Raw genomic sequence first — 126,965 nt, forward strand, 5'->3', positions numbered from 1 at the left:
AATCTTAATAAATACACGCGATCCAACTGGACTTCCATTCCAACTGGATTATTTAATATTTGAATGGCTTTCAAACAATTTTTTAGAGCATAATTCATAAGTCTCTCTCTTGAAACTACATATTGATGTATTATTTAAAAAACAGAATATATTTCAGTACGTTTACTGTTTAAGTAAATTCCAAACCTGATTTTTTGGGTCGTCGAGATCGAACATGATTCTACGGTATCTACTCTTGTATCGGTTGTCCGTAACTTGAAACAAATTAAACACCTCCTTTTCAATATTGAGTGCTACTTCCCCTACTTCACTCTCTGTCATGACCAGATCATCACTATCATTGACTCTGTTAAAAACAAGAAAGGGTATGCGCATTTATGTTAGGCACAAATTCTTCAGGCAGCATTCATAAAAACTAAATTTTCAGAGGAAGGAGTTAACCACGCTTTTATTCACTCAGTGAGGACTTCCTTAAAACACATTTCAAAGCCAAAGTCTATCTCAGGACCTCAAAATGTCAACAATGGCAACCTTTTGCTACTGTCTACAGAAGACCACGGAAGACAGCCTTAACGAACTGAAGCCAGGTCAGTCCTTACAAATCCTCCTACTCGTGACACTGCAATTAGTTTTCTGTTGTTGTTTTTTGTCATGAGCTACTGAGGGAGCTAAAACACTTCAGTTTTAATCTTAGACCCTCCACTGTGAACAGCATTTCTATTTCAGAGACACTACCAGAGCACAGTGGCCTAAGTCTTGACAGCTGACAAGAGCTTTAATATTTGTGGGACAATGTTTCAGCTTTTTTTTTTTTTTTTAAGAAAAAAAAAAAAAGTAATACAGTTGCTAACTTTGGGAGAAGAAGGAACCTCTGCCTCAGCAAGCCCTTGCAACCTTTCACTGTGATATTCCCTACACTATGCTTCGTACAACCCCTACATCTCCAAACACCACCATTGCCAGATATCAGCTTCAGGTCACCTGCATTATAAACATCTCTATGCTGTGATTTAATTCTTCAACTGTAATTGTCTCTCACTACAAATGGGATAGTGACGTTTTTTTAAAGGCTTTTTCACATGCCCAATTCTTTGGCATCAGATTTTTTATTTTTAATAAAGCTCTAATGCTAAAAATACTTGTAGTAATTTCTAGCACAAATTAAATCCCTTAGTATCACTTAGCAAGAAAGAAACAAAACTCTGCAGGCTAACCCTTTACTTCTAGTTGTAGTTTCCTATATAAAATAAGTGCTTTGAATTCCCACCCACCTCTTCCATAACATTTCTTTTAGGGACTGACGAATATATTGTCGAATCTGCGAGTTGGGCTGCGACTGGATAGGGCTAGCTTGTGTTTTTGCTTGACTACTTCCAGATGCAGTAGCTGTTAAAACAAAGAAGAAAATGCAGTATTAAATGCTTAACATTATAACTTCCTGTTTATGAAGACCAGCTGTCAACCTATAAGGAAGTCTGTGAAATACCTCTGGAGAACTACCAAGTATATAATTTAAGCCATTCATTTTTAAAGCCTTTTTAAAAAATGTGTAAAAGTTGACTTTTTTAAGAAGAAGTTTGCCTTTCATCCTGCAGAGAGCACTTCTCAGAGACTGTCTGAAGAGTTTAAAAGAGTTGCATTTTGGTTGTAAAGGTTGAAAATCTCAGTCACAAGCTATGCAAGAAAATTAAAAAAAAAAAAAAAGACACCACCTTCAAAGATTCCTGAGTTGGACTTCATGATTAAACTTCAAAACAAACAAACAAACAAACAAACAAACAAACAAACATTTTCGCAAAGTCTTTAAAAAAAAAAAAAAAAGCAACACAACCCATATCTCACATTTAAGCAGAAATCCTCGCTCCAAACTTTCTACTTTAAGGAGCAAGCAAAGAGAGTCAAGTTAAACAACAAATCAATTGCTTAAAATTTTAAATATAAGTTCAAGCCATTTGGTTGCTAGTATGAGTATCACACTGTCGCTATAAACTATCAGATCTTCTCATTTACTTTCCAGTTAAACTCTAGATTTAATACTATCATATTTAATAATTAAATATTAAAACCATTGCTCAAACTGCGGCTATTTAATTCCCACCAACTATTCCATTCACAATATCCAAAACTGCCATTTAATGTTTTTTCTAACATCAATATATTGACAATACACATAATGCACAAGAAAATTTACAAATTACAAGCGAAGACTCCATATACTGAAGTTATAAATGCACAGGACTTTAAAAACAAGCATTTCTGTAGGTTGCATTTCACCTGTCCACATTTTGGCACTGACGGGAACAGTTCAGCAAAACGTAATAAGCCAAAACACACTCTCCATCCAGCAAACGTGATGTGCTCCACTTCAGTTTGCCAGAAGTATCGTTTACAGGACATCAGAGTTACCGTGGGCAGAGTTACCGTGACACATTCGTTGTGACAGCACAAAGGTTCCGAGGGAAACCAAGAAACAACTCCTGAGATGAAGTTGTTCTGATTAGAAAAGCTAAAGTTAATTCCCCAAAAGTCTTTTTTCTCCTCATAAATCTGCATTTGACTACTGACCAGTTTGTGATTTCTTAATTTTTTAATTATTATCTGATGTTTTTAGCTAGCAAGGTCTTTTAATCAGAATTAGCCCCAATTTGATTACTGTTTAAAAATGAAAAGGTCTGAAGAGAAAAATAAGTAAGCAAGCAATGCTCTTAATAATTCTTTTACTTCAGACAAAGTCAACACTGTAGATACCTGTACAGATTTTGCAGTTCAGGTCAAAAAGATGGGCTCGATGTTCATTTGTTGTATCCTTACACATACTGCTAAAAACGTCTAGAGAAGGAGCACTATTTACATTTTGTACAGTTTGGGTTGACTTCTGCTGCTCCTGGAAATGAACAAACACAGAAAACATTCTGGTTGATTGCTAAATTCAATCATAAAAAAATACTTTTGAAACCGTTAATTCCAGTTCTTTAAAAAGATATTAAGGGCTGTGCAGAACTACTGCTCTGAGCAGCACTGACAAAAAGATGGAATTTTGAACTATTCTTCCCCTTTTATCATTTGTTTAAGAATATCATGTCAAACAGAGTTCTCAAATAGTATTTGTCCTCATTTCATTTCATGTAATTCTGAAGTAGATACTATCACATTAACTGCTTCCTGAGAATACAGAATTGTAATACTGATCACATTTTTGGGGGGGAAAACAATTGGCTAAGATTTTGCTGTAAACTGAGGCAAAGGTCTGAAAAACACGCATCATCTGATATTTTAGAAGCACATGCGATATATGCCCGATATTAGGTTGTTGCATTCCTTCAAACCAAAAGGAAAATGCTCATAGCGCACCTACTAGGTGATATTCTTACAGTTCATTGAAACAACCTGCATTTCTGATACAAAATTTGAGGCCCTAGTTAGCATTTATCTCCCTTGGCACCTCCATGCTAAAGCAATAGCTAATACTTACATCAGAATCAGACACCGGGGGAGAGTCTTCCATATTTACATCTGGCACTTGTTCCCGTTTTACAGCTGCTTTCTTGATCTCGTGTGATTTGTTTCTTGACTCTAACATCTGAGAGAAACAAAAACACTTTAGTAACAAGTCTGCATACTGATTTTATAATTTTATTTTGTATTTTCTTATCAGTTGGCTAGTGGAAGAGAAAAAGCTTACGTTATTCATATTTCATTAGGAAGAAAACAATATATTAATTATGGGTGGTAAGGGCTGGTGAAGTTACTGTTAGTTCATATCTAAGGACACACTGGAGAATTGTATTGCTTACCGCTTTGGCTGGTTTCTCCTTCCATGCAAACAGTTCTTTAGATACAAGTTCTTCGGGTTTCATTCTCACTTTGTTGCCATGCTGAATAACCTAAGCAACTAACATGATTTGCAGTGCTGGACTGTCAAAACCCTTTCAGGTTTCTTAATTCCCTATTAAAAATGCCAGTTAATCTTAAGAAAACTTAGCACGGTGCAGCAACCAGAAACTAATGATGAAATCATCATGAAGTATGAATTTTCCACATTACCATAAAATATACTATCAATTCTACTGAACAGGAATTTCGAGAGATGAACTGCCACTCCTGTTTCATATCTATAGTAGAATTTTTTTTAAAGAAATTACGTTGTCTAGTCACTATTCCCATCTGCACCAGCTTCTTTTTCCTTTAAAAGATAAATTATCATGTACACAAGTGGTCTCCCATACAAACCACAGAATGTCACAGAAGAAAAACATTTATTTTTTTTCTAAGAATGCCATTCAATAAACAAATATTTCACTTCAAAGGCCAATCTTAATAAATACACGCGATCCAACTGGACTTCCATTCCAACTGGATTATTTAATATTTGAATGGCTTTCAAACAATTTTTTAGAGCATAATTCATAAGTCTCTCTCTTGAAACTACATATTGATGTATTATTTAAAAAACAGAATATATTTCAGTACGTTTACTGTTTAAGTAAATTCCAAACCTGATTTTTTGGGTCGTCGAGATCGAACAGGATTCTACGGTATCTACTCTTGTATCGGTTGTCCGTAACTTGAAACAAATTAAACACCTCCTTTTCAATATTGAGTGCTACTTCCCCTACTTCACTCTCTGTCATGACCAGATCATCACTATCATTGACTCTGTTAAAAACAAGAAAGGGTATGCGCATTTATGTTAGGCACAAATTCTTCAGGCAGCATTCATAAAAACTAAATTTTCAGAGGAAGGAGTTAACCACGCTTTTATTCACTCAGTGAGGACTTCCTTAAAACACATTTCAAAGCCAAAGTCTATCTCAGGACCTCAAAATGTCAACAATGGCAACCTTTTGCTACTGTCTACAGAAGACCACGGAAGACAGCCTTAACGAACTGAAGCCAGGTCAGTCCTTACAAATCCTCCTACTCGTGACACTGCAATTAGTTTTCTGTTGTTGTTTTTTGTCATGAGCTACTGAGGGAGCTAAAACACTTCAGTTTTAATCTTAGACCCTCCACTGTGAACAGCATTTCTATTTCAGAGACACTACCAGAGCACAGTGGCCTAAGTCTTGACAGCTGACAAGAGCTTTAATATTTGTGGGACAATGTTTCAGCTTTTTTATTTTTTTTTTTTTAAAAAAAAAAAAAAAAAAAAAAAAGTAATACAGTTGCTAACTTTGGGAGAAGAAGGAACCTCTGCCTCAGCAAGCCCTTGCAACCTTTCACTGTGATATTCCCTACACTATGCTTCGTACAACCCCTACATCTCCAAACACCACCATTGCCAGATATCAGCTTCAGGTCACCTGCATTATAAACATCTCTATGCTGTGATTTAATTCTTCAACTGTAATTGTCTCTCACTACAAATGGGATAGTGACGTTTTTTTAAAGGCTTTTTCACATGCCCAATTATTTGGCATCAGATTTTTTATTTTTAATAAAGCTCTAATGCTAAAAATACTTGTAGGAATTTCTAGCACAAATTAAATCCCTTAGTATCACTTAGCAAGAAAGAAACAAAACTCTGCAGGCTAACCCTTTACTTCTAGTTGTAGTTTCCTATATAAAATAAGTGCTTTGAATTCCCACCCACCTCTTCCATAACGTTTCTTTTAGGGACTGACGAATATATTGTCGAATCTGCGAGTTGGGCTGCGACTGGATAGGGCTAGCTTGTGTTTTTGCTTGACTACTTCCAGATGCAGTAGCTGTTAAAACAAAGAAGAAAATGCAGTATTAAATGCTTAACATTATAACTTCCTGTTTATGAAGACCAGCTGTCAACCTATAAGGAAGTCTGTGAAATACCTCTGGAGAACTACCAAGTATATAATTTAAGCCATTCATTTTTAAAGCCTTTTTAAAAAATGTGTAAAAGTTGACTTTTTTAAGAAGAAGTTTGCCTTTGATCCTGTAGAGAGCACTTCTCAGAGACTGTCTGAAGAGTTTAAAAGAGTTGCATTTTGGTTGTAAAGGTTGAAAATCTCAGTCACAAGCTATGCAAGAAAATTAAAAAAAAAAAAAAAGACACCACCTTCAAAGATTCCTGAGTTGGACTTCATGATTAAACTTCAAAACAAACAAACAAACATTTTCACAAAGTATATATACGTTCAAGCCATTTGGTTGCTAGTATGAGTATCACACTGTCGCTATAAACTATCAGATCTTCTCATTTACTTTCCAGTTAAACTCTAGATTTAATACTATAATATTTAATAATTAAATATTAAAACCATTGCTCAAACTGCGGCTATTTAATTCCCACCAACTATTCCATTCACAATATCCCAAACTGCCATTTAATGTTTTTTCTAACATCAATATATTGACAATACACATAATGCACAAGAAAATTTACAAATTACAAGCGAAGACTCCATATACTGAAGTTATAAATGCACAGGACTTTAAAAACAAGCATTTCTGTAGGTTGCATTTCACCTGTCCACATTTTGGCACTGACGGGAACAGTTCAGCAAAACGTAATAAGCCAAAACACACTCTCCATCCAGCAAACGTGATGTGCTCCACTTCAGTTTGCCAGAAGTATCGTTTACAGGACATCAGAGTTACCGTGGGCAGAGTTACCGTGACACATTCGTTGTGACAGCACGAAGGTTCCGAGGGAAACCAAGAAACAACTCCTGAGATGAAGTTGTTCTGATTAGAAAAGCTAAAGTTAATTCCCCAAAAGTCTTTTGTCTCCTCATAAATCTGCATTTGACTACTGACCAGTTTGTGATTTCTTAATTTTTTAATTATTATCTGATGTTTTTAGCTAGCAAGGTCTTGTAATCAGAATTAGTCCCACAGCCCCATCTGCAGAGAGCTATGTGCTTCCCGAGAAGGATGCAGAAATTCAACTTTGGTTAATTTCACCACAAACCAAATGGACCCTTTTGGTCTTCCATACCTGCTACAGTGAGAGCAGACATTATCAGGAAGGGTCTAACAACCGATTTTTCTCAGACTTGAGGGGGACAAAGGTAGGGAGCACCCTTCTGAAGCCCAGTTCGCCCAGTTCAAGAAATCCTCTAACAGCATACTGTTTGAATAGAAATACACCTCAGAAAGGGGAAGATTTGGATTACCTAAGAAACAATGTCACTACTCATTTCTGAGTGAAACAGCCTTCCCACCTTGGCCGGTCGTTAAATTCTGTTAGACGCTGAGCATTTGTAGTAGGCACCTCCAGCAGAACGCAAGCTTGTAACGAGCTGCACTACACTGCCTCTTACTGCCAGCATGTTTCACCACCAATACACAAGCTGGTGGTTAAGATGAACCATAAAACCGATGCTGTACCTGAATTTTCATAAGGCTAGGCAGAGAAGCAGGTGCTAAACATTGCCTGGAATACAAAGTGAAGAGGAGGATGCAGAAGCACTAGCTATGTGGATCCACTGTGAGTGGATGCCTTGCTAAAGCTTTCTGAGTGAAAATTATCTGAAGTGTAAGATGAAACACACTACATTAAATCATTCCAAAGAGCGTGAAGATCTTACTAGAGATTGAACTTCTTGTTCACCCACTGTTCCCGTACTTTTCCCTAGGGACTGGTCTCAAGTACTGACAAACTGAACACAAACCCGGGGGATGTTGAGCTGGACTCACACGGACTTCTCTTCTGTTTCTATTATCTCCCAAAGCCTACCCCACTAACCTTACACTATCCGTCAGGAGGCATTGAGCTATCCCAGGAAGGAGAACAGGGATCAGAAACTATCAGTGACATTTTCAGTTTGGTCTAATGAGGCACCTGGAACTTAAGACACTGAGGTAAAAAGCTGAACTACTTTGAATGAACAGTCTTGAAAAGCTAGAAGATGAATATCCAAAATATGTGTACAATAAGGTTGTGAGAATTTCTCTACTTCTGGTTCCTGGTTTATCTTCTGCCCAGACTTGTCTCTTCAGGCCGGTGGGACAGCGCACCTCTGTCTCACTACGGAGCAGCAGGACAGCACAGCTCAGGGTTCAAAATGACCACAGTACAATTCGGTCCTCGGTGCTATGAGTTTAGTTCTTTTGGGTTGCAGCAGAAGTACAAAACATGAAATACTAAGCTTACATTCCGTACTTACAGTTTTATCATCTGTTCAAATTAGTTAACAAGCACGCTGATAGAACTAAGAACAGCAGTTAAGATATTGTGTGTATAAAAAATATATCCGTGCCCCAAACCTTCCTGTGTTCCAACGGCTATATCATGGTAAAACTATATACATGTAAAATAAATAAATAAATGGCACTAGCACAAAGGTAGATTGAAGTTCCCAGGGTTGATAGGCAGCAGCATCAGTATGGGTTCAAGAAGAAAGATGCACAAGCATCCTTTATTCTGCCAGTTCATGTCATGGCTATTTTGAAATGTTTCTACAGTAGAGCACAGAACTCAATGCTTCTTTAGCCAACAGAAAATGAGCAGATATTTCAGCCTCATGGAAGTCTAACAGTCTCACAAACTAAAACACTACTTTATAATTACAACTGTCTACCTAACTACTTGCTGGCAGGGATTCTGCATGTAGTAAAAGATACCTACACTACATAGGCTATTCGGTGTTTCAGAACACCTGTGAAGTACTTTCTCAAATCTGCAGGACACCTCACTACATTTGAAGGATAGTGAAGTGGTGTGTGTGTTTTGACAAAGTATTGAAGGTACTTACATCCTACTGTAGTGGGTTTACGTGGCAAGGTTTTGGTAGCAGGGGGCCATAGGGGTGGTTTCTGTGAGAAAGATCTAGAAGCCGCCCCATTTTTGGGAAGGGCCCCATTGTTTTCCAGATCTGAGCCAATAAGCGATGTTGCTTTGCGCCTCTGTGAGAGCATATTTAAGACAGGGAAAAAACGCTGTGCCACACAGCAGCCGGGAGAGTCAAGGGAGTGAGAAACAGCCTTGCAGGTGCCAAGGTCAGTGTAGAAGGAGGGGGAGAGGTGCTCCAGGCGCCGGAGCAGAAGTCCCCTGTGGCCTGTGGTGAGGCCCATGGTGAAGCAGGATGTCCCCCTGCAGCCCATGGAGTACCACGGTGGAGCAGGGTTCCACGCTGCAGCCCGTGGAGGAGACCACGGTGGAGCAGGTGGCCCTGCACCGACGGAGGCTGCCGCCTGTGGAAGACCCCTGCTGGAGCAGATTCCGGGCCGGACCTGTAGCCCGTGGAGAGGAGCCCACGCAGGAGCAGGTGACCTGGCAGGAGCTGCTGCCCGTGGGGGAGCCAGGTTGGAGCAGTTTTCTCCTGAGGGATGGACCCCATGGTATGGACCCATATCTGGAGCAGTTCTGGAAGAGCTGCTGCCTGTGGGAAGCCCACGCCGGATCAGTTCATCAAGGACTGTATCCCGTGGGTGGGACCCCACAGCACAGGGGACGAGAGTGACCGAGAAGGAGCGGCAGAGAAGAAGTGCTGTAGACTGACCATAACCCCCATTCCCCCGTTTCCCCTGCGCCGCTCGGGGGGAGGAGGTGGAAGAGGGTGGAGGGGGGGGAAGGTGCTTTTGGTTTCTTTCCTTTGTTTCTCACTTCTCTCACTTACTAGTAATGAGCAATAAATCTTACTATCTATCTTCTTATGCTGAATCTGTTCTGCCCGTTACAATAATTATTGCGTGATTTTCTTGACCTTATCTCAACCCTAGAGCCCTTTTCACATATTTTCTCCCCATTCCTCTTTGAGGAGGGGGAGTGAGAGAGCGGCTGTGGTGGAGCTCGGCTGCCCACTCGAGCGGAACCATGACACCTACATATGTTAACAACCTCATCTTAAAAAAAAAAATAAAACACCCTCATATCCCATTTTGACTATGACAAAATGGATAGGCCCTGACAGATTTTTTTGGTTTACTGACAGGATTAGTGTTCTGCCAGACAATCCAGCTGCACCAACTCACGCTGTCCTTGCACAGCTCTTGTATCCAATGCACAGGAGGGCAGGAGCACACAGCCGAGCGCGGGGAAGGAGCAGGACTGCCTTTTCTGGCAGCAGCTCACTGCCTCATATGAGTCCATTGCCTCAGCTGCAAGGCGAGCATGCCCCCCAGCCAGCACCATCTTCTGATGGGCGCTGTTTCTGGTGCGCGTTTGGAAAAGTTACCAGAAGTGAGTACTCTTTTCAGAGAGCAGTATGCCAACACAGGAGGGTCCCCGCCGCCCCTTCAGCCCACCCTAGCGCTGAGGGGGCCGAAGGCTCCCCCCGGGCAGCTCCAACCCCGCAAGGCCTACCGAGGAGTTGTCAAGTGGTATTAGCGCATCATGCCATGAAAATGAGCGAGGTGCATTTACGGTTCCTTAACGGTGAACAGATTCTCCAAACTAATCTGTGATAAAAGAGCATTTCCTTTCCTACAAGGAAGTATCAGTTGGGTGTGGTGGCATCCTGTAAAATACCTTTTGTTAAACAGATGGAAATGAAACTTGTGTGCCATCAGCCTCTTGTGGTGGCATGTTGAGAAGTAGCAAAGCTAGTTAGAAAATAATACACATGTACAGATTTAAGAAATGGACAACGTTTCACTGTAGATGTTTATTCTACTTATAGTAACAAAAACCTGTGAAGTCCCATATTTTAATGTACAGTGATATATTTTGTCATATAAAATACAATTTACAGAAATTTCTATCAAGTAAACCTAACAACCTAGGGCTAGCTTGTGTTTTTGGGCAGCTCCAACCCCGCAAGGCCTACCGAGGAGCCGCCGCCAACAGCCGCTCAAACGCCCCCCTCCCGGTGCCTGCGCCCTGAGGGCGGCTTCGCCAACCGCCATGAGGCGGCGGCTCGGCCCCTCGCCGTCCTGCCGGGCACCATCGGGCTCCGAGCCCCGCAGGGACGGGTGCTGAGCCCTCCTTGCTGGTCCCGGCTTCGAGGGCTTTGCGTTTTGTTTCAGTTTAGGCTGTGGAGAAAGCGGCGGGGTGGGCGCGGAGAGCGCGGTCCGTGAGGGACCGGCGAGGGGAAGGAAGGGGAGCGCTGAGGGGAGGAAGGGCTGCAAAGGTTTGAAGTTTATTGTTTGGTGTTTTTTTTTTTTTTGCTTTTTTTCCGCGTCAAGCCTCCCCATTCGATGCGAATGGTGCAGGAATGCATCGCCTAACACGAGTCGGAGAACCTCAAAGCCTTCGCTGAGGGAACCGCAGCCGCAGAGCAGGCAGCAGAGCTCAGCTGCTGAGCACAACGAGGCTCGCTCATTTCGGCGGCTGTGTGGCCTCAGCCGCTCCCGGTGCCTAAAAATAAAGCCAAAATAAAAATAATAAAAATAAAAAAATAAAAAAAGCCGTATGGGAGCTCAGCGGCCCCGGCCGGGGCTACGCACACGGTCCCGGGGCTGCGTCAGCTGCCCACGCGCGCACCAGCCATCAGGAGGGGAAATCGTGGGAGGAAAAAAAGCCACGATGTTTGGAAATTAACACGTGTGTTTTGTTTCTTTGTCGCAGGGTGCTCTCTCCTCCCTTTCTGCCTTCCCCCCCCCCCAAGGAGCACGTCTCCGCTGCACTGGAGGCAGGAGCCTGCTACACGCAGGTACGGTGGAGGTAAACGCCTTGGGAATGCACCTGTGTGTAAAAACTTACACGGTCGGTGTGTAAACCGACTCAAAAGCCCCTTTCCAGTCTTCTGGAGTTGTCAAGTGGTATTAGCGCATCATGCCATGAAAATGAGCGAGGTGCATTTACGGTTCCTTAACGGTGAACAGATTCTCCAAACTAATCTGTGATAAAAGAGCATTTCCTATAAGGAAAAATAAAACTTTCACCTATCTATTTCACAACAATGAAAGGTTCGGGAATCTAGTATTTCCACAGCTCAACGCCAAAATAGATTACTTAATTATTCATTTCTCCAGATCTTTTTGGTGTAAAATCTGAAAGTAACTCAAACAACAAAATCTTCAGAATAAATTAGGGCATGTGTTAGAACTGAGAGAAAAAATCACAAGAACAGACTTTCACATGTTTTTCAGAACACCTACAAGTAAGTATCAGTTGGGTGTGGTGGCATCCTGTGAAATACCTTTTGTTAAACAGATGGAAATGAAACTTGTGTGCCATCAGCCTCTTGTGGTGGCATGTTGAGAAGTAGCAAAGCTAGTTAGAAAATAATACACATGTACAGATTTAAGAAATGGACAACGTTTCACTGTAGATGTTTATTCTACTTATAGTAACAAAAACCTGTGAAGTCCCATATTTTAATGTACAGTGATATATTTTGTCATATAAAATACAATTTACAGAAATTTCTATCAAGTAAACCTAAACAAACACACTTGCTTTTTGCATACTTTTACGTATATCTTTAAATTAAAAACATCTCATTAAGAAAAATCTTACACCATAGTAGATGTTTGCATTTAATACCGCCTCTTTGCATTTTAACATTTTGTCTACGGGTTCAGAATACAGACCAATATTACTAATAATTAATATTACTAAATAATTAATAATTGATAATTATTAAAATTCAATTCATTTGTAGTCTTAGCTCTTTGCCAATAGATGTCTGATTTTTTTAATTTTTTTGCTGGTTATAAAGGTGCTACTTTTATATACTCTTTAATTGCAGGTTTGTAAAAATGTGAAATTAAAAACCCCTCATCCACATGAAAAACTAGGTACGTTTTTTTTCGTTGTTGTACACTTAACAGATGGATTTCAAAACACAAAATACCTGTATATAAAAAGGAAGATAGTGCACTTTAAGCTTCTAACATTCCATTTTCAAATCCTCCGTCCAATAATCAGTAACACTGTTCTTCTGCAGCCTTCTCCTAAATACGCATGACCCTTCCATTGTAAAATAAACAAGACAGCAATATTTGACTCCTTGTTTAAAGCGTGTGCTGTGGGAACAACTTTGACACCAAAATATCACATACATGAGATGTAAAGGTATGGCTCCTAAGGTCTTGATTAAATTCTTTTACAAAATTACAATTCAAGTTACTGGAAAACATAACCTTATAATTTTAAAAAGCAATATGGGCTCTTCTTAGACTTTTTCCATTTCTGTACTGTAAATGGAAATTTTAAGGTAAAGATGCAAGTAGAAAAAACAAAATCTCAGAACAGGTAACGCTGTGAATTTTTATAAGAAAAACATTATGCACAAAATGCAGCAAGTGAAAGTCCAGTATGTTCTTGCCTTTTACCTATTTGAATATTGTCGTTCTCAGTTGTTCAAAAATTGCTAATTTGTCAGTACATTTTGTAAGGCTAGATTTACAACAGCATTTTTGCAAAGGTGAGAATATACAGTATATACAGAAGACATTGACTCAGTCCTTGCAGTGGTGTATATTATCTATGGGAAATATAACAGCAGTTCTAGTTCTATGACTGATTAGTGGAAGATGAAGCTTCTGCTTCTGTTGGTTTCTGACCTTCCTTAGGTGTTTCTGGCTTCATCTCTTTACCGATCTCCCTACTTTTACTGCGATCTTTCCGATCTTTTCCTCTTTCACGATCTCGATCTCTGTCTCGATCTCGCTCTTTTTCCCTGCTTCGATCCCGGTCTCGGTCTCTGTCACGATCTCTGTCTCTGCTTCTTGATCGTTCTCTGTCACGTTGGTTTCTGTCTCTGTTTTTATCCCATTCTTTGTCTCTGTGTCTCTCCCAGTCCCTGTCTCTGTTCCAGTTTCTGCCACGGTCTCTTTCCCAAGGTCTGCCATGTTCTCGATCCCTTTGTCTTTCCTCAAAGGGTCTGCTTTGTCGATTATCTGCTTGCTGAGGCTCTGGCTGATCTAAAACCTTGTCTTTACTTCCTCCTTCGTATCTCTCTCTCTGTCTCCCTTCAAATGTCTGGCCTCTAAATTCAAGATTTTTGCCTTCTCGGAAGTCAGATCCTGACCACTGTCCTTCTGACTCGGGCCCTTGCCCAGGAATACCAGAAAGAGGTGCAGACGGCCCAGCTTCCTCCCACGTCTCCTTTCTGTGGCCTGGTGGATGACTGGGAAGGTCCAGGAGTGGTCTTGGGGTTGGCTTCATATTTTGTGGCGACTGTGGTCCATGCTGTGTAGAAAACAAGGAAGGAATGGGACCCTTTTGACTTCCAGATCTTCCAGGGGCAGATCCTCTTTGTCCATCGTTATTTGGAGAAACATGCTCTTCTGAGAACTGTGGCGCTGGGCCTCTAAAATTAGGTCCATGAGGTCATTATGGCATTAATAATAATAATATATAATAATAATGCCATTAGGCATTTCTTTGTGTCACATTACACATAGGATGGTGAGTAGACTTCCACTTGACACTTGTCATGTGTATGTACAGTGAGAATTTGCAGGAGCACCTGAGTCTGTATTCTTCAACTGCACTTCAAATTCTTTCCATAACACAGAGGTCTTTCTGTTGCATGTATTTCTTTATAAATATTTTATATTTTAAAATTATGCACAGGAAACTTTCAGGATTTCTGTGTGCAGAAGATCATGTATGTGAAACATTATGAAGGGGTAAAATGTATATCTTTGCCACGCGTTAGAATGTTTTTTTCTTAAATTGAAAGGTATTTAGATAAAAAAATCCAAACCATCTACTGCCTGAATATATTTTTTCTTTTTATCATGCTTATCTTGCAGAAATCTTATGCTGTGAAAGATTTTTTTTTTTTTTCTTAATTTTAAGGTTTTGATTATCTTACTGAGTTGTGATCTGAATTGAAATCTTTACTTAGGTAATAAGTAAATTAAAGTTTGTTGAATGTACAGTAAAGGAAAGGAACTAATCTGTTTGAGAATAGAACAGTGTCTTCGAAGAGGCTGTTAAAATGATAATGGGTAGGTGACAGATTAACAAAATAGGGGTATGGATTTGTTCTGGTTGATTAAAATAAGGAGAGAAGCATTCACCTTTACAAGTTTTACATTTTTCTACTGTAGAACCAAGCTTTACTTCTAACATAAAACATGAATAAAGGTAGTGATGTTGTTAAGGCACAAGGCTGGGATAAATGGCTAACTTTCCCAGCTGTTAAAGATTTTCTGTAAGAAAAAGGCAATTCCTGTTTTCTTTCTGTGTGATTATCCCATTTGTAAAGCAAGACATAAACAAGCCATTTGTTGTTGTCATGAACTGTTAATATAAGGGAGAATCATTTATAATATGTTTCTACAGTTTTTTTACTAAGGCTGATCTGGCAGCACTTGCAAGAAGATGGTGGTAGCCCCTATTCAGACAGCAGTCTGTGTCCAGAGAAGTGAGCTCTACCTCTGAATAACTAAAGTAACTGAATAGGAAGGGGAAGCACTCTGCTTAAAGGCAACTGAATGCTAGTGAGCGCTTTGAGAGTTAACTGACTCTGTCATTATCAGAATTGTCTCTGTGTTTTTTTTTTTAGCAAAACAAAACAAGCAGTTTTTTGTTTGTTTGTTTGTTTTTTGTTTGTTTTCCTACTGGCATATCTGAATACTACATTTTGTGAAAGTGCCTTGAAATGTTTAATTTCAAATCTGTTAAATAACAGATTAATAAGACGATCCCTGTGGGAATACTCCCTTTCAGTTCAAGTTTACGTCCCTCAAACTTGAGCTGTTGCAAGGATCCTCTGATTTGTGTGTCCTTGTTTTCTGCAGTCTGTAATAGGATTCAAATTAGTTAGGTGTAGCATATTTTAATCGTGAGATAGATAAGCTGTCCTTGAAACCTGGCCTATATAGAGAAAGGGCACAAGAAATTTACTAAGTATCCAGTTGTAATACATTACATCTAGAATATGCAGTTTAACAACTAACTGGATCACAATCAAATAAGCAGATCACTTGCTGGAAGGTTAGTTTTCATTGGAAAGGTTGAAATAAATGATTTAGTGTTATCAAAATAATATTTTTCAAACTGTCATTCACTAACAGCTTTGATATTTCTAAATAATTGGTGATGGAAGAAAAAAATTAGAAAAAAATAGGTGGTAGTCCTTTTGGGAGAGATCACACAAAGTAAGCAGGTGTGCTATTTCTCATCTTTTTTTTTTTTTTTTTCTTTTTTTCCCAGTGCTTGCAAATACATCTGACTCACAAGAGATGCCTTCCACAAGGAAGAGTATTGTTCATTACTAAAATGCACATGATTTGTGTTAGTAACATGTCTTGACTTAATGCTATTTACATCTTCAGAATAATCATTTACTTAATAATCAATTACTCTTACTGAAGGGTTTTTAAGCTTCTGACTGTTGTTACTCTATGCAGTTACCTACAGTATAGCTGTGCTCTCTTTTCTTTGCTTTCTCATCCCTGCCCTGATGTCACAGTCTGTATGTTACAACATTTGGAATAAGTTAAAAGTGTGTGAGCGAGAAAACCTGAATTTAGGCATGCCTAAGGTAGAGCTGCATGGATATGTCTACAAAACTACCTTGACCTATTAACAGGAAATTGTGTTTATAAGGATAAATGAGTAATTGTATACAGGGCTTGGCAGTTTCTTGACCTTTGTAGGACATTTTCTTGACATTGGAGGTATTGCTGTTTTGTGAGAAGTGCTATGGCACAGTGCCAGGCTGTGAACTGTGCAAGTATCTAACAAGATGTAGACCTGAGGGAATCAGGGAGACAGTTTTAGGGCAGGCTTAGATTGAATCTTGCCTCATCCCTTTGAGCCACCAGTACAACAGCTAAATAAAAGACTTTCTTTGAGGCCCTTCCTTACTCAGAAACACTTTGTGAGATGTGACTAGAATCTGTTATTTGGTAGGTCTTCCTTTACCTTGTTTTTGATTATAAAAGCAATTTTCACACATTGAAGACTGATTTCAACTTTTTAAAGTTTAAGCTTGGCACATTGAGTTACCAGAGGGTGTTTCACATCTTCTCTGCCCTGTAGGACCACATGAGGGTGAGGGGACAACAAGAGGCTGTGGTCCAAGCGGCAGACTACTCTGAGGAATGACATCTTTCTTATTGCTGGACTCCAAGCTCCAGACGCAGCTGAGATGCCAGAAATGTGTCAACTGATGGCGTCATTACACAAAAAGTAGATGAAGGGCAAGTAAGTGAACGATTCTCCTTTTCTGTTCAGGTGTTTAAAATCTAAATATATGTTGCATCACTGAACAGACCAGCTTACATGAATGGATCCCAAAAGATTCACATTAATTAGTAAACTATTTTATTGAGGATGTTATTTACACTGCAAAAACTTTAATTGTTGATAAAGAATGTTATTAAGGCATACATTTAATGTATATTATTGTGATCACCTTTTTACATACACAAAGTCATTTCTAAATGTTTCCTTTTGTTAATTTTTAACATTCTTACAATAATTAGTCTTATACTTCTCCAGTTGTCTAGCAGAAAACTATGGGACTACCATGGTTTTTATTCCTTGCTACTAAAAAAACAAAGCATGAGTCTTGGTCATCATTTATGGTGCACAGCTATTGAAATGGATGAAACAAGAGAATGGGAGGAGTTCTCTTGGTGAAAAGGATCTGTAAATAATTTAATCTAAAAAAAGGCAACAGAATTGGAAGTGGATATTGGGGTTTTAAACATTTATAACAGCAGCCTAATGAACAGAGAGTGGAAGAGAGGTGGGAAAAAGGAATAACTTTGCTTATCTGGACATCCCAAGTGCAAGTTGAAATTATTACTTCTTAATCCTTTGTGTTAGCTTAGGAATACAAACATACAGTCCAAAATGACTTAAAAGTCTGTTACCTGACCACAGAAAGAAGGTGCAGAGGAGACCTAAAGATCTGAGTTCCACAGTCTCAGGTGGCCCAGAACTACTCACTCCCTAGCCTTTAGTCTGATAGAGGTCCTGTGCACCTCATCTGCTTCCAGATCAACCCAAGAAATGTGATATTGCACAAAAGGTTCCTGAGGACCTGCAGTCACCAAACTACTCCATCTTGTTTGAACATCCCATTTATTAACTGAGAAAGTCCAAAATATCTCCTGTATACAGTAAGAGTGAAAGGAGGAATTACATAGTAATGAAACTCTCAACAGGATCAGACCAGGGAACAAATAGTGTTTACCATACTTGGAGTAGACCATTCTGATGGGATAGCTGAGAACCTTATTTTCTGTCAAGGTCATGTCCTCTCTTCAACAGAAAAACAAATGGAAATTAATTATTGAGAAAGTACTCTGGGTGTAATTCCGGAAGGAACAAAGTCATAAATGGACAGTCATAAATGATTACTGGATGAAAAGCTTTTTCTGAAATACCCTTCCAGTGAAGTGCTTTAATCATCTTATGTCTTATGTGATCAAATATTTAGTATAAAAGCTCAAGTACTCTCGGTATAACAAAATGTAAAGTTCCACCATCAAAAGCTTCTATGAAGTTTGAGTACATTTTCACACTGGCTGAATGGACGGGTACTACTTTTCACTGTATGCCATATTAGTTTGAAGGAAGAAGATTTGTCAAAATGCTGAGTAAGATGCTTTCATCTTTAATGTCAAGAAGAATTAGAGCAGTTATTTCAGAAATCATTGATCCACTGAAAAAAAACTGTACAACAGAAAACGCCTGTTGTTATATGAATGCAGTTGTTGGTAAAGCTGCAGAAGCAGCCAGGTTGCCTTAAGATTATGGCCAGGTTCTTAGAACTTACTTGATGAGAAATATTCTTGTATGCCTATAGTATAAAACTTGAGATCTATGAATGACATCAGTAATTAGAGATTTCATGTAGATAGTAAGCAAAAAGAAAATGCTTATTGACTTATGACATTACTTTTGCAAAGTAGAATTGTGTATCATGGACTGTGTGTAACACCACCTTTCATCACACATATTTGTCTGGTTTTTGTACTGTGTGGAGGTACAGATTGCCATTTTTTACTGGCTCTCTACCAGCACCATGATGTTCACAGTGATACTTCTCAATTTGCTTGTCATAATAATGAAGGGATTAGGTCCAAGAGCAAGATACTCTAAACCCTAAATTGGTATCCAGTATCTGTAATCATTGCAACTAAAGAAGGAATTTTATTTAATAAACACATATGTGTATCTGCATGTATCTGCAGTGAGTCTCTGTGATGAGAAGGCTTGAGGCATTTTTTTATTAGATCTTTGGTTTGAACTTCAGTATTCACAGACTTAAAAATTAAATTCCTGTCTTGGTCGCCACTTGATGATTATCATCACTTGAAGTAAATTCTTACTGTGTAGGAAATAGATGAGAAAGCCACTTGACTCTAAAGATCCATTTCATGCCACAATTGCCAGTGACAATAAAAGTGTAGTCCCTCTTGAAAGATCAGATGACTAGTGGAGTTACAATCTGCTGTCTCGGTGTTTGATATCTCTAGTTGTTCAGCAACATTTTGGTCTCTATGCTGTCAAAGTAGCTGACAACCATTATATTGCCTTATACATTTTTAAAGTGCATTCAAAATTCTTACCTAGCTAGTCTTTTCAGACCATTACTTAAAGTTTAGAAAAAGAAAAATAGCTATCACTGTAGTACTGCAGCCACAAATACAGCTGCTTAAACAAAATTTGCAGTGCCTGTTCTTATTCACTATGGTGAGAATTGTAAATACGAATCCCTTTCAAATGCTTTCCATCACTGTTGCAACTTAGAAGGCTAACTTGGCATCTGCATTACCCAGATACCGAGCTCTGGAAGATTTTTCAATTGTAGAAGCTGCATCTTGGTTGCTTAATAAAAAACACTAGCATTTTCTGTTCTTAAATTCTAATTGAAATGTATTGTGATGGTTTCCAATTATCGTGATTGTATGATACTTTTCTTCATAGTAAGTGCAGCCATAGAGTATTACATGAAGTGTAGTTCATAATGATTCAAAAAATCTCTCAGTTAAAAGTTTGTATTAGAAACTAATACTGTGCAAGACATTCTGCAGAAGGCTCTTCTGGCTTGGATCAAAATATGTAAAGGGATATGACATGGTGACACTATATTTCAAATGTCAGTTTGAATAGTCTTTGGCATCATTGATGGAGGCTGTAGTACTGTGCAATGCACTGAAATTAAGCAGAGTCAGTAGATGTTCTGCGGCACTCATAATATACTTCTATTGGCACTCTAAAATCCCTAAATCAGAAATTATGAATAGATAGTGAACAGAGTCTTGTTTCTTGTTTAAATTAAACCTAATATCAAGCACCTTCTTGCTGGTACTTTTGTTCTTGAAAGGACTTCCTCCTCAGTATATATTACCTGTTACCTAATTGTTGATGGTAGTGTGAGAAAAATCTCAATAATTTTATTCAGACAGGATCTTCTGTGAAGCTATTTTATTTGCAATTGCAATGGCGGGCATCCTGCCAATTAGGATATCATAACCTTTATATCATATCATATACATATCATAACCTTTTATTCCCTATTCCCCGACACCTGATCACCTCCCCTGTTTCCTCAGTGGCTGAGTACTACAGGTTCACAAGCTACTCGACGTTCCTCTATACCATATATGTACAATTTTTCAATCAACCCTTTAATTTCTTATTTTTGCTTGTGATCTTTTTTTTTATTTTATTTTTTTTTTTTTTTTACTGTTTTTGCACTGATCATCCTGGTTTTCTCAGTCTTCTATCTTATTTTGGAACAGTGAAGCCTTTAACGGTCCACTTATCTACTTGGCATTTCTCTTTGTTATGACTACACAACTACCTTTGAATACAGAAGTTTTCTACTGCAAAAACAAAACTTAGTTTCTCACAGTGGGAAGTGGGATACGTAGCTATTCATAAACTCCGCCCAAATTAGACTGTATTTAAGTGAAGAAAGCATGGGACATTCTCGGTAACGTCATACCGCTGTTGTATCTCCTTAGCACTACTGACGTGATTTGTGCTTCATTTGATGTACAGGCTGCCTTATTTATTAGCATTTCTGTTGATGTAACAGTTCTTATGGTTCAGCTGAATCTTATTAGATGACAAAGAACAGCACAGTTCATGAGAAACAGAATAAATTTAGCTGTGAAGTAGGTGAGGCAAGAGGAACGTGAAATTGGTGCAAAGTAAAAGAAGACTGGAGAACAATGTTTGTTTCAAAATAAAGCATAGTTTGATATTGCTTGCCTAACTGACATGACCAGACCTAAAGCTGAGCTTAGATTCAAGTATAGTAATAGAAGAAAATGTTGTGTAAGGGTGCACTGCCTCCAATGCTCTCTTTTTTATTACTTTTTTTAAGTAAAAATGTTCTCAATTCTTAGGATAAATATAAGAGATGTTCTGGGTCAGGTCTGTAATTCTAAAAAGGCGAGGAAAGCAGCTATTATTCACATGGACTTCATTAATAAACGACACCAGCAGTATCTGATCTGTAACAGAGAAATAAATCAGTGCACAGGGGCTCCAGCTCCAGACCTGGACACTCAAAACTTGAAGGTTAGATACCTTTCTGTGCGAACAATTAGCTTGATAATTGATAGTGGATGACAAAGAAAAGTTAACAGTCTCATCTGCTAAAAACCTTGAAATTTTCTAAACCGAGAACAGGTGAGAATAAGGATGAATGTATGTGGCTCACACCCACCTTTGGCAGAAAATCTCTGAGGCTTAAAATGAACTTGGCTTTTAAGAATGCTGGGACAGAATGAAATTTTTGTACAATTTTTGTTCCGATTGGAGAAAACACTAAGTGCTTTTAAAGCAAGTTTTTGTAAAGCAAGAATTGGATGGGCTGTTACTTATCAGAACCCACTGGCTCTTAAGCCTCTAAATACATTACCTTTGTCACTGAAACTTAGATCCAGACATTTTAGAAAACTTAGAAAACTCCTCTCTGCAGTGACCCTTACAGAGACAAAAGTCAGAGACCTTACAATGCTGTTCGGGATTAGAAATATTCAAGGTGGACTTAGTTCATAGAAGTTTAGTTTTGATCCTACTATATCCAGTGAGAGGTAAAAATAGAGAAATTAAAGGTGGAAGACACGTGCTGGGTCATCTATTCAGCTCTCTCAAGACAGAAAATACAATAAAAGTTACTGATGGTGTAAAAGTTCTGCATTTGTAGTCGAATTTGTTAGCACAACAAGATCTGTTCAGTAGGATGCCCCATCGAAGCAGCTGTAAGTAGTTTGCATTATTTCTGGGGCTCCTAAGTGCAATAAAAGACTACAGTGTAACAGGCATGCTAGTGGGAGCTGAGCCTGGCAGGCTGACGTGGGGTTGGTGCCAGCATGGATTCTTTGGAAGAAGGGGTTCAAGGCATTTTCCTTTGCACATTGTTCCATTTGCTAAGTGGTGCCTTCAAGGTGCCTTCCACACACAGAGTGGCTCTGTGGTACATGATGCACAAGACCACTGATGATGTTTACTCCTTTGTAAAGACAGAGCGATGATCAATTGCAGCCTGGGTGCCTTGCAAAGTCACTTGATTTCATTTTGTTCTTTGCAAATTACTGACCATTGCTAATTTTTTACTACATTTAGAAATGTAAACACATAGCCAGCCCTCCAAGAATACCAAGCTTTGGTACTGCTTGGAATAACTTTGCTTTTCATAATAACTTGAAAGCAGGGAGAAATAAATCCATTTGGGTATCCGAAAATGTTACTGGTTACAGGCCTACTAGAGTAAATGTATGTATGAGAAGGCAAATGTGACAGTTTATCATTGCAAGGACTTGGACATAAAGTCATCATCTTCTAAAGGGCCAGTCTGATTTCCAAGTAATTTTGGTACACTAAACAGTAGAAGAGATGTGATAAGCAGATCTAGAATAATCTGTAGTTTAGCTTGTTTATTTCTGAGAATGAACTGGAAAGACTGCTCAAATGTTTTTTTCTGTTATGCTATGTAAGTTCAGAGTTACTTGCTTAAAGTTAACGTGATTGCACTATTTTATCTCAACACAGTGCACCCTTGCTTTGTTTAAATACTGAAGGCACCTCCTTTTCTAGGAATGCTAGTATGCCTTTTGGAATTAAAAAGTTTCTAGTATTTGCCACCGTTAATTGAACTGCATCACTGCTAGAAACTGGATATCATTCACATACCTGAGATGGTATATTATTAGTAGGACCCATTAATTATGCCAATTTGTTAATAATTAAATGAAGTAATGTATGGCTTCCGAAAAACTATTGCAGTAGTTGACATAAACACATTCCGTGATGATAGCAACGCCAAGTTTAAATGCTTCCAAGAAGAATTACTGATACAAATACAAATACCCCCAGTGATCACTGTTTGTGTTTGACAGCTCTATGTAAGTGTGGCAATTACTAGTTTTATTCTCTCTTAACTATGTTTTAAATACCAACTTGAATACTATTAGTACTTTTCTAAAATGCTGCAGAAAACTGTTCCTGGGCTATAAGACTTTGCAGCACAAAATATAGGAGTTGCATGCTACATAATACAGAAAATCTCAGAAATTCCCATCATGCTCAAATCAAAGAGAACCACTTGGATTTATCAAGCCTGTTCACATACTGACATTGTTATGCACTGAAAGTGGTGAATTGTGCTTGTGAATTAACTTGTTCCTATCAAAAGCAGAAAACAAGAAAAAAAGAGATCTTGGTTTAAAAAGGGGGAGAGTGTTTCTTGCATTTGAATGCATAGTAAGATTTGCTTATTAAGTATTTCTGTTTAATCTCAGTGCTAGCAAGAAAGTTCTGCAACTGCAGAAAAACAGACATTTCAGAAAACAGCATTACTGCTTTGCATATGTCTTATCTACACTAGAAATATAGTTTCTCCACCTTAATGTCAGTTTACTTAGGTCTGTTGTATCGCCTCAAGAGTTTCAAGCTACTCTGTAACGATTAGTACTTTTAATTCTATTCTGCAAGGATCACTATGTAGGTGATGACTTATTTGCAGTTCATAGTGATAATGACATTTAAATGATAATGTAATATTCATAAATGAAATAATGACAAAATTGGTCTGAATGCTATAAATATTGCAACTGAGGGAAAACAAAAAATACCAGGATATAAATTACCAAAATTCCTGTTATTCTTGATGTGACAATATGAATACGAAGATGAATGTAGATATGAAATACATTTGGTTACTGATAACTAGGTTGCAGGCAGATTCCAGAGTTTATATAGTTACATGTTTAATTTTGGTTTGAATTTCTGTAAGGCATAAGTGCTGCTAATCATAGTGATTTTGAATGGATGTGCACATCACTGGCAGTTTTGAATGCCAGGTCACTCGAATCCAAAAGAAACACAGTTAACACTGCCTACAGGCAGGGCTGTGAAGCTAATGCAATTTTCTTAGTTTGTAGTTGTAGGAATTTCCAAGAGAACTGATGGAACATGGGGAACTCATCTGGGTCATTCCTTTAGTAGACTGGGTTTCAGTTAATGTATGTGAAATTCGGGGCCAAAATTAGCTGTTTGTTGTCAGAATTTTCTTAACAACTCCAGGTCCTTCTGAAGAAAACTGAACTGAGAAACTTTGAAAATGAAGCCATTTACTTTGGCAACCTTATATAAATTTTGACTCTGTGAAAAAAATATTCATCCTAATTGATGTTGTTTAACACATGAATAATTCTAGCGATTTGTTTTGGTGACTGGGCACTTTTTATTTTTTTAGTGTTATGAACTAAGACAGGAAGCATTGGACATAATTTTTAAACAAATAGAACATCTAAATATATGCAAATATGATAGGAGGGATTTCTTTTCAAGTGAATCAGTACTAAATAGAAAGCATATGTCTAAGCTTTGAGAATGTATTTCTGTTTCTGTAGTTGCAAGGATAAGACTAATTAGGCCTGTTACACAGTAATGCAATTAAATCTTCTGTTCTCAATGTTAAGTAAAATCTGTTTCCCTGCTATGTGTAGAGACTGTGATGAAAAAGGAAATCTTCTCAGTGTTTCTAATCCAGAGTAATTTGGCTGCAGCATCTTTCTCTGGATTAGAAAATGAAGCTCATGTGGCGTTCATTGCCTGGAAAAGGAAAAATGGTAATAGGATGCAGAAGCAACTGCGCTCAAGAGCAAAAAAGTTTTTCCATTACCTAACAGCAGTAACAGCCATTTCTTAGAGATGCTCATTAGAGAACACAGCAAGGCAGAAAAATGGTAAAAGGAAAAAGAATAAATGTATGAATGAAAGACTCAGGATTCCCTAAAAATGCACAGGGCTGTTACAAACTAGATAAACAGATGCTGTAAATGGCAAACAGATTTAAATAATTATTTCTTCATTTGATCCATATTTATAGGAGATTATAACCGATTGTCCAGCAGAAAAATCAAAATAATTTTTCAATGATCTCAGAAGGAAACATTTACTGTGCTTTTAGCTCATGGCAATGTTGTCTTACTGCGTAAAAACAATGCTGCTGAAGACAAAATAATAACAAATTCTTATTCTCATCTGCCTTGCCAAAGTGTGTGTGTGTGGTTGGAATTTAGGAACTCCGCTGAGAAACCATATTTAACTCAATGGAGAGGGGTACATGGCAAGTGCCTGATTAAACTATAATGAATGACAAAGGTGAAACCATTTCTGTTCCTAGAGCTGGAATGTCTTGTCTGTAAAACTTGACAGACGTGTGGCAAGAAATAAAAAATAAAAAAAAATTAAAAAAGTTTTCATTCTTCACTTAGGGGAAAGTAATCTTCAGTTCAGATGGCTTATGCTTAGTATTTCTGTAAGTACTCAGTTTTCTTACTCAGAACTCCGTAAGAACTGAGACATGTGTTGAATGTTCCCAAATGAAATTTTTGACTTTCAAGGCATTCAGAAGCCAACTACACTAAGTTGCTCTTGCAGAACAGTCTCACACTTTGTAGCCTAACACTCATGATGGAGCAGAGGATAGGTTTTAGTTTATATGTATAACTTCTCCTTCTGTCCTCGGTGCCTCACTTCACCAGAGAGGACTCCTCAGATGTAGTTTTCCAGCTTCTTTGCAGTGACTTGGCAGCATGCAGGAGCCTGAAGAAAATTTAAGGATGTAACAAACAGTAACTTCTAGGGTTGCTCCTTAACTAACAGCTTGAGGATACACTGCCTCGTCTGTCATCAGAAGGTACACAAAACATCCTGTTGTGCCCCTGTTTTGATTGAGCAACTGGTTTATGTCACTATCTCTGTTTAAATTTTCACTGTGTGGAAAAGGCAACAAGCAGAAGGAGGAAGTCATCTTGTTCTCTGGGGTACAATTACTGAATAGACTTTGATCAAAAGACCTTGCCCATCTGCATGAAAGGTTTAAGAAATTTCATTTATGCATCCTCAATCCAATAATCCACATAGAAGGCATTTTCAATATTATGTTATTGACAAGTGTCACACCGGTTTGCTGTATCCCTCAATGTCTTTATGATTAAATCTGGTAGAAGAAAAATCCCATGCCCTTTCCTTTGAAAGGCAGTTAGAAGGGAAGGAGATATATTTCTTTTAAAATAGCAAAAACAAGAAGATGCACCGTGGACCACTGTTGCAGCTGTAAGCAGAGCAGTATGAAATCTCACATTGCCTGTTTTCCAGATGTTTGATGGTAAGATCTTTCTTGCCTTGGTTTCTGAAGTGAGAAGTTTCACCAGGTGTGGAGAATTTCTGCTCTTCTACTCAACCATTGTACCATTATCCCAGGGACCAAGCGCTGATGTAGCAAACCGTCCTCTGCTTCTTAATCACAAAGATCAACCAGTCTGTAATTCAAAACACACACTGCATCACGCTAGGTAAGGGCCAGGCTTTTATTTGTATTAGTATATCAATTCTGGGATGTTATATATTTTAATACTCATTTACTAGCAATAAGTAGAACCATGCATAGAAATAACATGCTAAGCAGGTTATTTCAAGTTCTGAAAGCTGAAGTAACTTTTTGGCTTTGAAGCTGATTGCTAATGCTCTTATCTTTAAGCAAAGTGTAACAGAATCACAGAATTGTAGGGGTTGGAAGGGACCTCCAGAGATCATCGGGTACAACCCACTTACCAAAGCAGTTTCCCTAATGCAGGTTGCCCACCTAGGAATCCAGACAGGTCTTGAATATTTCCAGAGAAGGGAGACTCCACAACCTCCCTGGGCAGCCTGTCCCAGTGCTCCATCACCCTCACCGTGAAGAACTTCTTTCGCATGTTGGTGCGGAACTTCCTGTGATCCATTTTGTGGCCATTGCCCCTTGTCCTGTCCCTACAGACCACTGAAGAGAAGTTGGCCACATCCCTTTGTCTTCCACACTTCAGGTATTTATAAACATCTGAGATCATTTATTGTACCTGAATAAAAAGTCATGTAGCAAGTTTTGGGGGGGGGTGGGGGGACACGACACATGGATGGATGGACGGACATAGTATTAGAGCCACAGAGAGAAGCTGAATACACACCAGGTAGTAATACGTGATTCTTATTTATACCGCATTGGCAGTGGAGATAAGCAAGGTATGAATTTGTATCTACATAACAGATATTGTATTGTTTCAGTCACAATCCTGTGACAACACCACTGAAAAAGATACTGGCAGGGGAAATGAAATTAATCCATTAATTAACATTAAACATAACTAATTAACATTAACTTCACTTTGCCAGACCACTATTGAATTATTTTTATACTGACATTACATTAGTAGGGTCATTTAACCACAGACATCTTCTTTCTTTTGCCAGACAACTAGTTCTAAGTTAGAATCCTAAACCTAGCCTCGGAAACACCTTTCCCAAAGCCAGCAGCACGGTCTAACATGCCCATGTAACCTCTCATATGATTGTTTTAAGACGTGATAAAAGCTAATAACAAGGAATAAACTGATTGTTCTGAGGCATTTGACAAAGATCAATAAGAAGAAATAACATAAGAAAAAACAACCATCACACATGCAAAAATAAATGAGAACCTGTAGTCAGCCTTATTAGATGGCAAATTCTGCTGACTACTATGATAGAGAACTATTAGGCAGAAAACCTAGCACATGGATAATTTCACTAGTATCAATAGAATTTTGTTTATAACTGAGTTGATTTTTGCTCTCTAGTATGTAATATACACAGATTAAGTGCTAATGGAGAGCTTACTGCTGCATTAGACAAAAGGTTACTGAGAAGCTTACATTCAGCAAAAGAATTCACAATTGGGTATTGAAGTTCTTCAGCTTCTGCAATGAATGAAGTTATGCTGAATCAAAAAAGCGAGCACCCTGTTAAGAATTTCTTCTGAAGAAATAAGTGGCAAGTATTGAATAGGATCTTTTTTCTCTTGCCTTGAATACAAAATGGTAGCTCATTTAGAAGCAATCGGACCAGGTGAGTTGACACTTGAGTCCACCTGCAAAGACAGAGAAAATGTCTTTCATATGGATGTAACAAACACTTCTGTTACTGCAAACAGACGTAATGAATTTCTCGAAACACTGGAAGACCACAAATACAGAACAGTAATAAAAAATAAATTTGATCTTCAGTACTATCCATCCTTCTTTCTCAGGCAATTTTATAAGATCATTTGAGCCACTATCTACCCTCACAGCATTTGTATTTAATTAATGTCGTTTTTTCAAGTAATGTTTTATGCAACTTAAACATGCATATCCTCCTTAACTTTCTTTTAATGTACTAGTTGAGCTAGGGAAAATACGTACATAAAGCTGATGTCAGCACAACAGAGAAGGTCATGTAGATGCTTTTGGCTCTCACCCCCAGGATTAATTTGTTGCCATGTCATCAAAATTAACAGTGGAAAAAAATACATTATTCAATCAGGAAATTATACTACTAGTGCTGAATGAATCTCCTCAAATTTATTACATACATGGATTTAACGTGTTTTTTTTTGTTTTGTTTTGTTTTTTTCAAAGATTCTGTTCAGCCAGGATTAAAATATACATATATGGAAACTTGCTTCCGCTTGCAGGTCCACATGTAATTGTTTTTCATCTCATGAACTGCTTGATATTCTGAAGAAAACACACGATATGTAGAATGTTTTCATTTTGAAAATCATCCATCAATCTTACAGTAACAAACAACATATGTCTCTCTAAATACTGTAACACATTTATATTGCTTTAGCCTTACATTACACTAAATCTTTGTTGTCCTACACACTGAATTCACACCAGTAGATCATCAGCTGGTCATTTTGTTAGCTAAGCAGCACTTCATCTCTTAGTTCATTGTCAGCCTGAAAGTTAATTACACTATTGTGGTATTATATTTCTGGTATTTGGGCCTCATAAAAACATAGGGGCAAAAGCAAAGCTAGAGTTTCTGTTCCAAAAGAAGGACAGATCACTCACATTTAACGATTCTCAAATCAATATCTGCTGTTTATTTCTGTGGGAGTCCTGACATGAGTAATGCTGGTGAACAGTGCAAGTACTTGAAGAAATACAGCTAAAATACCACACACAAATTAGTGCCACCTTCTGAATCTTTACCAAACTACAGGTATCAGAAAATACTATGTAATCCTGAAATAATAGTTTTCCAGGAAAAATATCAAATATGGACACAAAACAGAAAAAGGTTCTGTTCAGTAAATTTTTTTAGAATCAGTTACACCACTATATTTTGATTTCTGTCTTAAAATAAGAGCTTTCATTCTTACATGGTTTTTAAGGATTTCAGGAAAAGCAATAGTAATTAGGAGCCAGAGCAATTGCATCCACATAGAGCATATCCTTGCTTTACACTCCCTTATAGCTCCTGACTCTAATGAGTACAGCCATTATACTTCATTTTTTTCCTTTGAGTAAATCTAGCAAAAGTGAACATAAATTACTAACTGGTTTACCGTACTGACCTACTCACTTAAATTAAGAAGTTTTCAGATTCTTAAAAGCAATAAGATTTTTGCTGGAGCAAACAAGCAAAAAGTCATTCTCCCCAAAGAAACACATTTGTAAAGTGTACCAGGTGTAAGGAGTTAGATATGATGGCACAGCTGCAGGAGCTAGAGCTTGTTTGGGGCTGGAGAATGGTGCAGCTTGTACAAAACAAGTACTTGAACAAAAAAGGTGTAGTGTGAGAGGGAAAAACAAAGTATTGCCTAGTGATTTGTGAATAACTTATTTGTCCTCAGCACTACTAGGGTGACGTAGTAGCGGATACCTTCTAGTTTGAGTTACTCCAAATCCTAGCTGTCCTGGAAAGAAAATGGACTGGCTGACTTCTGGAAAGCAAGTCACCACACCGGTGCTAGTGACTACAACTAAGCCCTCCTGCTCTCTGAGCAGGGCAGCAGAATTTGTGTAGTTATTAACGCTTTCTAGTTCAGCCTGCTTCTAAACTGAAACATATACAAAAAGGACTGAAGGGTGATGAGCTAGTCGTTACTAAGGAGTCCTTTTTTAAAGTGTCTGATATTATGATTGTATGTACTTTTCTGCTTGCATTGATTCACTTTTTTGTTTCCTTTGTTTGGCTTTTAAAAGTAACGTTTTTAATAAGTACTAAGTGGTGGTCATTTTGTTTGTAGGTCCTGCTGGTTGCATTAGATTTTTTTCCATTCTTGCAAGTTAGAACCCTGAGAAGTTACTCAGAAGTCCTTACTGTATGAGAAGATGGGAGAGAGGCAACAAGGTTAGTAGCTTGATCAGTATCTTCTTTTTTTTTTTTTTTTTTTTTTTTTTTTTAACGCTGTGTTTCACTGTGTTTTGCAAGCGTTGCCTTTATAGTTTTGAGGGCTTCAGCATGCAGAATGACTGAACTTCATTTCCTGTGTAATGTCACAACTGATAGTATGATAGCATTCACACTAAAAATCAAAATACGCTGAGGTGATTTAGAAAACCTGGAAGTACAGGATAAAGTTGCTATTTTATCAAACTAAAAAAAAATAAATTAAAAGTCTATCTGTTACATACACAAAGAGACCAAACAAAATTATCACAAGTTTTTACTTTTTTTTTTTTTTTTCTTTATTATCATTCTTTCCCACTTGGTAACCTATTACATTACTGTCCAGATAACTAAGTTGTGTAAAATTTTGCTGATGATAGTAATAGTGTGGTGAGCCTCTTCTTTGTGGTTGTAGTTGTCTCAGTCCAGATGAGAGGACAAGATGTTGGCCTTCAGGCTGTTTCCTGAGTTTCTGATGGGTATGGAAGTATGAGATGAATTTAAGTTCTTGTAGATAAATCAGTGTGTCCAATTTAGCTACCCTATTGTGAGAGATAACTTTTTTTATTTTCTTACTTTGTTTTCCTCAGAATGCCTTTTTTTTTTTTTTTTTAAGCTCTCTGAAGTCTTTGTCTTTTAAGTCTGTGATAATGACTATTTCTAAGGAAAAGGTTCAAGTGCAAGGATTCTTTAATCTTTTAGATACACGCAGCTGGTTATCACTAGTTGCCTTGTCATGTTGACACTTGTTTTGTACTTGTTGAGAAAGCTTAGTTTAGAATTTACCACTGCCTCATTGAACAATTAATTTAGAAGTAATGAAATACTGCTGCAGTAGAACATAGAGATTTAAGCTGTATAAAATTTAATGTGTGTGTAAAACTGTGTCACAATTCTATACTGTTGCTTCTGTGTTGTTTTCTTTATGATACAATAAACTTTGAAACCAGAAAGAGCTATTATTCAGGTAAATAAATAAGATGAGAACCTTTCTTGGCGATGAGTGATACTTCATACAGTTGCTACATGTGCAATTAACCTTTTACTAACTTGCCTCTAGGATGCATGCCTAAGGTTTTGAACTGAGAAACTGAATGTAGACTTTATCACAGTATGGGTTTTCATGGCTTACATGATTTACTCTGCTGAGTGTAAATGTATAAGAAAAGAGTTAAACATGTTGCTCATATTTTGCAGGATTTATCTTACTTCACAAAACATGTTCTAAATCATTTGTTTTTGCATTTTGCCTCAGCTGAACAAGGGTCACATATGTGGTCATAAAAGCATGTAAACAGGAACCTGTTTGTTTTGTTTTTTGTTTTTTTTTTTTAAGCTGATCTGTAAATAGACTTAGAAATCATAGTAATACATTTTCTTAAAGTAGTAGTTAAAAAAGAACAACTTCTTGACCTGTTTGTAGAAGACTAAAAAATTATTGTAGTTTCTTCATTTTATGACTATTAGTATAGGTGTCCTATGCAGCAATTACTTGTTATAAATAGATATTTTTGTGGACGCGAAGATGTATTAGAAATGTAGTGTTTCTTTGAAACAACCTAGCAGTGTATCTATATCAGACAACTATCGCAGATTTTCAAAATTTCTGGCTTTGGTAAAGCAAAGATATTCCAACATGGTGTAATGGATCTTACTGTGCAGGCACAGTGAAAACAGGCATGATTTGGCCAATTATGTTATGCTACTATCTCCTGATGTCGTAGCTTATGAAGCTGCTTATAGGCTTCTCATTGACACTGGTCATATAGGAGGGTACAGGTTTCATTAGTACTTTCTTTTTTTTTTTTTTTTTTTTTTTTTTCCTTTTCTCTAATCAGGCAGTCATTGCTTTCTGGAGACCAAGACTGAACAGACTTGGCATTCTATATCTAGGTGGCTGTTACAAGGTGTATGATTTTCTGTTTACTCTGTTTTGGTATGTGCCCTTTTATATACTTTTATTCTCATTTTTTCACAGGCTTCTGTTGTCTTTTCCATGCTTAAATATATCTGCTTTGCCATATATTCTGGATAATACAAAACATTTATGCTTATCGTGAAATTAATACTGAGTCATATGAGAATTGTAATCTCATTCTTGAGTACATGAACCTGAAATCTTATCTGCTGTAACAATGAAAAGGTGAAGTTACAATGAAACATCCTTGTTGATGCTGAGCTAGGGTTTCTAACTTTCTTTGTATCAGAGCTGAAAATTATAGAAAGAGAAAATGTTGCTCTGTTATTTCTCTAGACAATTCAAGGTCCAGCCTCAACAATTCAGAGATATTTTTGAGTAACACTGTGAGGTTCATTAAAACTAAGAGATCTCTGTATAGCTCGTTATAGTAGACTGCTGTTCTCATATGGGGGATTTTTTGTATTTTACACATAAAATAATGCAGAAGTTGATAATGGACCTAGAGAATTGCACTGCATAGCCTCTGCCTCGTGTTTTGTCCAGTCTGTGAAACTAAGGGTTCAGGGTCCTGTAAGAGGAGTTTTGATATATACACACAGTTACTGTTGAGCAAGGAATTTAATTTTCTGACCTTTGAATAGCTCTCTTTGCATCCTAAACTGTCATTTTATGTAACTGTGTTATAGGAATAGGTCATTCTTCATGAAGTTTGGACTCATTAATTCTGTTAAGTGCAGTGATGTGTGAGATGACGGCAGTATTCCATGCCAAGTAGTATATGAATTCTGAGAGAGGGATGCTGCAGCATTATTTGATGTCCAAAGCCATTTTTTAATTAGAAAGCAGAGCAGTAATGATACATGATTGTTTTGACCAAGGAGTTGATAGATTGGGCCTAGCATCACTGGCAGCACAGAGTGTAGAATACAAATGGTTAAGGTTGAAAGAGACCTCTGGAGGTCATTTGCTCCAACCCCCCTGCTCAAGCAAAGACACCCACAGCAGGTTGCTCATGTCCATGTCCATGTGGCTTTTGAAGATCTCCAAAGAGGGAAACTCTACGGTGTTTCTGAGCATCCTGTGCCAATACTCTGTTACCCCACGTTAAAGCACCTCCTGATACTTAGAGCTTGCGTTCCAGTTTGTACCCATTACCTCTTATCCTGGCACTGAAAAGAGTCTGTCTGTTGTCTTTGCACATTCCCTGTAGGTATTTATACATATTTATGAGATCCCCCCTGAGCCTCACTTTCATCAGGATGAAAAGTCCTGGTTCCCTCAGCCTGCCCTTGTAGGAGAGGTGTTCCAGTCCCTTGATCATCTTGGTGAGTTGGACTCTTTCCAGTAGTTCCACAGCAGAGGTAAAAAAAAAAAAAAAAAAAAAAAAAAGTGTAATAGAGGTAAATGTCCATAGTGGAGGTAAAATAGCAGAGGTAAAATTCTGATATTTGTCTTCTTACAGTGTCTTCTCAAATTCTGCAAACCTCATGAAAGCTTGCTAATAAGCAGATGCTAGCTACATACTGGATTTCTCTACTGCTTTTTTTTTTTTTTTTTTTTTTGTTAGAGATTCCTACCTATACAGTAGTTTTATTTGCTTGCATGTCACTTTACCAGTTGGACAATAACAATGGTTCATGTGCTTTAATTTGGAAAAGTACTAAAGCACTTCTTGTATCTTTTTCCCCATCATCAATCAGAAATTGAATTATGTTCTGATAGTGAATATGTTCATTGAAGAAATCAATATTAATTCATGTTAAATGTTAACACAAACTCTCAACAGTCTTCAAATCACATAACCACTATGAACACTCTTCTAGATTCACAAATCCTTTAGGTTAAATTGAAAAAAAAGAACACCACCAAAAAAAAAAAAAAAACAAAAAAAAAAAACACACAACTTTTTCAATGTCAGATGATACTTTTTAATTCTTGTTACTTCAATATATTCCTTTAAGTCCTTGAAAGAGATAGACACCATAAAGTATTTCACTTTAAGTTTAAAAACATGAGATTAATTTCAGGGCTGCCATCTTTGTAACTTTCCTTGCGAATATAAAACATTTTTACTAAACCTGAAATGTATTTTCCAAAACAAAGAATATGGCTAATTGCTGGGGTGGGCCTTGCTGTTGAAATGTTGCAGTTTATGCAATACTTAAAAGGCATTCCAAAACTCATTTTATTGAATATAAGTTATGGTCCTCTCTGAGTTAAAAAAAAAAAAAAACAATTTCAGCAATTGCCTTGTGTGACTTCACTTCTCCTTCCTTGGATAATGACATCAGAGATTTTTTTGTGATACTCAAGGGGGATTTCCCTTAGGGAATTTCCTGTATCAGAAAGCAAGTAGATGGATAAATCTGTAGAGCAGAGTACAAGCAGGTTTCTTGAAAATATGCTGACTCAATGTCCTTTAAATTCTTGGTTTGTCTTTTTATATGCCTGAAAAATACTTGAGAACCAATCAGAAAATACATCCCTCAAGGGAAGCAGAGATTTTGCATCTGAATTAAAGTGGATGAAGTAAGAAGGCAGAAGGTGACTCATCCATTCGTGCATGTCACAAACTCACTGTAGATTAGCTTTGCCTTTTTTCTTAAGTGTTAGAAAAATGCAGTCTTCTGGAAGGCATACTTTTGTTTGCCTAAATATTACAGGTTGAATGCAAGAATCATCTTTTAAAGACTAATTTTTACATTGTGTGTAGTAGAACGGCTACTTATGTCCTTCAAAGTCCTTAAATTTGTGTTGATGTGAAAAGGATTAAATCTTTCAACAGGGAAATAAATAAAGAAAAGCTGATAAACCAATTAAAAACAGCACGTAGGGATTTCTTTAGAAGGTCTATGTATTACGGCATAAAAATGTCATTAAGCACAGTATGGAACTGCAAATGGAAATAGTTCTGCGGTAGCACAATAATAGAGAAGTAGTTGGAATTAAAGTGGGTGAAGAACACGGATTAGTCCTCCTGGAAGAGTAGGGAAAAAATTGATACATTCAAAGCTATAAGGGCATAATGGAAAAGTACTGTGTTTCACCTGATGCAGTACTCCTGAAGGAAAAATGTTTCTCAAAGGTGTGTTTTTGACATACTTTGTTAGACCTCTTGCTAATAGAATCGAGAGGTGACCCTGTTCTTGCATAGTTCAGCAAGTCTCTGTTCATATGTGCAAGTCTGAAGCTGTGAAATAGTTGGATGAAATGTAAATATCAGTAAGTGGCATTGAAAGAGCAATTCAAAAATTCAAACAAAATATGTGTCCTTTAGCTGAATTAAGCTCTGGATCTAAATTTGGAGAGTGGCTTTCTTGTTTAAATGGAGAAATAAGCTTTCAGTGCCAAATTCTTTTGAAGTTCAGGTAAGTTCAGATCATCTAAGTCATGCAGCTGTAAAAATTTTATGAGTAATAACATAAGAAGGATGAATAATATAAGAAAGAGGTGCTTACAAAAGTGATAAAAGGTACTATGCTTGCCCCTTAGATTTTGCAATCAAAATTAAACTGACATGACTTACTGATAATAAATACTTCCAGTGTAGATCTGAGCACAGAAGTGGCTGGTAGAGGTGTGTTTTTTGTTTGTTTGTTTTCTAGTCTGCTATCTTTCAAATAGCCACAGAAAAGTGAAGGTAAAGAGGATTAAGGGAAGAATGCTTATACTTACCTATGTCAGTTTGTAAGTGGTTCAAATATCAAGCCTAGCCCATTTTATTTTGACAGGATTACTTCCATACAGTTAATTTTCCTATCTACCCTTCATGCTACAAGCATGCTGTATTATGATGATGTAGATGTCACTGTAATTCTAAAGCTGTAGAAGGACCCATCCTTCAGTGTTAGTGAGTTGTTGGCTTAGAGTGGAAAGACTGAAATATCTTTATCAGCTGATCCTTCAGCTAATTGTCCTTCCACTTCAGAACACTTCTAAGTATAAGTTCTGCACTGGCAAATACATTTAATGACTTTGTTACTGCTGAAATGCCAAAGCTTTCTTTAATATCCCCTTTAGTGACTGATTTTACTTTTTCACACTGTGTATGATACACTCGAAAGGAAAACTGCAACTGTGAATCCTTGTCATCATTCTCCAATGGCTGAGGGAGGGTTTAGCTAGTTGTCACCTTGCTTTCCTGTGTCAACTCACCTTGCTTTCCTGTGTTGCTCTGCATAACAAGGCAGAGCTTGTTAATACCATGAATTCTCTTCTCCATTATCCAGGTAGTAAAGCATATAGTTTCCAATGGCCTTTATTTCTGGGTTTTGGAGGACAAGAATTTGTCTTCCGGTGTTCCTTCTCCTGACCTTTGAATTAATAGTTTTGTCCCCCTTTTTCCCTTTCTTTTGGGTGGGTGGGGAAGGTGTTGGGACAAAGACCCATCTATGATCATTTGGGAAGGAAAAAAATGAGAAGTGGAAGAATCATGAAGAAACTTGCCACAGCAAAAAAGATTAGTGCTCTGGAAACAGTTAAAATACATTTGTACTTCAGCAGCTTATTAGAAAACTACAGTTCTTCATGAAAAATTCCAGATAAATTAAAAAAAAAAAAAAAAAAAAGTGAATCAGCCCTCCTTGGGTTCTTTGTTGCTAAGCCCTTAACTGTCTAGCAATATTTTTAATTTATAATATTTCTCATATTTGTGGGGGGTGACTATAAGATGGACTTGAAGTTTAAATCTTAGTTGGAATTTTCAGTTTTGAAATCAATAAACAATCATTTGTTCTTTTACTTCTTTTGAAGCTGTAGCAAATTATTGAGGTAATTCTCTGTTAAAAGTATTCCAAAATGCCTGATAACTCAGAGTAAGGATTGGTATTACTATGCAGTGAAGGTAGATGGAATATGGGCAAAGCAGATGTCAGCAAGTACAGGTTGATTGCTCTTTCTCTCTCCCTCCCTCTATCTTCACTTGCCCCTTCCTTCTTTGAGGTAGTGCTGACTATAGTTCTAAACCAAGTATGTCCTCAAATTGTGGCATGCATTTCTCTGAAACATTTATAAGTTCAATTGAGTAACAAAAGTAATGTGATTACAGTAATGATGACAAAAATTGTATCTCTGTATAGCTTGCTAAATAAGTAGCATATTTGATACGGAAAAGTACCTCTATCATTACTTGATCTATGCTCAAAGAACTATAGTTATCTATAGGAAATACTTGAGTACCACTCCATTTCTATACATTTTCTGTTTATAAAATTTGAAGTATATGTAATTTTTTTTTTTTTTTTCTTCTCATGTATGCTTTTGCATTTTGTATTGCTAGGGAAATTGTGTAAAAGGAAAACCTGTATTTCTTAACCAGTATCTTACTTTTTCCTTTGAAATCCTTTTTCCCAGAGATGACATTGAAATAATCAAGGGCTTTATTTCAGATAACATCCCAATTACTCAACAGTATTCCTTTCTTTTAATTCAACAAGTCAGACTTTTCACCATGCAAAATAGCATCTCGGATTATTTCTGAAAGAACATATGCTCTAAACAGTGACTTATGAAGGATAACTTAAAATGTTTTAGTTAATATGTGCATGTACCTATCGCACAAAATATTAAACAGAGGAGACATAATACTTTAATTTTGTACTCTTTATTGTTTTAAAGACTGTAGAAGAGCTCCTTTACTTTTAAATTAGTATTAGATGCTTTTAGAGCTGAAGTGGTAGCAAGAGCCTAAGCTTCCCTTCACTGTTTTCCAGATATGAACTAAATAATGAGTTAATAATAATGAGCTAAAATAATCCAGCAAGCCATTACGTTGGTTTTTTTGTTTGTTTGTTTTTACACCCAGTTGTTTTATTGCTTGGATGCAATAAAACATATCTTTGTTAGTGCTTTCATTAGTAGTATCTCATATATGAGTTTTCTTTGTCACCAAACTGGACAAATATTTCACTGATGAATTCTACAGTTAGCAGCAAATTTTGTTTTTCATGAGCATAAACTGACAGAGGGAAATCGGGTAACTTTGCATCTGGCCATCTGCTGGGGATCAGGCAATACTCTTGATTCATATTATTATTCTGTCTTGTTAATGTCTGGAGAACAGTCTGCTTTGTGTTTTCCATACACAGAAAATAAGCCCTCTGTTTTTGGTCAGGAAAGCGTAGTTTGGAATAAGGGATACCAATAGGAAATGAAATTGGGAAATATTGATATCCAAACAAGGGTGAGCTGGTAAAAGGATGTACTTTTAATCTTTTAAGACCAAACCTCATAGTAAAATTGCAGAATTCTGTACATTACAGAAACTTCTCTAAATATATCAGAATTTCTAAATGGTCTGTATTTGTTACGATGCATTTAGATGCCACTGTCTAGAGGTTAGTTTTGCATGAGACATACAGTGAAAATGCCACTCTTCTACTGTAGTTAAAGTTAGAGGTAGCCTTAATTAAAAAACAGTGTGTGCTCAGTGCCTTCATCATCCCAATGTCATCTTTCATTGGGGGCTGGGATTTAATAAGCAGAACACATTGTCAAACTTGGAGTGAATATGCTTTCATTTTTTGAAAGAATGCTTTTTTTTAATTTTATTTTGTGAGCTTTACTAGACCTATTTTTCCACTTACGTGTCAAAAGAGCTGAAGATTGTGAAGCCTGCACAGTTTAACTCTTTGTGAGAATGTGTGAAGAGTAATTAAGCACAAAGGGGATGATGCTAAGGAAAATCGGTTTTCTGTTCAGTTTGATTGGCAACGTAGGTATTGGGACCTGACTTTGCTCTAAGTTTCCATTGAGAGATTATCAGAAATTTTGAAAAGGAATGACATCAGAGATTTGGGTCCAAGCAGTTAGAAGATTGCTTTTGTTTGATGTGAGAATGTAAAAAGGAAGAACTAAAATAAGCTGCTTTGCGTACCCCATATCACTTTTTCTCCCTGCCTAGTTTCTTTCACTAGTTTCTAAATAATATTTAAGGTATAGTCTCTCAGTCACTTGAAAAAAAGTTGTTTTTTTTTTTTTTTTCCTTTTTTTTCTGAAAGTGAATGGATCCAAAGCTCTGGCTTATCTTTCTTGTTTCCCCGTGACACCTAGATGCAAATAAATTTGCCCTTGGATTTTAGTGCTGCCACAGGAATTTTCTTCTTTTATTTTTTTGGTGGCTACAGCCAGTTCAACTGGGCTGTTGCTGTTCTAAACTTCACAGTGTATTCAGGGGAGCAAATGATGCTCCCACTATCAGCAGCTGCAAGTTTTACTAGTAGTCAGAGTGAAAATAAAAGAACTGCTGAAGATAGTATTAAACTCGGCATTTCTCCCTGGAGCCTATTTCTGCAATGGTACAAGTCTACCAAATAGGTCTAAATTTCTAAGAGAGGCTCAAATGAGGTGGGCTGTCATATCTATTTTAATAAATGTTTGAAACTGCCTTGGAACAAAACCAAGATTTTCAGAATTGTCTTATGTTCCATTTGACACAAAATTCATAGATAACTTTTTTTCTCATCGCATTTTGTTTAGAAATGCCATCCTGAACCTTGTGCACAGTATTTTTCTTCAAATTGGAGCTTTCAGAAAACATTAAGATTCTACTGAAGCAATTTTGAGTATGTCTGTTTGTTTGTGGGGTGGAAGGCTAGAGGAAATGTTTTTGAATGCTTTTGAGCAGCTGTAAACTGATTCTTATGAACTACCAATTCCTGAGTCCTAGTGTTCTGATTAGGAGGAATTCATCTGTGGAATCTATGGCTCTTCTAACATATGTATAGAAAAGGAAATAAAGAAGTTCAATGAATGACTGTTCTTTTCAAAGGGGTCAATAAGGTAACAGGAACATATTAATTGTAAATACTTCATAACACCTCTAAAACCACATATTTTTTTAGAATCTAAGCATAAGCAATTTTGTTTTCTTAGTTATTTTCCAGGTTCAGTGTAGTATGTGGGTATTCAGGAGAGAGAAAATCCCTCTTAAAAACAAACAACCAAAAAAAAAAAAAAAAAAAAACACAGAAAAAGTGACACAACCAAAACAATATATTTTTGTTGGGAGATATTAGTATTCCAAGCTACTTCAGAAGGATATTGCTGTTTTCCTTTTGTGACCTATGCAAGACAGTCAGTGGCAGAACACCATTTGTCCCACCTGAAGTACAACTTTGTCATATGGAGTTGTATTGGTGATGGCAAAGATTAAACAAGTTCAGTGGGTTGTCGTTGTTCCAGTGAAACATAGTCTTTTGCTAAGGCTTCTCTCAGTTACAGTTTGGGAAAGCAGCTTGCTTCATATTCTGTTTTTACAGCTTTGAATCTCTATCTTGTTTTACATGGTGATGTATACTTAATTATCATTGTTTTGTTTTGTTTTTTTTAAATAAATTCCATGATGAGACATTAAAAAAATATTCTCTTCAAGGACTCTCTACCCTTGAGGGAGTCAATAGCTCCTCCTAATGTAGTGTTATCTGCAAATTTATTTAGTATGCATTTGAGTTTCATCCAGATTGTTTATAAAAACAGTAATGAGAACTGACCCTAAAATGGAGGTCTGCAGTACCCAACCAGTGACTGGCTGCTGGCCTGTTGTAAGCCTGTCACTGAGTGTTAGTACATCTAGTTGGTCTAATGAAAAAATTCCTGTGCAACAGCAGTGTATATTTATGTGGGTGTGACAGAAAGCAAGCTCACTTTCTGTGGAGCATCTGAAATATGGAAATGAGATACTGAAGTGAATGGTCTATTGCCTTATTCTCATGCAGTACATTAGTAATGAACTTCACTTTTTATAGCTGGAACAACTCCAGGCAGCTAAGGCTGGGGTTTGTTTTTATTTTTTATGTAAGTTTATATATGATATGTATAAATATATACATAAAAGGCTAAGAGATTGATGGTTAAGAGCGTAGGCTTTTTATTGGAAAATGGAGACAGATATACTTATCTATATTTGATATTTTAAGGACTTTCTTGGGAGTCTTCATCTGTTCAGATTAGTACTATCTCTTCCAATATTTATATATTGAGCAAATAAGCAGTGTCAAGTGTTCTAGACAAATGTAATACTGCCTGGATCTAGCAAATACCTTCTTTAAACAAACATGTTTTTAAACTGAGAAGATTCTTTACAGAAAAAAACAGCAACGCTTTCTTTGCAAATACTGAAGCTTCAAAAAGTGTTGTAAACTGTAGCTTATATTTTAACATCAAAGAGTTACAGTTTGGGTTTACTGTGGGAACTGATATGCCCACCTCTCTACAAATAATTGCCTTGTACACTGATGTGCCTGTAGGCTATGGTCAAAACATTTACTTAAATAAACATAGGTATTCCATTTCAGTTCTTGTAATGTTTTCATTAGACACGCTGCATATTTCTGGCCTAACAGCATCTGAATGAAATCTTACATGTAGAATTATAATTTACTGTGATAAATAGGAGGTTTTGTTTTCAGAGATCAGAGGCTCTTCTCACATCATGAGCTGGCTGATGCAAACATCTTGCAGTTGTAAGCAGCTAGGCTCCTGCCTAGTCCCCAGCTTTTACTTTTCCACAGTAAGGAGCTGACTCCATGCTTGCTTGCTTCATTTTTAAATCTGCAAGACAGTCTGTCCAGGCATGAATAAGGGAGCGTCTTAGTAGCTCATTTTGTCATGTGGAAGTTTTTGCATTATATTTTCATTGCTTGTTTCAATACCTGTTTTTTTCCTCAGTGTTTTACAGTTATTTACTAAGCAAGAGAGAAGGGATGCCACAGAATATAATTTCCTTTATTTCAGTGATGTTTGTTAATTGTGATGTGCAAAACCTAGATTTTAATTGTAATTACTGTGTGCGAACATGGGAAGAGAATCACAAAAGCAGGCATGCGGTAAAAGTAAGCTTACTCTTTCTAAAACTGAACAGTGGCTGCTGATGTATCTGATTTCCCAAGCCAGTGTGACATTGATTGTCCCATTATTTGATAGCTATATCATGGAACTAGAGGACTCCTTATGATGCTTCAGGGTAAAATAAAGCAGTTTAGGAATGGTGTCATTATTCTCCTCTCTCCCACGCTGCTTAACTCTGGTAGGACTGTAACAACTGAACCTTCATTGAAGATTTTGACAGGAGGATCATCTGTAAATGGAAAATGGGCATACTTTAAATTCTGACAATATAAGAAAACTGCCAACCTAAATAATGAAGAGGGTCACGCATTGTCAGTATTGCAATAACATTCATATTCTGTGGCAGTCAAGTTGCTGTCTATGGCAGTATAGGTATAGTTTTCTTATGGAGCTATGGGCTTTTCATACTTATTTTTATGACACTTAGGGGGAAATGAGGCATGTAAGAAGGCCTTTCTGTATGGTCTGGTCCTACCATGTTTTTTTCTTAGACTAGTGCCTGTTCTTCCAGAAGTTATTCTAAGGTAAAGAGAACAAAATGTCTATAACTTGTTTATTGATTTGTACATACAGCTGGTAAAGAAATGGTCTTCTCATTTCAGGAGGTAAAAATAAGACTTCATTTTTTGAACAATGAGAAAATATGGAAGGCTTAAAAATTCACAGCAGAGATGCACAACATGTCTTCTCAAAATTGCAAAGCTTATTAATTTATTTTGGACACTGAAATCTGTGCTGGACTCTAGCAGCCCCAGCAGCAAAAGACAGAAGCAACCATGTTTCACATCTGTTCTGTGCCTTCTTACCTCTGAATACCAGTGGAATAAATGAGCAGATTCTTCAAATGGTTAAGTTAAAACTGGACATCAGTGCTGTTATTCAGAAAAGCACGATCACAGAAAGCTTTTCAGTCTTTCAGACCAACATATCCACAGCTGATGCCCCTAACAGGGGAAGGTTTTAGGAAACAAGAATTTCTTTTAGCCCCATGCCTCTGAAAAGCACTTAATTCTTTAGCTTCTCATTTTCTTTCTCTAGGGAACTTGTATTATAAAACAGAAGAAAAACAACAACAAAAATCTCCAGAGCCTTCGAGTGCTCTGTTTCCTTCATGCTTGATGCAGAGGATTATGCTGTGAACTCACAATGATTGCATCTGGATTTATACTTCTGTATTTTTTATATTTTAGTTTTGATTGCAGTATTGACTTCCATCTGACCAAAGCCTCAGTCACACTGTTAGTTAACCCCATCGCTACTGAAATGGTAAATTAAACAGAAAATCTGCTAACTGCTTACAAAAGCCTTTTACCACTCTTTAAGAAGCCTATCTAAATGTGCAACTCAGTTTGTCTGTTCAGCATGTATTGGATTTGCTTTTGTCATTTGCTAAGTACTCTTAGTCTCTTCAGAGATGGGGAATATTTTCCCCAAGTGGGTACGAGGCTGTCTTTTTGAGTTTGGTATTCTTAACTCTGGTTGGGCTTTTTTGTAAGGAGAAGGGACTGACAGGAAAAAAAAATGGTCATAGAGTCTATTTGATTTTTATCTGTTTCTGAAATTAACATAGAAAATAATCTTCAGATAATCTTCAGTGTATTGCCCTAAATGTACTGTGGTTCTGTATCTTTGTCTGAAACAGAATTTTGGCAAGGGACCGATGAAAGACGAAGATGGGGAGGAGGAAAGAGTAACTGGGACAGTTGATCAAAGTGTATCAATTCATAAATAAGGAATGTAGCATGTTTTGAATATCTGAGCTTGTAGCTTGAACCCCTGGGAAGGCTGGACTGCAATGATTGCTGCAACATCTCGGATGATAAACTGGCATGGTAAAGAACTTGTTTCGTAAGAAAAGAAATACTTTGTGCTACCTTATAGTAGAAGTAACTTTTGCATTTTTGGGGAGTTCAGTTCAAAAACTGCATTTGTCTCTGCCTATCAGTTTTCTGCCATATATTCAAGTTTCCATGTTTTTATCTCTTATAGTATGGAAAGGCAAATTAGGAAAAAAATCCTGCACTGAATCACAGCAAAGAGCTGTGGGCTTTAGGCTGTGTGTTGTGCATGTGGGTTTTGTTGGTTTGTTTGTTTTAAATACAAGAGTTGAGCTTTTATATTAGACTGTTAGGGCTATGAAGCAGCTGCTAATATTCATCCTAAAAATTACCAAGTGTTGGAAAAGTTTGCTTTCCCATCTTTCAGTGCTTGCATATCTCATTTAAATCTGCTGCCTTTGTGGGGGAGCAGGGACACTGGATTCAAAAGCAGTTGTTAACCAAATCTGTTGCTGGGATGTCCCTGCATTGTTTATGAACACCTGTCATCCCAACTTGTTCTTACTTGCTATGTTTTAGAGTCTTTTTCTTTAAGCGGTGTTGATAAGATTACAGAAGGATAGTTTGCAACAAGTATGTTCCAAATTTATCCCAGTAATTGTAGATTTATTTGCCTAATTTACTCTCAACATTTATCTAAGGGAGTATATTATTTTTTTTAAGGTCCATAACAGCTAAAAAGCAAATGGTGTGAGCAGTCATGTAAGCAAGCCTCTTAACCATTCTACACATAATACCTTCCTTGGTTTTAGAGTACAGCAGCAATTGATTTCATTTTTAAACTTCAAAGCATTTTTGTCCTGCCATGGGACATAGACACAGAACTAGTTATGAACACATGACAGTTGAATCAGTCAAACTTCATTTTGTGATGTCCTCTCAGAATAAGCTAAACCAGCATGTCTGTTTTGTAGATTATTCTTTTAATGTAGCTCAGACTTGAACATCAGTCCTTTACCTTCTCTTCTTTCTCTAACTATACTGCGTGTTAAAATTCTATCCGTGTCACCAGAGTGTATGCATAGGTTTTCCATTTGTCATTGAGAATGGAGATTCAGATTTTTTTATTATTATTATTTTTTATTGTAGTGGTGGTGGTCTTTTTCTTGGTGTTAATGGTTTGTGTTTGTTTGTTTTAAATAAAAGCTGTGTGTTGCTATTAGGATATAAGAACAAAATGATTGCTCTCCTCTGAATACTGGAAGAGTGATAAGGTGCTGAAAACAGAAAATAAGCGGTTTAACAAATACTAGTTCAGGTAGTTTATTTCAAGTAGTGCAGGAAGAGAGGGAGAAGGATGAAGAGAAGAGCTGCTTCAGCATTTCAGCAAATTGTAATTGAATGTCCTAAAAAGGTGAGTTGGTAATTTTTATTTTTTATTTGAAGTCTGTGGTCAAAATTTTCAGTGATGCCAATGACTTAAGAATTTCCATCACCTTTGAAAACGGATCACTTCGGTTTCCATGTTTACGATAAATTGTAATCTCTAAGGTTTTAGGGAAAGACTACTCCTACCTGATTGAGTATGCTGGAGTATATTGAGTATGCAGACCACACAGAAAGGTGGTCTGTGACTACATCATGCAGACTGTCTTGCTGTTTCTTCTAAAACAGGGAATTTTTCACTGTTGTAGGTGACACAGACAGCTACTAATATTTTTCTTAGTTATGTAGTTCTTGAAGCGAACAATTTCAGAGCCTTAATGTCACAGGCACCAAGAAAGAGCTGCTGAACAGAAGGCTTTTTCAACCTTCAGGTTATCTGTCAGACTTCTGTTTGAAATAGTGCCTCAACCCACCTGGTGGCACTCTGTAGATACTGATTATTGGTTGCTGAGATGGTACAGGTTTCTCCAGGATTCTTTAAAAATAGGTGTTAATTTAGGGCACAGAATCATCCTGAAAAGTAGCTTTCCCTTAAGATGATTTTTTCTACTAATTTGTGTATGAAGTTCTGATGTTCAAACTGTTTCTTTACTCGTTTCCTGATGAATGTGTTTAAGTATTTGCTTAATTCAGCTGTAGGATTTTGCAGTTCATCAGAAAGAATAGCTGAATGGATTTTCCACTGAAGATCAGACAGGAATTCTGCTTAAATTTTTCCAGTTTTCTCCTTTATTTGTTAATATTCTATAGAAAGTTCTTGTCTGTCATACTCAGCCCTGGATCTACTAGAATATCCTCATATTGATCCTGCGTGTGTGTGTGCTTTTTATTCTTTACCATTTTCTATCTCCGTAAAAAAATTTTACATCTTGAGTTTTAATGTAGACATATGACTATGCAGACATATGACTACTAATAAACTGACAAATGTTCATGTTAACAAGACAGGCTCTCCTGTAGCAAGTAGAATGCCTTAATTATTAATTGACAAGGAAAACTCTTAATTAACAGAATTCCTCAAACATGCGTTATGAAGCTATGCTTAGGCATTATGTAGTCACTGGTATGAAATCAGAATCTGAGGATAACAGACTATATTTAGGTGCTAAGAATAAGAGTAGATTAAATCTATCTATTAGTAATAAAAAATTTCCTGCAAGGTACATGTTTTTGCTAAAACACGTTATTTCAGTAACTTTGCATTCTTTACACTTCATAGGCTGATGCACAATCCAAGATCTAATTATGAACCAGAAGGCTTATAATGTTCAGTACTTTCTAGGATCTATATTTAGTGGATAGAAAAAGAAGATTTCTGTGTTTGTTGTTTGGTTTTGTTTGTTTGTTTGTTTTTGTTTTTTGTGGTTTTTGTTTGTTTTGTTTGTTTTGTTGTTGTTTTTGTTTTTTCATATATTTGTTCATTTAGAGAAGGAAGTGATTGTCTGCTCTGCCCTGCAACTATATCCCTCCCTTAGATGGAACGGGCATAGTTCAGGGGCTCACAGAAAGGTGATGAATATTTTAATTTATTATCCAGGATATCTGGAGCACTGAGTAGGGATAGGTTATTTGTTGGATTCTGAAATAGATGGGGCAAGCAATACATTTTTCCTTCGTTTTCAAAGGTATTTCTAAATCTGAACTCTAAAGCTTGTACCTTTAATATTTCGCATCCACTATAATGAGCTACCTGGTGTTACTGGAAACAGTGGTTTCCCACGGCACCCTGTATGAACAACGACACCACCTTCACAAACAGATATGTCATTTGAACTGATGACAATTCAAGAAGAAAAGAAAATTAGTGGCTCTCTGAAGGTCACACTGAGCCTGATTTTCGTACTTTGACATACTTTGATGAGTGATGTTGGGCAAGTTATTTCCCCCGGTCTGTGCTTTGGATTTTTTTTTCCTGTTGTAGTTTAACCCTAGCAGGGAGCTTAGCACCACAAAGCTGCTTGCTCACTCTCCCCATATGGGATGGGGAGAGGATGAGAAAGGTAAAAGTGATAAAACCTGTGGGTTGAGACAAAGACAGTTTAATAGGTAAAGCAAAAATTGTGAGTGCAATCAAAATAAAATAAGGAATTTGCTCACTTCCTCCCTTCATCAGGCAGATGTACAGACATTTCCAGGAAAACAGGGCTCCATCATACATAGCAGTTTCTTGGGAAGACAAATATCATACCCCCAAACATCCCTTGCTTCTTCTTTATTTACGCACAGCTTTTATTACTGAGCATATGTCATATGGTATGGAATATTCCCTTGGCCAGTTGGGGTCAGCTGTCCTGGCTCTTTTCCCTCCCAGCTTCTTGTGCACCCTCAACCACCTTGTGGGCAGGGCAGCACCAGAAGCTGAAACGGCCTTGGCTCTGTGAGAGCCTTGCTTTGCAGCAGCTGAAACACTGGTGTGTTATCAGCGTTATTTTATTCTCATCCCGAATCCAAAACACAGCACCATCGCAGCTGCTGGGAAGAAAATGAACTCTATCCTAGCCAAAACCAGGACATCTCCTGAGCTGGTAACTGTCAGCCTGGCAAACGTATTGGAAATTAGCTCATAGTAGTTTCTAGAGGAAAGTGAAATCTTCCAATAGAAAGCACCATGGAAGCACAGAAGTAGGATCCTCAAATTCTGCACTTCAGAGCAAGGACTCAGAGTTTTTATCATCTGTTGTGTATTGCTGAGGACCTGGTACTCAGCAATACATGAAGTATAATGATTAATTTTTCAGATGAACTTGGAATCACCATTATTTCCTCAGCTTCCTAGCAGGTGCCCCTCTCTCCCTTGTTTTGCAAGTTCCCAAAAAGAAATTGGACTAATACCAAAACAAATGGAAATGATAAAGAAATGCAATGTGTTTACCATGCATATCAAACAATTTCTTATCACATGTAGACTCAGTGATATCTCTGTCTGTACAGATCAAAAGTTGCAAATGAGCCTAGCTCTTCTACAAGAAATACTGGCAAATGCCAATTGCTTGTTCTTCCTGCTGTAAATACTCTTTCCACAAATCATGTTAGATGCCAAAGGCTTTACAGCCAAATGAGGAAGGAGGAACTGGTGTTCTGCAGCTGCCTGAGAGTACATGAGATTCTCAAGACCTGTAATTTAGAAGTCACGGTCCTTGTACAGTTTGCGTTGTTTCTATTAAATCTTCTCCCAAGAGTATAATATACTGTATTTTCCTTGATGGTATTCCAACATATTTATTTGCCTAACTGCAGTGCCCCTGGGGTGAAATCTTTTCCCAGATTTCTTTTTTTCTTCTTCTTTCTCATTTTCCTTCCTTCTTTAAACATACAACATCCAACCATTTGGCTTAGAATTGATTTTTACAGTTAATTTGTAAGGATTGTTGTGACTGTATCTTTCTTAAAATCTTCAAGAACTTCTTGGAATACATTATGGACATACCCAACAGGAACATGGGAAAGAAAGCTGGGTATCTTCGTAACTTCTTTTATAGAGGGTGACTGTCTTTGAGAACATTTTTTTTTCTTTTTCCACTCCTGTCAACCTCATCTTTCAAGTGTTTCATGATAAGAATAGCAAAGGTGCATTTACATTTTGCTTTATTGTCAAAGGCAAATAAAACCCTGTATTTCTTCTAGCCTGCCCTATTCAGATCCTAGTAACTTAGGGAGTAAATTGTGTAGGAAATCAGTCAAACTTTCAGGTATTAAAACAGTGGTTTAAAAAAAAAAAGGGGGGGGGGGGGATACTATTTTGAAAAACAGTAGATTGAAGGAGAACGGGCTATTTGTTTTGTTTCATGTCTCAGATGAAAATAACTGGCTCATTAATCACAATAACAACTTGGTCATTTTTAGGAAAGTCAGCCTGAAGAATGAGTAGAAACAAGGTACATCATATTAAAAATTAAAGAGCGGACATTAAGAATGTCAGTGAAAGAAACTTGTGTAAAAATCCCCTTAACATTTTGTTACTTTACGTAAGCAAAAATTAACAGATGTATTTTATGACTTTCTTTTTTTAATCTCATTTAGAAACATACACTGAAAATGTGTGTACATAGCCTATATATATATACACATATACATTGAGACGTTATGATGAAAATGAATATTGATTTCTTAACTTCAGTTTTCTGGATGAGTAGATGTTCTTGGGGTTTTGCTACCTTTTTGTGTATCAAGTTCTTCACAAGCTACCTTTTACTACCCTTTAGTGAAAGTAGCTGTTGCTGAAGCATGCAAAGAGCAGACAGAAGCCCTGAATGCTTTCCATCTGTAGCTTTCCCTTAACGTTTCAAATGCCATTATTTCCTGCAATAAGAAAGGCTTTGTTTTTGTCTAAGCTCAGATGTCACAAACTGTCATGAGAATGTGGTCTTATTTATGTCTATTTTTAAATATAAAAAAAAGCTAAAGGAGGACTGAAAAATCTCAACTGAATATATAGAATTTTCTATATTGAATATAGAGAATTGAATGGCTTTTCATATCACATTTTAAACTGATGTTATGATTTAGAAAATTTTCAGATGAGGGTGGCAGTAGTGTTGGTCTCTCCTTTACTGGGTCTAATTGTTCTTTACTCTCTCCCCTTACCACAGTGTTATTCTCTGCTACCGTAGCCTCCAGAGCAACAAAAATGCTGGAGCTATAGCACCATGGATTTCTAACCCTGTAGCACAGCTGCCTATTTCTGCTTTCTACAGTATCATTCTTTAGCTTTTAGTGGATATAAGCCTTCACTTAGCTTTGTTTTCCTAAATAAATGGATAGAACTTTCTATAAGGTTGCATAGGCTCAATACCTTTCTGTTCGGTGGCATATAATTTCTAAGGATGATTTCAGGCATACACAATATAATAGCATGCAGTAAGCCCGTATAATGGATGCCAGGATGATATCTTAGTTCTGCTGTAGCCGTTAGGATTTTTGGCAGTCAGAATTGTCTGGTTGGTCAGTACACAGTGGAAGAATTACTTTCTGTTTGTAAAGAGCTTAATAGACAGTCTGGAAACAGTTGTGCCACAAATACTGTCTTGAAGTATTGACAGTAAAAAGACTTTCTCTTAAATTACTGCACGCATTCAGTCATGTGTTGTGAACCGATAAATACAACTAAAAACTACAGGTTTGATGCTCATTGAATTATGAATGCTTCTGAAACGCTCTGGAACCAGCTTAATTAAATAAATAACCATTTTTTTTTTGCTTCTTAAGCTATGTGTAGCTTCATGGATGAAGTCCTAGCATTGATTTTTGTCTGCATAAAAGATTATCAGATATTTTAAGGCCAGGTAATGCTTATCACCAGTGTGTTTATGCTTAAATATGCCATGTAGCTTTCAGTGGGATACACCAGTGTGTGTGTTTAAGTCCAGTGGATATTGATATATTCACAACTTTTTACTTGACTGGGGATGAGTATTATCTAAATTGTCTTTTTTTTTTTTTTTTCTTCATTTTTTTTCCCCTTTAAATAGATTCCCTGAAAGAAAGGCTTGAGATTTCAAAGATAGAGAGTGGAGATGCATTCAGTTTATGGAGCAGCAGTATCTATAATCTACTGAAATTCGATTGTATTTAGTGAAATCTGAATGAGGTTCAAGGCTGTCTCATTTAATATATATATCTTTTAAATTGCTCATTATTAGGGGAAGAACTACAAAAAAGCTATGCATGCTTTACATAAATTAACATTTGTTGTTAATGAATCCTGTCAAATTACTTTGACACTATACCTGTTATCCTTTATCTCAAAACTAAAGAGAAAACAATTGATAACCAAGTATTTATGACTGTATCTGTACAGAACCCTTGTTTACTCAATATTTGAAATTAGAAAGTCCAGACATGGATGAAAGTAGCTAATCGGTGCCATATTTATGCTAACCGAGGAGCTAAAAAAATGTATGGTATAACAGAAGAGAGGTGTGAGGCTTTCCTATGATTAATCCATTGATTTTAACTGTCATTAGTCCAGCTGCATGGTACAAGGACTTTGAATATGTTAGATATTCAGACAGCAGTCCCAGCTTTCATATTCCCTGACCCTGCTCAGACTGGCTCTGATGCTGAACTTGAAAATTTGGTACCAGGTAGTAGGTTGTCTGCATCGCTGTGTGTCCTGATGCAAGGAAGCTATAACACTATAACGCTAATCTATAATGTCTTCTCCCCAAATCTAGTTGCTGTTGTTTTATAATGAGATTTTTTTTTTTTTCCATTTAGGCATTTGGTTTAATTAGATTTGTATTGTCCCACACTTTATATTTTTTCTCATTAATGAAGTTACCCAAATAGTACGTATTGACACTGAAACCTATTTCTGAAGTGGAATTAGGAAGTTCATTATTTCATGCTACAGGGCTATACTCTGCATAGTTCTAGCATCAGTGCGTCTCAAAGGGAAAAGACATCAGATGATTTTCCAGCATAAGTGGAATAACTTTCAAAGAACTGCTAATGCTGATAAGCTTCTCATGCATTTGTCATGCCCAACTCTTTTCTCTCTGAAACTTCACTTAAAAGGGGAAAAAAAAATCACCAGCATTTGTGTTCAAAAAGCAAATAACAGTGGTGCTGGAGATTTCACTCCAAGTTCACAGCTATAAATGGGGAAACCAGCTTTGAAGAGTGTTTTTCTGTAGTTGGTTCAAATAGAAATGTTTTATGAGCTGATTACAATGGGAAATCCAGAATTGACACTTAACTTTCATCCTTTACCTCGGTTTTCTCAACTCCAGAATATTCAAATGACTGCCTGCAATCTCTGAAATACACACACGGAGTTCTTCAGCATCTCTGTGCCACAGCATTTTAAAATATTGTGTGATGAACAAGCCTTTCTCAACAGGAGGAAAATAAGATGAATCGTAGGGCAAAAGACTGAAGCAAACCTGCATTGTTAAGGATTTCTCCCTAACAGGTAACTCAAGCAACTGGCAGAGACATTCCGTATAGATACAATGCACAGACCCTGAGCTTTTGTACTTAGGTGAGTAATCCTGTAGACATCATTGTCAGATGTATACTGCTCCCTTTCATTCTTGATAACTTCTGAAATTCTGGACTTGTTCTGCGGCTGTAGTGAGCCAGGTTTCTCTGAAAGTCATAAATGAATACATTCTAGGAGAAACTGTTATCCTTAAAACGTTAGCAAGTACAGATATGATAGGACAGATGGCAGACTTCCAGTTGCTTTGTGTTGAAAACCTTTTCAGTGAGGTGAAATCAAACAAAAAGTGTATCAACATGCCATCTGTTGTAAATAGTTATCACAGAATCACAGAATTTCTAGGTTGGAAGAGACCTCAAGATCATCGAGTCCAACCTCTAACCTAACACTAACAGTCCACTAAACCATACCCCTAAGCTCTACATCTAAACGTCTTTTGAAGACTTACAGGGATGGTGACTCCACCACTTCCCTGGGCAGCCTGTTCCAGTGCCTAACAACCCTTTCGGTAAAGAAGTTCTTCCTAACATCCAACCTAAAACACCCCTGGCGCAACTTAAGCCCATTCCCCCTCATGCTGTCACCAGGCATGTGGGAGAACAGACCAACCCCCACCTCGCTACAGCCTCGTTTGAGGTACCTGTAGAGAGCGATAAGGTTGCCCCTGAGCCTCCTTTTCTCCAGGCTGAACAAGCCCAGCTCCTTCAGCCGCTCCTCATAGGACTTGTTCTCCAGGCCCCTCACCAGCTTCGTCATCCTTCTCTGGACCCACTCAAGCACCTCCTGGCGGCTCCCTCAAGTAGGCTCGATGCTAGAAAAATTAGCCCTGCCTGGCCCGATCCCCCGCTCCACTGCAGAACGTGTCTGCCCCTGAGCCGATTGCCTCGGCAAAAAATCTGAGTATTTCCATGGATTTCAGTGGGGTTTCACTGATACACAAAATGAGAATGCGGTTCTTAGATGCTTGTTCCTTTAGTTCGTTTTTGCATTAGTGCTGATACTCCATTAACACTGTGTTCTAGATTCACCAAAAAAGTAGCAACTCCATGGAGGTAAGTGCAGTTAAAAAACTTGTTTGTGCCCAGAAATGAAGTCTGAACAAAAAGTCCTAGCTCAGGACACTTGGATGAACTATGAGTTGTTTAATTCTCACCTAGTCTTAACCTGACAGCTGGCATCTACAGTACCAGACTTCCCTAAATAGCTCTGTACATTCAGTTTTGGTTCCCAGTCCATATGTGACCTTTGGGTTTTATGTGAGATATCTGTAAAATCTGTTCATACAAGCATTCTTTATCTGGGATTAAGTAAAGTAGGTAAGATCTACCTGTGCCATTGTTTTTGTTTGAATCAACTCTTTCCTTAAAATGTGTAAATCTCTTTATACCGTGACATGATTGATGTATCCAATGGGCACTTTAATATTAGTAATTTTCTAGGTTTTAAGTGCTCTACAGGTTGGGCGTAACGAGGTTTTTAAGTGCTGGGTAAAGTTGTTTATGAGCAGTCTTAGAGTAAAACAAGGCAATTCTCTCATGTCACATCCATAAATCATAAATACTTATTTCTTTGGAGGATTGTAATGCTGTACAGGTTTGCATTGTGTCTGTGCTGTTAATACTTGTCCTAGACAGGAATGTAGTGGGTGACAGAAGCAGAGTTCTTCAGGGGAGGAAGAAACCTTCAGTCTATCTTGTGAGTCCAGGGAGCTGTGAAAAGTTGCAGCTGAAGGATCAATAGCGCTATTTATGAATGAGATTCCCATTTCCTTCTACAGTGGAGGAAAACAAGAGTAAACCATTTATCTGCAAAAAGTTCCTTGTAAATCCAGACAGGCCAACTTGGGTTTGAATAGACAGACTGACAAGTACTGATAAGGATGATTCTTTGAAGACTGCAGATTTTACAGATGGGGGAATGTGTATTTCTGCACATAAAAAAAATACTTTGGAGTGGCGATAACTGGAAGATCACACTACTTGGGAGATGGGAAAAGACAGAATTAATTCCATAGAGAGATTGTCATCATCTCATAACAATGAATGAAAAATCAGACAGTGTACATTCCCTATAAGTTCTTCTGTTGCTGCCTTATTTATGTTCCTCTGCAGTTAGTAGCCAGAATAAAGTGCTAGAGCTGTAGTTTATACTGACGTGTAGGGTTTAGTCATGGGATTATGAATCTTTTAAAGATTCTAGCAATAGAAAGTGTCCATTAACTCAGTCAGTAAACTTGTATTCTCTTCTGATGGTCCCCTCTGTTATCCCTGGAGGATTTTAAAATAATGGTGATCAGTCATCCACTAACACTATATGAACTTTGAGTTAATTTTCAAACACCATGAAGGAAATCTTTTTAATCAGGATAAGCTGTGTACCTTGCTTGAGGTCACATGCAGTCTTTGGCAGAAGTTTTTGGCAAGATACTTTCTCCTCTTGCCATAAACTTGCAACTGCATTACTATTCTAGCAATAAAACAGCAGTAGGCACACTAGGCACATTAGAGGATTTTATGGTGGGGCATAAGCAATAAAATATTCTGGCAAAAAATCTGTTAATATTATTGTCTACATCAGGCTGGGCTGAGAAATGATTGAATTGTCTGTTTGTTTCTCCCTACTCTCCCTTTCATCTTTTTCTGATACCCACTTTGGGTCCTGGAGGGCTTAGCAGACCTTTTCCAAAAGGGAATGTGAAGGCAATGGACTAACTGTAGAACTGTAATGTGGAATTCCTGTCTTGTAGCAGTGTTCTGGGGCTGTGCAGAACAGCGTAACAAATGAGAATGTGTGGTACTTGTAACCTCTGCTTCTCTGAGTTTCTGGGGTGGGCAACAGCAGAAACCAAGAACAAAGAACACTGAAACCCATCGTAACTTTGTATATTACTAGTGCTGGGATTCAAAGCTTAGTTTAGGAAAATAAAACCGCACGAAAATAGGGATTTATTACAGAGGTTGGCCTATGGACCTTACTTGGTGTATTTTAAAGTAACTAGGAAAACAAAATCCACCAGATAGATATATTATACTTTGTGTTATTTGTTCTTATTCAAGTCATAAAGATACTGTATGGTTTAAAGAAATATTAGTTTAGTGTTTTTATCTCAGCAGACATTTGATGGTGCTCAAGGCTTTGTATTATGCCATGCTACATTCTATATCAGAATGTAGTGTTCCTTAGTTACCTGATACACCACACGTTTTGGTATGCAGGATAAGAAACAGCTGTCTTTGTGGTACAATGAAGTCGAGCATTTAAGATGAGACCAATAGGTTTTCAGATTGTGTGTGCTTGTTTTTGTGATTTATTAGGAAACCACACATGGGAGATAAGGACCATGGCACCCTAGTTATGCTTTTGATTTATGCTTTCTTTTGCCTTCAGTCTTAAGATACCTTTGTGTGTCAGCAGTGGTGTACAGTTAAAAAAAAAAAAAAAAAAAAAAAAAGCACTTCTATTTACTTGGGAAGCATGAAGTTTTCTATTCTAACTCTCAGAATTGGACAGTGGTATAAACTAGATTTGAACAGTGGTATAAACTAGATTTTACACTATATTCTGTAGTAAGTTTTTTTTTTTTTTTAATGGACATTTTTGTGTGTTGTTTATTATATAGGTTCCCTATACCAGGACAGCCATTCTCTCTCTCAGAACCTTCTCTTTCACTTCACTGTCTGTCTTGTCATCCTATTTCAGCAGACATAAGTAACCCTTTTCTTCAAAGGGCTTGCGCTGAGCATTTTCTCTTTATCCTACAGGTGCCTGAATTGCTTGTGTTAGTTTAATACTAGGTAGTTTAATACTAGGTAGTGTCTTTCTATTTGAGCCTAGATTTCTCAGAGTAAAGGTTCATGCATTACAAATACTTCTAGACTGTCAGGCTGGTGCTGTCAGTTTTTTCTCTGCTGTTCCTGCTTGCATTCAGTAGACCAATCACTATTTCCATTTGATACAGATCTTGACAGGCTACTCTGGTCACCATTGCTTTCTTTCAAACACGAAACATCTTCCCAAAGGTTCATATGCCATTTCTGTCTTTGTTACAATCCTGGCTGGATATGTCCTTCTGTTTCTGTTTCATTGCCCAAATGATAACTTCTATGTATGCCTGTGTCTGCCTGTTTGCAAAGAACACACCTGCCCCTGCATCAGCACATTCTTTGTGCATGCGGCAATCTTTCCCTCTCTGTTTTCATGTCTTTCACCCAGTAAATTCTCCAGAGCAAGGATCATGAATCCTCATACATTTGTAGATCAGTGGGCATATTGTAAGTGCTTTTACAATAATGTGTATTAGAAGCATTTCACCTGAGACAGAGCTCCTTGAGAGGAGACAATTCAATGAACAATGCACTGTTGTAATCCCTGGAAGGTTTTGGAACTCCCCAGTTCTGGATTTCTTGCTGAAATACCACAGCCAGCAGGCCTGTGCAGTCAGTTATATACAGGTGCTCAGGGTAAGAATTGCCAAATTTTAGTGCTCTAATCCTTTCTGATTGTAATTCCCATTAATATTGAATTACGAAGTCACTCCATTTGGCTTCACATTTCTTTATTAAAATACATTTAGATGAGCTCCTCAGTTTCTTAACTTAGCAAAGTATAATTTTATTTATATTTCTGTATGCATAGTGTGTCATGCATTTATTTCAATAGTCACATGAATTATCTGACATTTTCTAAAAACTCCTTGCTCATTGCTTGTAGACAAAACTCAGCATCAATATATTGTAGGAAATATTAAAAAAAATAGACTAGGGTCTTTATGATGGTGCAAACTGAATGTATATGTGAAAAATCATGATCTATTCAGTTCTTACTCTGGATTAGTTCATACATTGCTGAATGGTCTGAACAAAGTACTTAACTTCTCTGTGCCTCATTTTACTCATTGTGCAGTGGAGATAAATTAGTTACCTATTTCATGGGGATGTTATAAAGACTAATAAATTATTTAGGCAGCACTTTAGAGCACTTTTATAAGTAAGTGATGAGTATTAATGGTGAAGATACTCAGATGCACAAACGACACTTGGACACTTAACAGCCATTTCTGCCTCTGAAAAATTTCCCCTGGCTATTGGTGCTAGTGGTTTGCTGTACCATGGGAGCAGGGGGAAGCCATTTAAATTCTTTGCCAAATGGAAAGACTAATGATGTACTCAAAGGCATTTAATCTGCAATGAGCTTTGAAATCCTCAGATGAGAGGGGCACTACCAGTTAGCTTATTAGAGTTGTAAGTCACGTGAGAGTTCTTGAAAACGTTCCACCCTGTGCTTCATCTTCCATGACAGGGATGCTTTCCGTTCCAAACATTGATTGTTAGGAATTCATTAATGCATCCTATGTTGTGCTCTGAAGTTTCTTGTGAGAGAATGGGAAGTGTACTGGGCATACAAGCCATGCTTGCTTTAAATGTGACATTCTTCACATTCTTCTTACGTGACATCTGCCCACTGGATGGTAAAGCAACTGCAAGGTCAGGCATTGTGGTACCATTGTTTCAAGATGATCAGATGAGAAAACCAAGCCAAACATTTTATTGGAATGGGAAGGAAAAATGATTTATTTAACAGTCATTTAACATGCATCATATGGATGACGTAGTAGCCATACAGACGTTGACCAGCTGCCAACCATGACTAAAGTTAAATGGAATGGTTGACAAGCACTGACAGGTCAGGTTTCCAAAACACTTTAGAAAAGTCCAAATGATCAGAATCCAACATGCTAGGAGTCAATAAAAAAGAGACAAAATTAGTAGCAGTGTAACTAAAAGGAGAACATGCCTCAGTGTGAACTTTTATTTTCCTGGCCAAAATTCTGTTTTCAGAGAAGATGACCAGAGAACTTTCCCCAGCTGCAGTCTGAATTTTGGCAAAAAGATAAAAAGCTTTTATTTAATTATTTCCCTTACTTATTATATCCAGTCTTTTGACTCTGGGGTGGAGACACTGGTATCATTTCTATCATTTATTTTATGGTAAGTGTAGATGTTTCATTATAAAAACACAAAATTAACTTCAGTATTTCTGTGGAATTGCAGCTGCACCAAAACGGTCAGCAATTATAAGGTAGCACTTTGAAAACTGTAAATGAGTGCTAATCCAAATTGCTATAGTGCATGGTCAGGATCTTATAATTGTTTAATATCATTAGAGACTGAATCCTCACATCTGTCCTGGGCTCTTGCCCAATTAGTCTTTAGTAAGACTCTAAACAGCTATCTGTGTATTTGCTTAATAGCAAATAGCTGGAATTGGGTGTACTGACTTAACTGGTCTGAATGTGTCACTACAGAGGAATATTTGGAAGTAGGTAATTTTGGTGTTTGGTAGTTATAGTACACAGAAGAGCAGTTCTGAAGCACTTGTGATGTAGAAAGCAGTAGCATCTATTGGCAAGTCACTGCACATTGGAAAGCATTCAGACAAAGCATGGGACCTTTTATTGGATCATCAGTGTCGGTTAGATTGGCTACTGGGAAAAGAGTTTTTTGTAGGAAACAATAGTTCATACAGAGTTTATTACCGTCTCTTCAAAGGCACTTGTGAATGCTTCTCTGTTTACGGGAATTGTTAATTGCTTAATGAGAGAGAGAAGATTTAATATATCCCAGGAAACAATTTGTTGGGATAATTTGTTGGGGAGTCTCTTCCAGTGGAAGTCACACTTAAATTTATAGGCTGTGTTAAATCACCACTTTGCAGAATATATTAAAAACCTAAAATCTCTTTTGTTGCATGCAAAATGACAGCACTGTCTGTGAAGCTGTCTGAGTACCCGCCTGAGTGAGGACAGCAGGGCTGGCCCTAAATCATCAAGTTGTCAGAATGGTTATTTGCAGAACTGTGATGTTAGTTACTCCTATGAACAGCTGGAAAGAAAAAAAAAAAAAAAAAAAAAAGCCTAGATTCCCACAGTATATAGCTAATGGCTACAGTACTTGCAGTTTCTAAGGGACATGGAAATACTGGTTTTCTAAGGTGCTACAATGAGACAGTTGGAATGTAGTAATAAAAAGAATCTACAATATAATTAGATTATTTCTTTTCTAATCAAGCTGCGTTAGATGCACATTTTCAAAGCCCTTGCCTTTGGGACTTAAAACAAAATAATAAATATCCAGAATGCTGTGTTAGCTAATTTTCTCAGTGACCAGAAATCACACACATTACATTCTTCCAAGACCTTGCAAAAATCTGTGTGCAGACCCTCCCTCCACCATACTCATACCCACATACTGGAAGTTTTTCAGTCACCTTCAAACAGACTTTGTCTCTTATGTGCTTTGTATCCATTGTGCACCTAACACTTAGCTCCCTCAGCACCTGTGTGTGGCACAGCCTTTGTCAGGCAGGAGATATGGCTGGATGATCTGAGAATCCTCCACCTATTAAAGACTGAATCATTTTGTGTGTTGTGGTGTATGAAGCTGTCATTCCATGTTTTTCTGCAAGATGTTGCAATTCAGAGGACAAATTTGTTACCAGTGTGTCTTGGACCCTTTGTCAGCAAATCTCTCCTCTCTTTCTCTCTCTGATCTCTAGGTAGGAGGAGTGAGTGTCTGTTGAGGGATTTCTTGAAACAGCAAAAATCCTATGGCTTGCTGCAGCTGAGCAAACCAAGATACCAGGATAACGGTGAGAAGCTCCTATGACAGTGTTCCCACATCGCCCAATTGAGGAACTCAGAAAAATATTGTTACCAGTAGCTGGCTTCAAGGACAAGGTCTATGTGAATCACAAGGGTGTGAGGAATGTTTTAACAATTCCAATTCGTGTCCATAAATTCGTGTCCATAAAGAACAATTCTGTTTGAATCCTGTCTGCCTCTGGGCCCTGCACTGGCAGTTTAATTCTTGAACCACAGATGCAGTGTGCCCCAGTCTCCCCCTCATTCCAGTCAATTTATCACGTCTTCAGAAAACACTCCTTAAATTTATGAACCTGTTTGCTTTTGTTATTCCGGACTTCTATTTCTAACAGTTACGGCCTTTTTTCCTGTCTTCTTCGAGATTAACTTAACACTGCTATAGATGTGTCTGTGAATGGCTGGGGAAGAATGTTTTAATTACTCGTGAAGCGTCCAATAAGAAAGCTGTTTGTGTTTGATGTCTGGGAGTTTTAGAACAACTGATAACAACTAGTGACTGTTATGAGATACTATGTGGATCCTTGGTATCTGGCCAGGGGGGCCAAGAGATTAAGAGGAAGAAAAAAGAAGCTGAAGGACGGTTGGGAGACAAGACCTGCGGAGAGTGTACAGAGAGTGTTCCATAAACTTGGAATAGTGCCGAGTAAGTACAAAGGGTGAGAGGAAGACTACGAGCCTTCAGCATGAAAGACCCCTAGAGACCCCCAGAGGAGACTGATGCGCATGCTCCAGTAGGAGGAACCGGACTCCGGAAGCTAATTATAATAATCTACTTTTTTAGAAGTAGTAATGAATATGTATTAGTCTAGGTGCATAAAAATCAGCTGCTTGATGTAACTGGTGTGCGTCCTGGTGGAGCAGAGACTCCCGGTGCACCCAGCGCTGTTTGCTTACCTCTATTCCTTTATATTCTTTTAATAAATCCTATTTTTTTATTTAATCCTAATTTGAATCCTGAGCCATTTATAACAAGGGGACTGTTTTCTTGCAGGTGGGGTTGTTTTCTTGCAGTTGTTTGTCTGAGTGCTTTTGACCAATAATCTTGTGTGAAACACTGTCCACCCCTGTTAAGTTCTCTATAAAAGTTAGGCTATTCGGGCAATAAAATGGAGGAGCATGATCTGACTCTACTGTGTGTCTGTCGTGCTTTCGGCCGTGCTTCCTGCAACATATGGCGCCCGAACAGGCTGAGACCTGACCAGGACCTGCACAGACATCGCACCGGAGCAGGACATCGCAGCACCGGAGCAGACATCGCAGCCGAGCACGGACATCGCAGCGGCGCCGGGGCAAACATCGCAGCGCAGCGGGACACCAGCGGCGCCGGCACATCTGAACGCAGGTAGACCAGGAGACCAGCGGCGCCGCGATCTCGCCGCGCCGTCGGGACTTCGGAGCGCCCATCCGAGCGGCGCTTGAGCAGAGCGGACACCGGCCCGGACACACGGTACACAGGCCTCACGGTGAGACGCGGTACTCCCGCTGAGAGACGCGGAACACGGTGGGAAATAGAGTCGCGGCGGGACGTGGAGTTGCGGAGGGCCGCGGGAAATTGACGTGATCACGGTGCGATGCGGGACATCCGAGATCGAGCTGCTACGGGAGACCAGAGGCATCAGCGGACAACGGCAGCCGACCCTCAGCGTGTGGCGAGTCGGCACAGAGCAGAGGGGCGGACATCAGGACCCTGCAGCCTGTCTGACGTGACCATGGAGGCAGCGGCGGCTGTGCTGCTTCTCTCTGGCATTCTTTTTATAAGAGGTTTATCTTGCAATGCAAAAAAGACTCTTCGTCCCCAGATCGGTGTTATAACTATGTTTCTGGATAACATTCCGTGGGGTTGCCTCAGTCTACGGACTATTAATGACGATTTAGCTCTATTGCGGGGCAGGAGTGCAGAGACGCGGATTACACTGCCAAATGCCCACCGGCAGGCTCGTTCACAAACAGCTTCTAGGATTGCAGCTGGCACTGCCTGCAGCCGTATAGCAGACGTTACACTCTCTTTCCTAACTAGTAATCATGTGTCTCATCCATTTGTGGTGAATGGTCAGTGGCAAAAAGAAAAGGGGGAGAGTAAGGGGCGGCAAAGACAGAAACGGTACCAGGAGGATGCCACTGACACTGACAGCACGGGTAATAGGAGTAGTATAAGTGACATAGGTGCAGGGCGGCGGCAGGCACTGCCGCGCTGTGGGGCGCTCTGCCTGCTGCTCGCCCTCACCTGCCTGTGCACTGCTGCCGACAGTGCTAGAGCAAAATGTGAAGACTGCTCAGACGGCAGTGATGAGAGTGCTTGTGTGAAGAAGACGTGTGCTGAATCTGACTTTGTGTGCAACAGTGGTCAGTGTGTGCCAAACAGATGGCAGTGTGATGGGGATCCGGACTGTGAAAATGGGTCTGATGAGATTGCTGATCTGTTATATGAGAACATGCCGGGTAAATGAAATCAGCTGTGGTCCTCAGTCAACCCAGTGTATCCTGGTGTCCTGGAAATGTGATGGTGAAAAAGACTGTAACAGAGATCCTGATTGCAAGGATGGAAGTGATGAAATTAACTGCCCTTCTCAGACCTGCAGGCCAGACCAGTTCAGATGTGAAGATGGGAACTGTGTCCATGGGAGTAGGCAGTGCAGTGGTGTGAGAGACTGTCTGGATGGCACTGATGAAGCAAACTGTAACGATGTTATTCAGTGCTCAGGACCTGGCAAATTCAAGTGCAGAAGTGGAGAATGCATAGATATCAACAAAGTGTGTAACCAGCAGAGAGACTGCAAGGACTGGGGTGATGAGCCCCTGAAGGAATGCAACATACATGAATGTGACTGTCCAGCTGGGTTTGAGTTTGTAGACAAGAGAAACTGTGGAGATATTGATGAATGTCAAAACCCTGGTATCTGTAGTCAAATCTGTATCAACCTGAAAGGTGGCTACAAATGTGAACGTAGCCGTGGCTATCAGGTGAATCCTGCTACAGGAACCGGGAAAGGGCCATACTGGTACAAAAACACAAATAACACCTGTGATTACAATGACGCTGCTAAGCAGGATTTAGGGGTTTGTAGCATGGAGACAAGGGGTAACAACTACAGTGTTTGGAACAATTGTGCAGCTTTGGCCTTACCTCCTGATGTGCTTCTGATTTGTGGGGATGGGGCCTGGCAAGGTATCCCTGCAAATGCTATCAGATGTCCATGTTACTTAGATAAACTCATTGTATTTGCTCCTAGCTTATTACAGTTGCGTGAGATCACCAGACATAAATGGGCATTGCTTGCATCGGATTGCAATGATAATGTTGAATTGTGTGGGGTTGCAGCTAGAGCGGCATTAGCAATTTCAGTGCCTGGAGTGGCATCTGCGGCCGCACGTAACAACTTAGAAAAATTGGTATGCTGGGCCAAGAGGCAAGCCTATGCCACGACAGAGATACTTGAGGAGATGTTACCAGATCAAAATAGTCTGCGACATCTGCTTTTACAGGATCAAGCTGCTATTGACATCTTGCTTTTGGCTCAAAGAAATGGGTGTGAGGACTTTAAGGGAATGTACTGTTTAAACCTTTCTGATCATAATGAGTCAATTCACAAATCCATTACTTTCCTGAAAGAGCATATGAGAAAGATTCAGTATGGTATCAATCCTTTCAATCAATGGTTCACTGACTTGTTTGAAACAAGGTGTAGATGGTTGCTGGGTTTAGTCACAAGGGGATTAAGGATTTGGTTTATGGTGGTGGTAATCATCGTTGTGTGTTGTAAGTATAGCTAAAGAGTCACTTGTAAAACTGCTGTGTCGGGCTTGGTTTGCTCAAAAGAAGAAGGGGGAATTGTTGAGGGATTTCTTGAAACAGCAAAAATCCCATGGCTTGCTGTAGCTGAGCAAACCAAGCTACCAGGGCAACTATGAGAAGTTCCCATGACAGTGTTCCCACATCGCCCAATTGAGGAACTCAGAAAAATATTGTTACCAGTAGCTGGCTTCAAGGACAAGGTCTATGTGACTGCTAATCACAAGGGGGTTGTTTTCTTGCAGGTGGGGTTGTTTTCTTGCAGTTGTTTGTCTGAGTGCTTTTGACCAATAATCTTGTGTGAAACACTGTCCACCCCTGTTAAGTTCTCTATAAAAGTTAGGCTATTCGGGCAATAAAATGGAGCATGATCTGACTCTACTGTGTGTCTGTCGTGCTTTCGACCGTGCTTCCTGCAACACACAGATACACAAATTGCTGGTTTTGATAGGGCTCTGGCAAAGACAGATTGGTCTAAAAGCATGGAAGGGTGAAATTTAGCCATACATTTGGGACTGTGTACTTCTAAAATTTCAGAATAACCACTTGGGGTGTAAAAACTGAGAACACCTCCTTTGGATCCAGTAGATCATTCATACCTTTTATAGCAGAATTGCAGGTCATCTTCATAATCCTCTTTTGTCCTAATAGCAAATATTGGATGTTGCTTCTATGTTCACAGTGTCTGTTAAGAGTATTTTATGTTTTCGGCTGCAAGGGGTAGCAGGTGGGAAATACCTTTTTGTGTGTGTTTGGGGGGGGGAAGTTAAAAGTCCATTCATACTTTATTTTGCCACGTGATATTTTCGTAATCTCAGTTGGAATCAGAGAATGCATACACTCTGTTTTCAACTGTAAAATACTGTAACATTCAGACATGTATTTAGATAAAAGGTATCATTCTGGTTACATTATTACTGTAGATAATCAGAAGGACCTGTGCAGTTTTTTCAGTTGCTCTATATGATTTGTGAGTGTTTCTTTTGAGTATGAGCATTCAAAATACAGCCTTATGAAACAAAATAACTGCTTTAAAATTCAAAGCCTAGTATAAACTTTGGCATTTTCATTTGTTGTACTTTAATGAACGTAGTCCAGTTTATTGTTGTTAAACTGTTGTATTGTTGTTAAAATTTCTAGTACTTATTTTTAAGGAATAGCACAAATACAGTTTTTAAATTTAGATGTGGCACACTACTTGTCCTTCACTTGGTATCAAGTTATTCCTTGCTTTAAGACATTTTTTGTCTAAACAAGTATTACTTTGTAATGCTAACGTCACACACCTTTGTGTACTTAGGACTCCGTAAAATGTATTTTTCTATTTGCTTGTTCATAAAAGCAGGGAATTAATCTTGCGTTCTCTTATTACAAATAAAGGAATACATTTATTCTTAAGGCTGCCAAGATTCTTTAAATAAATTTCAGTGATAGCGCTGAAGACCTGCATCCACCAGAGGCCAGTAGTGCACTTCTTACAGCGTGCCATTGAGCACTGAATTCACCCAGCTGCCGCACGGATTAAATGTAGTGCTTCAGAATATTAACAACAACAAAATTAATCTGCTTTGCTTGCTGAAGAGCCTACAGATATTTTCTCTGTATATTTTCCCAGTGTGTAGCTGTGTATATTAATACACATGCATAGACGTGTATTTCTCATCATTTAGAGAGCAATACTGATTACCAGTAAAACTTTACGTCTTCTTGCTCGTCTGATCCTTTGCTATGCTGGGAATTTGCATTGGGCATAAACTGTTTATAACAACACACGTTTTACAAGGTGACTGGATAGTAGTAAAAAGAACATTTTCCAATACACACATCTAAATTTTTGAAAGATTACTTGCATATCTTGCTCTTACTGTGTCCACGAAGAGCTTGCTGACAGTTATGTCATGCTGTAGGTTTTTGTTTTGTTTTGTTTTTGTTTTGTTTTTATTTTTCCATCTGAATTTGAAGTTTGATCTAAACTTTAATTTGGGATTTAATTTGGGATGAACCCATTCAACAGGTAAAAAAAGGAGGAAAATGGTTACATGGATCATTATTAGGGAAATAAAAAAAGAACTGTTGTCTGTAGAATACCCAGTAATTGGTCAATCCCTGTTGCCTAAATACACCCAGTACTATTTAAGGTAATTATGCTAATCATCAGAGTATTTAGCCACAAACTGAATTCATGAAGAAAAATGAAAATGCTGTTCTAGCGTACCAGTGAAATCTGTCTTGACAATTTAATTCAGCATTTATTTAATTGAATAAGAGCAATAAAAAATTAATTGTGCTTTAGGATTTCTACTTCTTCTGACTTGTCAAAAAAATTCAAAACTCAAGGTATGTCAGTCAATGAAAATGCCTGAAGCACATCCAATATCACTGTGTTTTATAGATTAATGAAACAAACTGAGCCACCATGTGCACAGGTATAAATAGTTGATTATTTACCTGCCTTTCTGCTATTTGAGAACAAAGCAAAATGTGAATATCACCCTCCTCCCCGCACACCTGTTTGTTTCTGAGGAATGTTAATCGGCTTCCTAGTGCCAGCAGGCTACAATCACCAACTACTAATTATTTTTAGATAATGATATTGGTAGTGTGGTAGTTGTTTGATTACTCCTTGGACATCTTTACTACTTCTCAGGTTATCATCTAATTACCTGAGGTGAGAACACTTAATTGGAGAAGATTTTTAAATGAACTTCCTGCAGCATCTATGATTTTTTCTTGGAGAACTCTATACCTAGTTTAATTTTGAAGGCCTTATACTTTCATTTTCATTAGACATTAAGTTTTCCAATTTACCAGTTGCTGTGTACTCCCTAAGTGAGGTTATAATGTATCAGGGTTATCAGCTGGAAGGCTGGAAAGAACAGTTCAGTTTCCATTCCATGCAGAACAGTTGCTACGATAATTGGATCTAGGGTTATTTTGTATGCTCCAAAAAGTTATTTTCTGAACTCATTGCTCATCTTTATAGTGGAGAGAGAATGTTACCTAGCAGATAATAAAATATTTTGGAATTATTTCATATTTGGAGATGCAGTAGGGCATCAGAAGTCTGATGTTTTAGTACTTGAGGTTGTTAGTGAAATGTTCTCAGTTGTGACCAGCTGAGCTTTAAGATCTAGCTAAGGTGTTGTTATTTTGTGTAAGTATGTAGCAAGCAGATTTCAAGGCACGTGTTATGGTGTTTATTCCATCACGGGAACGAGTGGTGTTTTTATATTTCACTTAGTAAAGCATTGTTCTGGCAAGAAGAATGTCTTGTTTTTCTTCTGGCTTCTAGTAAAGTTTCTATGGCTAATGACAAATATAAGATGCATAAGTGAGACACAGAGCTGTATTCTCTCATGTGATCATTTTGTCTGGCCCAAGAAGTCTTGAATTATTTTCCTTACGATAGTGTGACTTCAGCCAAATACAGTAGAATAGTTTGCAGCTTGCTGATTAAGTGTTTTATGGGACAGTAGATCAGAATTTGAGGTCCCTCATCCTGAGGAGGGAATCAAACCTGTGCTGTGTATTTCTTAGGCATCTGCTAGGCTCTTACATGAACAATAGATATAGTTTTTTTTTAAGGTATGCTCTAAAAGAGTAGAACAGGTACTGCTTAGCTGTTTAAAGAATCCATGCCTTTCTTAGGAGAAGGATCTAGGATCTAGATCCTAGGATTAGAGATCTATGATGAATAAAAATGCTTTCCATCAGACCTGGAAAAGATATTTAGAGTTACACTACTGTCTATAAAACTTCTGTCTAGACTAGCTTTCAACAATTCTACTCTTCTCCTGCTGAATTAAGGTTGTTTGATCCATTCTTGAGCCCTGTGTAGGTCATGTGGCAACTCTTCTCAAGATCGTGAATTCTGATTTGAGACCAAGCACCAAAATATACCTGTGTGTCTGTATGTAAGCTCTTTATTGTATTAATAACTTTTTTTTTTTTAATGCTTTAATTATTCTTGGTGTGGAGTCTTCCACAATTGCTGTTGAATTGCTTTTACCTTTGCAATGTTATCATGTACTGAGGCCCTTCCTCACAGACAGATCCATTGGAATTGTGAGAAGATAGTAAGAAGACAGTGTTGTAAAATTTTAACATACTCCCTTGATCTGCATACCAAAGATATTCTTCACTTAATTTGAAGGGAGGGAGAAAAAAAAGAATAGCACTATTTCTCTTGAATTTCTGACCCACTGACAACAAAGAGATTTACATCAGGATTTCATAAATTAAGCATGAAATTGGAAGTGGTATTAATAGCCCTGTGTTACTATTCACTTTATAGGAATTCTATAGGAAAACTGCAAATGGGAAAAAAAAAGCTTAGATTTTCTGTCACTTTACTGAAAAAGTGGAAGACCTAGTCAGCTATTTGTATTGATATTGGTATCAAAACACATGCTATTAAACACTATGGCATGATGGCAAATACCTGTTTATCTGATGAGCAGCTTTCCTTTAAATTAACAATAATAGTGTTGCAGCCTCATAATCAGCACCGCTGCAGACTGAGGATATCCGCATATATCAGTTACAATGAAAACACAGGTTCTGTGCAAGTGAGAGCCTAGGTTCTCATAGGTTTTAGGCTAGCTGAGCCCTTTTGTGCTGCTCATCAAAAGTACTCAGCATGAAGGCTTGTTTTAAAATATGTTTTCTGCATGTAGGATTGTAGAAAGTAATTTTTTGTTTAATGTAATGGAGAACGCATCTATTCAAATGATTATATTTTATAAAAGAGAAACGTTTACAAGAGAGTAAAAAAATGCAATACTTGAGGATAACAGCATTAGAGTATGGTAATTTCCAAGTAACTGTTGCAGAAATGTAAGCTTTGTGAATTAGGAGGAAGTCTTGAAATAGGAGCAGATTGCTTTGTATCTTTTTACTTTGCATGTTCACAAAGCTTGTTTTTAAATGTGATATATTCCAACTGTGAGATGACAGAATGTGACTAGTGGGTCTTCTCATCTTCTAATCCAAGTTCAGGTGTGCTGCTTTTAAAAAATAGACATTGGGTAAGTCAAAGAATTTGGGAGGGAAACAAACACAGAATACATGTACTGAGAAATCAAAGCACAGAATTAGAATGAGAAAACAAAAGGAAAGAAATGAGGGTGAAATAAAGAAGCTTGGTTCCACTCCCAAGGATTAGTTAACTTTCCCTTTTTGGCTTGTAAAAACATGGATATTTTTTCCATTTCTGCCATACTAATTTTCTGCTTTCTTTCATCATAGCAATATGAAGTGACTGCAGCTTACGAAGGTGACAGTAAGAGTATATTCGTTCAGTGAAGAGCTGTGTTTTATTGTTTAGGCATGTCACGTTGATGTGTATTACACACATCCCCCACAGGAGGGTTATGATGTGCCTAAATGACAAATGCATTGCTCTTCACAGAACTTCTTGTGACTTGAATTTCTGTATTTATTTGGCAAAACCCCTTAATGGTCTTGAGTTTTCTGTCAGGTCTCTGCAGCCTGACTGCTGCATGGGAAACGTAGATCACAAACTTGTCAGTCAGGTAAAAGCAAGAATGTTTTACAGCCTTTTAATTATTTGAACAAATAGGATAAATAAGGACAAAACAAAACACCCTACCCTTCCGTACATGTTTGTCCACTGAAGTTCTTGAAGTTCAAAGATAGCTTTATCCTCAAATGTCTGACAGAGCAATGCAGTAGCAAGTACTATGTTGATTAATTCTGCCAACATTTACTATAAAGAACCTGTTTAGGTTGACTCTTAGACTTGCTTTGTATTTCTGTTATCCACCTAAAGGTGTGAGAAGGTGTCTTTTTTTTTTTTTTTAATTTTTATTTTCAAGTAAAAACAACTTTTTGCTGCATAGAACTCTATGAACCAGTTTTACAAAATGTGCAAAAATTGGCCTTGTTTTTCTGTTATTTCATTCAATGAATGAGTGTTACTAGAACAACTTAAGCCAGAGTTCTACTTGTGACATTTAAATATGTTAGAGTGGGAAATTAAAAACAGTGTAGATAAGTGCATATTTTATAAATGTGATAAGACAAAGGGACAAATAGATTGCTAACCACATCAACAAACTGTTCTAAGGCATGCTTTTTCACCTTTATCCTTTATTGTCTTATGGTTGGAGAGGAACTTTGGAAGGCTGCATACCTTAGAAAATAACAGATTTTTCTTTTCTGACCAAACTTGTCTGCCGTAGCATTGGTGAATATAAAAATAGTAGTGCAGCAGTGAGGTTAAACTTGCACTAACATAGAAATTACTGAAATTTCTTTAGTTATTTTAGCAAGCCAAAATGGAAATTGTTGGTTTCTGAAATCAGAACATTTCTAATATTTTAGTTCAAAGTTTTTAATTCTTTTCCTCTAAAGATTTCATATGAACTATCCTAACTATATGAACTATATTAGTTCATATTAAGTATTGTTGGGAAGAACAAGTTTTTAATTTCCACTGAACTGTACTTTGAATTGTTTGAAAAATTTCCATGCAGGACTAAGCTTTGATACTTTGACCAAGGGAAAAAAAATCTGAGAGTACGTCTACAGGGTGTTATCTTATTTTTATCAGATCATAAGACACTTGAATTCTGCAGTTCCGGTGTACTAACTCATCAAAACTGTCATTCAGTGTCATCATTTTTCCCCTCTATCTTGAGGGCATGATTTTATACATACATACATACATACATACATATATATATATATATATATATATATATATATATATATATATATATATAAATGATATTCTTCTGTTGTGGCAATAGGTTTTGCAATGGAGAACAGAATAAAGCTCATAAAAGCTGTAACCTGATTGATTAGGGAACTTGGCCTGTGGCTATAGCAGGGTGTGACGTACCTCTTAGTCATCACAGTAATATATCTGGCTCAAGATATTTTGCTTTTAATCCAAAACACACAAAATTCTCCTGCCTGCCCTGAAATATTGTTGTAAATAATTCCAACAAAGAGCTTTGGAGAGGCAAGGGTATGAAAGACCATGGCTGATTGCCATTTCTGGTTTCTTCCTTATTAGAAAATACAAGGAAGGTAATATCTACCTAAAGGACAATGCAGAATGCTCTTTTTTATTAAAGCAACTTTTTGTTCTGCCAGAAAATACGATGTTTAGCCCTAGATTCCCAAATTTGATTATATGAAATGGAATATACCTATATTCTGAAACCCTGTAAGATAAGGATGTGTCTTTGTAGAGAGTTACCTTCCTGGGAGAGAAGTAAGACAGCCATTCGCTCATGCCACTAAATATGGCTTAAAAACTTTTTTAGTTTATTTTTGTGTGTAAGAATCTTTATTATATCATGTAGGAAACAAATGGGAAAAAGTACCTTACTCATAGTCTTAGTAAATTTCAGAGTTTTTGTTATTTGTATGTAATCACCTCACATGGCAGCTGTCATGCAAAATGACATGTTTTTTTAATGAGAGGCACAATATAAAATGTGTGAATTAAATTAAGACCACAAGAGTAGACCTTAAAGTTTCTTTTTATTGTTATTATTATTTCCTGGACTGCTGTGATTATTAGGTGACATACTTCTCATTTCAAGGCAAGTTCATACAACCTCATTGGAATTGCTTTGAAATGTAGTTTTAGAGGAGCTGAAATAGAAGTAGATAAGGCCTATTTGAGATTTGTCTAGAAGACATATAAATGTTAAAGTTCAAATTCAAGTGTATTTTACTGCTGTCCAAGTTTATGCTATGATGCCATAAGGTGTTTTTAGTTGTTTTAAAGAATAATCTGCTAAAATAAAGTATGTTCTAATTAGTGAGAAAAACATGCTAAGATAGTGCAGAAATTGTTGTTGCAGAAATAAGCAACTGCAGTAGTCTGCTTTGTTCTAGAAGTAGAAAAAGGCTTCTATTTTACTTCATGTTTCAAAGGGAGCCACCATGGAAAAGCTTACTTTCCAGAACCATGTACCCAGCTGAGATGTATGAGTGTATGGATTTTCTTTGATGCACAAAAATCAGTGCATAAATTCTATAGCTCATTCACTCCTTGCAATTTTAGATAAAGTACTTTGTTTTTAGTTTTCTTGTTCAGGTTGGAGCTGGAATAGGCTTACAAGTTCCATTATGGCAATGATATATGATGAGAAGTGCAGCAAAAGATATATAGGCTCTTCAAGAAGCTCAGGATAAAGGAAGAATCAGAATTAGGAGAAAACAAAGCTACAATTGCTATGAAGAAGGAAAAAAGCCTGGATTTAAATGCTTGTTTTAAGTTTATTGAAAATACATATTTTTTTTTTTTTCCAGAAAGTAGCCACTGTTGTTACAGTAGCAGTTCAGTCAAAAAAGCAGATTCCAGTCAGCAGGAAGTGGCTTTAAAAGTTCCTACTGACTGTGTTGTCTTGTTTTTATGAACCTGTTATGGAAGTGGGTTTTCAAAATATACATTGGTCTTCAGCTGTTTCTCAGGTTCATAAGATAGCTTTTAATCTTCTCTTTGCCCTTTCTAGTTTTTATCAGTAGCATTCTCTTGCCTCAGTCTTTATATCCAAGGATTTTCACATATTGGATTAAAAATGGATGGGCTAGAAGTCTTGGCCCAGTCCCACAGCTACAACATCATTGGCATAAGTGAAACCTGGTGGGATGAGTCCTGTGGCTGGTGTGCTGCAATAGATGGTTACAGGCTCTTCAGGAGGGACAGGCAGGGTAGGCGAGGTGGCGATGTATGTGAAGCATGGGCTGGACTGTGTGGAGCTTCAAGTTGGCCAGTTTATTGCAGACCACCCGGCCAGGGTGACAATGCCGATGAATTATCCTTTGCAGAACTATGAGATGCCTTGATCAACTCCCCTTGTCCTTATGGGGGATTTCAACTTGCCAGACGTCAACTGGGATCACTACAATGCCAACATGAGCAAGTCCAGGAGGTTCCTAAAGCACTTATATGATAACATCTTGGTGCAGGTGCTAAGGGAGCCAACTAGGACAGGTGCCCTCCTAGATCTATTGCTGGAGAACAGAGAGGGTCTTGTGGGAGATGTGGCAATTGGTGGCCATCTTGGTCATAGTGGCCATGAAGTGGTTGAGTTTAGAATTTATGGCGACAGAAGGAAAACTGCCACCAAAACTTCAGCCCTGGATATGGGGAAAGCAAACTTCAGGCTGCTCAGGGAACTAGTCAGCAAGGTCCCCTGGGAAACTGCTTTTGAAGGCATTGGTGTCCATCAGTGCTGGTTGATCTTTAAGCACTGTCTCCTAAAAGCACAAGATCAGGCAATTCCAAAATATCAGAAGACAGGCAGGCAGGGCAGAAGGTCAGCCTGGCTGACCAGGGATCTTCTACTGAGGCTCAGGCAAAAAACAAAAGTGTATGGCTGCTGGAAGGAGGGTCAGGCGATGAGAAAGGAATAAAGGGATGCTGTTTGTGTTTGTAGGGAGAAAATTCGTGTGGCCAAAGCCTAACTAGAGTTGAAGCTGGCCATGTCTGCTACTTGATGGGGAAGGTCTCCTCACAGACAATGACATAAGCAGAGCAGAGACGTTTAATGCCTTCTTTGTCTCTGTCTTCAGCGCTGATGATGGGCTTCAGGACCTAGCGTGCCCTGAGCTGGAGGACCATGATGGTGGGAATGACAAACTCCCAACCGACCCTAAACATGTCCGGGATTTGCTGCTCCACCTGGATCCACACAGGTCATGGGTCCAGATGGGATTCATCCCAGGGTGCTTAAAGAGCTGGCTGATGTCATTGTGGGACCTCTCTCAATTATTTTTCAATGATCTTGGGAATCTGGAGAGGTCCCAGTAGACTGGAAGCTGGCAAATGTTGTACCAGTTTTCAAGAAGGGTAAGAAAGAAGACCCTAGCAATTACAGGCCTGTCAGTCTCATGTCAGTGCCTGGTAAAATTATGGAGAAGATGATTCTTTAAATTACTGAAGCGCACCTGGGGGACAATGTGGTCATTGGTTCCAGCCAACATGGGTTCATGAGGGGTAGGTCCTGTGTTGCGACGGAAGGAAGACAGGGACACTCAATATGAGTGATCAGCAAGCTCCATTTTATTGCCCGAATAGCCCAACTTTTATAGTGAACTTAACAGGGGCGGACAGTGTCTCACACAAGATCATTGGTCAAAAGCACTCAGACAAACAGTTACAAGAAAACAACCCCACCTGCAAGAAAAGAACCCCTTGTGATTAGCAGTCACCTAAACCTTGTCCTTGAAGCCAGCTGCTGGTAACAGTATTTTCTGAGTTCCTTAATCAGGCGATGTGGGAGTCATAGCTGTGGGAGCTTCTCACAGTTACTCTGGCAGCTTGGTTTGCTCAGCTACAGCAGGCCCTGAGATTTTATAAGGCCTACCCCTGGTTGCTTAAAGCAAGCTCAAATTGAACAATTGCTCCACGGGCACATGTCCACGTCCTGTATGCCAATTCCCAACAGTACTGCCTAACAAATTTGATTTCCATTTATGATAAGATGACCTGTCTAGTTGATCAAGGGAAACCAGCTGATGTGATCTTTTTGTACTTCAGCAAGGCTTTTGACATGGTTTCCCATAGGATCCTACTGGACAAAATGTCCAGCATACAACTTAACACAAACATCATACGATGGGTGAGCAATTGGCTGACGGGCAGGGCTCAAAGGGTTGTGGTAAATGGGGCCACATCTGGCTGGTGGATGGTCACCAGTGGAGTCCCTCAAGGCTCCATTTCAGGGCCAGTCCTCTTCAATGTTTTTATAAATGATTTGGATGTAGGACTAGGAGGTGTTCTGACCTGTGTGGTGCCAAGAGTTGGACTTGATGATACTTATGGGTCCCTTCCTGTTGAGGGATTTTTGAAACAGCAAAAATCCCATGGTTTGCTGTAGCTGAGCAAACCAAGCTACCAGGGCAACTATGAAAAGTTCCCATGACAGTGTTCCCACATCGCCCAATTGAGGAATTCAGAAAAAATATTGTTACCAGTAGCTGGCTTCAAGGACAAGGTCTATGTGACTGCTAATCACAAGGGGGTTGTTTTCTTGCAGGTGGGGTTGTTTTCTTATAGTTGTTTGTCTGAGTGCTTTTGACCAATAATCTTGTGTGAAACACTGTCCGCCCCTGTTAAGTTCACTATAAAAGTTAGGCTATTCAGGCAATAAAATGAAGCTTGCTGATCACTTATATTGAGTGTCCCTGTCTTCCTTCCATCGACAACACCTTCCAACTCAGGATATTCTATGATTCTATTCTATGATTAAGTTGTGAAAGAAGCATTGCTTATCTAGCCTTTTTAAAAACAAAACAAACAGACAAACAAAAACAGACACCAAAAGCAAAGCAAAACACAAGCAAAACAAAAACAAAAACAAAAAAAAAAAACCATGATGTATACACCTTATCAATTCAATGAGAGGCTAAATAATAATACAAAATAAAAAGGAGCTTGGCAAGTGTGGCTTGCTTATCTCCTTACTCATTAAGATGTTTTATCTATAGTAAGACACTTGTACAAATGGACATTTCATACGAATATTTTTCTATTCCTCAGAAATTCCTAAGGTTTCAAGTGTTTTTTTTTTGTTGTTTTTTTTTTGTTTTTTTTTTGTTTTTTTCCTGCTTTCACACCAGAATAGTATGTTGTTTTGACTATTTGCCCCAAGTTGGGTTGTCAATATACTCATTCACAATAAGATTTGAACATTTTGATGTTTTGATCTTTGGAAAGTATGCATGCGTATATCAACATGTACACAGAGCACTAGCATAAAATATGGGAGATCTAGATATCAATCTCTGTTCTGTTAGGTTTATCTTGTGTTACTGAGGCAGAGTATGAACTTCAGTATGGATCCTCCTGTTTCAAGCCATTGCTATTTCACCAGGTCTATCAAGAGAGCGCACAAGCTTGTGTGAACTTGTTCATGTATGCCTCTCTTACGGTATATCACTGTGCAAAGAGTTCAGCTTGAAATGTCTTAAGCAAAAATTTCATTTAATCGAAAATGCTCTATGTTTATGCATATAAATAGAAAACAGTTATACTCAGAATAACTCATTAAAATTCCATTTAAAGTCATTAAGGTTAGTCTGGGCATTAAAAAGGTCATTATCAAGCAATTAGTTTGCTTTCTGTTGAATATTGGATATTTTAAAATGCATCTGAAAGAGGGACACTGGAAGAAACATTCAGACCAAGCGACAAGAATGAATTGCCTTGATGTTTGGTGAAAGAACCGTTCAGAAAAGTAGACATAAAATTTTCAAAAACTAGTCTTTGCTCATCTGTTCTTTTTCTTCAATTAGTTCTGTAGAGAAAGTATATTACTGTCATTTTAATATTTCTGTTGATACATCACAGAAAACTCAATTATTTCCTGAGTCATCAAACAGGAAAAAGAAGATTAATTGAAAGATTAAGTCCTTACTCTAACACTGATTACTGAATTCTAGCATTCTGTGCTGGAGAGAAGGATCATGTCTGAAATCCCCTGTCTCAACATCACAGTCCTGCAGAATACTATGTGTTCTGCAGCATATTCACAGTGTGGGAATAAAACTGTTGTTTTTGCAGAGGGAAGGAGTGAGGTATGCTTGCAGTGATAAGAAAGCTTAACAGACAACCTTGTAAAATACACACAACCAGACTCCTTAGAGCAATTAGGTGAAAATCAAGGTGTCAAGTCAGGTAAGTGAAGAAACTTTACCACTTCAAACAGTAAAAAAGGCAAAAGAAAATTGAAATTTAGCTGGCCGGCAACGGAAGGCCATGCATTGTCTGTGAAGCATTGGATAGATTGTGAGCCTGTATTACCCAGTCAGTGGGGAAACAGGGGAGGGTCCTGTCATCAAAAAATATATAAACTGTGTTTTGGAACTAGTAGAATAGCACTCCTGCTTTGGGGATGCCTGCCATTGCAATTGTGAATAAATTACTACTTCACTGAGATCCTTGCCTGAGCCTAAGTGATTGGCTACGGAGTGTTTCTCAAAAGGAAACTGCTGTAGCTGTGAACAAGGAAACCCTCTAGTAGCTTTTAATTGACATCTTGGTCACTGAAATCAAATGGACGGACACTACTTCTCCCTGTCACCATTCTGAAGGAGAGAAATTGCATTTCGGAGCACTTGTGTGAAGGAGTAGCAGGCGTGGGCTGCTCCACAAGGCCAGCGGAAGCCAGGAGCTGACAGTGGCTCAGCACAGGCAGGGCGGTGCCCTCACCGACCAGCGCACAGCCCCTCAGCACCCGAGCAGGGCCTGGCTCGTAACAGGGACAGTTTTCACTGTCAGTCCAGTGGCAGGTGGGCAGCTGCAAAGGGGCAGGTAAGGTCCAAGGTCAGCCCAGGCAGTAAGTTGGGCCCAACCGGGGCCTGAAGGACAGACGGGACTGTGGGTGCAGGCCCCAGGTAAGGCCTCTCAGGGCGGCTGAGGCCTGTTGGTGCCCCTGGCTCCCTGGCCTGTAGAGAACAGAGGTCACTTGTGAGCTAACAACCGTATGTGCGGGTTTGTTTATTTATTTATTTATTTGCAGCTGGCCTCCAGGACAATTAGAAATGAATAAAAATGGTTTAAGTTCTCTCTCAGGTAAGAAAACTGTTCCCACATGTGTACAGATTAATGGAATACTCCCTTGCTCTTTTCTCACGCAAGATAATGTATATTCCCTATGGTGGCCAATGGCCGAGTTAGTAGACTGAATATAAATAATTTAACTATTCTTTATCAGTATTCTTCAGTATTGTGTGTTTTTGTTCTATTATGCAATATTATTATAGTCAGAGGATAAAATTAGGCATACTGTTTAGTCTTTGCTAAAGCTTTAAGCATCAGATCACAAAACTTTTCAGCACTCACTTTCTTTAAAAAAAGTTAAAGCATTTTATGTGCTTCTTTATTTTAATGGTTAAATATAACATGGTATTTCAGTTGCTTACCATGTGGGTTTCTCAAAAGCTTGTAAGCAAAGAATAATTAAAATTTAGACTTTCTGTTGCTTGTCCAAGTGAATTTTTGGATCTAGATCTGATGTTCAGCTTCTTTTGCTCATGTGATTTAATCCTGTCATACAAATCTACAATTATTAGTCTGTGTGAGCTGCTAGTTTATGTAAAAGATCTAGGCATTGGGTTTCATGTGAGAAATAATCTGTCCTTGAGAGCCTGTAAACTGGCAGGTTAAGTGAGGTCTAAACTGCAACAAAGCAAATATTAAAATATAGATGTCTCAAAAGATTATAAAGTTCCGAATTAATTGGTACATTGAATTGTTATGCTGTCAATTTCTGTGTGCTCCCCTTAGCGTTTGTTCTTTCTTTAATTACATCTAGTGTTGAATGTTTTTTTGAGTAGCATTTAAACATAGAACTTGGGGGTGGGGGAGAAAAGTATTTTTAGCTGAATTAAAGTGTTGCAGAGAAAAAGTGTGCTTTGTGTGTTTGTTTGCTTGTTTTTCCCCTAAAAATGAAACCTCTAGTTTTTAGATGAAGATTTGAAATTTTTTGGAGACGAATTGTGAGTATTTTGGAAATGACATTTTTCACAGGAATTACCACCCCACCCCCACTTAAAACAATTCTGCACAGGGCCCTTTTTTTTTTTAGTTTTCCTTTTTTTTTTTCTTTGCTAGTCTAATGATGCTCCTAGATAACTGCTGCAATACATCTAATATAAAAAACTCTGCCAAAACTTCTTGATCCACTTATGATCCTCACAGAATACATTAAGCTGGTCTGTTAGTTAATTGCAAGACAAACTCTGTGGATCAAGGTTGTTATTGCTATTTGAATTCCTCTGGTTTCACTCTGGTAAAAGCCATCTGCAATGACTACTCCTGTGGTGGTGTTTTCCAGAGTGCCTCAGAGACGATCCCATTGATTGGCAGCGCTGTAGTACTGGGCACTTCTGGAGAATTTATGCCAGTTAGAGCAGCCACTCAGTGTTTTTTACTTAATGCGTGCTATTCTGTCAGGCCTATAATTTACAGCAAATTGAACATATTTCACACTCCATTTGAAAGAGTGTTCCATTGTTAAAAGCTTGTATCTTCTCTCACTTTTTGTTGTTCATTATGATGGTTTTTGAGCTTTTCTTGGTACCAAAGGTGGTGGATTTACCTTGCTTCTGTATTATAGTCCCAGTAGAATTCTTGTTATAAAAGAGCAAGTCTGATTTGCATTCCCTCTGAAGCTGTTTTGACGAGTAAAACACAATGGTTTTCTATATAGTGCTATTCACAGTGCTTCAGGCCACGTTCTTGACACACAGGAAAAATAACTAACAGAGGGTAGGTACTTTGAGCTCTTCTTCCTCCCGTTTATGTGGTGAGTATTTATAGGGTCCCTGTTCAGATCTGTATAAGGCTGCATGAGATACTGCAAAAATCTAGAGTTCTGAACTTAGACTGCCTGTCCCTCAAAGCTTCAGACAGTTACATTTGAGTAAGGATCCACAGAAAAAAAAAAAGAGTCATATTTACTCAGAATTTGTCTCAACAATAATGTAAACCTGCCTTAAGTTGCATCACATGTGGTCTGTTTTTCTGTGTGGGCAATGAATCTTTGTACCCATTTTTCCTTCTAATACTGTCAATGTGATCTAGTCACTTCAAGGAATTGCCTTCAGTGAGCTTTATTTGTTCTTTTTACCAACTTTGCAGTACAGTTTTCTTGTTTAATATATAGTCTCTTCTTTGAATTTCTGTCTGGTGTTGTACTTAGTACCATGAAACTAAATCCCCTTTATCTTTTGGTATCAAATTCTTTAAATCTAATTATATAAATTTGTTTAGTTTTAACTTCTTGCATTCTGTCCCATATAGGCCTTCCTTCCTCACTCCTTGGTTTGGTGCAGAAATGTGTCCTCTCCCCTTTTGCTCATTGCAGAACTTGGACCAGATGGAATCTTGTTCTGTTATTAGAGGAGATGGATCCAGAAAGGTTGTCTTCTACCCCTTAGCCTTTGTGATCTCTTCTTGTTCTGTTTAGCTACAAGACTCTACTCCCTTGTGCTGTGCTGCCTATACAAGTCATTCCTAATTGCTCTGTTTCTTTGATGACCTTGACACAGGAATGACTGCTGCTTCAGTGGCCTGGCTTCGAGCACTGGTTAGTTATCACTGTTTGTGGCTTAGGTCTGTTTAATCTGATGCGACGCTTCAGGCTACTCAGGTGGCATCACTCTCTCTGTTTATGTAATTTTCCCTAGTATGGTAAAGTAACACACGAAAACAGCTTTTTTGTAATCAACTATCTATTCAAATATGTCACATTCTCATTTCAACTGATGCAGCGTTCACACCCTTACTGATTTCAAAGGAATTATGTTGCTATACTTTGTTTTTAATATGCTTTTGTGATTGTTAGACTGTAATTGTTTTGGTGTGGCAACTTAAGTAGCCACACAAAATTGCCTTGGGATGTTTGCAACATCTGCATGTTTTCAGTACTTGGTTCGTAATCTCTTTTTACTTTTCTGTAACTGCAGGACTATTTTTTTCCACTTTTCAGGCTACTTTTAATTGCAATGAGACAGCAGTAGGCTTTTGAGAAATTCTATCTAAAAAGCAGACTTATACTTCTATTCTTAGACTATTTCTTGAGCTACTTCTTAAACTTGTTGAGATTGATGTATTTTCTGCTGCAAAGAAGTCTCTCCTTAAAATAAAAGTGTGGTACAGAAAGAATAGCTGCTTTTTCATGCAGCTCTAGCTGCCAGGACTGAGGTATAAAGAGTTTTTTTTTGTTTTTTTTTTTGTTTTTTTTTTTTTAAAAAAAAAAACAGCTGCAACTGGCTTTCAAAGGATTCAGTAATCAAGAATTGCTTTTCCTCCCCTCTGCTGAGGAAAATTCTACTTGTAATTATAGCACACCCAGTACATCAAGAATGCCTTTTTGTTTTTATCTAAGTTGTCTTCCAGGTTTCCCTTCCAAAATGTACTTATAAAACTTATAATTATCTTCAGCTAATATAGCTGCTATTTCTGTCTCAGAAGGAAAGATCTTTCTGATATTTCACATCTCAAGTCATGTTCATGGCTTAACTAGCTCCATTTTCTCCAATGCAGTAATTAGAAGAGATGTGTTTTTACAAGGGAATATTTCAGCATTCTGCTTGATTTCTCCTGTATGTTTTAAATATACTCTGTTATTTGATATTGCTCAACAAATATGGTGTCAGGACTACTCATTTTAAGCCTTGCTTATCACAAAAATGAGCTCTGAGGTAATTTTCCATTTAAAACAACCGGTTAGTTTGCTGCCTGCTTTAGGGAAATGTACCCTTTTTCTTACTGTAGATTGTTAGGATTATACATAAATTCTCAAAACTGGCCATTAGTATTTCTCAAATTGGCCTTTGGTCTTTCACTAAAGAATGCAAAAGACCCAACTTTTTCACCGTCAAGAGTCTCAACCGTTCTTGGAGGAAAAAAAAAAAAAGGGGCATACATTCTTTCACTCACTTCATATGCTTAGTTATGACACTGATCCCCACAGCTGGTTGACCATTTAGTAATTCATAATATTATAGCAAGTGCACATGCTGATTAGACATTAAATTTTGTGTATGCAGATGAAATACCTCATTTATTGCCTCTTTGATAGGTTGATCCTTCATGCCTGTGGGAACTGCGTTTGTGTATTGAAATTCTGCTTTTGGATAGTGCCATTGGTCACTTGGTAAGGCTTCCTTTACCACCATAGTAAGCTCCTACTACTTTAAGGAAAATTTGAAGGAAAAATACTATTTGCTTATGGAAAAAAATATTGGGTGATTTATTCTGAATATTGAAAACAAAAACAGGCATTTATGCTGCAGTACCTGATATTATGCATGTTGTTCTGAAACAGAAACAACCAGAAACTTGATTGAGTAATGAGATTGTCATTACACTAAGCCCTCATTAGTTGTTATGCATGGAAAGCTATGTGCTGGGAAGGTTCATTTCTTAAAAGAAGATGGTTACTTATTCTTGCTTTGCTGTCTTACCTTTTTGTCTAAAGATTTGGAATAATGCCAATAGTTTTAATTACTTCAGTATCCTTTGATACATTAAATCTGTTGCAGATCGGCAGAAATATAGGTATGTTGTTTCCTTATAAACGCTTGAAATAGTGTCAGGAATAGAAGTCAGGAAATATTCTGGGGAAATTCCTTAATATAGACAGAAAAAAAGGTAATCAATTGCTTTACTTTTAAAGTGAAATGCAGTGCATTTGAGTACTGTACAGGTGGCTGCAACAAAGGAAAAATTTTTGTCAAAGCATACAGGTAGTTATCGCTAAACCTAGGATTCGCTTTTCTTGGAGCAGGAAGATTGTAAGACAGTGGGAATGAGCAGGTGATGGAATCAGAGCTTGTGATTATATATTTTAATTTGGCTAGCTATGGAACAGTGTCTAGCCGTAACGAGTATTGTTTTAGTTCCCAGCAGGGATTAGAAGTAGTTCAAACTTGGAACTTCTTTCAGGAGCACCTTGGATACCTTGCAAGAAGTTTATAACAGTCACTGCACAGTTCACCTGTCTACTTAGCCTCCTCAGTTAGTGCCTATTAACAACTGATGGGTTGGGAGACTCTCCCATGCCTGCTAGACTTCTGTACCGATTGCTGTCTGAATGTCTAACAAAGATTTTGATTTATTTAATTATCAGCTTACAGAGGGAGACTGGATGTGGTAAGAGCTAGTAGCTGGAGGAATATGATGGAAACTGAAAGTGCAATTTTCCCTAACCCTGTCTCAAGACTCATTGCATCTAAGATCAAGGAAGACAGGAGGCAGAGTTAGTGAAAATGGAGCTGGTGTGGAATAGAAGCTTTCTTCCCAGTCCAGTCAGCCAATAATGGGCTAAGCAGCAGCGTGGCTGGTACCACTGGGAGCTTGAGAGGCAGATGGGGAATAGCGTTACAGAAGCCTTTTCTTCATTCTTACGTGTATAGCTGAGAAGACTGGGAAAACAGTGCTGGTGAGCCCAGGGAGCTCCCACCACTCACTGAAGAAAAACGTACCTGGGATTCTCTGCAGCTTCTCTCTTTTTCTTTCTTCACTCAAGTGGAGAGAAAAGTATGTGTGTATATGAAGAGATGAGGAGATAAATCAGGAAACAATGTCTTGTTCACATACAAGGGATCTGCTTCTGTCTTATATGTAAAAATGTCATCGATCTTCAGGTAGCTTTTCCACAGTTCAGCTCTTTTTGACCAAAACATAAGAGCTTCCTTGTTTATAGCCTCTTTTTCCTGTAAAATTAATTGATATTAGGAAATTGAATGAAGTATAACTAAAGATAGTTTAGTTTATCTATGACAATAAGTACTTGTGCAAATGTTTTATCAGAAGCTTGCTACTTTTTTAATGTAAAATCTTCAATTGCTGCCTGTTTTAATACTTAAATCTAGGGCAAGTACTTTGTTGCAGTGTAACAACTGTGATGGGAGCTCTTTTAGGACAAATAAATGAAGCTGTGACACAATTTTCAACTCCATGAAAGTCCAGTGCTGATGTTATCACACATCTGTATCTTCCCAGGGACCTGTATAATAGAAGACAGGTATATCTTTCTAAATATTCATAACATGAATGTGCTGCATGAGAGGTTTTATCTGAGTTAAAGATGTCTTAAAAATAGCGTGAAGAAAATAAGACTGTCTTTCCACTGGATGTCACTGTTAGCTTAGATCTGTGGTAGTTTAATACTAATGCATTGTCTGTATAAGGCTACTGTCTTTTTTTTTTTTTTTCCATAAAGTTTTAAAGTGGTTTATTTAACCTCAGAGCTTTAAGAAATATTACTATCATTGTTTTTTTTAAAAAGGGTAGTGCTTAAAATGTTAATGATATGTGGAGTTAGGTTTTACTTGCATGTTTCTAGTATATTTCTGATTGGGATTAAGTTGTTAAATGATACTTAATAATATAGGGAACTAATGGATACAATTCTTTGGTATTAAGAAAATGTATTAATATTAATCTGGTGCAAAAAAATCCCCTTTGTATGGCAGACCTGCATGCAGTGTTTTCTTATGTTTAATCTTTGCTTATTTGGTCTTTGCCTAAAGTTGGATTTTTTTTATAGAACTAGTGAATAATAAAGACAAAATTGCTGAAACATCATCTTTTAGATATACGATTGTGGATACACATGGATTTTGTCCTGAAGCTTTGTAAATTCAATTTCTCATAAATGGTGTGCTTTTATCCTCAAAAGATAGACTATATGCTGTATTCATTAACATTTGTTCATATTCTATTTTTAGCAGTGAATAAAATAACATTTAATAAGAGGGGAAAATGTGACTTGTCAGACCTGCCTTTCAGAAGAAAAATCTAACTCCAATGAGGTAAAAGAATTAGTGCTTTTTTAACTGGACCATAGAATCCTGGAGTGTCTTGGGTCAGAAGGGACCTTGGGTTGGATCACCAAGTTCCAACCCCCTGCCATGAGCAGGGACACCTTCCACCAGACCACGCCCCATTCAGCCTGGTCTCGAACACTTCCAGGGATGGGGCATCCAAGGATAGCTTTCCTTCTTCTGTCTATGGGAAAAATATCCTAGCCTGACATAGTGTTGCTATTCACTAATCCATGACGTTGTGGGACTTTGAGTTTATAGTTTACAGAATGGCTTCCAATGACTTCAGGGAGCATTATTCTGTGGACCCAGAAGAGATGTCCTTCCACAAACTGAAGGATGTTCCAGCATACTAATCCTGTTTCTCTTTTTGAGAGCTACTTATTGCCCTTGGAACAGTAGGAGTTGTCTGGATTGTGGTGTGATATTGTGGGACCGAGAGGATGCCAGTGCAGTGTTTGCATCTCCTAATCCTCTGCAGAGCCTCTGCATACATGGCTGTGTTTATCTGTTTCAGCTGGAGCATGCACAAATGAAGCCATTCCTTTCTACAGTGTGAAGTGACATGTGGGAGCCATAGCTGTTCTACAGTCCCCAGACAAAACAGTGGCTGGCATGGCATTGTCAAAATTATATTCCTTTCTGTCACTTGCTGCCATTTTATACATCAGAATACAAAGGAGAAAATTTGACCCTAGTAAATATACTCGTGAAAGCCATTTTAGGTTATGCCTTTGAGATAAACTGCTCATTAATTTAAGTGATGTTCTGTAATGCTCCATTAGAAGCAGCAATTTAAAATATATCACAGTTGGTTTTTTTTGCCTGTATTCCATTAAGTTGTCACAGGATGCTTCTGGTTTTCTGGAGTTTTATTTTGCACTACTCCACAGGGTCACACAGAACTGTACACAGCTGTCCCTTTATAATTACTTTTCAATGACACAGCTCAAATAGTTGGGTCTTTGGCTTGACAGTAACCATATCAGCATATATTGACCACAAATAAGCTTTGAAATTAACATTCCTTTAAGGTGATTTGTGAAGTTCATGTCCTTGGTACTTAAATATCAAATTACTGTGATTCAAAGTCAGAGCAGAGGGGACAACGCTTATATGGATGCGGGAACTCCTCTCCCTTTCCCATTACCACATATTACAGTGAACACTTCAGTAGCCGGAAAGTGAAGCACAAAGGCTGAGTTTGGAAGTTAAGGTGCTATGATTGCTTTTACTCCCACAGAGCAAATTTCTGTCCTCTTTTCATTATCTTAGAAAAACTTTCAGCAAAATGATGAGTATTTGACTTGCACTAACTTGAATTCTTAGCATAGGTTATGATCTAGCAACAGATTATTTGTAAGGTAGATTTAACTCCTGGTATTATTTTGAAATACATTTCTTTTTCCATCTTGCACTTGGAGTAGCTTAAGCCTTCAGAGTTGTTCTCAGAAGGTTCAACTGGGTCCTTCACTAAAAAAAAGAGTTGAAATATGGTCTGATCAAAGCAGTCGTTTACCAATGAAAAGTCTTAAATATTTAGGCCTTTCTGTGCAACTGTTAAAGTTCCTCTCTCATTATTTTAATAAGACATTTAATATGTGTGGGAATAGAAATGTTGTTTTTGCAGAGTTACATTGTTTAGAAGGAGGGAATGTGGTACTGAGATATGCTTACAGTGATAAGAAAGTTTAGCAGGCGACCTTGTAAAATGCAGACAACCAGACTCCTTAGGACAATTAGGTGAAAATCACGGTGTCAAGTCAAGTCAGATAAGTGAAGAAACATTACCACTTCAAGCAGTAAAAATGTCAAAAGAAATTTGAAATTTAACAGGCCGGCAACTGAAGGCCATGCATTGTTTGTGAAGCATCAGATAGATTGTGAACCTGGATTACCCACTCAGTGGGGAAACAGGGGAGGGTCCTGCCATCAAAAGGTATATAAACTGTGTTTTGGAACTAGTAGATGCGCTCTCTCCTGCTTGTGGGGCGCCCGCCATTGCAATCGCGAATAAATTACTACTTCACTGAGATCCTCGCCTGAGCCTAAGTTATTGGCTACGGAGTGTTTCTCACATATGTATGATAGTAATCCTAAAACCCTATTTTTATTCTGTCACTGCATCCTCTTCCATAATTGCTTACTTTTTAGGATGTGTGGTTGTTCTATTTTATCCCAAATGTATATTTACAGTAGGCATTGAAATGCAAAATTTTAATGGGCTTGATTGCATGATAATCTCATGTCATTAGCTGTCATCGTTTTCCTTTCAAAGGGCAGAAGTTTGTAAATATGATCACTTCCTCCTTTTCTTACCCTCCCCCTGAAAAAAAATGGAGACACAAACTAAATGTTGTATTACAACTACACAAAATGTTTTTTTCCACTGTTTTTTATAAAGGGAAGCTCTTGAGGCGTTGTTCCCATTGCATTCAGTATACTTACTACATTCATCCATGTGCTCATTCAGTCAATTTTTGATTAAAAAAAAAAAACAAACAGCAAACAACTCATTTATTTCTTTAAATTTCTACATTGAAGACAAAACTGTGCATGACTGTTGATAAAGAAAAATGGTTGGTTTCAAGAGAATGTCACAGCTTATGCTTGGTATTTGCTTTTGTGCTGAAATAGCATCCCTTAATGTGTGAGTATTGTCTGAACCATGCCTGAGGGAAGCGTAAGGAGCTGCAGTCATGCAGGCCTGGAGCTTAGCTGCAGACCCAGCAAAGCTTTCCAATGTGATCATGTAGATCACTTGTTCCATTAAATACCGCCTTTCGTTAGGTTTGATTATGCTTCAGTAACAAGGTTATTTGGTATTCTAGACTAAACTCGTTTGTTCTTGTTTTAAACTGGAAGAAGTTGCACCCTATTTTTGCAGTATTTTTGAGAATGTGAATTCAGCTGCAGTAGTAGCATCAGTGGACTATGTTTAGGTAGTGGAGAAAACCACACTTATTAATATTTATTTGATATACCTTCCGGAGAGTGCCTGCTTTTCCTGAAATAACCAGATCAACAAAGGCCTGGAAGAGAATGAGGGCTTAAAATACAGGCTTAATAAAGTTCATAAATAGATGCTTTAAACCAGGGTAAATAATATATGTAAGGATTATGTCTTATCTCTTACTTCTCTAGAAATAAATGGCAAGAATCTCCCTGAACAGCAATAGAAACTAGATTTTTTTCTGCCCGAACCACACGATTCATAAATAAATGCTGGAGTGGCATTTAGATCTTTGTACACATTGGCAACATGTAAGTTTTCCTCCCACAAGTACTGATCCAAACAGATGGACTTACCCTAGCACAGTGAATCTCTCTGCTGTTATGGGAATTTGTTGCTAAGAGTTAGATTGGAAGGTATTGATCCAGCATGCTCTTCTAGTTCACCGTGGGAATCATTGTAAGAATGAAACATAATAGTCTGAGAAATGATTTTTCAGAATAAAATATTCCTATAGGGAAATGTAGCACAGTGTTGCTAGCCACCTCAGTGCTTTTTGCATCATACAGAGAAAGAAAGCTGCCTCAGTAGTAACCGATAATTTCCTGAATTACAGGTAGGAAGAGATTAATAGTTAAACTGTGTTCGTGATACCAATGATGGTACCACTAGGCAATGTGAAACAGCAGGGAGCAAGTAATGTGTTTGATGCCCATATTTAGGGTATTTGAACACTATTTGTTTACATGCACCTGTTGTAATCCTGTTATGACTAGCACTCATACTTCTAAAATGACTTCAAAGATTAAGCTATGAAAATTAAGGTTAAGCTATTAAAATTAAGCTGGATGTTGATATCAATTTAGAAATGTTCTCCCTGGGTCACGATTAAGATGTGAGTTAAATTGAATGGCTTCTACAGGTGTTTGTTGTATGCAGAAATGGAGGATTACCCTCTTTATATTTGGCAAATCTAGTACAATTCACAGGAACAAAGTTTGCTTTTTTCTTTTTCTTCTATTTATTTATTTATTTATTATTATTTTTTTAAATAACACAGGAAACAGCAATAGGAACAAACTTTTCTTTTGTGTGTGTGTGTGTGGTTGTTCTGGCATTTATAGTTCACTCTTGTATTCCTTCTTATTGCCTCTACGTGTACTCATTTAAAACCAGTCCCTTTTATTTGAGATTTCAAAAGCAACAGAGTTTTTCCTTTTTTTTCTTTTATTTTTACTATTTTAGTCCTAGTGGAAAATCAAGGTGTGTGGATCTGTTTGTTTTGGTATATATTCAGGAGTCACAACTAACATTGAGGGCATTTCCATTACAGAAATTGTAATCCTAAATATAGAACTGATTAATTTTGACATTTTTGCTTAGTTATTTCAGTTCTGAAGGTATGTTCAGCATCTCATTGGAAGTCTTGAAGGTTTTTTTCTGGAAGTTGTCATTGTAGGAATAGTTGATGGCTTACAGTAATTTCATGTCGAACTGGAAAGAAGAGAAGAGGCAACAGCTTCTCTGTTTTAAAGTGGGCTGCAGAACAAAAATTAATGACCCTACTGTATCAAATCTTTCCTGAGATACAGATGCTTTCCCCTTAGGCTCCTAGGGGATATTAAATTAAATTAATAGTCCAGTGAGAAAATGGCTGAAGGAGGGCTACTGAATAATGTTTTGTTAAATGACTTAATTTTCTGTCTGTGTTGCATTTCTATTGTTATCTTCATGAGAAACAGCGCTTCTCTTGTTACTTTATTATGTCACCTGTGTCATTACTGTGCATTATACTTGCCTGTGTGAACTTTTGTATGTGGCTTTTCTCATTAAATGCTGCTTTTCAAAGCAGCTTTGTGGAATTAGGGTATAGCTTCGAACTCTTGTTTTGTTCTTACAGAAAAGCAAAAATACCAACTGTAAATTCGTAAGTTTTAGAATCCCTTCTGGGAAAGCTATCAACTTTGATATTTCTAGTTACCTTTTTACAGCTCAAAGAGATTGAACTTTTCTTTTTGCAGCTCTCCTATCTATTTTACTACAAAGTTATCTTCATAGAGTTCCAGGGAAGGATATTTTGATATGCTTTTTTGTTGTTGTTTAACATAAGGAGTTTTCTAGTTGACTTGGTACATAAAAAGATTGCCAACTTTCCTAAGCAAATGAGTCGAAAAGTCTCTACTACTCATCCTGTTCTTTATGGTAGAAGGATCAATGAATTGGGTAAAGTATTTTAAATATGAACTATCACCTATTTTTTGCCATTTAGGCCCAGGTGAAAACCTGTTTTTCTATCTTACGACTTTTTTTTTTTTACTTTTAAGTTTTGTTACCCTAATCCATGTCCTATTTATCAAACAGACACTGATTTTTTCTTCTCCCCAAATTATTTCCAATTGTTAACAAAACCAAAACACTCAAACTGGAGTTTCCCTGGAAAAATCAATCAATGCTTGGTGTGATATATGGAGTAATAATTCGTGTTAAGAACATGGTTGATATTAATAAAGAAGGGGAAGATGTAGGAGTGTGGCCATAGGGGTTGACGAGCCCCATGTATGGTGATAACATCAGATTCTTAATGATGAGGCCATCAGGAATGTAAAGAGTTTAGAGGGAACAAAGAATCACAGAATCACAGAATTTCTAGGTTGGAAGAGACCTCAAGATCATCGAGTCCAACCTCTAACCTAACACTAACAGTCCCCACTAAACCATATCCCTAAGCTCTACATCTAAACGTCTTTTGAAGACTTCCAGGGATGGTGACTCCACCACCCCCCTGGGCAGCCTGTTCCAATGCCTCACAACCCTTTCAGTAAAGAAATTCTTCCGAACATCTAACCTAAAACTCCCCTGGCATAACTTTAGCCCATTCCCCCTCGTCCTGTCACCAGGCACATGGGAGAACAGGCCAACCCCCACCTCTCTACAGCCTCCTTTAATGTACTTATACAGAGCGATAAGGTCACCCCTGAGCCTCCTCTTCTCTAGGCTGAACAAGCCCAGCTCCTTCAGCCGCTCCTCATAGGACTTGCTCTCCAGGCCCCTCACCAGCTTCGTCGCCCTTCTTTGGACCCGCTCAAGCACCTCGATGTCCTTCTTGTAGCGAGGGGCCCAAAACTGAACACAGTACTCGAGGTGCGGCCTCACCAGAGCCGAGTACAGGGGGACGATCACCTCCCTAGCCCTGCTGGTCACACTGCTTCTGATACAAGCCAGGATGCCGTTGGCCTTCTTGGCCACCTGAGCACACTGCTGGCTCATATTCAGCCGACTGTCCACCATCACTCCCAGGTCCTTCTCTGCCTGGCAGCTCTGCAACCATTCCTCTCCCAGCCTGTAGCTCTGCTTGGGGTTATTGCGCCCCAGGTGCAGGACCCGGCACTTGGCCTTGTTGAACTTCATACAGTTGACCTCAGCCCATCGGTGCAGCCTATCCAGATCCTCCTGCAGAGCCTTCCTACCCTCCAGCAGATCGACACACGCACCTAGCTTGGTGTCATCTGCAAACTTACTGAGGGTGCACTCAATGCCGTCATCCAGATCATTGATGAAGATGTTAAAGAGGACCGGCCCCAGCACCGAGCCCTGGGGGACGCCACTAGTGACTGGCCTCCAACTGGACTTGGCTCCATTTACCACAACTCTTTGGGCCCGGCTATCCAGCCAGTTTCTCACCCAACGAAGCGTGCGCCAGTCCAAGCCAAGAGCAGCCAGTTTCTTGAGGAGAATGCTGTGGGAGACGGTGTCAAAAGCCTTGCTGAAGTCAAGGTAGACCACATCCACAGCCTTTCCCTCATCCACCCAGCGCGTCACTTTGTCGTAGAAGGAGATCAGGTTCGTCAAGCAGGACCTGCCTTCCATAAACCCGTGCTGGCTGGGCCTGATCGCCTGCTTGCCCTTCAAGTGCCGCATGATGACTCCCAAGAGGATCTGCTCCATGAGCTTCCCTGGTACTGAGGTCAAACTGACCGGCCTGTAGTTCCCCGGGTCTGCCCTCCGGCCCTTCTTGTAGATGGGCGTCACATTTGCTAGTCGCCAGTCAGCTGGGACCTCCCCTGATAGCCAGGACTGCTGATAAATGATGGATAGGGGCTTGGCCAGCTCCTCTGCCAGTTCTCTCAGTACCCTTGGGTGGATTCCATCCGGCCCCATCGATTTGTGGACATCCAAGTGCCGTAGCAGGTCACCAACCAGTTCTTCGTGGATGGTGAGGGCCACATCCTGCTCCCCGTCCCCTTCCACCAGTTCTGGGTACTGGGTATCCAGAGAGCAACCGGTTTTGCCGCTAAAGACTGAGGCAAAGAAGGCATTAAGCACCTCCGCCTTTTCCTCATCTCTTGTAACTAAGTTTCCCCCCGCATCCAGTAAAGGATGGAGATTCTCCCTAGTCCTCCTTTTTGTGTTGATGTATTTATAAAAGCGTTTTTTGTTATCTTTAACAGCAGTAGCCAGATTGAGCTCCAGATGAGCTTTGGCCTTCCTAATCTTGTCCCTGCACAGCCTCGCTACATCCTTATAGTCCTCCTTAGTGGCCTGCCCAATTTTCCAAAGATTATAAACCCTCTTTTTCCTCCTAAGCTCAAGCCACAATTCTCTGTTGAGCCAGGCTGGTCTTCTTCCCCGCTGGCTCATCTTTGGGCACATGGGGACAGACCGCTCCTGCGCCATTAGGATTTGCCTCTTAAAGAGCGCCCAGCCTTCCTGGACCCCTCTGCCCTTCAGAACCGCCTCCCATGGGACTCCACCAACTAGTGTCCTGAGCAGCCCAAAGTCAGCCCTCCGAAAGTCCAATACAGTGGTTTTACTGGTTCCCTTCCTGGCCCCGCCAAGAATAGTGAACTCCACCATTTCGTGGTCACTCTGCCCAAGACTGTTCCCGACAATCACATCCTCCACCAGTCCTTCTCTGTTTGTGAAGAGAAGGTCTAGCAGGGCACCACCCCTGGTAGGTTCACTAATCAGCTGCGTCAGGAAGCTATCTTCCACTTTCTCCAGAAACCTCCTAGACTGCTTCCTCTGGGCTGTGTTGTGCTTCCAGGATATGTCAGGGAAGTTGAAGTCTCCCACGAGTACAAGCGCCGACGAATTCGCAACTTCTGTCAGCTGCCTGTAGAAAGAAGGGTGATTCAGGAGACACCATGCTGTCTAGGGTCTCCGGTTGCTTGTTCTCCAGCCGTTAAGGCATGGAAGTTGCTGGGTGTTTGCTGTTGCTGTTATGTGCAAAGTTGTTTGAGCAATGAAAAGTTGTTTGAAGAGGACTGCTGTGGGGAGAAGGGTATAAGAAGGGAACCTGCCCTCAAGATAAAAATGCAACATGATGTGATGAAGTTATGTCCTCAATAAAGAAGCAGAAAGAAGGAGTGAAGAGGAACAGGCTAGCAGAACGGAGACCAGGAGGGGAACAGGCACATTGATTGCCTCATGAAGATAGGTTCGGCCAAACTCAGCACACCGCCCAAAGAAGCTTGTACAGAAAGTCGCTGGAAATGGGTGCACCGGAGCTGTGAAGAAGCTCAAGCTGAGAGAAGCGGAGCCATGCACACAGCTGCCCCTTGCTGGTAAGCAGCTGCGCGTTATGGGGAATCATACGTCCTGAACAGAGACTGTCCTGGTAACCTTGCAGCTTATTCTCCTTATTAACAATCTGACAGTTTATGAGCCTGAAATATGGGATCAAATTGAGGTCAAGGTGTGAGACTCTGCTACTAAAAACGACAAGGCTGCAGCGGGATTGCTCGGCACCTGGTGAGCAATCTCTGAGGCCTTAAAGAGCCATGTGGGACCACAGTCAGAAACCTGTGGTTTGTCAGACGGTGAGGGACTTGCAGGCTCATCCACCGATCCTTCTGCTACACCATTGGCTGCCCCGCTGCTCAGGCCATCGCAGGCCTTTGCTGTTACGCTCCGTGGTGACCTGAACTTGTCTTTTGACCCAGGCCCTATTGGCCTTGAAAAGGAGACAGAAATGTTTCCCTTTGATCCGGGAGGAATAGGATACATAAGGCACGAAGGCTGAGTTGCTTAACAAGAGCAACTTGTTCTTGCTCTTGTTAAAGAGCAAGACATATTGTTCCCCACGACTAGCCCTAGAATTCTCCAGTGTTGGTAATCAAGAAAAGGAATGGAAAATGGAGACTGTCATACGGTCTGAGAGAAATTATTGAAGTCATGGAAGATATAGGAGTACTTCAACCAGGATTCCCAACTCTGACTATGCTCCCCCAGTCATGGACATTAATATTAATAGACTTAAAGGATTGTTTGTTAAACACTTGCCAGAATTTGGAAAACTTTGCCATGTTTATGTTTCAGATGTATAGGTGTACTTGGGTTTAGTATGGAAAAGCAATGTTCTGCATATTTAGAAAGTTCAATGTTAGCGTGTGCATGTTGGTAGAGCATAGAATCCCCACGCACCCAGCGCTGTTTACTTGCCTTTTATAAATATTACTAAATTCAGATTGAGTTGTATCTTTGTTTGTAACATTTGATATATGACGCACAGTGGAGGGTGATTGAACATAAATTCTTTTTTTGCATTTTTCTTGCATTCGGCAGAGGTGATTTATCCACGTTGTTCTTTGTAGACCTTCCACTGAAGTATTTCAATTGTCTGGTTTGTAAAGTGACTTCCCACACAATTACATCAATGCAGTGAAGTCAGGAATGAGTGTGGGTCAGAGACTGATGCAGAGGTGTAGGAAGATATTTTTAAACGGTAGAGAAAGGCCTCAGTATATGTCCTCATATATATACTGGACTGAGATTTCTTCTTAGACACAAGGAAGTCTTTCTGACACAAGTTATAATCAGCGTGTTAAAAAGCACAGAAAAAACATAAGTTTCTTCCTTTTTTGACACCCATGATCAATTTATTTGGATTATGAAGCTGGTTTGCTGCAAGAAGGTATTTGTGAAATTGACAGGCCATACGGATGTCTAAGAAATAGTAGCCTCTTTTCAGGGAAAGTGAGAAATGCACTCCACTTCCTAGGGAGAGCTCACGCTTGCTTTAATGAACATGTAAAACTGGAATTGTTAGAAATCACTTTCTGTAAAGTTGGATTTTATTGCTGAAGTTGCTATTTTTTTTTTTTTTTTTTTCGTGTGTCAATAGGACTGGTACATAGCCCAGAAGGTCTGCAAAGAGCTTCAGGAGAAACTTGCTTTCATAAAGATTTTGTGGGTGTTCTTGTGTGCAGTGATGCGTGTTTATTATTGCTAATTCCATAAGAAACACAATTGAGTCAACTTAAATTTTCCTACTGTGTTAAATCAAGGGATGTTAGGCAAGCTTGCCTGCTGACAATGGCATTACAACTTCATTTTTCTTGTTAAGATTTGACAGTATTTGCATTTTCCTTGGCACTATATTAATTAAACAACTGTGATGCTGCTCAAGCTGCAGATCAAGCCTAGCAAACAGGAAAGAAAGAGAATCATAACCAGGCTATTAACCCAAATGAGACTAATGAGACATTTTGAGCTTTTTTTGGTATTTGAGTTCTAGGCTTTGACGTTGTTGTCTCAAAGGAAGACTGAACTGTAATTTTTAGTCTGTTTCAGGTAATTCTAGTTCCAGTACAGAGGGTCCTAAACCAACTCCTGTTAACACGGGTAGCTATAAGAGCTATCTTAGGTCATGTTTGTACATTTTCTGACATCACTAAGGCTGTATTTAGAAACTAAAGGAATTGCTTGGGCCGTAGTGACTCAGAAATTGCAAGTGCTGAAGAAACTGCTTGTGGCAGGAAAGACCTTTATCCTGAGCAGACTCGGAAGGACTTACAGGAAAGCCTGGAGTTCAAAGTCAGCTCAGTTAGCACTGTGCTAATGAGCCTCCATACCAAAGGAGTTTATTCAGGTAGAAGGCTGAGAGCATAGCCAAGCCTTTGCCTTTGTGAAAACCTTCCTTATATCATAAAATTCATGAACTTCAGCGGTGGTCTTCATGGTGCTACTGACAGGAATGACACTGCTCAGATCACTTAATTTGCCTTTATGAAGGGATCCTTTAATATACAGTTATGAGGAATTACTAGAAGATCTTAGACTCTTACTGGACTGTAGCATGCATAAGTGGAAAAAAGTTAAGCTCTCATTTTTAAGTGATTAATATGGTAGGCTCTCATGCTACTTTTACATATGTTTATATGAACATAAATCCCAGAATGATGTATTTCCACATACTTGTAATACTTTTTTTGGCGAAACAGTAGTACTTGTTATCATCTAAGGTAGTAGGAGTATTTGAAAGCATGAACCCAAGATGCTGTTATTTTCTGATACTTTAATACACATGAATTTGCCATTTTTTGTTCTGCCCTCAAGTTCTTCAGTGTCCCTAGTCCTATTTTCTTCACACTGGCTTTACTGGACATTGAAGTCTGTCTTTAGCTTATATTAGCTCATTAGTCATTCCATCAGGTTTTCCAGGGTGTGACCAAAAAAGGAAGGGAATAGTGTGGAATATGAGAGGGGGCCCCATGTATACAAGTATATATTTTTAAGGTAAGTTTGTTTTTCTGATGTGGTAATTAAAACTGAATAACTTTCAAACCATTCTTCAACCCAGTGAGATTTGATTTCAAGGTTACTTTAAAGTAAATTCTGTAACTTAAAAAATGTGTTCTCTTAATTTAAATGTATTAAGCCATTAAATGAATATGAGCCAGCAGTGTGCTCAGGTGGCCAAGAAGGCCAACAGCATCCTGGCTTGTATAAGAAGCAGTGTGGCCAGCAGGGCTAGGGAAGTGATCGCCCCCCTGTACTCGGCTCTGGTGAGGCCGCACCTCGAGTACTGTGTTCAGTTTTGGGCCCCTCGCTACAAGAAGGACATGGAGGTACTCAAGCGAGTCCAGAGAAGGGCAACCAAGCTGGTGAGGGGTCTGGAGAACAAGCCCTACAAGGAGCAGCTGAGGGAGCTGGGCTTGTTCAGCCTGGAGAAGAGGAGGTTCAACCTTATCGCTCTCAGCCTGGAAAAGAGGAGGCTTCTTATACAGGAGGCTCAACCTTATCACTCTCTACAGGTACCTTAAAGGAGGCTGTAGCGAGGTGGGGGTTGGTCTGTTCTCCCACGTGCCTGGTAACAGGATGAGGGGGAATGGGCTAAAGTTGCACCAGGGGAGTTTTAGGTTGGATGTTAGGAAAAACTTCTTTACCGAAAGGGTTGTTAGACATTGGAATGGGCTGCCCAAGGAAGGGGTGGAGTCACCATCCCTGGAGGTCTTTAAAAGATATTAAGATGTAGAGCTTAGGGATATGGTTTAGTGGAGGGCTGGTTAGTGTTAGGTCAGAGGTTGGACTTGATGATCTTGAGGTCTCTTCCAACCTAGAAATTCTGTGATTCTGTGAAATTAACAGAGTAACTTGAAAGAAAATTACTTTGAAATCTCTTTGAAACTTGCTTCCATTGATTTCTAATGGGACTTGAATTCTTTTCCAGATACAACCTGTTTCAAGAGAGTAGCTTCCTGTTGTAATAATCTTTCTCATTACGTTTCAAGGACTTAACTCCTTTTTTCCATAATAATGTACTCTGGGCAACTAGTACATAGCAGTTTGCTGCTTCAGTAGTGTGATTCTCTTAAAAAAAATAACACTGAAGTTCTGTGAAGTTTGCCTAAGGCACTTCTTGATGTCTAATCTGAGGATTACTGAATATCTGCAATGTTTCCAACATGCAAAAGAGGTCTCGATCTCTGGATTTGTTTGCATTTCCTGGACCTAAGCAAAACATCTAGGGAGTTGGAGATCAGGGATGAGAAAACAGATTTTTAGCAGCAATTGTTGCATGAAGCCTTAAAGAAAAGGTTCAGCGGGGCTGCAGCACTGCTAACTTATGTCAAGAAGTCTGTATGCACTGTTTCCAGATGGATGGTTCACAGTGCTGCAGTACACCCCGGGAGAAATCCTGATTGTTTCTTGGTGTGTGAGAAGATTGTTTCCAGTGCTTGATGCTGGCACAAGCGACTGGTTTAGAGTGTTTTTAGAATGAGTCCTGCTCCTCAAATGCAGTGGAAAGGGTATATCTTAGTGCTTTTCTATTTCAGCACTTTTAAAACCTGCATTTAAGTCGATGTAGCTGATACTGTAGTGCCTGAAAAGATTAAACGTGTAAAGTGTCTCATTAGACTGCTTATGTGGTTTTGTTTGGCTTAGACAAGTGCAGTGAATGAAGATGTGGTGAGTTTGTCTTTTCTAACTGAAACAGCAGTTGGAGGGCTTCCAGTAAAATGACCATTGCATTTGGACTAAGCAGTACCAGAAAACAGTCGCGTGCATCAGACAGGAAATATTACTTTGCCTTTATTAATTTGGTCCGTGCTTTTTGTAGTCATGTACAGTAAGAAAAATGGCTGCAGAAGACCTGGATATGCAAGACCATTCGTGCGTGAGTTCAGAGAGAAACATTCAGTATAAAACTTTAAAACTTGATGAGTTGCTCTGTATATTCTCCCATTAATTTAGGGTCTTGCATAACTGTGTTCTTCTTTCCAAGTCTTCCCAAATTCCACCTTGGAAAGTAATGCATGATTCAGTCCTGTGTCTTCCTGTTCATCTCTGGTCTAGCTGATCACTGGGCTGTTTGAAGGATCCTTGGCAGAGACTGTGATTGCCTTTGGCTGTGTGCACTGATTAGAGAAGAAACAGTTGCATTTTTGTGTCCTTTATTCCAGTAGTCCTTTAAAGACTGGCCCTGTGTCAGAGTTTATTTGAATGTTATTGCAGGCTAAAACAGTTACATGCAAGCTCCTGATATACTCATTGGATTGTATTCTCCTTTTAAAATAAACAAAACAAAACATCTCCTTCACTGTACTTCAGTGCCTGGGAGTTTTTGTGATATGGAGTAATAATTTGTGTCAAGAAGATGGTTGATATTGAGAAGGGAGAGATGTGGGAGTGTGGCCATGGGGGTCGGCAAGGCCATGGTTGATGATAACATCAGACTCTTAATGATGAGACCATCAGGAATGTAAAAGAGTTTAGAGGGAACAAAGAAGGGTGATTCAGGAGATGACTTGCCATCTGAGGTTGCTTGTTCTCCAGCCCTTAAGGCATGGAAGTTGCTGGGTGTTTGCTGTTGCTGTTATGTGCAAAGTTGTTTGAGCAATGAAAAGTTGTTTGAAGAGGACTGCTGTGGGGAGAAGGGTATAAGAAGGGAACCTGCCCTCAAGATAAAAATGCAACACGATATAATGAAGTTATGTCATCAATAAAGAAGCAGGGAAAAGGAACAACTTAAAGTGAGACATATTGTTCCCACGACTAGCCCTGGAATCCTTTGGTGTTTGTAATCAAGAAAAGGAATGGAAAATGGAGAGTAATGATCTGAGAGAAATTAATGAAGACATGGAAAATATGGGAACACTTCAACCAGGATTCCCGGCTCCAACTATGACTTCCCCAGTCATGGACATTAATATTAATAGACTTAAAGGATTGTCTTGCCAGAACTTGGAAAACTTTGCCATGTTTATGTTTCAATTGATACCTTTTCTAATTGTACATATGTATAGGCATACTCGGGTTTCTTATATAGAACATTGCTTTTACATATTCATATTTAGAAAGTTCAATGTTAGCGTGTGCATGTTGGTAGAGTGTAGACTCCCCACCACCCAGCACTGTTTACTTGTCTTTTATAAATATTACTAAATTCAGATTGAGTTGTATCTTCATTTATAACATTTTCAAATTGAGATTTTTTCCCTACTAGTATCTAACAGTTCAGCAGGTATATGGCTTGTGATGCAGATGCTCACCCATGTATGTATACAGGCCTCATGAATGGCATGTGCAGAAATGTGGAGGAAGAAGTAAAATAATGACTATGAATGTGCATAAATCGCCACTGGCAGTTCTTGCTTCTGAGAATGAGAAGCAGAAGGTGTCCCTGATGAAAATCCAAGCTGGAGTGTGTTAAAATTGGCATTTTTATTCAGCCAACAGCCGTATATTTCAGGTGTAACTGGATGTTAGAAATCTAAACTGAGCCAATATTTAAACCGCGAGCTGTGATGCATATACCATATTGAATTTACTCAGTCATGTGCTTTGCTCAATGAGGCCAAGTCTTCATCTTTAATCTGAATCTGTTCTGAGTGTATCACATGCAGCTTTACACTGTTTGCAGATTTAACTGCAGAGAGCTGGATTAGTCCTCCATCCTGGTTCCAAACACGAGCTATCAATGTGTTTATACTCAGGTGAGTAAGTGATGTTGTAACTCTCCTCTAGTTGCAGTGCAGAAAATTCCAAACACTGGGTCACATTTATAACATAACTTGAACTTTGTGGCACAAAGACTTTTTTTTTTTTTTTTTCCCGGTATTGGTATATGCCTGCAACTCTTGGCTTGCATTTCAGATGTAGTGGTTCAGAGTTTAAAAAAAAAAAAAAAAAAAAAAAAGGCATCAGATCAAAAGGGAGTTCTGAGTTATATATCAATTTGGTGAATGGGTTTTGCTCCCCTCATCATTTGTTTTATTTTGGGTTATAGGATCTCAAGACCTCTCTTTATCAGGTAATTAAGGTACTGGATAAAAGAAGCATGCTTTAGCTGTTTTTTCAGCAACATTGGAGTCTTTGCCACAATAGCATTTAGTTCACTGAAACTTCTGAGTTCCTGTCAGATGGGACTCAGAGGACAGCCTGTAGTCAGTTAAGGAGGTGATAAGTGTTGGGTGGTGCCAGTCCCGGAAAGGGCACTGTCACAGGGATACCAGCATGCTTCATATGTCCATTGGGGAACTACCCTTTACTGCTCCCTTCCTCCTGCACCTCCTGACCACAGAGGCTGGTTTGGGTAGGAACAAGAGGGTTTGTTTTATTGCCTTAATTTAGACTGAGGTGGTTAAAGCTTCCAAGCAGGCACCCCAAGGCAGCATTACTTCCAGGCCTAATTGTCCCTCTCCCAGTTTCTCAACCCTTCTTTTGCTGCCCATGTACCACCCTTTCTCCACCTGCCTTCTCACTGAAAAAGAAAAATAAAAAATCTCAAGTTACTTTTTCCTTATTGGTCCCAGTTTTGCTGCATCTATGCATTTGGGATTTCTGATACCATTAGCTGGGCACTCTCAGGCTTTTTGCAGCATTACTGACATGGTGAACTATGTGCTGCTGGCCTTAACCACCTCTCTTCAATCTATCCCCAGTACTCTCCTTCAGTTACTGAAGTTTGGCTGGTTTTTGTGTAGCTCTGCCATTGCCACCTGTGAAACCCAGACATTTTTTGTGGCACTACCTATAACTTTGGTCAGCCTCTCACACTGCTATGTCACCTTCTGGCAGTTTTGCCTGCCATACTGAGTAACATTCCTGTCCTCTGCACGTGGCCTCAGCTCTTGCTGGGGCCTAGTCATTTGCCTGCAGCTCTAGTAGATGTGTATGATAGACTGCTTCTGCCAATTCCTCTTTCCAGGTGGCATGGCTTCTGAGAGAAACAATATGGTTTTTGATCATGCAAGAGAGTCTACAGAAGGCTTTCTGTTTGTCCAAGAACCTGGAGAAGTGAAATAAAACTACCACGGCATGCCACTGAGCAGTGAAACACTGTGCAAACGTCCAATTTGATCTGGTCGATGGGAACTCGGTTGGAGTAGATACATCAGTCCATCCTTTTGAACCTGCTGCGCATTTTATGGGAAAATCAGCATGAGTACCTGTGTAATGCTGCTTCACATTTCTATTCTTGCTTCTCCTTTAAAAACAAAACAAAAAAAAGATCATGGAACACTTCTGAAAATACGTTGTTTTAAGACTATGTAGGGTTTATAGTGCCAAACCTAAACAATATACTTACCTTTTCTTAATGCCAGTGGATCAGACATGACTTCTATTTGAGGGCAGTAATACAGAACCTGACTTGTTAATGGGAATAAATGTTCCACAGATTGCTAAAACAGGGTGAAAGCTACTTTAGTACTTCATTGTTGCAGTTTATTTTAAGGAAAAGCTTAGAGATTTTGTGGCTCATATGGGGTTCCTGTTCAAAAGCCATGCTATCACTTCTACAGAGTCAGTGGGTATTGTTGAAAGATCAGATCCATGTTGCAAAGGGTTCATAGAAGAACACAATGGTTATGCTGGGTATTCATGAAGATCAAAGGAGGTCTTTCAAAATGATGGGCAACAGAATGATCAATTTTAATACTGATAAGATCTGGATAGCATTAAGGTACACTAAGCTTCAAAAGAGTAGAAGATGAGCATTTAAAATAACATTAGTACTTTTATTCAGACAATATCTTACCCAGTAACTGCAATTGGAGCAAGGTGAGTCCTCCTTAAGTTTGACTTTCACAAGTTGTTTTTTTTTTTTTTTTTTTTTTTTTTTTTTCCTTGTGTACATGGAATTAACTAGAGCTATTCCTCACAATACATGGAGGAAGTTACATCAGTCTGTTGAGATATCAATTAATATAATTTAGAAATAGCTCATGTATTGCAATTTGGGAACAAGTGTAGGGAGATATTGTAAACTTAACAGTATTGATTTAATAGACGCATTGTCCTAAGTGAATTTTTAGTTTGTTTTTATCCCATGAAAGATAATGCAAATGTAAAGAAGGCATGGGACATAGTCCAAACTTGCTCTCAAGGTATAGTCCAAACTAAACACATGTATTTGTGTTTCTTAATACAATCATAATTCAGCACTTATTAAAGATTGCTTACTCAGACCTCTATTTTGCAGACTGCAATTTCATTTGATCCCAATCTATGGCAAAGGTAGCATGTTTTTCTTTGTAGAAACAAGTCATATCTAGAAACTGCTAAGAAAATAAACTGCTCTCCTTCCACAAGTTGACGCAGTATGCAATGCCTGAGAAAATTTGATTGCTAAACTGTTTCAAACGTGTCAACACTGCCTGACTGTAGGATTGCACGTGGACTAGCATCAAGTTTTATTTTATTGTCTGCAAGCAGGTTTTCTACTACTGTAATCTCTTCAACTAATGTTGGAGATCTTTAGTGTAGGTTTGACTCTGATCAAATTTTACCAGTGACAACTTAGAAGACAGGCAAATGGAAGAGAGTACTCGACTCCAGAAAAAATCCCCACAATAAGCAGCAACCTTATCTTTAGAAGGGATAGACAGGGTCCTAATAGACCTCCCCCCCCCCCCCCCAAAAAAAAAAAAAAAAAGCTTAAAAAGCTTAAAACTCCTTAAAAATAATGATGGAGTGGGCTACAGATGGTAACTAACTAGCACTGCTTCATTAGCATGATAACTTTCTTTACCTTGGCTTTGCCAGGTTCTGGGAAACATTACTCCTAGTTCCTTCCAGTGTTACAGACTACGGGTATGGGTTGAAGTGACTCAGATGTCTGTGGTTGGTGGAAAATGCTAATTTCTGAGAACTTTTCAGAAATATTTGTGATGGTTCCTTGTCATCTTTCAAATAGATCTATTGTTTTTCCTGTTTTCCAGAATGATTTGTTATAGTTGGCTTCTAAAATGAGAGGTTAATTTATTATTTTGATTCAGAGCATTCATTTAAGGTACTGTTTTTTATCATCTGAAATAACACAGTTTGTTTTGGGAATATTGCCAAGCTTTTACCTCAGTGGCAGAGAAGTGACTTCACAACTTCTACAGGTTTGCATGCTCTGTCCATAGCAGATTACAGGATAACAGAGAACTGTCTTTTCTCTAAAACTTATGTATTTTATATTCACTGGGTAGAATGCTTTAAATATAGGTATCAGTTAAAATGCTTAGAAATAGTTACCAGTTGGTGATTCTAGTGCAATGGGAGAGATCAAACAGACTTCAGAGGAAAAGTTCAGAGCCTGACAAGGAGGAGACTGCTCTTAGTTAGCACATGTGCAGAATATTGGACGGTTTGGGTACTTCACTGAAAAAAATAACATAAAAATGCACTTTCAATAGCCATGAAGGGTTTCAAGAAGCTTACAGTTATGTGTTTAATGAGGATTGCTGAGGATGTTTTATTTCAGATGGATTCCAAGACTGTAATACTAATGTACATTTTGCAATAGGAACAATTAACTGCCTATAATAACTTTGTGGGAGACTTTCAAAGACATATGAATGCCTTTCTTTTAAGGATTAAGGGGTCATATTAAGGACACAACATTAACAGCTCTTACAATAAACAGAATTGTGCAACTGTGGAGCTCAGGGCTTCTTGAAGTAGGAAGGAGATGTTACGTTGTGAGATGTCACATGCAGTACTGCTGCACACAGGTGAGCAGCAAGGGGGATTAGATTTCATTTGCAAGGGTACACCTAGGAAGGCAACTCTCTTTTCTCTCAGGCTTCAGGCTACTGTGCTTATGGACACATTTCAGTACAGTTATGTAATTTAAAAAATAAAATTTGAGATGGGAGGATACCCAAATTTCTCTCACGATGCTGTAAGAATGCCAATCATATGCAAAATGCAATCAGGTCATAGTTCTGCAGTTTGTGTTTTGGGTTATTGCATGCAAGAGTGTAAAGGTTACCTGATTGTGTGTGAGCAAATTGTGACAAGAAATAGGAGTTTCAGTGCACTTACAGAGGAGGAGAATCATCCTAAAGAAGGGCCCTTTATGCTTTGTTTTTTAAACTACTCTAGGTATAAGTATTCAGTTTGTATAATATTAATGTAGAGGGCCTATTTTAGGTAGTCATACCTCTTTTATCAAGGTAATGGAAGTTTGTTTATGTTTTGCAGTCAATTTCACATCACTTCAAGTCTGTCATGAAACTGGGTTTATTCTTGAAAGTGTTTTTTAGCAGGTGATTGTAGAAATCAAAGAGAAAGTCAATGGACCAAGTTGTGCAGTTCTCATTGTGATAGCCTGTTGCCGTGGCTTAGTTTGATTTTTGGAACCTGCATGTAAACATTGACTTGGCTATAATTCTGCATGCAAGCTCTTGGGCTGCCAAAATGCTTCTGGCCTCTAAAAACTGTAGTTCCGTACTTTTTTTTTCTTCTTTCTTCCCAAGAGTTCCTGTGTTAGAAAAAGGAGGATTTAGGGATTTGGGGATTCCAGCTTTTGACTCATCTTTATGCCTATGATACTGTTACTCTAAATGGAAGAAGACAGAGTAGGAAAGACCCTCAGCTTTTCACTGGTCTCCTTCAGAACTGTCAAAAAAAAAAATAAATAACACCTGTGCCAAGTCTGCTTCTACACTTGCTGATGCTTTGTTCTGAGGCATGCAGTCATGGAGCTAAGCTTGTACAAGTCAATATTTACTTCCTTAAAGCCCTGGTGTTGGTTTTCTTGGTGACAAATTCTGTGAGCAGCCACACTGTGTTACCCTCTGAGGTTTTGTGCAAGCAGCTTGCTTCGGATGTTGCTGTATATTCTTGGAGGCAGCCTGGGCACCCTGTCCAGAGGTTCACTCTCTTTAGGATTTTTCTGGGCTACCAGAAGAAGCAATGATTCAAACCATATAATATTCCTGTTGGGTGTTTCGGATGTCTGTATGCTTTGGGATATATGAAGTAATAGCGTGACATCAATTTTTCCATTTTCATAATAACACATCATTAGACTTGGAAAACTATTGATGCTGGAGTTCTGGACTGCTGTCTTTTGAAGCACTACCAATAATGCTGCAAGCCATGTGAAAATCTTTATTTGGAATTTCTGATTAACTAGGAGCATCTTTCTTGAAAGGTGTTGTAAATGAGAGCTGCATTTGTGTGACAATACATTAGTGCAAAGCTTTGAACCAAAAGAGTGAACAAACACAGTTCAAGAAAAGGCTCGATGATTTTAGCAGTCAGAGGTACATGGGAAGGCTGGTCTGTATGAGAGGGAGCATCCTAGGCCTATCAGACGTATATGGGAGAAATCCAGAATATAATGGTAAATACAGGTAGGACCTAATAAAATCTAGCTGGAGAACATAGAGCTGTCTGATGTAGTATTGTTACTAATAGATAAAGGGGAAGTGAGGGGAGTAGAGGGTCATCTGCTGTGTCTGGCAGCAAAGGTGTCCTGGAGATTGGGATGGCAGAGTCAAGGGAGCAGAGCAAAAAATAACCAAAAAGCCTATTTAATAGCTGTAGTCCCTTAGGTCCATGCTGGCTTATTTTGCAAAAGGAGGTAGGATGATGTGTCTCTCCTTGTGTCTTTTTGGGACAGTTTTCACCTGCAACATCTTTGGACTTATTTTTGGACTTTCTAATCTTTGAGTTAAAAAAGGGAAAGGAAGGGGTATTACTGCTTCCATCTCGATGCAGATTTTATCTGAAAAAGTCTAGTCCTTAAGAGTCCATACCATGAAATATAACAATTTCAGTTGCATGCTCAGATGTATGTAAACAGTAAATAGCTTTACTCTCTTGTGAGCTGTACCATGAGATCTACTACCTATTAGTTTGTAGCCAGTGGAATCAAAATACTTGATAGGAACTGACCTGGAGAAGAAAAATGTTTGTGTGCAGCCTATTCCAAACTAATAAACAGATTTGAGTTCATTCTCTTAAGGCATTTCTTTGTATTTAATTTGGTTTTTAATCTTGCTATACTTCATTCTTACGTATGCAACATGTAAAGGAGAGGATAAGTGGATTCATCTCTTGGATGGTATGCTGGGATTGTAGGTGAAAGTGCAATACAATGTCACTCATCACAAACACTTCTACACATTGTGGCTTGGCCAGAGTAAAATGTTTTTGTCAGTAAATGAAGTCTTATTTGTTTGTTATCCTCATCTAGAAAGATGTTATTTTTGCCCTTACATACACATGATTTAATTTCCTTTTTTTTCTTTTTGATATATACTGGAAATTGCTTTTTAATGCTGGTATTTTCTATGATTGTTTTGAACAAAATTGTCATAATAAGGAAATATGTCTTTTATTTCTGTCTTGTAAGAACAATATGACTCCTGTGCCCCCTTTTTAAACTGTATAACGTAGTGGGAAGCCATTTCTCTTTGACTGTCAGCGTAGAGCAAGACAGCATTAGGGTATGTTTCAGAGCATACAAAGGGCCATAACGTTACTCAAGGAACAGATTTGTTTCTAAAACAGGTGTTTCTTTGCACACTGTTATTAACTGGTAATAAAATTTTACCACTGTACCTTGTGTTCCACAGTGGTTATTGCAGTGGTTGCCGTTTTACATGTTAAGTTCAAAGAAGCATAGAAAAACTGTGATTGATAAAAGAGCAAATGGAAAGGGAATGTGTCTGTTTCATTCTGCTGATTTGATTTTTCTAAGAAATCTCTCCACTAGTGACAGGTAAATCCCCAAATTCATTTACTTATTTTGTCTTCAGCTACTTCATTTAAAGCTAATCATGTTTGAATTTCGTTTTTTGTTCTGTTTGGTCCCTCTGAAGGAACTTGTGTACAAATATTACACTGGCAGTTTCAATCTTGACCCTTTGTAATATGATGCAAGAGAATACTTTTTTTTTAAACAAACAAACAAAAAAACTTACAATCAAAATTACCTTTGTTTTACACAGTTTCCACATTGATAATTCAAATGTTAAATGAAAACATGCTTGTTTTAATTGTTTTCTTTTTTTTTTTTTGACTTTTTTTTTTTTTTAATAAAAAAGTCAGTATATAGTCTCCACTTGCATCCTACTGCTGAAAGGAAAAGAAAGGTACAACAACATCTGTGAGAATGTAAGATTCTGAAATCTTCTGGGGCTTGAGAAGGTGAATGTAATGAAGCCTAGAATATTTTGTGAGGTTTTCTTAACTGTTGTTAGGTTTTGGAAGTGAGAATAGTTCTTTCCCTTCTATTTTTGTGCAACTTCTCTTCTGTGGAGGAAGGAATTAAGGAATGTCCTACATACTTTTATGGTAAGTATTCCAGTTTTCTGAAGACAAAGATGTTGGATAAAATTTGGCTCAGCATCTGAAGTTCTAGCTGCTTTATTTGATCATAGATTCAGATTTCTTGAAAATCACATGGTAGTTAACAAATGCTTCTCTGTGAAGTTCCAGCTGTCAGATTCCTACAATTTTCTTATCTTTATTTATAAACTAGGGCTATTTGTGCATGAGCCGTCCATGGCATGAGATTTCTATAATTGCATTACATTGAGATTTAGTATGTACATTTTTAAAGTTAAATACATGAATAAAAAAAATCCTTCAAACCAAATCTACATGTATAGTATTCTAAATGCTCTTTTGTAGAAATTTAAAACATGTATTAAGTAGATCTTAAAATTAGTTTTTCTTTTATAAGCTGTAAATGCGTAAATAGATGTGCTGGGTGCTGAGGCAAAGTACTGCTAGCGTTTTAGGACTGTTATCAGGTTGAAAACAGCTATTAATTCCAGCCCCTCTTGTCTGCTAAAGTTATTCCATGTATGTGTTATACAGAGTTTTCTATGTATTCATCCATTTATCTCTGTCTCTGGGCATGATAACAGCTATTCACACCCTGGCATTTTAATTAGTTGGGGGGAGCATGGGGAGGACAACAAACAAACACATTTGTCTATCAGTTACCTCAATTTCAGCAATGCAGTCATATTGAGATGCATAATTTGTGTTAGTGCTATCTATGTCAGAATTCAGAAAGGATTGTAATCCCAATGTTATACATGCAGAAACAGGATAAGGAGGAAAATGCACTATCCATGTTTATGGGGGCAGTAATAAAATTAGACGATCACTTCTCCATGAAGCAATTTTTGAGTGAAAAATATCAGTGTCTGGTCTTGTTTCTGTTCTCCTGAAAGTTACTAAATGATTTAAGTTGCCCTTGGAGCACTTTTTATGTGACACTAGCTCATCTCTTGGCATTACATCCAACTGTTTCTTGGGGAAAATCAAGCCCTAAGCTATGACTAAACTGGATCCCTCTGGCAGCAGTTCAGATAAGTCTTGTGGTTCAGCTGGTAGACTATGATCAGTGTCGGATATTAAAGGGGAAATTATTTTGGTCTTAAGGTTTGTGTTTCGGTGTACAGATTTGTACGCCATGAAAAGTACTGGTCTTTAAAATCTGAAGGTAAACTTTGGACTGAGGTGTGTTCTGTAAAACCATATATTTATAATGGAGGCTGGGAGGACAAGACAGAGTGGGCATAAATTGAAATAAGAGCAGTTTTGACTGCTTATGAGGAAAGCCAAGCATCGATTGGACTAGGCTGCCCACAGGTGGCATACGCTGTCTACCATTGGAGTTTCTCAAACACTGACTGAATAAAACCCTGAACAACCTGATCTGATCTCATAGCTGACCCTGCTGTGAGATGGAAGCTGGGCCACAGGACCTCCAGAGGTCCTTTACAACCTGACTCAGTCTGTGATTCCGTGAAGTGGAAATCCCATCTTGCCGGAGTGCACGTAGCCAGACGCAGAGCATCAGCATGCAGCTCTTCACTTTGAAATTCTGCATTTTTTTGGACTCATATAATTCTAACTGGGATATATTCTTGTCCTTAATATTTTGTAGATGTGACTATCTGGGCATACACTTAAGGGGAATCTATCCAGTCCCTGGGGAACACAAGTTTCAAGTCAAGCGTGTGAAGTTCAGACCGTTGATAAGTGAGTCTTTCTGGGCCTTCAGCACGGCTACGAATTTCATATCAAAGGCTGAAAAAACACTGGAACAGATTGGTCTATGGGTTTCTCAGTCTCCGAACCCTTTGACCTGACAAAATCTGTAGAAGGATTGCTGGAAGCCCTTAGGTGTTTGTTAGTGTACAGGAGGTGTTTTCCCAGAGAACGCTTACCTGTTAAAAGACTTGCTTGGTAAATCTTCCAACCTACACTCTAAATTTTCAATTTAAACCACTGGAGATGGAAAAATTGCATCACCTTTTTTACCACCTCGGTAAAGCTTTTTACCTTTGAGAAGTTCCTCAGTCAGAGGAATGCTTGTCTGATTATTTTACAATTTGCATCATGGATACTGTTTTCATTACGTAATATGACTTTTATGACATCGATATTATTTCATTAGTACTAAAATCTAAGTACTAAAATAAATATATCACAGCCAATGATCGCACATGCAATAATTTACAGAATATGTCAAGGATTGATATGAGCAAGCTTTCAAATAGCATAGTCACGTGGAGCTTGATCTTTCAAAGTACTCCTGACTGAAGTTGTACTTGTGTATGCGGGTGTATTTGAAGCAAGAAGACATGAAAATACAATGACAAGCCAGTGGGAATGACATGATTAAATAAAAAATACTGAACAGGTGTTAACTTTTTCATAAGCTCAGTCCCTGAGTTGGTAAATATGAAGGTCTAAAGCATCTCAGAAATTTTGAAACACAGCTTCCCCTCCTGTACTCCTCATCCTTACAAAACCGGCACAGTTTTTAATAATGTAATGTGAAGAAAGTAAATGCTTCTGCATTAGAAACTAATATCAAATTTACCACATAAAGAGGACCTTTAAATTATAAGGAACTTTTGACGTGAGGTACCTTTCTTAGCCATTATAGGCAGCTGTATCATTTGCTCACTTACATGTGTGTTTTTTTTTCTTTTGAAGACTACCCTTTTTCATTTCCTTTCATGTAAGAAAGATCTTACTCTTGCTTTATGCTAACACACATTTAACAAACAGCATTGATGTATTTCTGTTGAATACGTGTAGCATCTCTTTTCAGACACTGTAAAGAGATTTTTGTTTGTTTGTATTTGTTAATCCAGAAACCCCATATGTGCACAGCTGTGACCTTTGAAACTGTTCTTGGATCATAATCTTGAGAGTCACAGGAAGTTCTTGCAAATGGTAGGCTCTGTACTGTTCTGGAAAAATAATGAAGGATAAAATTTAGATGTAGAGCTTAGGGATATGGTTTAGTGGGGACTGTTAGTGTTAGGTTAGAGGTTGGACTCGATGATCTTGAGGTCTCTTCCAACCTAGAAATTCTGTGATTCTGTGAAAAGCAATGGAAAAATGACAATAGAGTCATACGAAAAAGTTTCATGTTTTTTAATGTCAGTTTTTACTCCATTCTGTTTTTAGACTAAAGTTCTGGTTTCCTAGGAAAACTAATTTAAAACTTTAGTGGGCTGTCACCCCAAATCTGGTATCTGTCCTTCCTCTCACTCCATAATGATTTTGATTCCTTACAGTCATTTCTTTTGAGTTTATTCTGATCTCAGTGGTAGTGCTGACAAAATGTAAAAGACCATGCTTCAGTGAGGCAGAGAGTATTAGCTAGAAATAAATTCAATCAGGAAAAATGAGATCAAACCCTACACCCTTTATGAAAGTTATGTCTGATACTCTTCTGCCCCATAGAAAGGCTTTTCATAGTTTGCTGCCTTGTTGTTTCTTCTCTTATTTTTATAGAATTTCTATCCTGTCTCAGGAAAATGTCATTGTCAGCTACTACCTGCAGCACTTTTGTGTGCATACATAACCTTGGGACCTGGAAGTATTTATAGCTCACAGCCAGATTCCCTTTGCTTCCATTTGTATGTGAACAATTTCCATTTGTATATTTGTCTGTTGTAGCCTATTATATTTTTCATTTCAGTATTTGATGTGGTAAAAACTGAACAGTAAAGACCACCAAAACCAAACAGTTACACTCTGTTCCTGTATGTCCTATGGTTTCCCAAGGAACTTAAAAAGTCTGGATAATAAGGGAACTCTGCTAAAAGAGTTGCATACCTAATTTTTAAAGAGTGCTTCAGTGCTTTCTGTTTGTATAGTCCTTGGAATATACACATAGAAATGCTTTTATTATAAAGCTATTGAAGTTAAATAAGGGCCATAACAGAAATGTGTGTTTTTTTTGTTTGTTTTGTTTTGTTTTGTAAATGCTTGACCGTCTTGGGTCTATAGTTGAGATCTGCCAAATTAAGAAACTCAGACTACTTCTAATTATTAAGTGAGTTTATATTCAGATTCAAATTGTTTGGTTTTGTTAAGCGCCTTATTCTCTGACTGTAGTTGGGATGTTAGACCAGTTAGGTCAAATGAGGACACTGATTTTTCTAATCTTGCAGTGTGGTCTGGTAAAGAATGGCTTGAGTCACCTATTTTGTTAATTAATCTTCCTATGATAAAGTTTAAATTCTTTTTTTTTTTTTTTTTTTTTTGTATGAGGACCCAACTAAAACACCTTCAAACCATCTGGATTTTTTTTTATAATTATAGAAAATGAGATAACATAAACCATAATTTCATTTAGAACAAATTAGATAGATGTAATGTGACTTGAAATTTTGAGCTTCAGACATGTGAGTATCTGGAACACTTCTGTAATAAAACCAGAAGTGGCCAGAAACAGTAACTACTTTAAGGATGGAATTTCATTTATTTTAGAAGGAAATGTGATTCATTTACCTACTGTTCATAACTCTTACAGTCATATAAGGGAAATGGCTGAAATGAAAAACTCACCACCCTGAAGGAGAGGAGGAGCAGAAAAATGGAAGTAGTGAAAGAAAAGCTAGATACATGTATATGCCAGGTAGATTCATGTGTCAACCTTGTTTATTCAGGATTAGTAGAACAATAGGATATTAAGTTTTCTCTGGCTAAGAAAGCTTGAGGAGTTAGTATGTTTATTTCTTTTAAATAAAAGACTTTTGGTGGAGCAAATGCATGCTTTGGGATGCAGTCAGTTTAACTGTGCAAGCAGTTGGTAACATACTTATTACCTATTCCCAAAAGAGATTGTAGGTGAGGTGCACTGTGTGTTTTATTGCATTTGTTTTACAGTTAGTTTCAAGGTAGCAAGAGAAATCAAGCCTGTATGCACACATCAGGAATATCAACAGCAGTTATGACACAAAGAGAGCTTTACAAGCTTGCAATCTTTGTTTACTACTGTCCCAAAGTATATAATAACAGGCTAAAGATTTTTGAGGCAGATCGGAAATTGTGCATCGTGGATTCACTACTTTGGAAAAAGAATTCCTTTTTGTTTTGGAAATATTGCTGTTTTCTGAGGTTTTCCTATCCTACTATTTATGATACCACCTCAAGTATTCAGGAAAGGAATGAAGAAGTTAGAGAACAGGCAGAACCTTGCTGACAGCGTGCTGCCTGTGTGCTACCCACCATAGTACAGCAGCTGATCAAACATGCACATGGTGAGGAAGTGTGGGAGACAGTTTCTTCATCTGAGGAGGAAGGAGTTAATTCCAGATCGTAACCCTGTGCCTAGTTGTATGGGCTGTTCAGCTTGTATATTAGTGTTGCTAATTCATATGATGGTCTTGTGATTTTTGGAAATAGATACTGAATTTTACAGTATTTTCTTAGTACAGTAAAGTGCCTTCAAATTCCATTTCAGGTATGCAATTATCAAACAGAACAGAAGCATGTGGGTTCTTCGTGTGGCACATAAGGAACTTCTAAAGCAGTAATATATTAAAGAGCTTTTCACTTATGTATTCCCTAAGTGTTGGCACAGTGGGAAAAGGTACGTATTCTAGAGTTTTTGTAGTCTGTGTGCTGCTTTTAAGATGGCATTTTCTGTAAGTTGTGCGGTGGAATAAGAGTTCTTATAAGTCCTCCCAATCAAAGGTCATTGTAACTCATATATCTTCTGGTCTTACTTGGACTTCCAATCTGTAGTGGACAGCACTGTTCCTGTTCACCAGAAGTAGAAATCAGAAATTCTGCCATGTAACATGAACAACATGTAAGAACTATGCAGTCAGTGAACTGGAAACATCAGCTATTGATGCAATTATAGGGTATGATCAATGTGGAACAGCTTCATGTGAACAGAAAGATAGAACTGTAAACCCCCAGATAACTACAACTATGAGCGTATCAGATTTAGTACTGCAAGTAACGTCATCAGAACTTGTTTGTTTTACCTTCTAGTAAAGCTGTAAATGACCTTGTCATTATTTGCCCCTGAGCAGAAGGTAGGCAGCGTTATTACCTTGAGAATTTCTTTTTTTCTACGTATTCTACTACAGCATTCTGATGACTTTGAGCAAATAAAAATGTTAATTTGGTTCTGAATCTCCTAATGAATTCTTCACCACCACCTCCCTTTGAAGTGCTTGTTTTTCTTTGAGACATTCCAGTCCTTGAACTTTGAAAAGGGTGGAATACACTTCAACAGACAAGTAGTAGTGAAATACTGTTTTGATCCACTGGATGCTAAGGTCAGAGGTTATTCAGTTGAGCCTCTCATAAATTGTTTTACTTCTGTTTAGTTTAGTTGTTACAATTCTTTTCTTAGAATGATTGGATACCACTGTTAATATGAGTCTGAGATACAGAACATACGAATTACCAGTTTGCCACTGGCAAACCAACTTTATGTACTGTAAAGTACGATACTCCATTTTGATATAAGTAGTAGATATCAACTTTTCCTCCGCTGTTGAGGATCGACAAAGGTCTCTTGATTTTGGCTGGGATTGATCAAAGGCTATGGAAAAATGCCTTGCCTGAGATCTTATCTCCATAGTCTTTTTCCAATGATGGCTATAGAAGAACACTGTTAATCTTGAAGTTCCTTGAGAGAGGACAGTGGCTATAACTCTGTGTGGTTTTGGGGTGAAATTTTAGAAATAGATCAGGGTGTGCTTGCCATGGTGTAACGTATTTGTCTCAGAATATGGATGACAGTGTCCAAAACTTAAACAAGATTTCAGAAAATCCTTCTGCTTGTTTTCAAACTCTGTTAGAAGGTGACAGGGTGAGAGTAATGGGTTGAAGCTGAGGAGGAGAGATTATATTAAATGTCAGAAATAAACCTCTATGCTGTTTTGGAGTAGTTTCCCAAGGGAATTGTAGGATGCTTCCTATCTTTGAAGCTGTGTTTAAAATGAGACAGGGCTAGAAAACATAGTACAGTACAGTATGTAAGTAATGCATCCTGCCATAGGCAAGAGAAGGAAAATGGGCCTGTTTGGTGCTTTCCAAACCTGATTTCTGAGGCTATAAAATGAATTAAATAACTTTTGGGGAATAAAAGTGCTCTAATTTAAAGCATGTTCTGCATCCATTCACGGAATAGATTTCCAAGTTTTCTTCTTCTCCCTTGTAATTAGTCTACTCAGGCATTATTTAAAAGCCAAATGCCATTAAACTTTCTTATAATGTCACTTGGCAGATTATCTAGCTGATGAAGTTTATCTGTGGCAAATTTGATCTCCAGTTATCAGATGACATGGAAAAAAAAAAAACAACTCAGACATTCCTCTTATTTACATTCTCAATTGAGTCAGGGGTAGCTGCTGCTGACAGGACTCTGGCTCACGTGAATAAGTGGTCTGGTGTGTTGTGGCAAATCCCCTCTGCCTGTTTGAAAGGTCTAGATGCTTCTATACTCTTTCTGTGCTTGTGTTTTTGCACTTGCATAAACCCTTGGTTATTTTCCTGTAGCTTTGTGCCTGCACCCAGCTTACAACTTTGGATAGCTTTGAGATTCTTTGGAATTGCTGTGTTACTTAAAAAACTTGGAACCATGGCTTAAAATACCACGTACGTATCCTCTCAAATGGTATGAACGTAGCTTTCTGTGTTAGGTGGCTCAGACATTACTGGTGGGGATCCTGTCTGTTTTGTGCAGACCTTAAAGATACCAAGCAAATCCACAGCACTTTACCACCCTCTTCTCATACCTTGGCTTGTCTACTGGCTTTCTATTAATTTGCTGTCCTTTACCTCGAGGGCAGATGTATTTTGGAGTATATCCTGTTTGTAAAGGTCACGCACAGGTCTTCATGCAAATCTAAAATGTTATTTGCACTTCATGCTCTTATTAGACTTCCTAATTACATGAGGCAATCAGAATGCTTGGAGACAGAGGCTTTAATCAATACTTCTCTAAGCAATAAAAATGCATTGCATGACATGTATTGAAAATAAATAGTAAAGGTTAGCTGGTTAAATTCAGCATCAATAAAATTAATTTATCTGAAACAAGACTGCAATCAGTAGATGGCTAACAGTTTGCTAAAATGTGCATGCAAATTCATAGTAGAATTAAAAGCAAGCATAACCTGGGTGCTGATTGAGCTGAGCTTCCTGTTATTCTCCTTGCTTTTACTTTAGCCTTTTTTTCATAGTTTGTCCAGATGTTCTGTTTAGCGAAGTGAGTGTGAATGCAGTTGTAGCTCAGTGGTTGCATGCAATCAACCTTGAGTTCTTATCTGCTTTCTAAACAACTAAACCAGAGCGGTTTTGTGAATAGACAAGGGCTTTACAGTGATATATATATTAATATTCGCAATGAATTAATTGCCCAGCAATATGTGGTGGCTGTTTTTTGTTGTTGTTGTTGTTTGTTTGTTTGTTTGTTTGTTTTACATCTCCCATGGACATGGAATAACAGAATAACAGCTATGTTGATGGAGCTAATACACCTAACACTCCAGCGCAGTGTGTTTCTCTACTGGGAGGAAGGCCAATTCATTTGGAAAAAAGCAGTTGTGAACATTCTACCTTACATTTGACTTTAAAAAATCCACCCTCTTTTCTGGTATGTCTGTTTTCTCTTCCCCTTTTGCTCTCACTGTGTGAGTCAGCCTTCTGACTCTTGCACACCAGCGTCACAGCCCACTCTGCACAGAATGCTTGATGCTGATGATGGAGCAGGGGACAGCAGGACAGAAAAATAGAGGACAGGGGTGGCAGACTGCCACATGTGTATCTTGCTGTAGTATATTCCCTTGTCTTAATTGTGATCGCTTACAATATAAAATGAAGCCAGGTTTCTGAGCACAGGGTGTTTGGTTTTGTTTTTTTCTTGCAAGGTAGTATTTTTTGTCAGCTCAGATGACTCTTACAGAGAATAAACTACCTTCTGTGTGTGAAGTGGGTGTCCCTCATACACTAAAATTTTCATGTTACTTGCAGAAAAACAAGAATTAATGTTAGTGCCAAGGACTGAGACTATAAAAATGTATTGGCTTTTGTTGTGACATGAGATATAAATATATGTTGTGTTATGTGGTAATGATACCTGACTGTGTATCACAGAATATAAAATAGTAAGGATGTGGGTGTAATTAATGCATGTAATACCTATTTCTTAACTTACTGCACATATTATGGCTCTTGTCAAGTATGTATGTTGTCCAACATTTTGACCTTAATGAGCATATTTTAAACTTCTAATTTGAATTAATTCATGATCCAGAGACATCTGTAGCTTCTGCTGACACAGGTAGCAGCTGAAGATGCCGAGAAGTGATTTGACTTTTGAGTTAAATCACTTCTTTTTTTTTTTTTAATTGCTAAAGTTAAGCCTGCAAGAGGGAACGCTTGTGTTCTCTGTAGCCAATATAAAGTATTGAAACCAGTTTTAATAGCTTTAGTGTACTAAACGATATGATGCCATATGGCATTCTTGAAATCAGTCGTTTTAGTTTTGTATTTTTGCCTTAGGCCATAGAGGCTGGAACGTATTATTTTCTAAATCAAAAAAGTGTACCATCTCTTTTATTATATTGCAAAAGCTTCCTCTGGCATATCTGAAAACATGATTAAATGTCTTCAAAAGAGGAATTTAATTTTCTGGGTTATTGACACTGTAAATTCTTGATGTTCTTTGAGTCCAGAGCCTCCAGATACCATTCCTGGACTGCAGGCTTTTTTTCCTCAGTCCAGCTGATCTTTTCTTAATATGAGGATAATACTATTAAACATTATTCAAGCAAAATCCTATGAACTTAAAACTATTACGATTTGATACGTTTTTGTTACATAGTTTTTGATGCCACTGTTTGAAGGCTCAGGCATTTCAATTTCTTTCTGAGCTCTCCGGATTCTTTATGAACCCGTGCTGTGATACTGAATAGATGAAAGACTCAACTTATTTCAATAAAGAAAGTAAAATTAAAAGTAAATAAATGTTAAAAATGAAAAAAAAAATAAAGAAAATACATTGGAGCTTCATTGAAGAATTCTCTTAATATACTTTAATGTAGAATTCCCTATTATATTGCATTTGATGACATTTTGTTTTGAAACATTTTTTGGTGACTTTCCAGGGAAAAAAAATCTTTCTGGCAAGATTATTTGGAGAAATGATTTGGAAAGATGCCGAAATATTAACATGTTTATTCAGTGTTGCTTCCTTGCTCAGCAACTAGCTGAAGACCTTTTTTTTTTTTTTGGTCAGCTAAGTGGTGAATAGAAACTTTAGTTGTTCTGAGGATCAGAATCCTTGAATATTGCTTTACAATCACCAAATGTTCTGAGATCTGTATTTTGGATGAAAATAGATTCTGTTGAGACTGATATTAAAACTAACCTTGGCCTTGAGGAAGGATTGTGGTAGCTGAGAGATAATCGACTATTCTTTATGAGTACTTTTAACATATGATGGTATTTGTGAATACTGGATATTTTTTACAGTATAAATCTTTACAAGAAAATGACAAAAATCCCAAATCAAATCAAATCAGATTATTTTCTTATGAATGATGTGGGGATGGTATAAGGACCTTTTCTGAGGTCTTTATTTCCAGTTCAGGATCAGGATTTGGGACAACCGGCCATGAATTCTGAGTAACATCTGTGAAATACATTTTTCTCATTTGAAGTTCTAGTGAGCCAACACCAATGCTATTTGCAATATCATTGAGAAATGGGAATCTGCATAGCTATCAGTTGTGATGGAAACACCTTTAGAATTACAGCAAATGTTTTAGAAAAGACCTTTGAAACTTTTTAATACCTTTAAAAAATATCCCTTTTCTCTTCCTTGCTTACTTACCAAATAGTGGAAGCGGGTTCTATAACCTTCTTTAAATCTGTCACTAAATTAGTATTTTCAGAAACAATTCTGAATCAAGTTGTTCATTTTTACATCACTGTGGCATAGAATATGGACCATTAAAGTTGATGGGAACATTGGTGACACAGTTGTTCCTGGCTTGACTAACGCACGAAGTAGTCTAATGCATTTGTCAAGAGAACACAGTGTTACTGACTTAGTAATGAGTTCAGAAACCCTCACTTAAAAGAGGGTTAAAGGTAAACATCCGTTGTTACTGGAGATGTTTTGATAAAAGTGTTGCATAAATGCTGAACACTACTGTGAACCTGGAGATGCTTGCTGGCTGTGCTAAAGTTAGTTCTTCAGCCTGAGATAAAGAATGAGTCCTGGTGTTTGAGGTCAGTTTAAGCTCTGGGAGCTTATCAAGTGCTTTGAGCCTGTCCAGACTGCCTTTTGAAAACCAATGCCAATGTAAGGCCTTAATGGACTAACCAGTAACCTGTTTGTGTGGGTAGGTACATCAGAAATATCAGAAGAAATTCTCAGTTTTATTAAACTTATATACTAGCAAGTCTTTCCCTTTGAGTCATGCCATTTGATTACAGATTATATAAGCGTTAGAAAGATCTCTTAAAATTAGTTGAAAGCAGAAAGTACCTCGATTGTTACTCTAGGACAGTTGCAAATAGTACCTTTTTTTTTTTTTTTTTTTTTTTTTGCATACTATACTTCCTGTCCATTGCATACAATTTAACTTGGTCATTGAGGAACCTATTCAAGTTGTGGAGGAAAACTTCTGAAGTGATGAACTACTCACTGTGAACAATTCTAGCAAAATTAGAGGCTTCAGTGAGTAATCTATATCTCTTTCAGCTAAGTAAGCTAGTTCTCATATCTCTATAGCCAAGACATTGGAAATGTTTTCAGTGGATTTATTTATTTATTTTTGTGGGAGATATTTAGGAAATCTACTTGAATCCTCACTTACTACTGTCCCAATTTGTCCAAGCAGAGCATGGATTTCAGAGTTTTTTGTGGTTGCCCAGATTTTTGTGTCTCAGTTCTCTCTAATCATTCCCTTTGTAAGCAGATCCAGATAACAAAAGTTTGGGATCTGTACTTCTGGTCACTGCAGCCAGTGGATATCAGCTGGGAAAGAGAAAGGTAGAATAGATCTGGCTGTGTGATGACTTTTCCTACCATAAAGCAGAAAGTAGTAAGTACAAATAGTAACTGAGTAGAGAAAATGAAAAATGGGTGAACCTAATAAGTTATGGGATTGTATCGTATGTGAACCAGGTAACTTGATGATGGATTTAAAGAAGGAGAAAATATTTTTATGCATAAATATAAGCATTAGATTGTAGTGAGAATGAAAAGACATTGTAATGCAAAACTACAGAACAAAAGCACAATGTTAGAAAGCTCACACAGTGGCAGGATTGTTAGTAATCAGAGGCATTAATATTGACAGAAATTGGAATGTCTTTCTATTCGTTGTGCCAAATACTTCATGTCTGAATCTAGTTCATTCCTGAGAGAAAGCACATATATGAAGGGTTTAATTAGAAGCAAATATGACAAGAAGTTGGCACTTGACAAGTTGGTATGATTACAAAAATGATTTAGTTAATGGGATGGGGAAGGGAACTACATCAACCCGTTTTGGATCAACCTGAGGAGGACTGTGAAACACAACAGCAATGATATTACACCCTCCTCCCCTTCACTTAAGGGATTGTTTTGTCTTAAGGGAGTAGTTCATTCCTGCAAGTAAAAAGCTTTTTTACTATGCTGTGTGCAGTATTGTAATTGAGTTGTAAGTTAAACCTGAAAGCTAACAAATGTACAGCGTAGGAATAGTAAAATTGCACAATGAACTGTCTCAACAATGTTTTGGGAAATATTTCTCTTTTTTTTTTTTTTTTTGTTTTGTTTGGTTATTTGGCTGTTAGCAACTAGAGAATAATCTTATGTTGAAAACAATAAACTTCCTTGATGTTTTCTTTTCTGTAATAAAGGATAGTTGTGGTATATCTTTAGTTTTTATGAGCTTTTCTTTAGCAAATATGAGCTTGAAATGAGGAAAAAAGAGCGGAAAAATGAGATGCTAAAATGTGTACTGATGTTTTCATAAGCAGTCTTTATGCGTTTCAGAAGGTAGGTATTCTAGGAGAGTCATCTGCTCTTCTGTGTCCAAATAGCAGCCCTGCACTGCTCAGATCAACATGGACTGACTCAGACACTCAGACATCAGCTCTCATAAAAAGCCTGCTGTTGCTTCTTGAAGAGGGGTTAATGCAGACTGAGACTCTTTTCTGGAAAGGGAGACTTACAGGCAGGGCTGTGAAGAATGCAATATATTATGAAGTCATGGAGAAGCTCTGAGAATCACTTTCTGTCAAAACTGTTCTGGCTTTTCTGGGATATAAGAATAACTTTTGTTGTGCCTGTGTGATAGAAGTGAAATGAAAGAATCTTAATTTATTTCTGCCATTCTGGCGGTGCAAAGAATAAATCTGCAGCTGATTTATGCCTGAATTTCCTAATGGTATATTCCAAGTTTAAGGAAATCATGATTCTGTTGTTTCAATTTAACCTGAAAAAGAGTCTTTTTTTTTAAGTTGCATTGTAATCTGTAGTCTACGTACCTGGTTGAAAAGAGAAGAATGACTGTTCAATAAAATAATATTTTGCTTTCAAAATGTATTGAACCTTTTAGACTTGGTTGTGGCAAATGATGGTTACTAGTGTTATCACAATAGCAAATGACACTGCAAGATTTCTTTTTAGGCATACATTTATCATAAAACTATATAGTAAATTTCACAGCCACATACTTCGATGAAATTGAGTTGGCCTCAAGCACAGAAAGACCAAGCATTCTTAGTTTCCTTGTAAAGACAAACTCAGATAAATAGCATTGACAAAGTAATGATTTTTTTCCCTTCTGCAATATGGGATGATACCATGTGCTGAAGTTTAATAAATACTTTGATTAAAACCAGCCTGGACATTTCAGTCATACTCCTTCTAGGTAACTATTACTGCATTTTTATTCTCACAGCTAAGTTATTGGAATTAAATACAACACAAGTTTTTGGAAGGAAAAAAAATAGCATTTGCAAGAGATTAAACTTACTATTTTTTTTTCCCAATATAGGTTATTTTTCAAAGTTAGCTAACCTGAAAAAACAAATAGCTGAGCTCAGAAAGAAGAACTACATTGCTTATAGGTATTTGGCAGTTTATTTAAATTTGGCAGTTTATTTAAATTTTTATTTAAATTTTCTAACTTTATTTTTTACAGCGGTTTTTGAAACTGCTACTTCTGTACCTATACAAATGGATAAAATACAAAGGGATGACTATGATAAATCACAATGTCTAAAATGAAGGAAAAGATGACTGGGAAGAGGAAAACCATCTTTTTTCCTTAAATTTTGGCTGTATGTAAAACACACAGTCCTTCTTTAATAGTCAGGATAGTCATGGTTAAACCCTTTTAAAGTCTTCTGAAGCAAGTCCGTCATGGAATGAGATTCATACTAGGGTATGCCTGTCTCCTGCTTGTTATGCTAAAGGTGGACTTGAACTATTTAAGCTGAAGAATAAGCCAAGGGTAACACACAAGATCTTCATTGCATTCTCTCACATTGGATCACACAGCATCAGTAACATGGCAAAACTTGAATCATTCTAAAACTTCTAAATACAGAAAAGTAGCAGTTTTAAAATAAGGTGCCTGAGAAATGAATGAGAAAACAGAATGTTTTAACTAATATTAAACTGAGCATCTGCCTCTGACAAAGGATCAGCTGGTATGGCAAAACCAGTAGACTATGGGCCAAACAAAAGAAACTGTAATCTGACTGTAAATGCACTGAGTAGACAGTTGAGTGTATCCATTTCCATTAGTGGAGCGCGCTTCCCTGAGATATGACTTCCAGAATATATATATACCAAAATTTGTCTAATTTTAAAGACTGGGAACAGGAAATATATAATGGAAAACTACTAAAAACCCCTTCAGAGTAATTAGAAATGTTAGTTTAATTCCAGTAGCATCTCCTATTTCTCTGAAAGAGTATCTAGTCACACATAATAATTAATGCAGCTCTGCAGCTATTTAGGGAAAAAAAAAAAAAAAAAAAAAAAAAAAAACTTGTAATGAAACTTTCTTAGATATTATGAGAAAACTAGGTCCAGAATTTTACCTACCGTGTGAAAAAGAATCTATTTTGAAACTTTAGTAGTACGTATACTGAAGGATATTATGTTTTACCTGGTTTAAGGCTCAGTGTTAAGTAGCACGAGAGGGGCTCTTTCACAATCCAAATTAAGAGTTTTAAGTGCCAGTGGTAAAGCAGTGATTAAACAGTATCATGTTTTCTGGCCCATTAAAGGTACTTCATCTCACCCAGTGATCATGAGTGACTTGCGTATTATCCATGCAGTGATGTAAATTACCAAGCTAGAGATCAGAGGAGCCAAAATACTGTAGAAATACCAAAATTAATGGGGTAAGATGCAGTTTAGTCTTGTGAGTTCAGCAAATCTTAAGTGTACTGGAATATCTGTTGGGTAAAATGGCACACGTGTCTGACAGAGCTAGTGCCACCTTTTTTGCTTGCTTCAAGTTGCAGTGCAGTCACGATGACATCAAACGAGTTCCTAAATTTGACTGCAGTTCCAGTTCTCAGTTGACAGTAGACAGGTTGAGTCCCCTCATCTTTCCATTAAGCCAAATTCTGATTTGAAATTTTGATTTGTAATTTGGAATATCTGAAGTATGGAGCTGTGGACTAAAGTGGAAGCCCATTTCCTTAACCTATAGCTATTTTGTGCTATATGCTATGTAACTTGTGTGGTAGTAGTGCTGCATAGTGTCCTTTTTAGAATCCTTTCTACGTTATCTTGTTTCAGCCACCTAAGCAACTTTAAAATTACTTAGCTTTGTCTCAATATGTACGTACATAATTTTCCTCTTCTTTAATTGCAGGAAATGTTGGTGGATGATAGAATATTTTTAATACACTGTGAAGTTCTACGCTAGATTTCACTTGCTTCTAAAGGTTTGAAATAAGTAATTTTTGGTTTTGAAATCAAGGCTCTTGATAATGAAGAATGAGTTAGGTCCTATCTACGTATGGGAGAGGAAAGGGTAAAGGACTGCATGAAACCACATAATTCCATTTCCATGTGCAGGGCTCATCCAGTTGTTGAAAAGCCCTACATGATGACTTTGCAGCTGATAGGACTATATGTCAGATGCCCTAGGAGCAAAGGAATTGACTATATTGTACCAAGGCACCTAGTGCTTTCTGAACAAGTCATTTTATCCAGGGATCAGAATAGTGGCTACTAATTTCTCTAATTTCTGCAGAGAATACTGGAAATCTATAAATAAGGATACAAGTGATACAGCTGTGTCCTATTTTTGCTGTGTTGTGCCACAGTGGAATGCACAATGCTGGCTGAGGCTGCTCTGGATTTGGTTCATCAAGTAATTAGGAAGAAGCAGAAACTTAGTCAAACTCCTTTTCAGAATAAACATTACATGTGAACCTATTAATTAACTTTTATCTGGATTTAATTTTGGTGAGCTAGTTTCTAGAAATTTAGAAGACACCCATAAGACTTATCTGTATTTTAAATATCAGAATACAAGAAAAATCAAATCCTCTGTATTACTGCTTTCTCATTCTCCATTTCTGTGCATCTCAGACACAGTGGGGGTGTATAAAATCGGGCTTCGATACACTGGAGACATTTGGATACTACAGTAATAAAAATTGTTTAAAAATATAAAAACACAAAGGAAAAAGATCACAATACTGGACAAAACAAACAACAAAAAAGTGGATATTAGGCTTGAATATCTCTGTCACACACAGCAAACACAATGGGACAAAATCTGCAGTAGATCATAGGATAATTCTAGTTTGAAGGGACCTCAGGAGGTTTTTCATCTAACTTCCTGGTCAAAGCTGGCCAGGCCAGGTTGCTCAATTTTTTTTGTCTGGTTGGTTTAAAAACCTCCAGGGATGAAGACTGCACTTTTGGCAAACAGTTCTGATGCTTGACTATTCTCATGGTGATTTTTTTCCCCATGTATTTAGCCAGTGTTTCTTTTGTTTCAGGTCATGCCTGTTGTATACTCCAGCTGTGTATCACTTTGAAGAGCTTAGCTGTATCTTCTTAATGATCTGTTCATAGGTATGATTGATGTCTAAATGATGTGAATAGTTTCACTGAATCAGCAAGGTTAAAATTAAAATTTTAGATGATTCAGTTTGGAGAGCACAATACTGGAGGGAGCACAGAAAGAGAAAAGTTCAAGTACCCAATTTTGAACACATTTATTTGTTTCAAATCCTTAATACTCTTCAAAAGCCATACTTTCCTCATTAGGGATTTATCCTAAAAGCTTTTATCTTCTTAAAAAAAAAGAGAGAAATAAACCCCCCATATATTAGGACATAAAATTTGTTGAGAAGGCTATTTACTCTAGCAAATAGCATTAGTTTGTAATGGCTGAACTTGTCCTTTGATGGAAATCACATGCCTGGTGACAGGACGAGGGGGAATGGGCTAAAGTTGCGCCAGGGGAGTTTTAGGTTAGATGTTAGGAAGAATTTCTTTACTGAAAGGGTTGTGAGGCATTGGGATGGGCTGCCCAGGGAAGTGGTGGAGTCACCACCATCCCTGGAGGTCTTTTAAAGACGTTTAGATGTAGAGCTTAGGGATATGGTTTAGTGGAGGACTTGTTAGTGTTAGGTTAGAGGTTGGACTCGATGATCTTGAGCTCTCTTCCAACCTAGAAATTCTGTGATTCTGTGAAATGAAATCTAATGTTCTGTAACAATATCCTATTGTTTTATTAGAAACTTTCAGAGCTTTCAATCTATAAAATCTTAGATTTCTTGAAGTGCTAACTCTTTCCTGAAAAGCCTGTCTTTCACTCCAGAAAACTAAACTAGCATTTGAAACATGTCTTCTTAAGGAGAGCTAGAGTGGTGAATTTATTGCACTGTGCTATAGCATGACAAGTAAAGTATTCAGAGAAAATACCAGGCTGTTACGTTTTAAAAGCTAGGCTCTATGAATGGCCTTTACAGAATCACAGAATCACAGAATTTCTAGGTTGGAAGAGACCTCAAGATCATCGAGTCCAACCTCTGACCTAACGCTAACAGTCCCCACTAAACCATATCACTATGCTCTACATCTAAACGTCTTTTAAAGACCTCCAGGGATGGTGACTCCACCACTTCCCTGGGCAGCCCGTTCCAGTGCCTCACAACCCTTTCGGTAAAGAAGTTCTTCCTAACATCTAACCTAAAACTCCCCTGGCGCAACTTTAGCCCATTCCCCCTCGTCCTGTCACCAGGCACATGGGAGAACAGACCAACCCTCACCTCACTACAGCCTCCTTTAAGGTACCTGCAGATTGCGATAAGGTCGCCCCTGAGCCTCCTCTTCTCCAGGCTGAACAAGCCCAGCTCCTTCCACCGCTCCTCATAGGACTTGTTCTCCAGGCCCCTCACCAGCTTGGTTGCCCTCCTCTGGACCCGCTCAAGCACCTCGATGTCCTTCTTGTAGCGAGGGGCCCAAAACTGAACACAGTACTCGAGGTGCGGCCTCACTAGAGCCGAGTACAGGGGCACGATCACCTCCCTAGCCCTGCTGGTCACAGTGTTTCTGATACAAGCCAGGATGCCGTTGGCCTTCTTGGCCACCTGAGCACACTGCTGGCTCATATTCAGCCGACTGTCCACCATCACTCCCAGGTCCTTCTCTGCCTGGCAGCTCTCCAACCACTCATCTCCCAGCCTGTAGCTCTGTTTGGGGTTATTGCGCCCCAGGTGCAGGACCTGGCATTTGGCCCTGTTGAACTTCATGTAGTTAACCTCAGCCCATCGGTGCAGCCTATCCAGATCATTTCTTAATCATTAATCTTTCTTAATTGTTAATCTGAGTCATGTTTCTTTCTCAACCCCCATACTTTACAAAATTTCCTCCCACCTCCATATTGACAGTGTCATTAAAGCACTCTCTATATTAAATCCTCTTGCATATGCCGTACTCTGTACCTGACCAGATGCCTTAATGATCTGTGTTCTTAAATGAGAAAAGCTGTTCATCATTCCTGAAAAATCATTCTGTTCTTCTTTGATTTATTGTCCTAATGAGATTCAGGCTTTGGCTTGCTTTAATGCTTTATGTATTCCATAAATAGCTTATACACTGAAACAACTCTCATGATAAAATATTTTCAAGTCCTTAAGCAAAGGTGGAGGAAAGAAATCCTCTGTACTAAGCCTTTTGTAAGATCACAGTAGGGGCTTGAGGAAATAATAATAATAACATAAGGACAGCAGCTGATCTTACAGAGCAAGTTCACTAGTACAGAGCTAGCTATGTGAAGGTGCAAGAATCAGTGGAGTAGGAGAAGCAAAGCAACTCATTCAAAGAAATATCTTAGAAAGGAAATTATTTTTTTAAGCCTTCCTTTGTTCATTAAATAAAGGTGGTATAGGTGTTCCCTCTTTGTTTAATGACATTTGCCAAATGGGAAAAGGAATATATGGGTAGCACAGGAGAGTGCAATTGATATCACCATGCCAAGATAACCATTAGTTATCTGAAATTAGAAATTTATGTTATTAGAAATTAGAAATATCTGTTATTAGAAATCTGAAGTGAGATTTTTTAAAAGTGGTTTGAAAACTAACGGAAGTTTTAAACGGATTTTCAAGTGACATGCTGAGCAATAGATGTCACCTAAAGCCTAATATCAGACAGAAAAAAAATCAAAATCTTTTAAGCTCCTTTTTCCCAGCTTTTCTGCAAAATGAAAACCGAAGATCTGTGATAGAGAAAGGTGAGAAAAACTGGCAATACAATAGAAGGAAATATATGCAATATTCTGTGAGATACTGCAGACATAGGAATGGCCACCATGAAAATCAAACAAATCACAAAAAAGCAAAAACCAACAACCCCAAAACAAAACAACCATTTTCTCCAGATTCCTAAAATATTTCATGGTTTGCTTTCTCATAACAGTTTTGCAGACATGTGTAACTTTAAGACATGGTGAGGCTACAAAGTCTTGAGCAACCATGTCTGTAATGATCATTAACATTGCAATTTATTAGTATCCCTGATAAGATTAT

General features: G+C 38.2%; 2 protein-coding genes and 1 long non-coding RNA gene across 6 annotated transcripts in view; 1 reads left to right on the top strand and 2 right to left on the bottom strand.

The window, feature by feature from the left end:
• Nucleotides 1–4,207, bottom strand: part of LOC140002606 (death-inducer obliterator 1-like) — a 17,999-nt gene extending 13,792 nt beyond the window's left edge. Inside the window, exons 1-4 of the mRNA XM_072038501.1 lie at nt 3,795–4,207; nt 3,473–3,580; nt 2,749–2,884; nt 187–254 (exon numbers count right to left, since the gene is read on the bottom strand). Coding sequence (XP_071894602.1) covers nt 187–254; nt 2,749–2,884; nt 3,473–3,580; nt 3,795–3,857 — 375 coding nt within the window. The 5' untranslated portion in view covers nt 3,858–4,207. The remainder of the gene's footprint in view (nt 1–186; nt 255–2,748; nt 2,885–3,472; nt 3,581–3,794) is intronic.
• A 3,162-nt stretch (nt 4,208–7,369) lies between these two features.
• LOC140002679 (uncharacterized) lies at nt 7,370–83,222 on the top strand. Of its 4 annotated transcripts, none has more exons than XR_011809900.1 (7): nt 7,370–10,991; nt 11,429–11,513; nt 16,808–16,972; nt 26,405–26,601; nt 26,883–27,111; nt 30,342–30,445; nt 59,973–60,583. XR_011809900.1 is itself a non-coding variant. In XM_072039421.1 (7 exons), the coding sequence occupies exon 7, from the start codon at nt 61,650–61,652 to the stop codon at nt 62,523–62,525; it is 876 nt and encodes a 291-aa protein (XP_071895522.1). In that variant the 5' UTR covers nt 8,037–10,991; nt 11,429–11,513; nt 16,808–16,972; nt 26,405–26,601; nt 26,883–27,111; nt 30,342–30,445; nt 60,615–61,649; the 3' UTR covers nt 62,526–64,244. The 4 variants fall into 4 exon arrangements, 1 of the variants encoding a protein (XP_071895522.1); XM_072039421.1 differs by lacking the exon at nt 59,973–60,583 and adding an exon at nt 60,615–64,244 and having other exon boundaries at nt 8,037–10,991; XR_011809899.1 differs by lacking the exons at nt 7,370–10,991; nt 11,429–11,513; nt 16,808–16,972; ... (1 more) ...; nt 26,883–27,111; nt 59,973–60,583 and adding exons at nt 29,785–29,880; nt 81,445–81,519; nt 82,495–83,222.
• Nucleotides 24,116–29,760, bottom strand: LOC140002685 (uncharacterized). The gene is made up of 3 exons (XR_011809910.1): nt 29,667–29,760; nt 27,976–28,190; nt 24,116–26,568 (listed from the first exon to the last, which is right to left on the bottom strand). It is a non-coding gene; the product is annotated as an uncharacterized lncRNA (long non-coding RNA).
• Nucleotides 83,223–126,965: the final 43,743 nt, after the last annotated feature.

This window comes from Anas platyrhynchos, chromosome 5 (genome assembly GCF_047663525.1).
Source record: "Anas platyrhynchos isolate ZD024472 breed Pekin duck chromosome 5, IASCAAS_PekinDuck_T2T, whole genome shotgun sequence".
Taxonomy (NCBI): domain Eukaryota; kingdom Metazoa; phylum Chordata; class Aves; order Anseriformes; family Anatidae; genus Anas; species Anas platyrhynchos.

Bases quoted from the DNA above. Each gene is read 5' to 3' on its own strand.
- LOC140002679 (XM_072039421.1), top strand. From the start codon at position 61,650: ATGCGGGACATCCGAGATCGAGCTGCTACGGGAGACCAGAGGCATCAG.